General features: G+C 43.4%; 7 protein-coding genes across 8 annotated transcripts; 5 read left to right on the plus strand and 2 right to left on the minus strand.

Moving 5' to 3' along the window:
• Positions 1-24,718: 24,718 nt before the first annotated feature.
• atp6v1b2 (ATPase H+ transporting V1 subunit B2) lies at positions 24,719-32,049 on the minus strand (the record flags this gene model as incomplete). Its single annotated transcript, XM_080875625.1, is given in 15 exon segments — positions 24,719-25,402; positions 27,359-27,488; positions 27,568-27,672; positions 27,825-27,907; positions 28,000-28,150; positions 28,238-28,361; positions 28,752-28,849; positions 28,987-29,088; positions 29,201-29,340; positions 30,383-30,460; positions 30,573-30,666; positions 30,750-30,848; positions 31,062-31,117; positions 31,841-32,013; positions 32,015-32,049. Coding segments are annotated over 15 exon segments (1,605 nt in total). The 3' UTR covers positions 24,719-25,265.
• Positions 32,050-46,772: 14,723 nt separating this feature from the next.
• On the plus strand, positions 46,773-62,074 carry LOC308388048 (transcription factor 7-like 1-B). Its single transcript, XM_080868521.1, has 12 exons — positions 46,773-50,260; positions 50,351-50,420; positions 51,560-51,699; positions 57,110-57,187; positions 57,851-57,968; positions 58,050-58,134; positions 58,759-58,833; positions 59,550-59,693; positions 59,795-59,960; positions 60,675-60,782; positions 60,857-60,899; positions 60,980-62,074. Exons 1-12 carry the CDS (start codon positions 50,084-50,086, stop codon positions 61,510-61,512), a joined length of 1,737 nt encoding a protein of 578 aa, XP_080724647.1. The 5' UTR covers positions 46,773-50,083; the 3' UTR covers positions 61,513-62,074.
• A 4,323-nt stretch (positions 62,075-66,397) lies between these two features.
• On the plus strand, positions 66,398-74,631 carry LOC308392523 (caspase-7-like). Of its 2 annotated transcripts, XM_080875593.1 has the most exons (5): positions 66,398-66,595; positions 70,723-70,886; positions 70,997-71,123; positions 72,546-72,608; positions 74,294-74,631. In XM_080875593.1, the coding sequence occupies exons 1-5, from the start codon at positions 66,400-66,402 to the stop codon at positions 74,536-74,538; spliced, it is 795 nt and encodes a 264-aa protein (XP_080731719.1). In that variant the 5' UTR covers positions 66,398-66,399; the 3' UTR covers positions 74,539-74,631. The 2 variants fall into 2 exon arrangements, with proteins under 2 accessions (XP_080731719.1, XP_080731720.1); XM_080875594.1 differs by lacking the exon at positions 72,546-72,608.
• A 1,691-nt stretch (positions 74,632-76,322) lies between these two features.
• LOC308391669 (caspase-3-like) lies at positions 76,323-78,590 on the minus strand (the record flags this gene model as incomplete). Its single annotated transcript, XM_080874327.1, has 4 exons — positions 78,338-78,590; positions 77,534-77,697; positions 77,297-77,423; positions 76,323-76,636 (listed from the first exon to the last, which is right to left on the minus strand). Exons 1-4 carry the CDS (start codon positions 78,552-78,554, stop codon positions 76,323-76,325), a joined length of 822 nt encoding a protein of 273 aa, XP_080730453.1. The 5' UTR covers positions 78,555-78,590.
• Positions 78,591-86,041: 7,451 nt separating this feature from the next.
• Positions 86,042-97,246, plus strand: dusp11 (dual specificity phosphatase 11 (RNA/RNP complex 1-interacting)). The gene is made up of 9 exons (XM_080875071.1): positions 86,042-86,308; positions 88,672-88,747; positions 88,838-88,969; positions 89,273-89,396; positions 89,858-89,918; positions 89,997-90,043; positions 93,895-93,970; positions 95,265-95,396; positions 96,589-97,246. The coding sequence occupies exons 1-9, from the start codon at positions 86,271-86,273 to the stop codon at positions 96,938-96,940; spliced, it is 1,038 nt and encodes a 345-aa protein (XP_080731197.1). The 5' UTR covers positions 86,042-86,270; the 3' UTR covers positions 96,941-97,246.
• A 622-nt stretch (positions 97,247-97,868) lies between these two features.
• LOC308392158 (drebrin-like protein B) lies at positions 97,869-110,993 on the plus strand. The gene is made up of 15 exons (XM_080875069.1): positions 97,869-98,088; positions 98,163-98,218; positions 99,337-99,449; positions 99,997-100,071; positions 100,141-100,284; positions 100,522-100,599; positions 100,692-100,843; positions 100,916-100,970; positions 101,594-101,659; positions 102,107-102,212; positions 102,287-102,487; positions 102,918-102,980; positions 104,074-104,168; positions 109,496-109,565; positions 110,714-110,993. Exons 1-15 carry the CDS (start codon positions 98,006-98,008, stop codon positions 110,848-110,850), a joined length of 1,494 nt encoding a protein of 497 aa, XP_080731195.1. The 5' UTR covers positions 97,869-98,005; the 3' UTR covers positions 110,851-110,993.
• An 808-nt stretch (positions 110,994-111,801) lies between these two features.
• On the plus strand, positions 111,802-114,081 carry cox5ba (cytochrome c oxidase subunit 5Ba). The gene is made up of 4 exons (XM_080875070.1): positions 111,802-111,960; positions 112,765-112,835; positions 113,451-113,550; positions 113,727-114,081. The coding sequence occupies exons 1-4, from the start codon at positions 111,864-111,866 to the stop codon at positions 113,837-113,839; spliced, it is 381 nt and encodes a 126-aa protein (XP_080731196.1). The 5' UTR covers positions 111,802-111,863; the 3' UTR covers positions 113,840-114,081.
• The last annotated feature ends 10,300 nt before the right edge of the window (positions 114,082-124,381 follow it).

Genomic DNA, 124,381 nt, shown 5'->3' on the forward strand with positions numbered 1-124,381 from the left:
CCTATCACAGTATCAATGCTGGAACTCACTGAGCTCCTGAGAGGGAGCCATGTTGGTAGAAGCAGTCTACCTGTGGCTGTGGAAGTGATTGGAACACCTGAGTTCAGCGAGTTGGATGAATGAGTGAATGCTTGTGGTAATGTATGGTGAGAAGTGTGAGGGTTGGCCGAGACCAAGTGGAGACGAGACCAAGACCGAGACCAAGTCAAGAGGAGACCAAGACCGAGACAAAAAAGTCTTTAAACTGCAGCCAGGTGCTGCTTCGTTTATGGGTGTCAGGCATATTTATGTGTTTTTGCGATGCACTCGCACAGCCCTCCTCACCGCTGTCTCACTCACTTACTGAGAGGACAGACACACGCTCCACTTGACTGTTGTGTCTCTCACCCTCTCTGTTTTCCACATAATGATATTATCCTATATCCTCGCATGTGATTGGCCACAATATGGAGGGATTGGAGCATGGTTGAGCCACTGTGTGAGAGCTGAGCAGCGAAAGGAAATTAAGTGAGGAGCCGGCTCTCGCTCAATGGGAGTCGACTCTTCTGATTCACTACAAAGCACTCTCTAAGCACGGCTCTTAGAGCTGATGCTTTTGAAATGACTGAAAGATTTATTAGGCTGTGTTTTGAGTTTTGTTCATAAAAGAATGACTTCATATAGGAAAAAATATATATATGACATATGCAGGACACTTTAAACTATTTTTTTTAATTAAGCAGCAAGGCAGAACAAAGTTGGGCTGTATCAAGACACGAGGACTAAACTCCAATTCAACCAGACCCAGAACTGATCCGGAATTAAAACAGGACTACAGCAGTTCAAAATCAGGACTACTGAGGATTTAACCAAGACAGAACCAGAATCAGAACTAGATGATAGTAGCACTAAAAATCATCATATACCTGCACTACACTTATTGTTTAATTCTACCAAAGTCCACTATTTAGATTCAGAAAAGTTTACATAATTATTTAGCCTTGTTGTGCAAACAAGCCTGCAAAACTTAATAAATGTAGAATTTGAAAAATAACAAATGGTATCTAAAAAGAATCAGAATCAGAATCAGAATACTTTATTGATCCCTGGGGGAAATTATTTTTTGTTACAGTGCTCCATTTTAAACCAACATTAAGACAAGACAGACAATACACTAACTAAGAATAGTACAATATATACATATATATACATACATACATACATAAGTCACTCATAAATAAATAGTTGGAAAAGAAACATGCGTAGTTGTAGCAGCAAACAGTGTGTTAAGTGGATGCGTTGTACAGGGAGATGGCCACAGGCAGGAATGATTTCCTGTGTCGTTCAGTGGTGCTTTTCGGTAATCTCAGTCTCTCACTGAACGTGCTCCTGTGACTGACCAGCATGTCATGGAGTGGGTGGGAGGTGTTATCCAACATTGTCTTTATCTTGGACAGCATCCGCCTCTCCGACACCACCTTGAGGGAGTCCAGCTCCATCCCCACAACATTGCTGGCCTTACGGATTAGTTTATTAAGTCTGTTGGCATCTGCGACCCTCAGCCTGCTCCCCCAGCATGCAACAGCATAGAGGAACACTAGGTACTGGATTCATGTTCTCATGAGTTTTGACTAACATGTGTGTCTCACCTGCTCTTGTTCCCTCTCTCTCCCTCTTTGTGCTGACAATCATCAAATATACAGTTGAAACCAGATATTTACTCTTCAGATAAAAACACTTTTTTAATTGTAACATCAAATCAGACTAAATGTTTAATTTTGTTTTAGATTGATAAATATAAAAAACATATTTGTTAACTGTAAGAGTAAAGAGAGAAACTGTCTGTATTTCTTAATTGCAAATGGCACCAAATTGTATTCAAAAGTGAGCCACACTTATGGAGCTCCACAATTCTTTTCCTGGTGTTTTGGTTGACATCTCTTGATTTTCCCATGTCACAGAAACAGGCTCTGTATTTTGCCTTATATGCATCCACAGGTGTGCCACCAGTTTACTCACATGGACTCTACTAACCTATCAGAAGCTTCTTCAGCTCAGAATGGAATCGTCTGGAGTTTCTTATTAATTAACAATAAACTTAGTGTATATGTACTCCTAAATTTGATGAAAGTGATAAAAAATAGAAGCTCTGTCTCTCTTTATTCTGACATTTAACTAATTCAAAAGATATTTCAATATTTATTTATCTAAAACCAAACAAGTTTACTCTAAATTGATGTTGTACAGTAGAAAAATGTATTTTTCCATAAAGTGTGTGTAAATATCTGGTTTAAACTGTGAATGCTGTGTATTGAAATTCCTCTTGTTTTGCATAGAAATATACTGAACAACATACAAAGCACAATATATAAAATACTACCAGAGTTTTTTCTTTGAGAGAAGCCCCTTATGTCCATTCCTGTATATCAGTGCATTAATGAAACCGATTTATTTAGCCGTGGAGGGAAACAACTGAAAATATGAAATAAACACACATGTAAGCTAAGACTCTAAAAAACAGCATTGTTGTTGTTCAGCTTTTCATTTCGCCATTTGTTGATTCACTCGAAGAACAAGTAATGTAATATGGGTCAAGTGATCAGTTTGACATCAATCTTTCGTGATACACCGTCATATTTACATTATTTGTACAGTACGAATGACTTGCTTTGGTAACTGGTCAAACTTCAGTTCTCCTCTGTCTGCCTGGCTGTGCTTCTCCTACAGTAAACTCACAGGCAGCAGCTTCTCCCCCCTCGTTCACATGTGTAAGTGCTGAGCTCAGTCACCTAGTGTCTGAGCTCGGATCATACTGATGGTTCCAACACCATCATTAAGTTTGCAGATGACACCACGGTGATTGGCCTCATCAGTGACAACGATGAGGCCGCCTACAGGGAGGAGGTGGATCGTCTGGCTGAGTGGTGCGACACAAACAACCTGCTGCTTAACACCGAGAAGACCAAGGAGCTCATCGTGGACTACAGGAGGAATGCTGACCCACATCCACCCATCCACATTAAGGGGACGGCTGTGGAGCGTGTGAGCAGCTTCAAGTTCCTGGGAGTCCACATCTCCGAGGATCTCACCTGGACGACCAACTGCTCCAAGCTGGTCAAGAAGGCTCACCAGCGCCTCTTCTTCTTGAGGACCCTGAGGAAGAACCACCTGTCCTCAGACATCCTGGTGAACTTCTATCGTTGCACCATCGAGAGCATCCTGACCAACTGTATAACAGTCTGGTACGGGAACTGCTCTGCCTCGGACCGGAAGGCGTTGCAGAGGGTCGTGAAAACTGCCCAGCGCATCGCCGGAGCACCACTTCCTGCCATAAAAGACATCTACAGGAAGCAGTGTCTGAAAAGGGCTGGGAAAATCATCAAAGACCCCAGTCACCCATCACATGGACTCTTCACCCTCCTGCCCTCTGGGAGGCGCCACAGGAGCCTCCGGACTAAGACCACCAGGTACCGGAACAGCTTCTTCCCCACAGCTGTCAGACTCCTGAACTCTGCCTCCTGACATCTGACCCACGTTAACACATGGACTGAACATACACACACACAATGGACAACTGTACCCTCAAACACACAATAATAACATGGAGTGAACCACCACTCACAACCACTAGCACTTTATATAGCCTCTGTAGAAACTATCTACACCCTCACTTATCTTAACTGCACTACTGTATAGCTCTGTGTATAAATAATCATTCTGTACATTCGATAATCTTTAATCCTACAACTGTTTACAACTTGCATAGTTCCCATTTCTGTATAGCTGTATATCTCAGATTTCCTGTAAAGTTATTTATTTCATATTCTGTATAGTTTTTCATATTTATATCCTGTTCATAGCCTGTACATAGCTTGTACTCACTACAGCCTGTACATACTTATAGTTATAGAATATTCACAACATACTTCATACCGTGTACATTATAACATACCATAATAGACCCATTTCTGTAGTATACTTACATATCTATACTATTGCTAATATATATTGTAATATATCTATATCACTAAAGCACTTCTGGATGGATGCAAACTGCATTTCGTTGCCCTGTACCTGTGCATGTGCAATGACAATAAAGTTGAATTCTATTCTATTCTATTCTATACCAAATTGAGGGGGAATTTACGACTGTGCGCTATGTGCTTTGAATAATATGTGTAGTTTTTGTTTTATACAGTTGTCAGTCAGGCATCTAACTATGAAACACTCCAAAAGACCCCATGCTTCTGAAAAAACGACGCGGGCTTAAGCCCAGTAAGCCACCCCCCCACCCCGCTCCGCCGATGTTTGACTCCAAATCTCCCAACCACTATGTCGATCTGAGAAAGCAAGACCGAGACAGCGAGACCAAGACGTGACCAAGACAAGACCAAAGTCCGTCGAGACCAAGATCACGTAAAAGTGGTCTCGAGACATCCAACTGTACTAACCAGCCACACATGCTCGCCATGGCAGCCCAGAAGGACCGACGGTCTGAGCCCAGCGTCTTCGTCTGTGCTGGTTAAACGCACAGCTAACAGAACAGCTGCTCTATAGACATGAACAAGGACCTGCTAACTCAGGTAAATTCATCTGTTTCATCTGTTCTCCTAACGGTCATCCATTCAGGGTCCAGGTGTCCCCCACCTCTCATCAGTGGACAGATCGCCAGAGGTGGGTTATCTATGGCTCGCCCCTGGTGCTGCACACAAACACATCCATCAAGCACATGTCCAATCACAGCAAAATGTCCACAGCAGGTCGCTCTGTCATGAGTGGATCATTTAAACAGACAAACTCATGCTTATGACTCTTTAAACTCTCACAGCTGATCACTGATCACTAACACCTGGATCCGCTTACTGTCTTTAATAATAGGGGACCTCCTGTCTCACACAGAGCCATCTGTACGACCTGAACACTGCAGCAGGATGCCCTCTCCACTGCTGCCACGTCACTAAGGTGGTCCAAGCAGGGCTTTGTGGGGTTTTCTTAAATATTACAGCGTGTGCAACACGTCAATCAGCAACACCTTCCTACTCCACTCAAGCACTCAAAGCACTCCATACAGCATGTTTCAGGAAGTCATGACCAGAGATGGGCAGTAACGCGTTAAAACGTGTTACTGTAATCCGATTACTTTTTTCAAGTAACGAGTAAAGTAAGGGATTACTATTGCAAAAACGGTAATTAGATTACCGTTACTTTCCCGTAGGAACGCTGCGTTACTGCGTTACTAAAACCGTCATTTTTTTGCGAGAATGTCTCATGACAGTGACGTAAACGAGTGCGACGTTCGTGGCAACAGCTGTGTGCAGATCAACAATGGATCATATATCGAGTGCGGGAGAGAGTATGACCCTGCAGCGTTTAAAGCGTGGAAGTACTGACCTTACTTTGAGTTTGATTCCATAAAAAGTGACAAAAACATTAGTGTCCGTTGTGCGTGGGAAGGAAACTTATTTTTACAGCGAAAAGAAAAAACCCTAAACTTCCAAGCAAGCACCGAGTGCGCTACGACGTAATGGGAAATTCACAGAGAAACTCGCGGATTCTTCAACTGACCGCTGCGGCACACCTGCACCAGGGTAAACCTCCGCCTACCCCACTCCTGCTTTACAGGTGAAAATAGAGCAACAGGACCGCTAGTCTTTGATTTTATTTATGTTCTGCTGTGTTTTACTTGCATCTATTTGAAAGAGAGAGTGTAAACACAAAAAATATTTTATGTGCTGGAATGTGCAGAAAATAGGTTTAAATGTTAAACAAATTTCTTCCAGTCAGAGAATGTTGCATATAATTAAATTTTTGCTTGATGCATAAAGTTAAAAGATTAAAACTAATAAAACAAGTTTTAAAAGGGGACCTTTCCATTTGATTACATTTTGTATGATGGATTATGTAGAAAAAGTAGAATTGGGCTGAAAGATCTATCGCTTTATCACCTCTTCAGGTTGTAAATCGTGTTTTTAAAAAGTAACTAAGTAACTAAGTAATTAAGTAATTAATTGCTTTTGAAAATAAGTAATCAGTAAAGTAACGGGATTACTTTTTGGGGGAAGTAATCTGTAATTAGTTACTGATTACTTTTTTCAAGTAACTTGACCAACACTGGTCATGACTCCCTCACAGGAGGAAGTAACCTCACTGAAGCTCACCTGCTGATCCCGAAAAGCACAAAATCTTCATTGCGCTTTTACATTCTTGTGTTTTTAAATAGTCCCAAACTCTAACATACAGAATATTTCCTGGTTTTAAGAACTCGTGTGTGTGTGTGTGTGTGTGTGTGTGTGTGTGTGTGTGTGTGTGTGTGTGTGTGTGTGTCCAATGCATCCATCAGAGTATGAATGTGTGAATAGAAACAGCATAGAAAAAAGTGCTGGTGTGAATGAGGTGCTTTGAGTGTTCAGAGTAGAATAGTGTTAGAACCAGTCCATTTACTACTTACAGGCCCACACAGGCATGCACTGATTCATCCAAACATGTTGCACTCTCTGGAAGCTGCTGTTTGCTGCAACTGACACAAACGCTCGCAGCGTGCAGACACACGCCGGCGTAGAGGTTCGTCTGAGTGCGCGCACACCTTCACTCTTACGCCTGTTAGCCCTCTCAGAGTGAGCCGTGACCGGCTTTGACAGTGAGTGTTCTCCATTTATGTTTTATTCACAGTTTGGTCACCTGGAAAGCGACAGCCAGGAACAAACAAACACTTTAGGAGAGCTTTGCAGTAACCACAGGCTTCACGCCGTGCCGACTGACGTGTCATGCCGACCAAACATTCATCAGGGAAGTGCATCTATACACAACTGCTGCCACCATGCAGCATCAGTGACATGTGACAAAATGTGGCAACAATTAGGGCAACGGCTGTCTTATTAAAGGCAGAAACACAAAAGAGTTCAGGTCTTTAGTCTCAGGGGTTCGCCATCATTTATAAAGCGCCAAATCACAACAACAGTCAGTTTTATACTGTAAGATAAAGACCCTACAGTTATACAACAAAGAAAACCCCAACAATCACATGACCCCCTATGAGCAAGTGCTTTGGCAACTGTAGGAAGAAAAAACTGCCTTTTAAGAGGAAGAAACCATCTGCTGCAAACCATTTCACAAAAACAGAGGGAGCATGTTACAGCATTACATCATGTTACACACCTGGACTCACCTGAAACTTTCATCAGCCAGTCACATGATGACTGGTTGACTGGTGATGTCACAAAGCCCCTGTTTTATGTACAGCCCATGACCTAAACATGTCCTCCTCTCCCCACATGTTAATTGGCATTTCTTTATTTCCTTGGTTCCTTTACTTGTCTGCACTCTATTTGTTTCCTCTCCTCGTGTCCTTTTCTAGCTTCCTTATCTCTTCTTTTTTTCTCCCTCTGGTTTCCTTTTCTCGTTTGCTCTCTTTGTTTGCTCTGCTCCTTCCATGTAAAGGAGACATGCAGACAAATAAGTGACATGACAGAGGCTCTTTCCATCTTTTATATACAGTGTGTGTCTTCCTGAGGACATGATCATAAATGAATGGATAAATTAATTAATGAAATGTCAGAGCAGTTTTTACTGATGATTTTTCCTTCAACCTGAAACGCATGCTTTTAGTTTCTGTTTTCAATGAGCTGTGAAACTGCAGGCTGACCCCACAGTGCCCCCTGCTGGCACCGTGGGTGGGGTCTCTTCAGGCAGCATGAAGCCCGTGTGAGGTGATAGTGACTGGACGTGGTTATGGCAGCAGTGATGCAAGCGTGCGACTCCTCAGAGTGAGCTCTGATGGTTGGCGAGCGTTCGTGCAGCATGTGAGGCTCACAGACTGAGAAGTGGAGAAGTAACAGGGAGCTCGGCGCCTCCATCATCTCCACTCCCCTCTGGCGGTCCTCCTGTGAGCCTCCAGTAGAAAAGGGCTGTTTGTTGTGACAGCCTCTGAAATTCGTTTGTACTTCCTGTCACACTCTGCTGCCGCCTTCACCTCATCAATTTCTTGAAGCATCTGCACGTGACAGGAAGTCCAAGTGCACAAACAGCGGACCAGGTCCTTGGGGACGAGCTGTAAAAGAGACCTCGTTAGCAGAACAAACCTACAGGATGGAGGCGAGCGAGGAGCAGAGGGAGGCCGGCATCGCGTCCAGGACCCCTTGATGAATGACCCTCGCCTCATTTCTTCCTTTCCTATTCTTGCTTCCTATCCTCTCTAAACTTTCTCTCATCTCCTTCATTTACCTCTACTTTTCTTTCCTTTCCTTGTCTTCTTTCCTCTTCTAGTTTCTTTTTCTTTCCTTTACGTGTTTAACTCTTTACTCTTTTGTTCCTCTCCTCCTTTCCTATCTGTCACGGCTGCCGGCGTGAGCCGTGTGGTGTAGGAGGAAAAGGACCCAAAATGCAGGCAGTTGACTGGTGATGAGAATGAAGTTTTATTTGCAGAAGTGGAGCGACTGAACAGGTAGTGAGACAAGACGAATGACTGAAAAAACCTAGACTGGGAAAACTAAATAACAAACCTAAGCATGAAACGGGGAGCGGAGAATGCAGAGAGACGTAGTTACACCGAGAAACACAGACGATCCGACGATGAACAGAAGCCAACACACACTATAAATACACACTAGGTAATGAGGAGATGACATGCAGGGGTGGACACAGCTGACACTAATGGACATGATGAGAGGCAGACCTACAAAGTAAAACCGGAAACACCCAGACTGTTTTGCAACAAAAACACAGGGACCTGAACGGAGCACAGAGGGGAGACACAGGTAGGGATAATAAACACGACAACCAACCCAAAGAATTAATACAGAATCAGAATAAACACCAAACACAAGATGAACCCAAAAAGAAACACAAAACGCTGGGTCAACGACCCAGGATCACGACACTATCCTTGTATCTTTCTTCTCCTTATGTCCTAGCCTGGTTTCCTTTGCTTAAATCATTCCCACCTGTGGACATCTCTGTACACCTCCTCCATCTAAAGCACAGTGCAACAGTTACACCATTTACACACCCACTGTGGAGAAAATAACAAAGTTTACTGAAATATATTTAATCTCTGAAATATTCTGTATATTTGTAATTGAGCTGTTTCTATATATTAGAATTGTTTCTTATATTTTGTAAACTTTGATATAATATTTTTTTTTTTCAGTTCAGTCTGTTACTGTTCTTATTGTCGAAGCGACTCCAACCACATAATTAATATAGTATTCTGATTCTGATGTTTTCCCCATCCTTGCGTCCTGTTCGCTCAGTTCCTCTCCTCCATTCCCCTCCTTGTTCCCTTGCCTCATCTCCTTTTGTTGATTTCTTTCTTCTCCTTGTCTGTGAAGGTTCTCAGTCAACCAGGTCATCGTAGTCAAAGGAGCTTGCAAAGAAAAGCGTCTGGACTTCTTTAAGTTACTTGAAAAAAAGTCCAGACGCTTTTCTTTGCAAGCTCCTTTGACTTTCTTCTCCTTGTTTCCCATCTTCAGATTCAGAGGAATGCTCAGTTATCAGCTGTGTACACGGCAGAAAGACTTTCACTTTCAATTTTGTTTAAAATCACATCGCTGCATACTGTCCACCTAACAATCAAAGAGGCCCCGCCTCTAAGGTCTCAAACTTTAGTCCAGTTTAAACAGGTGACTTATAAAAACATTGTCCCCCTAAAGGTGTTATAAAGGAGGACATCTACAAATTATCCATAAAGACCAAACAGTTTTTGTATCAGGCTGGAAACATTTTTATTTCTGATTTTAACATGGGAGTCTATGGGGACTGACTCATTGCTGCCTCTGCTGGACGTCAGAGGAACTGCCTCGTTGAAGGACACCCACCATCTCTGGCTGGGGATTTAGGTTTTTTTTTAAAGCCAGTTGATAATGGACATGTATAAATTGCTTCACAGCAGACCCTCTGGTATAATCTCAGTTTCTCTTTCTCTTCTTGTCCCCTCTTTCTTCCTCTGATAGTTTGCTTCCATTTCCTGTTTCCTGTCCTTGTTTTCTGTCCTTGCTCCCGGCCCTCAGCGGGTCTCCTTTATATTCCACACATCACCTGCTCACAGAGCTCTTTGACAGCTTCTGACAATCCTGCTCATAGAAATGCTGCACTTGGTCCCTTGTGGTTCACGCTAAGGCCAAGCATCACCCACATTCCCCTGCTGGATTTCTCTCTCACAGACACACAGGAAATGCAAAAATCCTACAGACCTGTGGGGAAAGACAGTGAGATCACTCCGTGAATAGAGAATAAGGAAATTTGAGCAGGATGGAGAATTTAGGCTTCATTTCGACCTTCCCACTGTTATTACAGACAGTGAAATATCTACAGACCCACAGCTCTACTTTTTCTGCCTCACTGATATTCTTTTAAACAGCTGAGCAGATGCACTGGCATATCTCAGGGTCCTTTCAAAAAACCCTTAATGTAAGCTTAGTAAATGCAGTGTTGCAGGTTAGTAAATGCAGTGAGTGTGTATGTTTTTCTGTTGCTGCATGCAGATAGGTGACAAATGACCAAACCATACAGAGTAACAGAGGAAGGAGAAAGTAAACTGGCACTGATGCACAAGCACCTGCGGTTCCTCTTACAACCACCAGGGGCTCCAGCATTGAGTCGGTCCCCGATAGAGTCACATGTTAAATGTCCAACTTTACAGCAGAAATAAACATAAAAAAAATTTTAAAAAACCTTTAGAATTTTGTTCAGTTCCCTTAGTGCCTTCAGCATCTTCTATCCATTAGTTTTCATAAATGATGTTTTCACAGCATGCAGACGACATAAATTATTACTGTGTCTGTCACAGGACTTCAGAAATAATTCAGCTTCTGAGACCAGCAGTGGGAACAGTGGAGTGATACTGATGATAGCTGTCAGTTTGGATGTATGTGCAGCTGTAATCTATCAGTGAGGAAAAACAGAAACGCCTCACAGTGTGCCAGAACATCATCAGGACTGATTCAGGTGTCTCTGAAAGGATAGGCTGGCTGTGCTCTTTGCTTCATATTAAGGTTGAATCTGGAGGTTGGACCTGACACATATCAAAGGTCAGTGCTTCCTATATATGAAGACAACATGGCAGTACCAAACAAATGCAGTTTCATCCTCAGTTTTCCTCTGTGACCCGGAGCTGAATACTTATTAGAATAGACCCATGCTAGCCCAGCGAACATCTGGATGGGCTGGTGTTTTTTTGTCAACGTGTAGCCATCTCCAGAAATCAACACACTCGGCTAACAAGTGAAATCTTCCAGGTTTGATCCTGGGAGGAGACACACACGACTTAGGTTGGTTGCCCCTGTGACCACATTTTTGACACCAGGAACATGAAAAACACATTGTTGTACAGAACAAGTATTTTCATAGGAGTTACGGTCTTGGATTTAGTCAGCAGTTTTTAAACAGGTGCACTGAGGCAAATTGGCGCATTTGTCAAATCTGAGCAATTGGAGTCAGTTGATGACTTTTAGAATCATCTTTTGTGACAGGATGATTAGAACTGAAACTTTACATGTCTAGTGGATTCTCCCACATTTCAACTCATCTAGCCTAATTTCATGTCCCTATTTTTAATCTGTATAGTTTATCTCCCCACTATCACACAGTTAGTCTCAAAATAAAACTCAAAAAAAAAATCAAACAGTTAAAGATTAAAAACTATTTTACCTGCTCATTTGATGCCAGTTCCCCTCTTTCTCTTTATGCCACTTACTCACTGATACTGTAGCACACACACAAACACTCACACACACAGCAAATATTCAGATTTTTCATTTGAGATTCTTGAGTTTAGATATTTAAAATACTTAATTCCACTCTTCAAGTGATATAAAGAATATGAGCTTTCAATATCCATTCAGATTTTTTTGCTGATTCTAAATTTTCTTTTGTCATTAGTCAATTTTTTCTAATGTATATTTAAAGATGTTCAGCTACTATCCAACTTTGAAATTTCTTCTGCTGTGTGAACTTTAACTTTCAACAGTTCTTCACTTTGTCTTTCAGGTGAATGATTCGGCGTATTTAATATACACACCAGTGTACAAAATTAAACAATTATAAAAATTCAACTCAAACCATTCAGCTGTTAGCATTCACATTACATTTTCTTCAGGAAATGTATTCTCTAGTTTCATACAGGGAGTGCAGAATTATTAGGCAAGTTGTATTTTTGAGGAATAATTTTATTACTGAACAACAACCATGTTCTCAATGAACCCAAAAAACTCATTAATATCAAAGCTGAATGTTTTTGGAAGTAGTTTTTAGTTTGTTTTTAGTTTTAGCTATTTTAGGGGGATATCTGTGTGTGCAGGTGACTATTACTGTGCATAATTATTAGGCAACTTAACAAAAAAACAAATATATACCCATTTAAATTATTTATTTTTACCAGTGAAACCAATATAACATCTCCACATTCACAAATATACATTTCTGACATTCAAAAACAAAACAAAAACAAATCAGCGACCAATATAGCCACCTTTCTTTGCAAGGACACTCAAAAGCCTGCCATCCATGGATTCTGTCAGTGTTTTGATCTGTTCACCATCAACATTGCGTGCAGCAGCAACCACAGCCTCCCAGACACTGTTCAGAGAGGTGTACTGTTTTCCCTCCTTGTAAATCTCACATTTGATGATGGACCACAGGTTCTCAATGGGGTTCAGATCAGGTGAACAAGGTGGCCATGTCATTAGTTTTTCTTCTTTTATACCCTTTCTTGCCAGCCACGCTGTGGAGTACTTGGACGCGTGTGATGGAGCATTGTCCTGCATGGAAATCATGTTTTTTCTTGAAGGATGCAGACTTCTTCCTGTACCACTGCTTGAAGAAGGTGTCTTCCAGAAACTGGCAGTAGGACTGGGAGTTGAGCTTGACTCCATCCTCGACCTGAAAAGGCCCCACAAGCTCATCTTTGATGATACCAGCCCAAACCAGTACTACACCTCCACCTTGCTGGCGTCTGAGTCGGACTGGAGCTCTCTGCCCTTTACCAATCCAGCCACGGGCCCATCCATCTGGCCCATCAAGACTCACTCTCATTTCATCAGTCCATAAAACCTTAGAAAAACCAGTCTTGAGATATTTCTTGGCCCAGTCTTGACGTTTCAGCTTGTGTGTCTTGTTCAGTGGTGGTCGTCTTTCAGCCTTTCTTACCTTGGCCATGTCTCTGAGTATTGCACACCTTGTGCTTTTGGGCACTCCAGTGATGTTGCAGCTCTGAAATATGGCCAAACTGGTGGCAAGTGGCATCTTGGCAGCTGCACGCTTGACTTTTCTCAGTTCATGGGCAGTTATTTGGCGCCTTGGTTTTTCCACACGCTTCTTGCGACCCTGTTGACTATTTTGAATGAAACGCTTGATTGTTCGATGATCACGCTTCAGAAGCTTTGCAATTTTGAGACTGCTGCATCCCTCTGCAAGATATCTCACTATTTTTGACTTTTCTGAGCCTGTCAAGTCCTTCTTTTGACCCATTTTGCCAAAGGAAAGGACGTTGCCTAATAATTATGCACACCTGATATAGGGTGTTGATGTCATTAGACCACACCCCTTCTCATTACAGAGATGCACATCACCTAATATGCTTAATTGGTAGTAGGCTTTCGAGCCTATACAGCTTGGAGTAGGACAACATGCATGAAGAGGATGATGTGGACAAAATACTCATTTGCCTAATAATTCTGCACTCCCTGTAGTGTAATCTTCACATGCTTTATCCAAAGCACATTATCTGTTGATTCCCTCGCTAATTATATTCACAGTATTCCCTCTGCGTCTTTAGGGATTCGCTAGCTTAGGTTAGCTTAGCTCATAGTTAACTCACTAGCAGCATGGCCTCTTCACCTGTCCCTCTTGCACTTTCCTGCTCATTGTGACAGGTGTTAAGTTAACCCTCTGCCTCCTTTAGCAGCAATGGTGCTTGTAATAAATTTAGCCTATTTGCAGCTCTGGAGGCTGGGATAACTGAATTGGAGAGTCTGCTTCACACCCTCGAAAAACCCGTAGCTAGCCATACCCCTGTACATCCCAGTACATTACCAACCCATTCATCTGTCTCCAAGTGTTTTTCACCACTTTCACCACATCCGCAGGGTATCAAACTCCATAGTCAATTGTCTTCCAGGAGCCAGAGCAGGCAAAATTGAGGGAAATTTAAAACTTTGGAAAATTGTAAAAATTGATCAACAAACAAATGTGCTCTGCCTTATTGAAACAAGGTTACAGCAGCAACACGATACTGATTCGTTTAAACTACTGTCAGAATCCTCAAAGCACAGGCAGAGGAGCGGGTGTGGCAGCAATCTTCCACTCCAGTTTATTAATCAACCAGAGACCAAGACAGACTTTTAATTCATTTGAAAGCCTGATGCTTAGCCTTGTCCACCCTAGCTGGAAATTTAAAAAAACAGTCTTATTTGTTATCATCTATCAGTCAGCTGGGCCTTACACAGAGTTTCTGTCTGATTTCTCAGACCTTTTATATGATTTAGTGCTCAACTCTGATGAAATAATTATTATGGGTGATTTTAACATCCATGTAGATGCTAAAAATGACAGCCTCAACACGGCATTTAATCTGTTATTAGACTCAATTGGCTTCTCTCAAAATGTAAAGAACCCACCCACCACTTTAATCTAGATCTTGCTTTAACATATGACATAGAAACTGAACATGTAACAGCGTTTCCTGAAAACTCTCTCTTGTCTGATTATTTCCTAATAACATTTAAATTTACAATAATGGATTCCGCAGCAGTGGGGAGTAGATTTCATCACAGTAGATGTCTTCCTGAAAGTGCTGCTCGTTATTGTTTGTTACAGGCCCGTGTCCTCGGGTACCAAATGCAAACGAGAGTTCGTTAGCTGAACAAACTGACAGGAAAGAGGCGAGTGAGGAGCAGAGGGAGGCGGGTCGAGCAGTGTAATATCAAAGATCCCTCAATGAATCAGGACAAGCTCTCTCTTCTCCTGTCCTGATTTTATTCCTATCTTCTTTCTCCTTCACCTTATTTCCTTTTCTTTTCTCCTTTCCTATATTTGACTTCTTTCCCCTCCTCATTTGTTACCCTGATTTCTTTTGCTTATTCCTTTTCTATCCTGGCTTCCTTTGTACTACTACCACCATTTCTTTTTTCTTTCCAGTACTTCTTTCTATTCTCATGTTTTTCCTCTGTTCCTCGCCTTGTTTCTTTTCCTTATTTCTTGAAGGCTACTTGTTTGCTTTCCTAGGCTCCAGTGCTCCATTCCTATCCTTGTTCACTCATCTCATGTACTCATTTCATTTTTTGTTCTTTCCTCTCTTTGTTTCCTGTCTTCTTATTCATATTCTCATTTATTAGCTGTATGTCAGCACAGATAGATTTATAGTCCCAAATCACCTGAATGCACTTTATACTGTAAGAAGCTGTCATGTAGCTGTTTGCAACCATGCTCTAACCCAGGGGTAGGCAACTCCAGGCCTCGAGTGCCGGTGTCCTGGAGGTTTTAGATGTGTCCAAACAAATCAGCTCTGTAGTTAAGGGATCTTTTTATCATTTACGGATTTTAGCCAAAGTCAAGTCTTACCTTTGCAGGAACGATCTAGAAAGAGTGGTCCATGCTTTTATTACTTCACGGCTGGACTACTGTAATTCCCTCTATGCTGGCCTAGATCGTTCCTGTCTACATCGCCTTCAACTGGTGCAGAACGCTGCCGCTTGCCTGTTGACCGGTTCAAAAAAAAGAGACCACATCACTCCGGTTCTCTGCTCTCTCCACTGGCTCCCAGTTGCTTTTAGGATTGATTTTAAAATCTTACTGCTGGCTTTTAAGGTTTTAAATGGCACTGCACCTTCTTACCTGTCAGAACTCCTTAGTACTTATCGCCCCAGGAGATCTTTGAGGTCAGCCGATCTGATGCTTTTAGATGTTCCCAGGTATAAATTAAAGACAAAGGGAGAGAGGGCGTTTGCTGTGGCTGCACCCAGACTGTGGAACAGTTTACCTCCTCACGTCAGATTCTCCAAAAGCCTAGAAACTTTTAAAACTGCTCTTAAAACTCACCTCTTTTCATTGGCTTTTAGAAAGGTTTAATTTATTTGTTTATTTATTTTTTATTTGATCAGCGAGGTGTTTTACGAAATTGTGTTCTATTGTATTTTTATCTGTATTTACTGTACAGCACTTTGGTCAGCCTTGGTTGTTTTTAAATGTGCTCTATAAATAAACTTGACTTGACTTGACTTGACTTGATCCATCACAGCTGATTTAAAGGGCTAAATGACTCCTCAGCATTTCTTGAAGTTCTCCAGCAGAGGCCTGGTAATGAACTAATCATTTGATTCAGGTGTGTTAACCCAGGGTGCGATCTAAAACCTGCAGGACACCGGCACTCGAGGCCTGGAGTTGCCTACCCCTACTCTAACCACATTAGAAAGAAACACGTATGTAATTCATCCATTAAATAATAAATACCTGATTGATATTTCTCGCACTGTAAGAGACAGTCTAACTGGACCTGGATTCTACATGAAAACATCAACATCTACACTTCGACCAGATATGAAAGAATCGTAACTGTGCAACAGACGTCAGTTTGTTCATGTAAAAGTTCCACTGGGGTCAGTGCTAGGACCAATTCTGCTTCTCTTTGGCAGTTCATTAGAAGACATAGCATACACTTTCACTGCTATGCAGATGACACACAAATTTCTCTATCTATGAGGCCAGATAGCACACACCAATCAGTTAAAGTGCAGGAATTTCTCAAAGGCATAAAGACCTGGATGGCCTCTAATTTTCTGCTTCTAAATTCAGATAAAACTGAGGTTATTGTACTCGGCCCTGGAAATCTTAGAAATATGGTATCTAACCAGATTCTTACTCTGGATGGCATTACCAGTAACAATGTAAGGAATCTTGGAGTCATTTCTGTCCTTCAATGAACATATTAAAAAAATATAGGACTGCATTCTTCCATTTGACACTGAATCCTCCTTAAGCTAAGATGCAATAAGCTAAGGTCGCTCCTAAACTCTAAATTATTGACAGCTGTGGGAAAAGCCAAATTTCCTGATCGATTTTCACCCTCACCTCCTTTTTATCCTATGAAAAGGACAAAAGAACAGAAATAAAGAAGTGACTGTCAAGCTTTTAACCAACATCATAACAAGCCACAGAAGATTAAAGTTTGGGAACAGCTGCTCCTGATATGAAGCTGCCAGTAAACACTAAAAGTACTTCTTATTCTAAATGAGCCATTCCAGTCGCATTAATCTCAGTTAAGATAGTCTGTAGCAGCACATCATGATGAGTTATTTAAACTCATCAAATATGCCGTAAACCATAAATGCTCTGCAGCATTTTCCTCTGAAATCAAGTGATGGAGCAGAAAAGTAGTCTGGAATGTTTTTTTTGTTCTGTTCTGTAATCTCAGACCGATATCTGATGTGAAGTGCTGTTTTTAAAATCCCGACACTTCACCGTGAGGGGGGATTCCTCTGAAGTGCCTGGCCTTGAGTGCAGGTTAATAACTTACACACACTCCCACTTCAGATCATCAGCCTAATGCATAGTGAAGAAAAACACGGCATTCTGGTTAAACGTATGGACTCTGACAGGAGGTGCGGTAGGATTTGTTCCCATGGAAACGCTCTGAAAGCTTCGTGACAACTACTGACGTCATCTGAGCTGTTTCTACTCTTTGAGGTGTCCCTTTTTTTATTCTTTAATCTTCATTGGGTTCAAATCCCATTTATCCAAGCTGAACAGCAACAGGGTTGCAGCAGAGTGGAAGCAGTGGAGCACTGCAGCAACCTGCAGGTCTGAAAACAGTTTGCATTATTAAGGGTGTGGCCTCTCAGACTGATAGGTGGATGATGACACAGATGGTTGCAGCTGCTAGTTTCACCTGAACTGGGCATCTGGACCATGTTTGTCCTGTTGGAGCCTTTTGGAGCATTTTTAATGACTTCATGTGACCAATAACATGGCTGCTACGAGGTTACTGTACTAACAGACTGTTGAAAATGCTAATGCTGAAGCTTCAGACTGCGACATCAGTGAAACTCATGGTGGCAGGTCTGTGATTATCATACTTTTCATGTTTCAAGTCTGGCAGAAATTCTGCAGCGGTCGAGGTGAAAGAACTCGGCCGAGTTCTTCAGGCTCTTTATTCTCTGCAGTGAGCACTTTTCACATTTCACAGATGTGGCGAGCTTTTAACTTGTGAAACAATTACCAACTCTTATAAGATTGTTGGAATAATAAAAAATACCTGCTCTTTCCTGTTACATCCTTAAACTGACAGAGGAGTGAAGGAGTGACAGACAGATGCCATACACTGATTGGACCACATTATGCTGCTATTACTGCAGCTCAACAATCATGAGCAGAAGATCAGCCAGTAAACTCTGTTTAATACTCTCTGTGTGTGTGTGTGTGTGTGTGTGTGTGTGTGTGTGTGTGTGTGTGTGTGTGTGTGTGTGTGAGAGAGAGAGAGAGAGAGCATGCACAGGTATTTTCATTTCACATCGTTATTTCAATTATACGTGTGTGTGTGTGGTGGGGAATACACAGTGACAGCTCATGAATAATTCCCCCCCGTGCAGGAAGCGTGTGTTTATCTACCCTTTAGACTGCTTATTGACACAAACACACACACACACACAGAAATACATCACAATAAACACGCTGAGGCGGCCGGGTGGGAGTGCTGCAGACATTTATCAGACGGGCTAACAAAGAGAAGTCAGAGTGATGCTCCTGAAGATTAACAGGGTGGTTTCACTGCAGTCAGTGTCAGTTTACTGCCTGATGCATTCACTGACATCCTGTTCACAATGAAGTTTGAATCCACTTTCCTCTTTGAGGCTGCGTTTCTGTTCAGAAAAAAAAATTCTTTGTTTGTGCATCTGCGACAAGCTCAGATTGAACAACAGAGGCCTCGCAGGTGACGGGGGTCAAGTACGCGTACATGATGATGTCACAGGTCCGGAGTTTTTACTTCCGTCCCCTCTTAATTTAACTGTGAGTAATATGTTATGAAGCTTAACTTTAATCACAGGCAAACCGATTTACTCAGGAACAAATAAAACACTGAAATAAACCAAACATTAACATTTAGAAGTGATCTAAGTTACTTATATATCATGTTTAACCTCAGTAGTGAAATCTTTATTAATAAAAATAGTGTACATGTACATACATGTACATACCTTAATAAAAACAAGCAGGTGAGATGTTAGAACGCTTTTTATTTTTATTTTAGTACAATAGACAGCTGCTGGGGTTTGGGGTTTGTTTAACCTGAGTAGCGAAAAGACCGCGGGGGGGTTGAAAACGATGTGCCGAGAGTCCGCTGTTCTCGCCGGCTCTAATGATCCTCGACCTCGCTGTTTGCTATGGAGCTGGCGGGTCACAGACGTCTCCAAAAACGTCGGAGCGCGTTTGGAAATATATGATATCTTGATAAATCGAGCAAATATTTGAAGTTTACACAGCTACATTCTCGCTTGAAAATAACTTAAAAGTTTATTTTGTGACCCAGAAAGAGTAATATTTAAAAGTTTTTAGCCGCGCTCCTCCATCATTGCCGCGTTTGGGTTTTGGACGAAATGCATTCTGGGATATTTAGCTGTACCAAGTCCACACAAGTTACCACTGATGCATGCTCGATAAAACGGGCGGAGCGAGAACACATCCGGGACTTTTTCGCGTTCTCGGCTTGATGCGTACTTTGAATTGGAACAGTACTTGGTCTCCGACTGATGACGTATCACGAGTACACAAGAACGCAAGTACGCACAAGTACGCATATTGAGAAAGGCCCCGCCTCTCCAGTCCCACCGTCCCACTGTGACATCACCATGTGAATACTCTGTTCACCCCTCCCCCCTTACACATGCTGTGTGGCCCAAACAGGGTTTAGTTACATGAAAGTAGCAAAGTGTGCTTTAACAGCCAGCCTTACCCAGCACTCACATCTCCAAAACACTGATGTCCAGAAACCGGTGGGTGGGTGATTGAGCGGATCATGCTTTGGATATAAAGCCTATAAAACAGAGAAGAAACTGTCTTTCCTATTAGTGATTTTTATTTAGTGATTTTGTTGACATCAATAATCATCATGGATTCATTTTTAAATCAGTCATTGGTTTATTTCTGTTATTACTGTTGTTGTGTAAAGTGCCAGAGATTCCTGTTTGATCCCAGGAGGAGACAATGATCTCAAGTGGTGTAAATCGAATACACACCCCTGCCGTGGGGATCTCTAGTGAATAACAGAGCGGCCGAAAGCAGCTTTTTGTCTCGCGGCTGAAGAAGTGTCATGAAAAGTCATTTGTATCTGATCTGCAAACATCCTTTGTTGTGTTTTTTGTGTTAAAGTTTCCATAAACTGCTGCGGTCAGTAAAACACTCAGCCGAGGGCACCACGAAGCACAGAGATGCTCTGAGGAGACGCCCGACCCTCCAACACCGCCGCCACACACACACTGACACACACACGTACAGACACACATACACACACACACAGTGACAGGGTGGCAGGGTTACCAGTCACTGTGAGCAATCAGAGCAGTGTGCAGAGACAGAGATGCCACATACCTGCCACCATCCATCAACATCACAGCCTCACACTTGTCCATTTAAATTCATGTCAACAGCAGAAGAGAAGAGAAGAGAAGAGAAGAGAAGAGAAGAGAAGAGAAGAGGAGAGTCAAACTGAAACCATGAAGCACTTTAATAAAAATGTGGTAATTTAAACAGGAACTCTTGTAGCAAAATCTGATATTGTAGTGGAAAAATAATAAACCCAGTTTTGTTAAAAGCACCAGGATTACAAGCAGGCCTCATTCTGTGCTGGAAATCACTGCAGGTGCTCAGAAATGCTTTTGAAAACCATCGCAGCTCATTACTGCATCCACACAGGAAGTTCAAACCCCACCATGCAAAGAACAAACAGACCCCCAGAAACGCTGCCCCCTTTCTCTGAGGTCATGTCAGATGAGGCTGAGTGGAGACCGTCCCACACTCTTCAGGCTAAATAGAGAAGAAACTATCCTGCCTGGTGTAAGCACACAGGTCAAAACGCTCTGTTAGTACAGTAACCTCACAGCAGCCATAGTGCTGGTCACATGACGTCATTTAAAAGATGCTCCAAAACGCTCCAGAGGTCCAGTTCAGGTGAAGCTAGCAGACAGCTAGCAGCAACAGCTGCCTGTGTCAGCATCCACCTGTCAGTCACAGAAGGCACGCCCCTAATGATGCAACCTCTAAGCATTAATGCAATTTAAACAGGTGAGTTATAAAAACATCCTCCCTCCATAGCACTGTTATGAAGGAGGAAACATTAGTTTGACAAAGAAGAATATAATTCATAAGTAAATAACAAGGAGAGGATTTCCCGTCTGTCTGCGGCACTGGGAGGTGTCAGCTTAGTCCCACGGGGAGCTGCATGTAAATAAGCCTGAGTCTTTGGGCTGACATTTTAACAGGCCGGCTTCCTCGTCCCTGAGGTCAGTCGAGTCTTCGCTTTGACAAAGAGACATGCAAATAACTGCAGGCAGAGACACAAAATATCATCTCTGTCAGCGCTGCATTTATCTCTCTGTGAAAATACAGAGCACACGTTAAACGGCAGGGAGTCAGTGCCCATAGACTACATTTTAAATCTTTACAGCAGAAATAAACATGTTTACAGCCTGATAAACAAACTGTTTGGTCTCTGTGGATAATTTAAACCTTCATAACACCTGTAGGAGGATATAACTTTTTTTATGACTTACTTGTTAAAAGTGCATTGAAGTATAAGTACTTTAACTGTGGTAAAATATCTGGATATTTGATATGGTTCAGAGTCAGATAAAAATACTAAAGACACTTTTGAGTTTCACACAGAGAAACAAAAGTGTTGTGGATCAGTGAGCCCCAGACCTGCTGTATGTATTAGTGGATGATCCGATATCATCGTGTTGGTGTTGTTCCCAGATCATCATGAAAATGTTGTTCCAGGTTCAACATTGCAAGTGACCAATCACATTGTTCTGACGTTATTCTTTTGCGCGCCAAGCCATTTGTGCATTTATGAAATTCCAATGTTGCAAGGACAATATCAGTTCGTTTATTAAAGGGTTACGGTTAGGGTTAGGGTCAGGGTCCGTTGATCGGCGGACAGAAGCGGTTTCTCGCAGCTTAAGTACAGTTTTTTGTTTTAAGGCGGTTTTTCCCGGAGTCGCAAAAGTATGACGTCACAACATTCTGATTGGTCACTTGTTGATCCTGGAACAACATCTAGTATGATGATCTGGGAACAACATCAACACGAGGATATCAGATCGTGCAGTTTCTCCAGCCTCTGCCCTCCCACCCCCCGCCTGGACTTCCTCCTCCTCTAGCCCTCAGTTTGATTATTCTGTTAAATCAAAGCATGTGAAGTAACAGAAGATAACAGCGAGTTCCTTTCATCAGAACAAAGCTGGTTTGTGCCTGGAGGATGGGAAACTGAAGATATGCAGCGGTCATGCAAAGGCACGTGTGAGTCTGCATAAAGAAAAAACCCTACCCTCTAACCCTCTGCTCAGGCTGTCCTCCTGGACATCTGCAGACCTGCAGGGCCACAAACACGCCTACAAACACACAAGCTGATTTTAAATTCCCAAACTTCTAAAGACATGATTATTTCTCACTGATTTGGTGGTAAACATATAAAACAAGGAGATGGAGCAGAGCAGCAGGAAACTTCAGGTGAAAAAAAAAAAGACAAAGATGTTTTTATAAAAGCCTTAAAGCCACTCACAGGAACTAACGCAGGAACAATGGTTGCCATCATGTTGATGTTAATGACTGTTTGTCCTGTGAGAGCTGAGAGAGCGCACAGGTGTGGGAGGAAAACACAAACCACTCTTTGTCTGGCTGCAGGAGGATGGAGAAAGATGGAGACCGAGGACAAGAAGGATGATTGACTTAGATTTAAATATACTAAAGGGGCAGGGCCAAGAGATGGCCACTATAGACTGTATATGAAAGATATGTATATGTAGGTAGCTTCCAGGTGCCTGAAATGTTTTCTAATGACCATCAGGGGGCGCCTCCTCTGAAGTCTGACGTTGTTGAGGTCTGTTAACCATCATATCCAGCTTCCTAACCCCAACACACAGCAGTTAAAGTGCTAACTGATTGGTGATGTCACAGTGCCGTCTTTTATATACAGTCTGTGTATATTACTTTCTCTCCATGCTGAACGTGGAAAATACAGTCACTGCTCTCTCTCGCCTGCATATTTCCCCATTCGGACAAATGTCAGCATGTGTGCTGTAATGTGCTGTGATTGGTCAGTTAGGACGCCTGTTTCTTCACCACAGGAAGTGCAGTGTGGTCAAAAGCAGCAGCAGCTTGTGGTGGTTTAAGGTGATGCTCTCAGAGGGATGCAGGCAGTGATACTGGAGGATCACGTACAGGCCAACAGCACCTCCCTGTGGACCCCTGAAGAACTGCAGGGACTGAGTGGAGCACCAGCAGTTGATTCGTGTCTGTCACTGTTTTTAACGTGGGTGTTTGCTGCCGTGACGTCATCGACCTCTCCTGTAGCTGGTCGGCGTCCACGGGGACTCGGTGTGGATTTTTTTAGGCTTTAACTGGAATCTTCTGCTCTGACTCTTTTACAATTTTGCAGCACTTTTGTTCCTGCACTTCAAGCTGTGTGTTTGTCGTGCGCGTGCTCACAGAGCTCTGCATGAAGCTCCAGCTGTTCCCCACACAGTCCTCCACGGCAGCTTCAAGCAGTGCAAAGCATAAAGTTCCTGTTCAGGCTGTGCTGAGACTGAGGTTTAAGTTCAACAAACCATCTGGGCGCTTTGATAAAATCCTAAATTATAATGAAATAAGCAACACAGCAGGTGATTCTCATTCATTAAGAGAGATAAATTAACTTTTATGGATTCATAACTTTCCCAGACACTTCCAATAACAGGTTCAAGCATCTGTTGGACTCCTTTAATTAAAGGAGTTCACCTGTCGCTCCCTAGGTAACTTATTGTGACTTATTGTGAGCTCACTGATGGATATTTATTAGTGAATAAGTGATGTAATGAGTCTCAGGAGCTTCAGTTCATCAGTAAGATGTAAAAACAGTTTGATGGATGTTGATGGAGCTCTGTTTTGGTGGAGGTCTGGGCTCTGAGCTGCTGCTATGCCCTTTGTGTTTTCATGCACTTTACAGATTTCTGTGAATCTGCAGCATTAATAATGTGCAGCTGTGTGGACCCATGAGTGACGCATCCACAGGAAAGGTGACTCAGGTGTCTCAGCAGACTGAACTATAATTCACTTAGTGTACTGGGTTATAAAGCACACCTGTAGCCCATCCTGCTCTCACTCTGGCTGCAGCTGACGCAGGTATGTGGGAAACAGACTCACCTGGGGAGCAGCTGGTAGCAGCACTGGGCTGTCCTCGTGTAAACTTCCTCCCAGCTACCTGTGCTCACCCGGTGGTTGAGCTGAGCTGCGTTTGTGTGGATACACACACATATGTAGTGAGAGGAGTTTTCTGGAAGAAGATTCATGAGTTTAAGGATGTTTTTAAGAGGGTGTAGGTGTTTCCATGTCACACCATCCCGTGCTCCAGCCGTCCATCCACCACGACCTCCTTGCTGCTCAGACTCCTTCATGTTAACCCACAGCTGTGTTCATACACGGCATTAAACACACGACCGCTCAGGAATGATGACACAGCAGCTTTTATTTCAGACTGCACTTCAGGCACCAACAGGAAACATTCAGCGGCGATGCATGCAGTTTGTACATCCACCAATGAGCACGCAGTGCCTACAAAGAACACACACATTCATCGTCACATCAAGCTTTTGGCATGAGAAAAAAAAAAAAAAAGAGTACACTGAATCTAAAGGAACCACAAGAACCGCACAGAACCTCACACCTGATTTAAAGACACAATAAAAATGGAATTTACACTTTTCTTTGGATGTGTTTGAATTATTATTTTGACCTTGATCAGAAGACATCAGCATTTCTAATGCGGCATGAAATGAGCACGACAGAACATCTGGATTCAACATCTGTCTCTGCTGAAGTTCTGCAGGTCCTCATAAAATAACCTCTGACGTTAAACTGACCACAGAGTGCAAATCATCATCATCATGAACACGCTGATGTGCAGGCTCCTCCTCCTCGTCTCCTTCCTCTCTGAGTGGAAGCAGGACATGAAGGTCATGAGTGTGAGAACGTCACAGCATCACATCACTACACTGTACGAACACAGCGAGGGCAGGAAGCAGTGTGTGTGTGTCTGTGTGTGTGTCTAGTTAGTGTTTGGCCTCTCGGGGGTAGAACTCGGCCAGTGTGCTCTGGGGGATCCTCTTAAGCATCTCTTTGGGGAAGATCCTCATGAGCTGCCAGCCAATGTCCAGAGTCTCAAACACGCTGCGATTCTCATAGGCACCTAAACACAAACACAGGGACAGGTGAACACCAGTGTCTGACATCACAGCAGTTTGATGTGGGTATCGGGTGGACAAAGAGTCACATGACCCGTGAAATGCTCCTCCTAATGTGAGGGCACTCAGAGCCTGAAGCAGATAACCCGGGTTAACAGAGAAAGCTGATAACCATCATCATCGTACCTGTCATCTCTGACTGGGAGTTAGGATTTATTAAAGTTTATTTAAGTATCAAAAGTCTGTTAAAGCTGCCAAATCTGCCTTTTTGTCTAGCATTATTATGACTAATAGCCACAACCCCCGAGCACTTTTTAATACTTTTAATTCTGTGATAAACCCTCGCACTACCACTTATAGGGATGCTTCCCCTGCTCTTTGTGATAAATTCTTAAAGTATTTCTCTGATAAAATCTCAGCTCTAAGGGCTTCTCATCCATCTCATCCATCATCAGTTTTAGACCCAGTTCCAGCTTCTGAATGCTTGACTGTCTTTCAACAGTTTGAGCCAGTGTCTTATTCTGCTTTAAAAGATATAATTGATCATCTCAAAATCTCTGGTTCCCCGCATGATATTCTTCCTTCTCGTTTCTTTAAGGAAGCTTTACATGTTATTGGTCCTTGTATCTTATCTCTGCTGAATGCATCATTGTCATCAGGTTGTGTACCGTCTGTCTTTAAGCATGCTGTTGTGCAACCTATTATGAAAAAGCAAAATCTTGACCCTAATGGTCTCACTAACTACAGCAACACTCCTCGGCTTCTGCCCCTATTTATTGTGGTGTGCCTCAAGGGTCCGTGCTTGGTCCTGCTCTTTTCTCTTTGTACATGTTGCCCTTGGGATTAATTTTTAGTAAATACAACATCTCCTTTCACTGTTATGCCGATGATATCCAGATTTATTCACCTTTGAAATCCGATGTGTCTGCTTCTTTGCAACCTCTGTTCAACTGTTTGCATGAAGTTAAAATTTGTTTATCACATAATTTTCTTACATTGAACGAAGACCAAAATCACTAGACCAGTTAGCTGATGCCCTAGGCCCTCTCGCTAGCCATCTTTCGTCCACTGTAAGAAACCTCGGAGTGTTCCTGGATGGCTCTTTTAAACTCGAGAAACAGGTCTCCACTGTGGTAAAAAACAGCTTTTACCAGTTGCGTCAGATTTCCAAAGCAAAGCCGTTCTTTCCTTTAAAGGACCTTGAAAAGCTTATCCACGCATTTATCACATCCAGATTGGACTACTGTAACTCCCTCTACTCAGGCCTCCAACACTCTTCTCTTTGCCGGCTCCAGTTAATTCAAAATGCAGCTGCGCATCTTTTAACAGGTACGAGAATTCATGAACACATAACTCCTATTTTAGCCAAATTACATTGGCTCCCTGTTAAATATCTCATAGATTTTAAAATTCTTTTGTTCACTTTTAATATTTTGAATAATTTTGCGCCCAGTTATCTTTCTGATTTACTCCATTCATACAATCCCAACAGAGCACTTAGATCATCCAATCACAGGCTCCTAGCACAACCTAGGTCTCGAATGAAGTCGAGAGGCGACCGGGCCTTGGCAACCGTGGCACCCAGACTTTGGAATAACCTCCCTGTTCATATTCGTACTGCCGAGTCTATCCAGTCTTTTAAATCACATCTTAAAACGTATCGTTTTACTTTGGCTTTTGATTCTAACTAGTTGGCTGTTTTAGCTTGTTGTGTTGTTACCTATTGTTTGTTGTCCTCTTTTATTGTTTGTTTTAACTGTCTCATGTTTTTATTGACTGTGAAGCACTATGGTCAACACTGTTGTTTTAATATGTGCTATATAAATAAATTTTGATTTGATTTGATTTGATTTTGATTAAAGCAATTAATAAATCCTAACCAGCTTTCCAAAGAAAGCTGGATCTGTTCAACGTAGTTACATAAAGGTGAACAAACAAGCAAACAAAGAGTCCAATGGCACCTTGAGAGATGAAGTTTTTCTCAAACTTGGTGAGGAACTCCAGGTACAGCAGATCATCGGCCGTCAGAGCCTCCTCTCCCACCACTGCCTTCATGGCCTGGACATCCTTCCCTATAGCATAACAGGCATACTGCACACACACAGACACACACACACTTAGATTAAGCAGGAAGACAGGAGCGTGCAGCCTGGAGCAGGTGTATACGTACGAGCTGGTTGGAGACGTCAGAGTGGTCTCTGCGGGTCATTCCCTCCCCGATGGCGGACTTCATGAGACGGGAGAGAGACGGAAGCACATTGATGGGAGGATAGATCTGAGTGGAGGAAGACGGGGAGGACAGGTCAGGGTCACCTGATGGCTCTGACGTATGCCAGGTTGACTGACAGAGCCTGGCATTCCTCTACCTGAGGCCGGCTACAGAGCTCAGAGCTCCACAGGTGACGTCTGAAGGCGGAGCTTTGTTACCTGTCTGTTGTGAAGCTGTCTGTCCACGTAGATCTGTCCCTCAGTGATGTACCCGGTCAGGTCAGGGATGGGATGGGTGATGTCTGCGAGAGATGAGAACTTGCTGTGAAATCCACAAAATTCCAATCCTTTGTATGTGAGATGAGCACGTGTGTGTCTGAGTATGTGTGTGTACCGTCGTTGGGCATGGTGAGGATGGGGATCTGGGTGATGGAGCCGCTGCGTCCCTCAACCCTGCCGGCTCTCTCATAGATGGTTGCCAGGTCGGTGTACATGTATCCGGGGAAACCTCGGCGTCCTGGCACTTCCTCTCTGGCTGCGGACACCTGGCGGCGGAGAGCAATCACATGATCATTTCCAGTTTCCTGCAGCGATTTGGGGTTACGGTAAGTGAGAGTGAAAGAGCAGCTGACCTCTCTGAGCGCCTCTGCGTACGAGCTCATATCGGTGAGGATGACAAGCACGTGCTTCTCACACTGATAGGCCAAGTACTCGGCCGCCGTCAGTGCCAAGCGGGGGGTGATGATCCGCTCGATTCTGCAACACAATGGCCCGATAATCTGTGAATGTGGGCCGACCCCCGGTGCAGGTTAGCCTCAGCCATCACTAACTCTTAGAAGAACACAGCTCGACCTGCAGAGCACACCTGTGTGTTCCTGCAACGTTACAAAACTGCTGTTTGAGCGCCTGAAGGTGAACCCCCAAACACTTGACCCGCTCCCACGGCCCATACAGCAAATCTGACATCATCTATGAAACACCTGGAAATCTGCCTTCAGCTCTGTCTGTTTGTCTGTGTGTGTATGCAAATGTGTGTGTGTGTGTGTGTGTGTGTGTGTGTGTGTGTGTGTGTGTGTGTGTGTGTGTGTGTGTGTGTGTGTGTGTGTGTGTGTGTGTGTGAGCTTTGTTCTTAATGTTTTGTCCTACGTCGGGTCATTGGCCAGGTTGAGGAACAAGCAGACATTGTCCATGGAGCCGTTCTCCTCGAAGTCCGACTTGAAGAACCTGGCTGTCTCCATGTTCACCTGAGGGCGGAGAGTAGATCACTGAGCTCTGTGAGTGGGAGTTTGCAGGTGCTGAGTGTGTGGGGCAGCTTTAAGACATCAATAAACTTGCTCTCATATTCAGAGGCTTCTGATGAGGAAGCATCTGAAGAACTCACCCCCATGGCGGCAAAAACAATGGCAAAGTTGTCCTCGCTGTAGTCCATCACGTCCTTTGACTTCTTCACCAAACCGGCCTGCCGGCAGATCTGAGCTGCAATCTGAGACAGAAGAAGAGGGATCTGATTTCCTTTTCAGTCATTACATCACAATAATGAAGAGGAGGTGATGTGTTTACCGACCCTGCCCCCTCTCGGAGTAGGGTGCGAGTACCTCGTTGTGCGGCAGCCCGGCAGCAGAGAAAATGGGGATTTTCTGCCCTCTGGCGATGCTGTTCATGCCATCGATGGCAGAGATGCCAGTCTGGATCATCTCCTCAGGGTAAATGCGGCACTGAGGGTTTATGGGCTGTCCTGAGGAGAACGTGGTTACAAACACATGTATGAAGGAACTGAACACGTGATCCACTGCAGCAGATAATAACAACTCCAAGAAGTCAGAGACAAGTACACGGAGATTCACAGGTGCAGTTTATGAGGACTCGAGGAAGTCAACATGAAAGCTGAAAACTGAATGTATTTTTCTATTTCAAAACTACAATTATAATGGATTGGATTTATATAGCGCTTTTCAAGGCACCCAAAGCGCTTTACAATACCACTATTCATTCACTCTCACATTCATACACTGGTGGAGGCAAGCTACAGTTGTAGCCACAGCTGCCCTGGGGCAGACTGACAGAAGCGAGGCTGCCATATCGCGCCATCGGCCCCTCTGGCCAACACCAGTAGGCAAGTAGGGTAAAGTGTCTTGCCCAGGGACACAACGACCAGGACAGAGAGCCCAGGGATCGAACCGGCGACCTTCCGGTTACAGATGCGATTCCCAACCCCCTGAGCCACGGTTTAGCGAAATAAAGCTCCTAAAAATAAACTCATCATGACCCACAGCACAAGAGACTGCCCACAACTCTACATCCTAAAACACATCCTTTAAATTTATTCTAATCACATTTTACTTAAAAACTCATAGAAAGCTGTTTTTATCGTTTCCCTCCTTCTGAAATCTGACTTTTCTCCGATTAAACCTCCAAACTTTTGATTCTGTGGGTCGTTCTTTGACCTGAACCGCATGTGAGTCCACGCGATCAAGCCCAGCTCGAACCCTGAGTGACGTCAGTGTGTAACCACATGTTCCACACTGAGGTGAGGTATTAATGAGAAGGTGGGCGTTACTGTGACTGCGAGTCAAACATACAGACAGAGCCTGATTTTGACCACGTGTGTCTCTATAAAACATTAAAACTGAGATCAGGTTAAATCTGCTGTGTTTTCTCTCATTTCTGACATTTTTCCTCCGAACAAGTCGAAGAAACTTTACTGCCTGTTTCAGATGTTTGCATCAGACTGCTGCACCAATCAGATCATGGCAAGTCTCCTCGAAGCAGAGACATACCCATGATGTCCAGGAAGTCTTCGGCCAGGACAGCGGGTCCTCGGTCGATGGGTTTACCCGACCCGTTAAACACACGACCTGCAAACACAAAAACACGCCTCAGCACACATCTGAGGACCTCATCACACATTCAACAGCGGACGGGGATTCATGAGGACCTTTGTGAACCTCATTCTGTCACGTGACGTACCCAGCATGTCCTCTGAGACCGGCGTCCGTAATATGTCACCTGTGAACTCGCAGCTGGTCTTCTTGGCATCGATGCCTGCAGTCCCCTCAAACACCTGCAGAAGGCAGAGCGGAGGAGGAAACAGTTCATCGGGGTCCTTCTGGAAGTGCCCACATTGTGTCAGACTGATGTGAATACCTGCACCACAGCTTTGGAGCCGGTGACTTCCAGCACCTGGCCGCTCCTCCTGGTTCCATCCGGCAGCGTGAGGTGGACGATCTCGGCGTACCTTGGGAACTGTCGGTGTGAAGGGAGACCACGAGAGTTACCAACCTCCACTATACACGTGTCAGAAAACATAGCACAGTTCACCATTTATTTGAGGGAAACTACATAAACGGATTTAAACGTGGTGTGAGGACGCTCCGACTGCAGGATCTGCTGGTTTTATTGAGAGACGCTTAGTAAAGAGGACGCTGAGACAAACAGCTGAGGAGGTTTTCCTCTTACCTTAACCTGGTCCAGGATCACCAGCGGCCCGTTGACTCCAGACACTGTTTTGTAGGCTGAGGAGACAAAAACAGCACAAGTCAGTACAGCGTGGGTGGAGCACAGGTGGAGCACAGGTGGAGCGCTGCACAGCTGCAGATCTCCACATGACAGCACCGTTTCTCCAACATGTGAAATCTTCTTTTATAAGCTCAAAGTCTCCACCTGCTGGAAGTCACATGAACCACAGTCTGACGGGAGATACGAGCCTTAGAGACTCTGCAGTGTGCAGAACCTAAATATGAATAAAAAAGTTTCTGTTCAACACGAGCCTCTGAAGAGCGTTTCCCTCTCACTTTAAATCACATCACACTGAAAGAACGGGTGTAATGAGCTCGCACATGTTCACCTGTGCAGGTGAGCCTCATCGCTAACACTTTAATCCTGCTCTAAACACTCCGTTTATCGCGTCTGTGCTCCTCTCAGGTCTATGTGATGTGACAGAGAGGAGGCCCAGGATCAGACACAGGAGCATTATTCTGAACTGTGACTGTGAACTGCTGTGAAAGAGTGCAGAAACAGATATATAGGTGAGCTGTCAGGAACATTTTTAATGCTCAGCATGTAATTTACAAGCCGACAAAAGTAAGAGATTACAACGCCAGCACCTGAGAGTTTTTTTCAGCCTCCATCATCGCCTGGTTTATTCCATTAACCCTCATCCTCCTCCTCCTGCTGCGGACCTCAGTCTGCCTGATAATGATGATGATGATAATGATGGTGGTGGTGGTGGGACTCACTGAGGCGCGGCTGGGAGATGTAATCCCGTTTGACGGCCATCACATGTTCCCGGGAGGCAGCGGTGGCGGAGGTAGGAGCGGCGGCCGGGGCTCTGCTCCCGCTGACGGCCGAGGACAGCTCGCTCATCGCCCCGTTCACCATCCCTCTGAGCGCCTTCATCGCCATGTTTCCCCGCAGCGGCGTCCGAGTCGTGACAGCAGCGGCGCATGCGCACGAAACTTCAGCTGCATCAGAAAGGACGCCGAGGAATGTGTCTATGGAACCTCAGTGATGCTAAAACAACATTATTATTATTATTATTATTATTATTATTATTATTATTATTATTATTATTATTATTATTATTATTATTATATAACAATGTGAATGAATAAAAGAAAAGCTGATGTTTGAAAATATTACATTTAACTGAGCTTTTTGTCAATAAATTATTTTTGTAATAATATTGCGCTTTTTATCTAAACTTCTCATTAGAATAAAAACAATAATGTTATAATTAGAATACATATAAATGTATGAATTTATAAGACACGATGATAAGCGGTATATTTGGAGGAGTAAAGGTGAGGCTTCCAAACCGAAGAGCACTGAAGCATGGTGTTGGTAGCATCATGCTCTGGGCTGTTTCGCAGTCAGTGGCTTGAATAATGAAGGAGGAGGACTGCCTTCAAATTCATCAACTTCACCTCAAATCAACAGCTAGATGTTTGAAACTTGGACACTAAGGGTGTCCAAATTCATAGGCTGCATCCTCCTGAGACTACATTTGTAGGCCGATTATGTTACAGCGATGTGACGAAGGCTGTCCAAATTCATAGACTCCTCCAAATGCGGCCAACAAATGCGTCCTCCTTTTCCCCAGATTTGAAGGATGGGTCGGGTGTATCCTTGCTGGCCCACCATATCCCAGAATTCACAGCACAGCCCAGCCAATTCCAGTTTCCAACAATGGTGGCAGTTACTTAGTTTTAATTTTGCTCTTATTACTTTTTCTGGGTTACAAAATAAACTTTTAAGGCGAGAATGTAGGTGTGTAAATTTCAAATATCTGCTTGGTTTATCAAGCCATCACATATTTGCAAAAGTCCTCCGACTTTTTCTGAGACATCTGTTACCCACCTGCTCAATAGCTAGCCGGGGTGAGAACAGTGAACTATTGTTTTCAGCCACCATCCCCGCGGTCTTTCGCTACTCAGGTTAAACATGATACATAAGTCACTTAGATAATTTGAAAATGTTTTTGTTTGGCTTTTTTCTGTTTTATTTGTTCGTGAGTAAATCAGTTTGGCTGAGATTATAGTTATAGTTTTCACACAGCTGAATAAATGTCAAACAGAAAACTGATTAAACAGAAGTGTGACATGATCGAGAATTTACGCCAGTGTCCTGTTATATTTTACATAGCAAGGAGCAGGCAGCTGAGTTTTTATTAAACTCTACCAAGACACAAAAACTGAAGGCTAGACTATGAATTTGGGGCGATCGTGGCTCAAGAGTTGGGCGTTCGTCTTGTAATTGGAAGGTTGCCGGTTCGAGCTCCGACAGTCTCGGTCGTTGTGTCCCCTTGGCCAAGACACTTCACCCGTTGCCTACTGGTGGTGGTCGGAGGGCCCGGTGGCGCCAGTGTCCGGCAGCCTCGCCTCTGTCAGTGGGGCCGAGGGCGTCTGTGGCTACACTGTAGCTTGCCATCACCAGTGTGTGAATGGGTGGATGACTGTGTATAGTGTAAAGCGCTTTGGGGTCCTTAGGACCAAGTAAAGCGCTATACAAATACAGAGCATTTACCATTTGGACACCCCCACTGTGTTCCAGCAGAACAATGATCCCAAACGCACATCCGAACTGGTTTTGGATAAAGCAGGATAACATTAAGCTTCTGGAAAGTTCTTCTCAAAGCTCCGACCTCAACCCTGTGGAAAGTTTGTGGACTCTGGTTAAAAGCTAGCTCTGTGCCATGAAACTAAACAATTATCTTTGTCCTGTCTTCCTCCCCTCACTCCCAACCAGTCGGAGCTGAGCCTAATTCCCTTCCTGTTGAAAAGGGTGTTCTTTCCCACTGTCACCAAAGCGCTTGCTCATATAAAGTGCCTTCAGGTGACTGCTGCTGTGATTTCATGCTAAATATATCGATAAAACTGAATTGTGAACTTTATTTTGAAAATCCCAAATAAAGTCAAACTTGTTCTTTAAAGTCAGTAAAGATGTTGGACAATCATTCCAACCTGGAAACATAGCCACTCAAAGAAATCATTAAAAGCCCAAAATGACCCTGATGTTGATGAGTGGATGGAAACTTTGCCCTCAGAACAGCTTCAGACTGTCTCACCCTGCTTTAAAAGTTAGCCTAAACTACGTTTTGTCCAGTTTTACAGTCTTCACTCAGAATTTTAACATGATCACACAGACAGACATTTCTCCATCAGACAGATGGATTATTACGCAACAAATTATTAAATGAGTTTATTCAAAGTGGGACACAATAAATGTTTCGCACACGCTGACAGCTTTCTTCTTCACAGACAGATGCAGAGATTTCTTCTACCTGTTCAGGTGCTACAGCCACAGATGTCATGGAACTGACTGTTTATGCACATGTTTGGCCACCAGGGGGAGCTGGAGCATCAGTGATGTAACCTGATGTCTTGCCCTGTTGCTGTGGGAATCAAACCATCAACTTCAACATTTCCTGCGCTGTGTCTGCGTCTCTGAGCTCAGAACCCAGCGTATCCTCTGAACGCCTGAAACATGTCTGATGTCACTTCCTGAAAAACTGCTCTGTGGTGAACAGACCAGACGCGCAGCTGCCGTGGACTATTTTAGGTGGCGGGTGTATATGGGTCTCCTGGGGCAGGCGGTCAGAGTATGTAAGAGTGTTTCCTGTGTGTGACAGCACAGTGGTGCTGACATCGTGGGGCAGAGTCTGACTGCAAGGTGAATAATCCCAGCTAACTTCAGCCTGCTGTGTCTGAGTCTGGCTCGCACAGCCCGCTCACAGCGTGTGCTTAGGGATGAAAAACGACGCGCTTAAACGTTTTTCAGTCTGACTGAAGGAAACATGAAATTGACTCGAGTCCAAATTTGAACCTTTTTAATGTTCAAATTTTGTAAAACATTAAATTTAATCGAATTAGATGAGTACTAAATGTTCAGTTTAATGTGAGCACATTTTTCTTAATGATTGATTATTTGGACAAATTCAGTTCAATTTCAATTCAATTCAATTTTATTTATTTAGCACCAAATCACAACAACAGACGCCTCAAGGCACTTTATATTGTAAGGTAGGCCCTACAATAATACATACAGACAAAAACACAACAATCATATGACCCCCTTAGAGCAAGTACTCTGGTGACGGTGGATAGAAAAAACTCCCTTTTAACAGGAAGAAACCTCCGGCAGAACCAGGCTCAGGGAGGGGCGGGGCCATCTGCTGCGACCCGTTGGGGTGAAAGAAGGAAGACAGGATAAAACACATGCTGTGTAAGAGAGACAGAGGTTAATAACAGATATGATTCAATGCAGAGAGGTCTGTTAATACATAGTGAGTGAGAAAGGTGACTGAAAAAGAAATACCCAGTGCATCATGGGAATCCCCCAGCAGCCTACAACTATTGCAGCATAACTAAGGGAGGATTCAGGGTCACCTGGTCCAGCCCTGACTATATGATTTAACAAAAAGTAATCTTAAAAGTAGAGATAGTGTCTGTCTCCTGAATCCAAACTGGAAGCTGGTTCCACAGAAGAGGGGCCTGAAAACTGAAGGCTCTGCCTCCCATTCTACTTTTAAATACTCTAGGAACAACAAGTAAGCCTGCAGAGCGAGAGCGAAGTGCTCTAATAGGGTGATATGGTACTACAAGGTCATTAAGATAAGATGGGGCCTGATTATTTAAGACCTTGTATGTGAGGAGCAGGATTTTGAATTCAATTCTGGATTTAACAGGAAGCCAATGAAGGGAAGCCAAAACAGGAGAAATATGCTCTCTCTTTCTAGTCCCTGTCAGGACTCTTGCCGCAGCATTTTGGATTAACTGAAGGCTTTTCAGCGAGTTTTTGGACATCCTGATAATAATGAATTACAGTCGTCCAGCCTGGAAGTAATAAATGCATGAACTAGTTTTTCAGCGTCACTCTGAGACAGGATATTTCTAACCTTAGAGATGTTGCGCAAATGGAAGAACGCAGTCTTACATATTTGTTTAATATGTGCGTTGAAGGACATATCCTGGTCAAAAATGACTCCAAGGTTCCTCACAGTGTTACTGGAGGCCAAGGTAATGCCATCCAGAGTAAGAATCTGGTTAGATACCATATTTCTAAGATTTTCAGGGCCGAGTACAATAACCTCAGTTTTATCTCAATTTAGAAGCAGAAAATTAGAGGTCATCCAGGTCTTTAAAACTTTCCTGCAGTTTAACTAATTGGTGTGTGTTATCTGGCTTCATGGATAGATAAAGTTGGGTGTCATAAGCATAGCAGTGAAATGTGTGCTAGACCTTCTGATAATACTGCCTAAGGGAAGCATGTATAATGTAAACAGAATTGGTCCTAGCACCTACAGCATGCTCTAATCATTCTAATAGAATATTATGGTCAACAGTATCGAACGCTGCACTGAGGTCTAGCGGGACAAGCACAGAGATGAGTCCACTGTCAGAGGCCATAAGAAGATCAGTTTTAACCTTTAACCTTAACCTAAAGCTGTTTCTGTGCTGTGATGAGCTCTGAAACCTGACTGACACTCTTCAAATGAGAAAGTCTGCGGGTCTCCGTGTAATCGGTTTACTGTTCCAATACTTTTAGCCCTCACTGTACTTCCATCTGTGACTTCACCAACATGTAAGAATAACCCGGAAGTGTGAGTACGCCATCTGTAATAGTGTGGTGAGCACATGAGCAGAGATTTCCTCCTCTTTGTGTGTCCTTGAATTGCATCTGCAGATGATCTGTTAGCTGTTTGACAGCTACTCTTTCAAGAATTTTTGATATGAAAGGAAGGTGAGAGAATGGCCTGTAATTAGCTACAGATGGCTTTTTAAGTAACTACAGCCAGCTTGAAGGCCTGTAGTACGTAGCCGATTATTAGAGAGAGGTTGATCATATTTAAGATTGAAGCATTAATTAATGGCAGCACTTCTTTGAGTCAAGTAATTACTGAAGTTAACTCAGAGAGATCAATTGGAGAAAAAGACTAGAGCCTCATAAATAAACATTTCATTTTACATATTTCAGTTTAGTTTCTCTCAGATTTACTGCTTCATGTTTTTCAGTGTCCTCATGTGTGAAAAATGAGTATTCTTAGAATAAACCACTGGTTCAGTTTCTTTGTGGTCATCTCCTTCGTGGTCACTAAATCCCGCAGAGCCATAAACTGTCCCTGATGCTCACGGAGGATTTATGCTTCAGCATGAAAACTGTAATCTGATCTTTTACCTCCTGGGAATGCCGTGACACGTCAGGCCAAAGGAGCTGCAGCTGCTGTGATTGGTCTGTTCAGCATGGTGAATTCCTGTTTTTGAATGTATCAATGAAAATAACATCATCATGTGAGTATGCGGAACAATAATCACAGCATGAACAGAAGGACTCCCAGACTCTTGAAGTCACTGAAACCATGCTGAGAACACGTTTGTCCTCCTGTTTCATTAAAGCGGATCCAGATGTGATTATCATGTGTTAAATGTTTCAGTGCTGTGACAGCGCCTGGAGTGATTCATGTGTAGATGGAGCTCTGCAGGAAGTGCAGCAGGAGAATCTGTCCTGTCAGACTCTGCAGCGATACTGCAGGGTCAGAGGTCAAATGATGGACAACTTTATGCTCATTAGCTGGATTGACCGGCAGCTGGACAGGCTCTCATCAGAGGAGTTAGAAGGACAAGGACACGTCAGATGATGCATGACCTCACAGAGGCGTCATGTGACATCTCTGAAGCACAAGGTCAATAACACGCTCAGCTGCATGCAGCACTGTGTTCCTCCTCGTCTTCATTACAAAGCTGCTGAGTCCACACAAATAGGTTGTTGTGGTTTGTTCCTCTTCCTGTGCTCTGATTGGACACTAAGAGCGTTAAAACTATCTCAGGTCACAAATCTGTGAACTATGTTCAGAAATAAACACCGGCTCGCAGCTTTCACTTTCAGCAAGCATCTCTCACACTCACAGATACCTGCTAATTAGTGACATCCAATCAAAACTCTCAGGTTTCACTCAGCAAATCTGAAGCTTTGCCTTATTGGACGGTGTGTTAATCCAGTAACCTCACAGCAGCCATTTTTATTGGTCATATGATGTAATTAAAAATGCTCCAAAAGGCTCCGAGAGCACAAACACGGTCCACAGGTCCAGTTCAGGTGAAGCTAGCAGACAGCTAGCAGCTGCAGCCACCTAGGTAATCATCCACCTGTCAGTCACAGAGGCCACGCCCCTAATAATGGAAACAGGTGAGTTATAGAAACCTCCTTCCCCCATAAAGGTGTTATGAAGGTTTAAATTAACCACAGGGACCAATCAGTTTGTGTATCAGGCTGTAAACATGTTTATTTCTGCTGTAAAGTTGTAGCATGGGGCTAACTCGCTGCTGCCTCTGCTGGATGTCACAGGAACTGCAGGTTCTTCACTGTCCCAAAGACAGCTGAGAACATTAGCTTTATGTTACAAATATCAGACCTGTCTCTTCATATCTGCTGCTGAGGAACATCCTGAGACTCAATCCAAACTTGCCCCCTTTAATCCTTTATATCAGATTTAAACCTAGCTTTAAGCCTGATATAATATTAAACCCTGCTTTAAACCTGATGTGATATTAAAACCAGCTTTAAGCCTGGCTCATTCATTGTTTAGCACAGCACTCAGATTAGAGCTGCTGCACTTGTCAAAGTTTGAGAAGAGGAGCTGAACTTTGAGACAAGCACTCTTTTTAACTCCTTCACGAGGTCCTAAAGTATGGACTCCCGTGTTGGACGAGGGTCTCGTCTTTACTTCGAGCTCCTCAAAACTCTTCCCTGGTTGCTTTTTATCAGCTTTTTATCAGCTTTTTATCAGCTTTGCTTAGGATCAAGAGTTCTTCCAGATGATGGATCGTGATACCTGAAGAGCAGAGGTGTGAGGAAGGCTGCTGAGTGTATGTCTGACTCCAGAGAGGAGCAGAAGAGGCAGGCGGGGATAGGACAGGATGCAGTGATGGGGGTGGCAGCTCATTGCCCCAGGGGCAGGTTGGTCTTCAGTCCATCAATCATTCATTCATTCCTCAGAGGAGCGCCTGCTGGGCCGTCACATTGCCGGGATCAGTGTGTTCATGTTAGATCACATGATGGCCTCAGCGCTCACTTCCTCTGTGCCCAGTTTAAACTTTGTGGATCATTTAGGATAGCATGTTAGTGCGGTGGGTTGGCCTGTGAAAACGGAGCTGTTATCACCTGTTGAAGCTGCGGTGAGGCATTACTAAACTGTTCATGAGCCCCAGCTGGGAACCAGTGAGCCGTCCTGGGTTTCTGTGGGAGTCCCAGGACCTGAAGCCCTGTCTCATGGGAAATGTCCTCTAAGAGAGCCAAATGAAACCTTGCTGTACTCACAGCTGATTGATTCTTTTCTTTTTTTTATATCATATTTGTATATATTTTTTCCTTTATACAAAATAGAAAAAAAACAACTACCACAACAACAACAAAAAGAGAAAAAAAAACACAATAAGCAGTCTGAGACATGTAAACAGAAAACTAATACAGTATAGATAATTCGGTCTACCACGCATTACACATTTGTCCTGACAGACTCAACCCGCCATTGGAGTGGGGCTGCCCCTCTCACTATGGTTTTCTTCAGATCATCCGGTAAGTAATCCAATAGCAGGCGCCATATATCCAAAAAAATATCATCATTGCCACTTAATTTTGCACTCAGTCTTTCCATTGGTAAAACTCAAAAGATTTCTTTATACCACTGAGTTATTGTTGGTGGTTTTTCATTAATCCAATTGAAAACAATACATTTTCTTGCCAAAACAATCCATCCATCCATCTTCATCCGCTTTATCCGAGGCCGGGTCGTGGGGGCAGCAGCCTAAGCAAAGAGGCCCAGACCTCCCTCTCCCCAGCCACCTCCCAGCCAAAAACAATAATTTACATAATAGTTTATATTTGTTTTTATCTGGAAATTTGTTCAGAATTGGCAGCCCCAATAAATACTGAGCTGGATCTTTTTGTATTCTGCTTCTAAATATACCTTTTAATTCTTTTGTTACACAGAGACAGAATTTTTAAATTTTTGAGCAAGTCCAAAGACAGTGCAAGTAGGACCCTGCCACAGATTTACATTTAGTACATTGTGCTGACCTGCTCGGATCAATTTTATCCAGAAAAATAGGCGTTCTATACTGTCTATGTAAAATTTTATATTGTGTTTCTTTAAATCTGTTACTAAGAAATAAAGAATGCACAGATTGTATGCACTCACTCCAGGCAAGATCATCACAATGACACTGGAGGTCACCCTCCCAACTCCTAATAAGTTTTCCAATATTATGTTTGTTATAACCTTGTAGTGTATTGTGAAACTGTCTTATAGTTCTATTATCTGCATTTAAGTTAAAAAGAAATTTTCCATGGGTCCTAGTTGCATTGTATTGTGCAAAGTATCAAAATTTGAAGTAATTAGGTGACGAGCCTGCAAAAATGCAAAAAAAAAATTAATTTGATGTATTCCATATTTTTTTTGGACCTGCTCAAAAGACATACAAACATTCCCATTAAACAGATCACCCACCACCAATGTTCCCTCTAAGCTGCGCACTGCTGGCACGGTCTCTGCACACAGAAAATCTCTGTTGCGCACAAAAAAATCTAACCTGAATTGAAATTAAAATTAATACTTTTTAATACAAAACAATTCTGTTTTGCAGTGTTAGTCAGTGAGTGACTGGCTGCTCCCGTATGGGATTAGAACGATGCCACCTTATCCCATAGTTCAGCCAATCACGCGATTAACATTCGTATATACGCAGCTAATCAACGTCGTTGACAGGCTATGACAGCGTCCTTATGTGCCGACGCCGGTGTTTTAGCTAGCAAAGCGGCTGATGAGGAGTGAAGCCACATTAATGACAACGTGTACAACCATTGGAGATGTGAGCAGGACAGACGGAACAATTGACGGAAAAGGTGTGGACTTTATACCAGTTTTTAAATTGTGTTGATAGGCCACGTAAAACCAGAGTTATGATAAAAAATATCTGCAATGTTTGGTTTTCTTCCTGAATACTGTCGTTGTTTATATTTACTGCGGGGAGAAACGGTAAAAACTGCGTTTTATAAGAAAAAAAAGCTCGAAAGCCTGTGAGCAAAAACAAACTCCACCCCCTCTCCCTTTCCTATTCGTCCAAAAAAGTACCATGTCGACCAATCAAAAAATGATATGGCAACGTGGCATCTAGTTGTTAAGAAACGGGGGGAAGCTTTGAGATGTGAGAGATTTGAGACGTTTAGCGCAAATCTTGTGTAGTTAGTGTGTAGTGTAGTTTTGTTGTGTGTGTCAGAACAATGAGGCGACTGCTGAATGTTACAGGTGTTACAGGAGTGATACATCTCCTGTTGCCAGGCCTGCAGGTATCAGGCTGTTGTTCTCCTTTATCTCATAGTGGACAGAAATGATTTTTTGGAGTGGCACAAATAATTTGTGTGGCATCAAATTTGATGCAGAACAGCTGATTGTTCTGTAAATAGTTTGAAATGTTTATTTAAAAACGCCTTGGCTGCATTTAAAAAAAATAGCTGCAAAAAAACTTTGTTGTTTGCCAAACTGAGTCACTTTTTTTTTGAAGTAACTATATAATTAATTGCCCAGCTTTGGTGATTATATACTATATTTTGCAGACAGAGAGCTACAGGACTCTCTCCCAGACCACAGACTCATAATACCAGTCAGAGCTTTTTTTTTAAAAAGAAAGTTATGTTTTCAAAATTGGAGTTCAAGTTATTTTTACTTCCAATAGTGTTAACATCCTACACAGGTCAATGAATAGATTTTTTTCCTACATTTTCATTGTAAGTGGGCTAAGGCAGTTAATTAAAAGTAGTCTAACATAAGTGTAAAGGCTGTAATTTGATTATTTTAATAAACCATGTAACTTGGATGGATTAGATGCCGGCGTGACCACAGTGCACATGTCTGCTGTTGCTCACAGTGGTCCAGGAGACCGCTCAGGGAGTTTGTGTGTTCGCTCAGACACATGAAAAATTAGAGGGAACATTGCCCACCACATGTATTCCTGCACCAAACCATCTCTGAAATACTGCACTTTTCATTCCCGGTGTAAAGTGCCGATTATTTATAAAAGGTGTTAAATAACTCAGTATAGGATTACTTTCAATGTATTTGTTCATATCACGCCATGTTTTTAAGTAAGTATCAATCATTACTTTGTTATGTTTTTTAATATATTTACTCACTAGTTCGCTTAGGAGATTAAATGGCGAACATGTCCAGGCTTCTAGGGGGTTCTCTGTCTCTTTTAGATATGCGTGGATCCATTCATGTATAACTCTACTATGACATGACCAGTTATACAGCAAAATGTTAGGAAAGGCAAGACCCCCTTTATCTTTGGGCAGCTGTAACGTTTTCCCCTCCAAATAAACCTTGACAGATCTTTTTCAATTTCTTTTACAATTTTTTTGGTAAGAGTTATCGGGAGCATTTGTAAAGGATATAAAAGCCGTGGCAACACATTCATTTTAATTTAATTTATTCTCCCCATCCAGGAGACCAGGAGATCCATCCATCTAGAAAAATCTTGTTTGACACTGTTTCAATACACTTTTTATATTAGGTGAAATGTGTATCCCCAAGTACTTAAATCAAGAACCCGACCAGGTAAATGGGATGTTGCATGTCATAGGCAAATTTCCCAGTGGCATAGCAATAGTTTTGGTCATATTAACCTTATACCCGGACAAATATCCAAAAGTTTCTGTAATAGATAATACAGAGGGTATAGAATCCTGGGGATTGGTGACAAACAGCAGAACATCGTCTGCGTATAGTAACATTTTAAATTCAAATCCTTGAATTAGGTATCCAGATATACTTTGATTATTTCTAATGGCCTCAGCCAGTGGTTCAATTACTAAAGCGAAAATTAATGGGGAAATCGGGTCCCCCTGTCTTGTTGATCTCTGTAAACAGAATTCTGATGATTTAATACCATTGACTACAAGACATGCTCTTGGGGTGAGATATAACAATCTGATCATGTCTATAAACCCCTTGCCCAAGCCATATTTCTCCATTAAAGCAAACATATAAGTCCACTCAACGCGGTCAAAAGCTTTTTCCGCATCAAGTGATACAACAAGTCCTTGTGTTTTGGTTACATTGGAGTGTTCTATAATATTCAGTAATTTTCTCATGTTTGTAATTGATTCTCTATTCTTGATAAAGCCCGTCTGATCTGCCTTAATAAGCTTAGGTATATAATTCTCTAGTCTGCTGGACAATATTTTAGACAAAAGTTTGCTGTCAACATTTATTAAACTAGCTGACTGATTCTGATTCTTGGACCTCACTGGAGAAGCTTTACATGATTTAGAGTCGAGAATAATCGTTCTTTATGATCCTCTGTCTAAAACAAGCTCCTGAGTAGGAGTCAGCTTTCTTTTCATGCTGACAGGCTTTTTTTTTAAATGCTCTTTTTTTCTAGAGTGAATATTGGCCTTGAAAACAATGAACACCTGACAGCAAACCTTCAAACATTAACGGCCTGGAGGCCAACACAGTCACCTGACGATATGGCTGCTGTCCTGTTAACTGCACTATCAGAGCCTCCAAGCTGGCTTAGCTCCAGCTTTGGTGTGCTGTTAAATTTGAGGACTGTGATCGGATGTGATTGATCAGCAGGTCTGTGGGTGCAGATTCTCATGTGAACACCTCCACAAACAAGAATGAGCTTGTTTCTGGGCAGAACGCTAACACCAAGGCTCAAAGATACTTCCAAAACCAGTGAGTGGAGTCAGGAGAGAAGTCACTGAGAGTTGAGCTCACTGCATCTGTCATTTAAAAGTTATGTGCTTCAACCCTGAACTCTGACCTTCAGCATGGCTGCAGTCACTGGGGAGCCTGATCTGGGGTCCAGCAGAACGGAGGAAAGAAAGAGCTCCAGCTGCAGACTCAACTGGCAGCTGTTTCCTCCTCTGCGCCCCGCTGTCGATGACATCATTTCTCAGACACTTCATACACGCGCGCGCACACACACAAATGCTGCTCAGCGTGGTGTCTGAGGCTTCCATGCAGCCACTTAGAGAAACCCTCAGAGAGGAAGTTTCTGACTTTCACAGTAAATTAGTCCAGGGGGTGATGAAACGGCTGGAGTTCGGCTGTTACGATTCCTCTGTTTCTGGGCTGTGACGAGCTCAGAGCAGCACAAACACTCACAGATGAGCTGATAAACTCACCTGAGCTCTGCCAGACATCCTCAATCTGCTGCAGTTTAATCTGCAGACGGCTGACAGAGGGAACGGGAGCCCACTTACCCCCTGAGTCCGAGGGAGGAGGAGTAGATGTTTAGACTTAAACTTTGGAAAAATGTCAAAGCCCACAGCTGTGAATTTAAAGAGCTGTGTAATAAATAGGATGAAGCTAAATCTCCACGTGTTGATGTTCCCTAGCTGTTTTTAATCTGCTCCCTGCGAGGCAGACACTCAGGGTTCAGGTGTTTTTTTCAACTCTTGGCTCAGTATGATGTCACACAAACAGGATATCCCTATATAAAGTGAGGTTTCCCCTCACCTGCTACACCTGCTTTATGCCAGCGGCCTCACAAACACCAGAAGTGACATCACAGCTGAAGATAGAGCTCTGCGGTTGTGTCTGTCTTGGCCACCATCTCGGCAGTATGTGAGGAGCTCAGAGGTTACAGAGGTTCTGCCCTGCTGGAAACCTTCTGCAGAAAACTTCCATAGAAACTTTCTCTCTCGTTTTCTTCTCCTGGATCAATGCTGCTTCACTTATTGTGACATGCTCACGGCCATGAAGCCCCACCTGCAGTCCAACCCTCTGTTTGTGAGGGGGAGCCAGTCAAAAGATAGGGGGAGGAGCTAAAACAGCTAGTGTAAGACAGGCTGCACTGAGGCCCAGGATCACATAAAAAAGAATTATTTTGAGCTGTGATCATGCAAAGCTGCCCTAAGGAGCCTGAGAGCAAACATGCATTCTGCTGTCAGTGATGAACGCTGTGGCTGCTTGAGGTTTAGGAAAACATATTTGCAATACCAAATTCAATGGCTTTGACCTTTTTCAGTTTCACTTCTGTATTTTCACCCACATGCACACTCAGACTTCCCAAATTTAACATTTGTCCTCAGAGCACCATCAGGATGAGCTCATCTCTGTGTGAGAAACCTTTAGCTTTATTTGTGGGTTTGTATCATGACACTCCACGCTGTTCTTTTTCTGGCTTTCAGTAAAAGTCAAAATGTGCTGCTTCCACATTTGACCTCAAATGTCTGGAAAGTTTTATTCTTTTATTTAAAGTGACTGTCAGATTAAAGTGCACAGCTCCAGACTCTCTCACAGAGCACCTGTGAATCATGCACACCTCAAATCTCTCATTCTGGCTCTTGGTGTAGCTCTGGTTTAAAACAAGCTGTTTAGACTCCACCCTCTTAAACTCAACTTTCTTTTGATTGGCCGCCACTCACAAACGGAAACCATGAGCTGCATGTGCGCAGAGCCTCTCCCTCTCCTAACAGCTGTGCCTTCCAGCTGTGGGCTGCTCTCTGAAGCTGCTGGTTTGTCTTGTGGTTGAGTTAAACTTCAGCTCTGTTTGTCAGAGTAATCTGTAATCTGGAGTTTTTGGGCTCTCTGCTGAAAGCTGCAGCTGGTAAAACAATGAGTTTGAGTGAGAAACCTCAGCAGATGTTTTCAGCCTGTTAGGATCCATCATCTGTGGATCTGATCGAGAGCTTTAGTTTGAAATAGCAGCAGACACTTCCTTCACTGCATGTCCTCACTAAGCTCCAACACTTTCAGAGTCTTCTTTCTCTGAGGAAGAAGTCAGAGAGCATGAGCACATCTGAAGGGGGGAGGATACACCGGGGTGTCTGCTTTCATCAGCAGGAAGCGGGGTTACGGACCTGAAGCCCTGTAAGGGTTCAGGTCTGATTCCTGGGCCTGTTTGGCTGTAGCAGCTGAAACTCGAGCAGCTGTGCATCAGCAGGAGGATCACAGCGAGGCTCCCCAGGGCTCTCCAGGCCCGCATACCGCCGCTCAGTCGTAACCACAGAGGCTGCCTCCCACTGCAGCCCGCGTCGTGAACCCGGTGACCCCGAGGACCCCGAGGACCGGGACCAGACACATATGTCTAACTCTACACGGTCGTGGGTGTGTGCTGAGCTTCCAGAGCGTCTCGGTGAGGAGGAAATCCCTCTTTTGTTTCCAAGGAAGTGGAGTGTGTGCTGTGTGTGAAGGAGGGTGAAGTGTGGCCGAGAGACGCTCAATAACGAGCTGCGCTCTGAGAAAGCAGCCACTTCCTCTGGCACAAGCAGGCTCACTCAGTGAGGACGAGAGGCTTAATCTGAGTTATGTTAGATGATGAACACATGTTCACTACTGTGTTAGCATATCCTCACAAGCACAGCTTTAACACACACACACAAGGACTCTTAAATATTTATCGATTATTTATTGAACATTCGATGAATCGGTGTGATTCTGTCAACAGGCTCAGGACCAGCTGTGTGTGTGTGTGTGTGTGTGTGTGTGTGTGTGTGTGTGTGTGTGTGTGTGTGTGTGTGTGTGTGTGTGTGTGTGTGTGAGTGGCTGCCTGCGTGTGCGTGTGTGTGTGTGTGTGTGTGTGTGTGTGTGTGTGTGTGTGAGTGAGTGAGTGTCTGCTTGTGTGTGTTCTAAGTGATAAAATTATTATTATAATAATCCAGTGATTAAGAAAAGGATGAAATCAAAAACAACAGGAGCTGCTCAGCTTTGCATGATTCACAGTTCAAAATAATTCTTCTTTGCATTATTCTGCACCTTCAAACAAGAAGCAAAAATTCTGAGTGAAATGCAAAGTCATAGATTATTAATTTATGCATGCATGCTTCATATAAACTGAATGTATACAAGCCAACATTAAATGTATGGTTTCACTACTACAGGTAATTTTACATGCTGAGCATCTCTGTGATAAGCTGAGTGTTTGGATCACTGCAGCCTCACTGGGACTCCTGAACACACACTGAACTCAGTATTCAACACTCTGCTCGTGGTTAACATCACACAGTATTAACGTGTCCAGTCAAAGTCGGGAATTTTGAGCGATTCGCCTGTAGTCAGAAGGATGCAGACGGAGGGATATGTGTGGTTCAGAGTCCTGTTTGGGAGTTTAAACTATTTAAAGAAGAGAAGAATCCCAGCATGCGTTGTTAAGTCTCCTCAGAGTGTGTGTGTGTGTGTGTGTGTGTGTGTGTGTGTGTGTGTGTGTGTGTGTGTGTGTGTGTGTGTGTGTGTGTGTGTGTGTGTCCAGACTCAGGGATGTGTTTATGATGGAAACAGGCTCTTTGTCTTTAATGAGAGCTGATTTAACAGAGGCAGCCTGTCATTAACGTGAAGGTAGTCTCTGTGAGGCCTCTGTATCACTCACATACTCAGTGTGTCTCTGCTTGGTCCTCAGACTTCCTCTGCAGAGAGCTGCTGTAATCTCAACATGCATGACCGTAATCTGCATGGTGCGAGGAGGGGGGACAAAGAGAGCCTAGAAAATGAGGAAAAAACAAACAAAAAGACAGAGGGGGAGGGGAAGGGGTGGGGGCAGTGGGGCCACCATGCTGCTCTCCACAGGGAGCACAGCAGAACTGTGAGTGGGCAGTAATGAGTGTGTTCAGTTTTTTGGGATGGGATAGTACATGCCTCCTGCTCTGCTTCATCAGCACAGACAGACAGGCTGGAAACAATAATCAGCTCCTCAGCCCGGCTCTGCTGATGATAGCTTATTTTCTTTTTCCCATCAAACCCGAAGCTCCAAACCGGCCCTAAACGCATCCCAACGTTTCACAAACACACGCGCAGCGCTCGGGCCAAAACGGTTCTGCCTTCTAGAACCACAACCCATCACTGTGCTCATGTGCAGCAGAAACTGATACCGGACAGACGGTATCGGTGTGCCAGCTGTTTTTACCTCGTTTCCTCCAATCCAGAGCCAGATCCACACGATCCCACTGAAACAGAGACCTGTGAGCTGCAGCTCCTCTTCCGTCCAGCAGAGACAGCAGTGAGTCCGTCCCAATAGACTCCTAATTTTAAAGCATTTATACAACTTGTGCCATTCACCAATTTATTATTCCTACACTCACCTGTTTAAATTGGATTAAGGCTTAAAGTTTGCATTACTACAGCCGTGGCCCCTTTGGCAGGTTGATGGTGACACAGGTGGCTCTAGCTGCTAGCTGTCTGCTAACTGGACCTCTGGACCATGTTTGTGGCTCTCGGAGCCTTTTGGAGCATTTTTAATGACATCATGAGGCCAATAAAATGGCTGCTGTGAAGTTACTGTACTAACAGACCATCCAAGAGCTCCCGCTGGGCTCATAACACTTTTATATATGTGGGGGCGACATTTGGACAGGTACAGCTCTAATTAACAGACTTTCACTCATCCAACCCGGATTTCAGACTCTCTGGAAAGTCTGCTCCCAATATTGTTTATACAGATACCTGCTGAGATGAAGACAGCAGACAGCTAGCAGCCACAGCCGCCTGTGTCTGTAGTATTAAATGTTTGTAGTTTTTGTCCGCAAATAATCACTACCTTTTGATTAGCCTTGTCTCATGCTTTCGTGCTTTGTGGTAGATCTTTGTTCTGTCTTCACTGAGATATTTGAATGCTAATCAATAAAAATCAAATCAAAATCAAAATCAAACTACTACCTGAGCGGGACATAAAGTGGATATGGAGACTTCAACATAAAAGTTTTGCCTTATGAAAGATGTTAACTGCAACCCTGACTTTTACTTTGAAGGTGAACTTTCTCTATTTCCAGTTTACATCCCATTTTTTACAGTTTTGCTACTACTTAGGTAGTAGTTAGTGAATATTGGCAGACAAACAAGAAAAATATATTTTTGAGACTCAAAATGTGGTCTTAGTATTGGGGTTATGATATGAAAACAAGTGTGTGTGTATATGTATGTTTGCTGTAAACGCGTTTATTTCTGCTGTAAATGTCGGACACGTTAACACGGGAGTGTATTGGGGCTGACCCGCCGCTGGCGCCCCTGCTGGCCGCTGGAGGAGCTGCAGAGTGCGGAATTTGAGGCCCGGGGTCTGTGCTCGGCATCTGCGGTGGAAGTGTGTCCCGTTTCAGTCCGTGAGGGCACAAAGTGTCGAACTGCTCCTTTAAACTCTGAAAGTCTCCTTTTCTCCGTGTGAACTCCTCCTCCTCTGCGCGCAGATAGGATCAACCTGTTGTGCCTGATCCGGGATCAGCTCAGCCCGCGGCCCCGTGCACCCGGCTCCGGTGAACTGATCCGGGGCCAGTGCAGGTCCCCTGCTCCTCCAGCCTCCACCCCCGCAGTCTTTTCCTTCCACTCCACTTGAGTGCAGCCCGTCTCCGTTCCCACGCCTCCAGTGATCGTCTTGAATCAGCAAACTGCGCGATATGCGGAAACGAGCAGAGTAAAACCGCAGCGGTGTGCGGAATTATGCACGTTTCAGAGCGGACTAACGATGCAGGGATCACCGTGGGCAGGCCTTCCACTTTCTCCGCTGGAGCAGTAACTGCACACAGGGGGACATGAACTTTTCGGGCTTGCTTATTAAGATGTCGACGGTCCGTCCGTGAAGGATTTAAAATTCTAGTTTCATGTTTGGTGGGACGGGGTGTTTTAAAATCATTGAAGCATCTGTGGCTGAGACTTTGCTTTTGTAAGGAGGTTTTTCTTGGAGGAGCTCGGCTGAAGGAGGACCGCGCTCCTCAGGAATTCGACGCCTGAAGCTGAAGTGTCCGTGAACGCCGCACGGAGCTAGCTAGCATGTAAGCTAGCTGTTGGGGGAGTTTTCTGTTTATTTAACGGTTTAAACGGATAGAAAAAGCCGTTAAGTTGGCGTTAACGCTGACTTTGAGGAGGTCCCGCACAGTTGACCTTAGCTAACTACTTTCCTGGGAGAGGGCTTCGGTGTTCCGGGACTTTTGTGTACTAACTGCGAGTTAGCCCTTAAGTCGCTTCTAGTGTTAGCCGTCGTTAGCGTCCAGCCATGCCGCAGCTGAGCCGGGAGGACGGCGACGACCTGGGAGCCAGCGACGAGCTCATCGCCTTCAAAGACGAAGGTGAGCAGGAGGAGAAGCGCAACGTGTCCGCCGAGCGAGATCTGGACGACGTCAAGTCCTCCCTGGTCAACGAGTCAGAGACCAACAGCAGCTCGGACTCAGAGGTGAGTCAAAGCGGGGCCACAGCGGGGCAGCCGGGACCCCAGCGGGCTATCGGCGCTGTGTTTACCCTCCCCGTGTGCTCCTCTGTGCAGGCAGACCGGCGCCCCGAGCCCCGTCCAGGTGTGGTGAGCAGGGGCAGGCAGAGCCAGCTGAGCGAGGAAGGTAAGAGCCACAGTGCTGCTTTATGAAGTTTATGAGCCCGCTGGGAGGGAGATGGTCTCCAGCAGCAGAACACCTGGACACGGAGCTCTGTGTACCTGAGACCAGGTGAAACCTCCAAGAGACACACCTGTAAGAGTCCAGGTGTTTCTGGGTACTTTATTGACATAATCCTCTATTGTCATTTAGATTTGTTTTATTTCTAGCCCTATTTTACACCCATGTTTCTGTATTTGTAAACATGTCTGACCTTTCTTATTAATATTTTAAGCACATTTTTTCTGCATTTAAAGGATAATGCCACATTTATGTTTACATTATTTATATAAATATTTCTGGGTGTCTCAGAGAGCTATTAGCAGTTATATTTACAAACACTTATTATGTTTATTTGCTATATATTTTAGTTCATTGCAAATATTTTGACTGTTTTAATTGTTTTAGAAAATTTTATTGGGTTAATGTAATTTCTTGGACAACTTGACTTGTCTTCATGTATTTGCTCCTGACTTTGTTGGAATCTTATTTTAATTATATTGAGTGTGTTTCATGTCTTTTAGACATTTAAGTACATTTGGAATGTAACATTTTATATTAAATGTAATGTAATATATACAAAATAATAAATATTAATATTAATTAAAATTATTGTTTTATATTTAAATATTAATATTATTTCTCATGCATATTTCTGTCATATAATGTTTGTTTATTTTTTTTAAATATTAATCATTTTGGGGGGGTTTAAATTTTTGCTACAAATATTCAGTATTTTATATCTCTCTCATTGGCTCTTTTAGAACACTTTATTTATTTTAATTAGATATTTTAGTAATGATAAATTACTTAAAAGAAATTTTTCATTAGCTTGATTTAAATTTTGTTTTTGGCATTGATTTATTTTAGCCGACATTTTTGTGCTTACACGTGTAAGCTTCCTGCTTCCAGCAGTGCGGTGAAGTCAGAGGGTGTTTGGCGTCGTAAATTCCTGATCTTAATCAGAATGAGGGTTTCACTGGAGATGCAGCTGATTAATAATCTGATTCAGGTCTTGGGCTGTAAAAGCTGAACTGAATGTGAGCCTGAACTTGAACTGGTCTCAGGTCAGCGTGCACTGTTGATCCTTTTTATCTATTTCTCAGCTCTGAGGAAGCAGCAGCGTGATGGAGGCGTCCTCCAGCCCTCGCCCTACGTCGGGTACCCGTTCTTCATGTTCCCTGACCTCGGGAACCTCTGCAGCCCGTACCTCGCCAATGGAGCCCTGACGGCAGGTGCCCGAACGGTAAGACGCAGACACAGAGATGCTGAAAGTGTTTTTTCATTTGGCTTTCATTTTTCATTTTCATTCAGATTTTAATTACATTTTTTTTTTTTTTTGATTTTTGTCAATGCTATCTGAAAAACATAAAATGTTATCTATAGAATTTTAAATTTTATTATTGAATTTTTTAAATAGATTTTCTGTTTTTCAAATATTTTATCAATTTGAGGATTTTTATTTTTGTTTATTTATTTATTTACTTTTTTAGGTGATTTATTTTTAGATGTGTACTTACAGTTGGTACAGCTCAGTCACGCTCATGCACATGAAGCCATTCACGTGACACACTTTAACACGACAGAAGGCCGCAGCAGAGACGAAAATCACGCTGACTCACCTGAAGGCTGCGTGCACGAGCGTGTGTGTGCGCGCGCGTGTGTGGTTGGGCAGGTCGAGCTCAGTGACGAGCTGCAGATTAGCTGCTGTAGCTTGGGGTTGGCGAGCTGGGATTAGAGGTTAATGCAGTGTGACGGTGAGGGGCTCTGATCTGAAGGCTGCTCTTGGGTAGAGGCGGGGCTTAAAGCAAACCGTGGTTACAGAGCAAAGTGGATGATGACGAGAAGGTGGTTTTACGGTTGTTCAGCCTGATCTGGAAGTTTGTGATGCGGTTTAAAAAGAGTCGATATGACAGACTGGAGGAAAGATGGATGCTGTTTTAGGGACCACTGTGTTGGGAGGGCAGAGTTGTCCAGTTGTTATCCTGGCACCAGAGGTGGAGGATGATTGGTGCCACTCCCTGAGGTTGTCACAAATAAATCATTTTCCCCCTGAGGCCACATTTCATGTCAGTTTTACAGCCGAGTATTCCCAGGAACCCAGGTCTGGGGTTTCTTTCCTTCTCCTGTGTGTTTAAAGTCTGAAAGCTCTCAGGTGGGTTTGTTATTGTTATCATTACCCGAGAGCTGGTTAGCTAAGTCGCAGTTCGGCCTCCGGCTACTGAAACGTCTTTTGACAGAAACACTGAGAAAAGAGCATCAGGATAAAACTGACTCCGCAGTGGATTTCAGGTTCAGAAAAATTTCATTTTTGTAATTTCTCTTCAAATTATTTTACATGTGTGATAACCAAAAGTGGGTTATGTTCATTGTTGAGATTACACAAGACAGCAAAGGAAGCCTTTATGCAGCTGCTGAAAGACCAGAGCCGGGTCCAGGTGTCGGGTACGAGCCACACCTGCAGTCTGGTGATGCTGCTCAGGTGTGAAAGAGCACAGGTATCTCTGCTCTGCTCACAGTTCAGACCTCCTGCACCCCTCTCAGGCTACGTCCACACTAGCACAGATAGATTTGAAAACAGCGTTTTCGTCTGAAAACGCTCCGCGTCTACACTTGCGTTTTCAGTCGTTTTCACAGAGTTGTGCGTCCACATTGAAACGGCCCAAAACGCTTATGTTCCAGTCCTGCGCATTCGCAAAAGTGAGTGAGAATTAAAGAATTTGAAGAAAAGCTACCTGGAGCATGTACAAACTGATATTAATCTTTTTTTAGGGCTGTCAAAATTGAGAGCAATCAAAGCAACTGCTGTATAATGCCCTCCGCTATCTTTGTTTAGTTGGTCACATGACTAAAATGCGTCATCGTTTTAGAAAGTCTGCGTTTTCCAGTGTCCACACTGCGACTGGACAGCTCCGTTTTGAAATGTATGCGTTTTCGAGAGCGTTTTCAAAACGCTGCATTTTTCCTTGAGGAAAACGCCGTCTCAGTGTGGACAGGAGGCCGAAACGGAGAGAAAACGATGCGTTTTCAAACAAAAACGCATTAGTGTGGACATAGCCTCAGTGTTTTGGAGGAGCAGGAGGAGGAGGTGTGCCTGGCAGTCTGAGGGCGGGTCAGAGGCTGTCATTAATCGGGCACTGCAAACATGCGCATGTGCACACACACACACACACACACACACACACACACACACACTGCATACATAGACACTGCAAATACACTAGCTTCAAGGATCTGAAAGAAGGTGTGTGTGTGTGTGCGTGTGTGTGTGTGTGTGTGTGTGTGTGTGTGTGTGTGTGTGTGTGTGGGGCGTAATTTGAGCGTGTCAGTCCTGTTTTTTGGTAACACGTGCATGTTGATACATGCGAATATCTCCATTTAAAGCTGCCCACACACTCAGGCCCTTTGCAGGTTAGTGCATAGACTGTATACAAAAGATTGATGGGGCACTGTGACATCATCATTGGTGTTTAAACTGGTGATTTATAAACACCACCTGGCAGACACAGGACACGCTGGAGAGATTATATCTCTCAGCTGGCCTGGGAACGCCTTGGTGTTCTCCCGGACAAGCTGGAGGAGGTGGCTGGGGAGAGGGAGGTCTGGGCTTTCTCTGCTTGTGCTGTTGTGCTGCTGCCCACGCAACTGGTCCCGGATAAGCAGAAGAGGATGGATGGATTTATAAACACGTGACAGGAGAGCAGGTTTGGAAGCATGTTCATGTCTGCTGTACTGTCTTGATGATGTTCAGTCAGCCAGTCCCAAAAAAGTGAATGTGTTCATCTACACATGAATTTTCAGTCACTCATCCAAGTGACCAATCATTTCTCCCAAAGTTGGACATTTCAGTGTGGGCCTCGCCTGCTGGCCGTCAGAGGAACTGCAGCTTTCCGACTTTAATCTTTTAGCCTGAGGTTACAGCTGGTTCTCCACCTGCTCTGTGGGGTGGTGTCTGAATGTCTGCATAGAAGCCTCTGCAGAACAGAAAACAACACGATGATTATATTTTTATTATATCTATATTTTTGTGTGAGCTTTGGATTTAATCCCAACTTGAACCAGTTTAACCAGTCTGATGTGCTGTTTTCAGTGTCTCTGTTTTGAGTTGAATCTCAGACCTGTGGGGACACGCTGGTGAAGTGTTGGTGATTCTTATTTTACACACAGAGCTTCTCGTCTGTTTGCAGTGCTGTAATCAGCATCTGACTGATTGGCTGAGATGGCTTGCAGTCAGTCACACCTGAGCTGTAGTGAATGGAAGCAGGAGGACCGAGGGGGCTGGGCTTTAAAAGGTTGTTGATAAAGCCGGCCGTGTGTGTGTGTGTGTGTGTGTGTGTGTGTGTGTTTAGTTAAAGTTGGTCCCTCTCAGCAGGCCAGACAGTCCCACAGCTCCTTTGTTTTCCTTCATATTGTCTGCAGAGTCTTAAAATACCAGGAGGACAACCTGTTTAAACACCCTCACACACAGAGGGACACACACACTAACACACAGTCACACACACACAGTTCTGCTTTCTTCACTGTGTTCCTGTACACAGAACAGAAACAGTTTATTCCCAAACGTGGAGGAAACAGGAAGTTCTTGCTGCTCGCTGCAGATCTGGGTCAGACTGATGGTTCATGACACACGCTCTGACATCATCAAACTGAAGGCGTCTCCTTCATCTGATCCCGAGGCAGAACCCGGACCATCAGGACCAGAACAGGAAGACAAGGCAGCAGCTTGATAGGTGTCTTCACCTCCCAGACTCAGATCAGCAGTCAGGGTGGACTGCTCCTCCCAACCTCGCCCTCCAGGAAACGAAGGCCATTACATCCATAAGAAAAGACCACAGCACCATGGTTCTGCTTCAGCCAATCATCGCTCCAGAATAACCTCCAACAGCTGGACAGCGAAAACCACCTCGACCACAATCACTGCCTCCTCCATCCCACAGCACGGTGTAGGTGGACCCCCAGAGACCTACAGAAAGGAGCTCCATTCAGGCTGGAATTGCAGGTTGAGGTGGAGCATCTTCAGGACCCTAAAAGCAGCTGGATGACTAAGCAACTGACGCAGCTGAGCTGTGGACGTAAGTCAGGCCAAACATGTCTGCTGTGCGCCGTGAGCCAACGCTTCTGAATCCACCCAGGGCATCCTGCCACCATCAGCACGCCTCTTTTTCACTCAGGGTTACGCAGCACTACTTCCCTGAGAGGGGGAGGGGTCTGCTTTGTTTATTTTGGAGTGCCTCGGTAACCCTGAGGTTGGACTCTGGAAGGAAGCTGCCGTCATTCTTCTACCCGGAGATCGCAGCAAGTCATGGAGATGTTCAGACTCTACTGCTCTGGCTAGTCTGCAACAGAAAGTCCTACTCAGTAACTTCCTGTTATGTTATGACACTGCCTACCACTAGGTGTTGCACCGCTCTGTGTAAACAAGCGAGGCGGAAAGTGAGACGATGCAAAGGAAGTCATCTCACTGCAGTGTGTGTGTGTGTGTTTACATGCTTGTTACAGAGCGTGGGAGCAGATAAGAGCTGTGTTCTTATTGGTGGTTCATGGTGTTTTGTGGACTTTGAGCACGTACTGCTCACCTGCTCAGGTGCTTGGTGGTGATGTCACTGCAGTCCAGAAGGCACATCAGTCACAGTGGTCCTGTGGTTAAGGGTCAGGGATCACAGCTGATTGGAGGACTGAGCACCTGGGGTCTGTTTACATTTGATAAAGTGAGGGGGATGGGGGTGTGAGTTTGTGGAAGGGGTGGGGTCAGAACAACTTTGGTTTAGATCTAATCTGTCCCTCTTCTTCCTCCTGTGTAAGCCAGGTCATTGCACATTATCAGCATTCACCTGAACATCCAGGTGGGTCAGAGTGTTTCAGTGCAGCTGTTAAAGTAAAGATGCACCGTGTGTGTTCAGAGCCCGGACACACACACACTTTGGTGCCGCTGCAGCAGTGAGTTTGTTCATCCTGATGTGAGGAAACGAGGTGTCCAGATGGTGTAATATGACTTCCTGTGAGCTGTTCTCCTGCAGACATGAACCTGATCTGTGAACGTGTTCTTGGACACACGTGTTGAAGCTTCACTTGGATGAAAACAGAAGTGGGAGTGTCGGGTTCTCCCTGTGTGGCGTTGCTCAGACGAGGCTTAGGTGAAACGTGTCTGAGCAGCTTTCGTTCCAGCATTGATGGAGTTTGGTCAGTTATGACAGAGCTGCTGGAACACGCGGTGCTCAGCCAGCTTAGCTAAAGTCTGCAAAAGTCTGACCTTTCAGTTCCTCCACCAATAAGTTTGCTTCGTTTTCATAAGATGGGAGACCTCGGTGATGAGTTTACATTTCACGGTGAGTTTGAGGCCGGAGGCTGCTCCTGTGGGCGTTCTGTGGATTAGTCCGACCTGCTGGGAGTAAACTCAGACGTGGCCTTCAGCAAAGACTTTATTAGGCTGAGGAAGATGATTTCCTTCGGGCTTTAATCCCTTCATCCAGATTTGTGTCAGTGCTGGGATTACTGGTAAATATTGCAGAGAAATCATGACCAACGTGTGTGTGTGTGTGTGTGTGTGTGTGTGTGTGTGTGTGTGTGTGTGTGTGTGTGTGTGTGTGTGTGTGTGTGTGTGTGTGTGTGTGTGTGTGTGTGTGTGTGTGTGTGTGTGTGTGTGTGTGTGTCCACAGTACCTGCCCTTTCAGTGGCCGCTGCTCGACGTCCCAGGAAGAGCATCCGTCAGAGACACAGCAACTCCCTCACACCTGGTAAGAGCTTAGAGATGAAACTAACATCAGCTCCGTCCTGATTGGTTCTCAGGCAGGTGGAGGATGATGTTTCTCCAGTTTATCATGTTGTCATGGAGATAGTCACTGATTCAACATGTGAGGTTAAAACAAGCCGGACTGTGCTCCTTCTCATCCTCACCATCACCACGCTGTAAATCAGGGCGATGTGCACAGCCTCTTATGGAGAGTGCACTTATTTATTTACTGCCCCGATCAGCTGCTCGGCCTTTGTAGTTGTAGTGCGCCCTCTGGTGGACAAACACAGCCATTTCATCCATCTCTTCTTCACTTCTTTGAGTTTCATTCTTCTGATGTTGCAGTTTTAATGATATCCTGGTGGATCTGCATACAGAAGAGCCGTCAGAAAGCTTTAATCCGATCATTCTGTTCTTCCAGCTCTGCGCTAATCCCGCTAACTGCTTCCCTGTTACTGAGTCACCCTCACATAGCAGTATTACAGTAATGTCACAGGTAGAGTCAGACCAAGGCCTGGGTCGGGGAGTCGCCCTGAAGCATCAGTAACACGAAGAGCTGTTTATAAGAAAATAATCTGTCCTTCCTCTGATACAATAATCCAGAACCCTGAGATTATAATCTCATATTCATCTTTGCCTCTTAGCTGCTGTCTCTGTCCATTTGCAGTCCAGCAGTGTGCCGATAGTGCAGCATCCCCACGTGTCCCACCTCCACCCACTGCTGTCCTATAGCCCCGAGGCCTTCTCCCCACCGAGGACCTCACCTGGCTTCTCTCCTGAAGCAGGTAAGCGGCATCCCTGCCTCCATCTTTAATCCTGTGGGCATGATGGTGAAGCTGAAGCATGAAGCTGAGTTGTCTCTGCAGCAGGGGTGTCCCGGTCTCCTCACGCCTCCTGCTACCCGGTCTCCCCCGGAGCCATGCCTCAGATCCCACACCCTCTGGGATGGCTGTGAGTACCACACACACACACACAAACACACACATACACACACACACGGTTCAGGGTTTCCATGGTAATCTCACAATTACATCACAGCCCTCAGAGGAAACAATGATGCTGTTTCTGAGGGCAGAGAAAAAAACTCAGTCACATGGAAGCACAGAGGAAATGTACTGAAGTACCACTGCTGACATGGATCACTGATGCTCTGCAGTGACCCTTTCAGCCAATCAGAGCTGAGCTCTTCTGGCACAGTTATGAATGAGGAAGCGACAGAGCGAGTGCGAGGAGCTGAACTTTCTGTTTGTTGATCCAGTTCAACCTGAAGGCTCCCACCGACCAGGAAGTCATAAAAACACGGCATCACGACGATTCATGTGAAACCTGCCGTACCTGTACAATCAGCTGCTGAATAACACAGGCTCGTGTTTACCTAAAACTGGGTAAAAGCTGGAGAATCAGAGCAATGCTTCCAGGAAAAGCCCCGGCCTTAAACACTGAGGGGACACGCCCACCTCCTCGGCCGTCCTCATCGGCAGATCCAGTCGTGGGGCTGGCGAGAGGTTTCTGCACACGTTACACGGTTGTCAGCTAACAAGAAGTCCTCACATCTGCTCGTGTTTCTGTCTGCAGGCAGGGCCAGCATATGTACCCCATGGCCGGGGGCTTCTCGCCGGCAGCACTCGCCATGAACGCCTCCATGTCGAGGTAAGTGACCGAGACTAAACACGCCGTTTTGATGCTCATGTGTATTTTGAATCAGCTCCACCTGCTCACTGCGGCTGAAGTGAAGCGTGATCCTCGCACCTTATCGCCTCATGTCAGAGTTCCTCGTATTACTCCTCAGGCTTCAGGACACCTTGAGGGATCACGATGTTGTGTTAGCAAAGTAAAAGCTTTACATTTCGAGTCAGTTTGGATTATTGTGGGTTTATTTTGTTAAAATGACAAATAAACAAAATAAAACAAAACCTAAAGAAAAAAAATCCAGATTCATATTTTAAAAACAGGTGAGCCAGGCCAGTTTTCTCACATTGTTGAAAGTGTTATAGCTCAAGCTGATTTAATTAACATATATTATCCTGGACTCTTCAGGGCAAAGTAGGTGTTAAAATAAACATGTCCATATTTAATGCAGTTTCTTGTTTTTTGTGGTATTCAAAATATGTGGTTCATATTTCCTCAGTTCAGCATGAAAGTTAATGGAAAATAGCATTTTCTTTGTTGTCGTCTCATTTTCTATTCTGCGTGCTTTATTTCACTGTTGGAATTCAACAATATACCAACTGTATACCATTCATAAACCATTCTGTCTGTGTGACGCTTTTATTAGTACATGCTCAGATATGGGACGTAGCAGCACTCCTTGAATTGTTGCTTTGTTAATGATCCAGTAGTATTTAACCTTTCCCTGTTCTGTTCAGTCTGGTGTCGAGCAGCTTCTCTCCTCGCTTGGTGCCCACCCCTCAGTTGTCCGTCCCCCACCCCGCCATCGTCCGCACCAGAGTCAAGCAGGAGCCTGAAAGTGATAGCTGCGACGAAGGCGGGGCCAGCAGCGTTCAGCCAAGGTAAAAATAAATGGCCTCACAGTTTAATTCCAGCAGCTGCTCCTCCCACCCATTTTGTCACCAAGGTTACGCTCACCCGTCTCACGCCTGTGTCCCCACAGGAAGGCGACGCCTGAAACAAAGCGCGAGGGCGACGAGGACAAAAAGCTGCACATAAAGAAGCCGCTGAACGCCTTTATGCTGTACATGAGGGAGGAGCGGCCCAAAGTGGTCGCCATGTGCAAAGTGAAGGAGAGCTCGTCCATCAACCAGATCCTCGGACAGAGGGTACTGCACCAGGGGGCGGAGCTTAATTTTTAGTCTAATGTCTTTACGCATTTTAACGTTCCAGACACATTTTATTCACATATTCATGTTCAAATATTCATGTTTTCATATTTACATTTATTTCACATTTAAAATGTAAAATGATTGACAGCTGTGATGTTTTCAGAATAAATCAAGTTTTTATTCTTGATTCATAAATCAAGACAATTATGAATAAAATAAATTTTAATAATTAAGTTGTCATTTGGACAGAAAGTTGGAGGTCAGAGGTCACTCTTAGTGACATTATGGAGAAAGTGATGTCAGGTGTAGCGTCATAAAGCCGTCGGGATGAATTGAAGAAACTGAAGTTCAGAAAGGATCAAATCAGTTTCATGTTTGAGATTTAAACTTTATCAAAATTACATAAAGGAAAGTTGTAAGATTCTCTGAATCATCAAACATTCAAAGTTATGATGAAATCATTTCATCACAGCTAAAATAATGGTAAAGTCATGTGATGAGGTAGATTGTCCCTTCTTGATCCTACTTCCTGTTAAAAGAGGGTTCTTCCTCCTCACTGTGGCCGAGTCCTGCAGGGCTGTAAATAAATATAAGTATATATAAATAAGTTTAGATTGAATCTGATTGGTGGGTTGTTTGTTTGTTTGTTTGTTTTCCGTGTTCGTGGATTCGTCATTTTTCACGTGTGTGCTGTGTTTTTTCCGTCCTCAGTGGCACTCACTGACGAAGGACGAGCAGGCCAAATACTACGAGCTGGCACGCCAAGAGAGGCTCCTGCACTCCAAGCTTTACCCCGGCTGGTCGGCCAGAGACAACTATGTGAGTATAAAAGTCGCGTGATCATGTGTCACATGTTCGTGTCAGCTGACGTGCTCACGGCTCGTTTCCTGCAGGGGAAGAAGAGGAAGAGGGCGAGGATGGAGATGAAGCTCGAAGGTGAGGCAATGTTTGCTGTTTTCTTTGTGACGATGTAGAAAATGTCACAATGATGTCACTTTTGTGCGTCTGCTCCTCAGTTGCCGCGGCGGCACCGTCAGACAACTTCCCCCCGCAGCTGAAGAGGCCTCGTGTCTCCGTGGGAGCCGAGGACCCACCGCCGCCTCCACCGCACACACAGACTGCACACGCGCGCCATCACCTGACGCAGCCGCACACCGTCTCTCACCTGACACACACCCACCTGTCACAGGCGAGCCCCGCCTCCTCCTTGGACTCTCCCGCGACTCCCACCACGTCGCTGGCCTCGCCCGCTGCCCCGGCGCCGACGCACACGGAGCACACACACTCGTCGTCCTTCAGTGGGCACACGTCACCGTACCCCGAGCAGCTGCAGCCGCTCTCCCTTACCACCAAGCCCCAGCGGCCACCACTGTCCCTGAACCGCGCCACCATCACCACGGGCCCCTCCACGCCCTCCTCCAACACCGCCTCGTCCCCTCCACAACGGCCCCCTCCTCTACGCTCTCAGCCTTTCCTGGCCCCGCCTCCTACCTCTTCGAGCTCTCACGGTGCCTTAACTCAGCAGCTCCGAAGAACCAATCAGCCGTGACGAACGGCGTGAGAAAAATATAAATTCTGACCTCGTTTTTACCGCCACTGTTTTTTATGCTCTTTTCTATCCGTGTCATGTTTGTACGAGAATAAAAGGACGTGTAATTGGTCAATATTTGACTGCACCTCGGACTCCAAGGAACTATTTTTACACTTTTTCAGGAAGTAACGTGAGGGGGCGGGGCTTAGTTTGTTTAACATGCTTTTTTTACCTGGTAGTTTTGAGTGTAAACAGATTTCCTGTTTCCTCCTCTTTGTCAATAAACCTTCACTCAGCTCTCACCTGAAGTTTCAGAGCTCTCTGTGTGCAGCGTCCGACAGGCTCTGACTCTGGGGTCAAAGATCATCATCGAAACATCACGCCCCATTGTTTTTATCTCGTTTACTGTTTGCAGCAGATTATCCGAGTCCCTATGGAATCAGAGTCAGGAATATTTTGAAAGAATCAAGCCTAGATAATGTCCGACATTGACGTCATGAATTATAAAGAAAACGAGCTTCATCTCTGAGACTAAACAAGAAAAATAAAGGTGCACACATACACGGTACTTTACTACACGCAGGCTTTTTCTTTGTTGCTTCCAGAGTTTCAGTGTTTTATGTGTAGACGAAGGAAAAAGAAAACTTGGCCTCTGTGCTGTGTTTTTGGATCAAGCTGAATTATTTGTTGGATATGGTTATGTCACCACCTACTGCTCTGTCCAGCTCCACAGACCTTGAGGTTATTTTTTTGTTTTGGTTTTATGAGGACAAAAACATTTTCCAAAACTAATTTGGGAAAAATAATAAACTCGTGTACATGTGGTCATAGCCTTGATTCCACTGACGTTAATGTCTTGGAAAGATTTAGGAAAAAGGTTTTGAGAAACACTCAGCAAAAGAAAATATACTTGGAAAATCCAACATTTAAATACAGAAATTTATCACAAAAAAGGGCGACTCTCTCAGGAAGTAACGGTGAGGGGGCCCCAATAATCTGTGCCACATTTTAACAGTGGCTGTTAAAGTGTGGCAGGTAACAAAAAAGGTAGATTAAAGTCATCAAAAGTTAAAACCTTGGATAATGTGTAGAGATGATCCAAGTTTTCCTTGTAAAATTATAATCTGTACAGAAACTCAAATTTAAAGAGCTCTGCTGTGTTCTGAGATTAAAGTCATTAAAACATTAACATATCTGTAACTGCGTTCACAGGAAGGTAAAAAAGGTCCTGAATGTTCTTTAGAAGTGTGGCTCCTCTCCGTGAGGTTGTAAGGAAAAACATGGACCCTTCCTGAAGGTAAGATTCCTGAAAATCCGTGTTTGGTTAGAGGTGGGCAGCATATCGATACCAACACTGGTGCCAGTATCGGATCCATGCTTTGTTTCTCAAAGTCCAGTATGTATCCCACCGCCCACCCATACCTACATTGTCTTCTGCAGGTCATGGTCATGGGGGTGGGGCGTGAACCAATCACTTACATTCACACCTACATGCATTTAGAATCACCAATTAACCCAACCACACTGTATCCCACTGAGCTGTGTTAAATTAATGTTTTAATCTTTTTATGAAAGAATAAACGTCAGTCGTTTACAGTCTTTAGCACATTTAAACAACAGACGCTGGCCTTTAAAAACGGGCACATTTACACCCCAGCTCTACAAAACACAGCATCAATATGTAAGAAAACTGTTAACTAATCATCATAAGTAGTAAAAATCACAATGCTGTCGTTGTTTAGTGTTAATTAAAATGTGTTCAGAATTTGGCAAATGTAAAAGAAAAAAAAAGCTCATAAATAATGACACACTGCTCTCCCCTACATCAGCTGGTTAAAAGTATTAGAACCAGAAATACTGCTCTTAGTTTGCTTGGTATTGGATCAATACCAATGTTTGCAGTGTTGCACAGCACTTCCAGATTCAAAAGCTCAACCAGGAGTCCAGTCATGAATACCTGAACCTGCTGGACTGAAACCAACCATGATAAACTTGTTCATTACATTTCCTCCAAACTCAGAGCCGCTGCTGGACCATTACATGAACATCACTCACCAAATATTTGAGGTTTGAGTTTCTGCCGTTTTAGGTGCAGTTGTGCTCTGGAAGGTGCCCAGTGCTCTCTGAGCAGGTAAGAGTTTCCTGTGTCACCCTGTTCCGACAAAGACCCGGCAGAGGAGCTCGAAGGAAAGACCTTGACTCTAATCTGGGCCTGAACACTGAACACAATTCACACAGCTGAAGGTACATCAGCCGCATCATGCTGCTTCATGCTGCTTCATGCTGCTTCATGCTGCTTCATGCTGCTTCATGCTGCTTCATGCTGCTTCATGCTGCTTCATGCTGCTTCATGCTGCTTCATGCTGTCAGGTAAAAACCCTGTGATCATGGACAGGAAACCCCATATTAGCTACACTTGACAACAACGGGGAGGAAGAGGTTGATTTAAACAGCAAGAGGCCTCCACCCGAAGCACAATCATGGAGAGTTGAGGGGGTAAGGTCTTGAGGCCTTAATGTAAGTTAATGAAGCTCTTCCATCACCTGACCTCTGGAGGGCGCCGTAGATCATGGAGAACAAAGATGTGCAGACGTCCTGGTGAGAGATCAAAGACGTCCTGATAGCAGTAAACCTGATTCTGCTAGACTGAAACTGACTTTCACTTTTTCTTTCAAGGAAAAGACCATCTCTGAACCGAGAAGGGGGCCTAAGGGTTCATTTTTCTTACAATGCTGTGATTGCAGCCAACTCTGTGAATGTACTCATGACCAATGATCAATGGTGTGAGTACAAAAAAAATCATTATTACAATATAATGTTTTAAATTTGCTTAGATCAGAGGAATAGGGAAGGATTTGTCTGTGTTTCAGTTTGGCTTAGCTTTAGGCCTGAGAGTGTGTGTAATTGTTTAGAGGGAAATAAATTTATTAACACTGGAGGTCTGCTGTCATAAAAGGAGACAGGAAGCTACAGTTGGGGGTTGCTGATGCTGATGCTTGTACCTTTAATAAAAACTCATAATTGTTATAACTTAGAAGTAGGTTTGCAGGAGACTCTCCACATGATCTGTAAATGTAAGACAACAAGAGGCCACTGGCCCAGTGGATGCAGAGTGGGGGTCTCAGTGTTTGAAATATGTTAACTCTGTTTTCTATGTTGTGTAGAGGAATTTGGTGTAGCTTGGGTGAGATTACTTTTATGACCGGCAGGATGTCATGTACACAGAGACACACACACACAGTGCTTAAACTGTTACACTCACACATACACACAGGTACGCGCACACATTCACTTACGTGCACTTACATAGACATACGGATACGTGCACACACAGGCACTCACGTGCTCATGCATACGCACACAAACACAGAGTTTGCAACACACCATGGGGTCGCTTCTATAAAGCTGACTGTAACAAACAAAGGAGTGGAAGATCTGCAGAGGGACACCAGCCTTGCACGTCTCCCCTTCTAGAAGATGCTTAAATGAAGATGAATGAAGATGAATAAAGGTTTTGTGAAAATGACTACTGAGTCCGGTGCTGTCTCTGGATGCCTCGAGGAATAAAAAAGAATTGATTTTGTAACAATGGTCATGACAATTTGCATATGAATGATCATAAATTGACCTCATATTGTTAGTGTGCTAGTTTCAGTCATTATGCAGATGTCCTGTTTATAAGGTTGGAAATCTGCAGTTAGCTGAGACTGAAGAAGTCACCTGGATAATGATGAAACATTTCTCCCACTGATATGGCATGTAGATTCAAGATTTAAGGTCTTTATTGTCAGTACAACAATATACACAATATACAGCATACCAAAATGCCGTTTCACCCCAAGCCCCCTCGTTCATTATAATTATATAAGAAGTATATCTCGAAGAGATATAAAACCAGAAATTACAAATAAAAATAATTTTATTTTGAGGTAAAATTAGGAGCTAAAAAGGTACTATTACGAACTATATCTATGAACAATACACAAAGACTGGACAGAGACAATACAAAGTTATGTTCAGGATATTGTAGACAAAACAGGACGAAGACACGTGCAAGATGCAAAAAGTGCAAAAAAGCATGTTGTTCCCAGTTCCAGTTTGTAGTAGATTTGTGGAAGTTTGTGTTGTTTTTGAGTCTTTTGTTGAGTATTGTATCAAGAAATAACCCCAGATACTTTCTAAGATTAAAGATTTCATAAAAACATTTTTTTAAGTAAATAAAAGTAAAAATCACTTAAAAAACCTGACTGTGTCCCAGTGATTTATGGCAGTTTATGCACATTTCCAAAAAGAATAAACTGTCAGTTCAGTGTAAGAATACAGAAAAATTGCTGTTTTTTAATTTTTTGTCTTAGATGATAAAACTGTTAAAAATTAAACCATTGTTTATCAGTCAGTGATTAAAAAAAAACCCTTAAAATTTGGATTAAAGTTTATATTAAAGTTTAATTTAAAGTTTATAATATCATAAATCTCTGGGGAGAGATGATAAATTGTACTGAGATTTTCATTTCTGCTAATCTCAGATTACAGTGAAACACATCTAATCTGCTATTCTCATCTCACACATCAAAGGCACTCAGCTCACGCCTTTCATGTGTGAGCTGAGCTACTCACAGGCCGAAGGACACATCTTGACCTTTGACCTGCAGTTGTTGCTGATTCCTAGCAGTGTGCTGGGCCACGTCACTGCTGTCAAACTGCTGGATTTATGGTCTGCAGGTGAGTGTTGACTCATTGTGAAACTCAAACAGCTGAGGGCATCGTGACCAGTGTTACCTGCAGGAAAGGAAAAAACATAGTTGTGCAACACCTGTCCAGGGCAGTCCACCACACTGTCAGGTGTGCCAGAAGGCGGGGTTGAACCTTCACATCTGCTGCAGGTGGAGAGCTAACAGATGCGTGATGGATGCCAGAGCAGGGAGTAACCGGGCTGTGGTAGTGTCCGTGGCCCAGTTTGACCCCGGTGTGAGTCTGGGGGACAGGGCCGGAGCCCAGAAAGACGCCAAGAGGCTTCACGGCACCCTCAGCAGGCGAGGCTTCGAGGTGGAGCTGCACAGCGACCTGAGCGGTGACGAAATCTACGAGCTGTTTGTGCAAGGTAACATTTCCATGGAAGCATCATGTGTGGTTTGAAGGATAAATCACCTTCAGCGGGCATGGGCTCATGTGCAGGTGGGCGTGAACATGTCCAGCCTCACTCATCTCACAGGTAACCAGGTGCTGCTGATCAGCAGGTGAGACCGCCTGTGTAAATGCAGAGCTCTGAGCAGGTCTGCAGCTTGCACACGTACAAACTTCCCAGCAAAGTCATCTCAGTCAGATGCTTATTGTCCCTGCATGCCATCAGGTCAAAGGTTAAAGTTCACGGCAGCAGCGGTCTAAAGGAAAAAGCCTCTTTTCTCTGTGACAGCGCAGCTTAGGTGTGCAAACCTGCATCTGACTCTGGAACAGCGAGCTCTGGACATTTATGTATTGCTCTATGGATTTATGGATTTATTGACTTTCAGCTCTGAGCACCATGAGACGAGTGCCGATTAGCTCTAATACATTAAAGAAAGAAGAAGAATATACTGATGGATGCTTCCATGTTGTATATTATTTCTATTATTACATATTAAAGACCCAAACAGCTGCAGGCCGGAGGGCAAATTGAATCATAGCGTGATGAGGTGAATGATCAGCTGACTGTAGAGTGTCTGTGAGCAGCTCACTGTGCCATTCAGCAGCTCCAGGCTAGAACCTGCTTCTCACAGGACAGGCGAGGTGCGTCATTTATTCGCTCCAACATCAAAACAAAAGTTCATCGTAAGTTTATCTTATCTGAACGATCACATGACTGACTACTGGTCACGTAGCCCAGGTGTGTTGGCTCATTTAACAATTTCCCATGTGGGATCAATAAAGTATCTAATCACTGATCTTATAGTAGCACCAGCTCTGTATTTGGTGCTGTATTTTTATAATCTTCAGAGCTCTTTCACCACTGATAATGTTTGCTTTGCGCAGAGTCACATCATGCATGCCTTAACCAGTAACCACCATCGTGATGCCGGTCAACTCAGACTGGATTTAATCCAGCTAAAACAGAGAAAGCCTGGCTATGCTGGGCTGCTTTTGCACTTCAGTTAGCTGAGGTGAAGCTAGCAGATAGCTAGCAGCAACAGCCACCTGTGTCACCATCCACCTGTTTGTCAAAGAGGCCACGGCCCTAATAATGCACACTTTAAGCCTTAATCCAGTTTAAACAGGTATGGGTTAAGAAATTATGGAGAGAGACCAAACAGTTTGTGTATCAGACTGTAAAGATGTTTACTAGTTTTAACATGGAAGAACATGGGGACAGACTCCCTGCTGCCTCTGCTGGATGTCAGAGGAACTGCAGTGTAACACCTATTTAATTACTAACAACTTATTAGATGGTAATAAAAAATAAAGACAGGCTGGCTTTTGCTTCAGTGTTCCTGTTTCTCATGAGTAACCACTCTGCAGACGAGGCGCATGTGCATTGAGCACGTGCATACCTGCTGCCATGTACAGTGGGGCAAAAAAGTATTTAGTCAGCCACCGATTGTGCAAGTTCCCCCACCTAAAATGATGACAGAGGTCAGTAATTTGCACCAGAGGTACACTTCAACTGTGAGAGACAGAATGTGAAAAAAAAATCCATGAATCCACATGGTAGGATTTGTAAAGAATTTATTCGTAAATCAGGGTGGAAAATAAGTATTTGGTCACCTCAAACAAGGAAAATCTCTGGCTCTCACAGACCTGTAACGTCTTCTGTAAGAAGCTTTTCTGTCCCCCACTCGTTACCTGTATGAATGGCACCTGTTTGAACTCATCATCTGTATAAAAGACACCTGTCCACAGCCTCAAACAGTCAGACTCCAAACTCCGCCACGGCCAAGACCAAACAGCTTTCGAAGGACACCAGGAAAAGTATTGTAGACCTGCACCAGACTGGGAAGAGTGAATCTACAATAGGCAAGCAGCTTGGTGTGAAAAAATCAACTGTGGGAGCAATCATCAGAAAATGGAAGACATACAAGACCACTGATAATCTCCCTCGATCTGGGGCTCCACGCGAGATCTCATCCCGTGGGGTCAAAATGATCATGAGAACGGTGAGCAAAGATCCCAGAACCACACGGGGGGACCTGGTGAATGACCTGCAGAGAGCTGGGACCAAAGTAACAAAGGTCACCATCAGTAACACACTACAACGGCAGGGAATCAAATCCCGCAGTGCCAGACGTGTTCCGCTGCTGAAGCCAGTGCATGTCCAGGCCCGTCTGAAGTTTGCCAGAGAGCACATGGATGATACAGCAGAGGATTGGGAGAATGTCATGTGGTCAGATGAAACCAAAGTAGAACTTTTTGGTATAAACTCAACTCGTCGTGTTTGGAGGAAGAAGAATACTGAGTTGCATCCCAAGAACACCATACCTACTGTGAAGCATGGGGGTGGAAACATCATGCTATGGGGCTGTTTTTCTGCCAAGGGGACAGGACGACTGATCCGTGTTAAGGACAGAATGCATGGGGCCATGTATCGTGAGATTTTGAGCCAAAACCTCCTTCCATCAGTGAGAACTTTGAAGATGAAACGAGGCTGGGTCTTCCAACATGACAATGATCCAAAACACACCGCCCGGGCAACAAAGGAGTGGCTCCGTAAGAAGCATTTGAAAGTCCTGGAGTGGCCTAGCCAGTCTCCAGACCTCAACCCCATAGAAAATCTGTGGTGGGAGTTGAAAGTCCGTGTTGCTCGGCGACAGCCCCAAAACATCACTGCTCTCGAGAAGATCTGCATGGAGGAATGGGCCAAAATACCAGCTACTGTGTGTGCAAACCTGGTAAAGACCTATAGTAAACGTTTGACCTCTGTTATTGCCAACAAAGGTTATGTTACAAAGTATTGAGTTGTATTTTTGTTATTGACCAAATACTTATTTTCCACCCTGATTTACGAATAAATTCTTTACAAATCCTACCATGTGGATTCATGGATTTTTTTTTTCACATTCTGTCTCTCACAGTTGAAGTGTACCTCTGGTGCAAATTACTGACCTCTGTCATCATTTTAGGTGGGGGAACTTGCACAATCGGTGGCTGACTAAATACTTTTTGCCCCACTGTATCCAGTGTTATGGCTGCTGTGAGAATGCTGACTGAGGGTCACTGACGGCCAAAGTTGGTCAAGTTACTTGAAAAAAGTAATCAGTAACTAATTACTGGTTACTTCCCGAAAAAAGTAATCCAGTTACTTTACTGATTACTTATTTTCAAAAGTAATTAGTTACTTAGTTACTTTTTAAAACATGATTTATCCCCTAAATAGGTGATAAAGCGATAGATCTTTCAGCCCATTTCTACTTTTTCTGCATAATCCATCATACAAAATGTAATCAAATGAAAAAGTCTCTTTTTAATACTTGTTTTATCAGTTTTAATCTTTTAACTTTATGCATCAAGCAAACATTAAATTATATGCAACATTCTCTGACTGGAAGAAATTAGTTTAACATTTAAACCTATTGTCTGCACATTCCAGCACATAAAATAAAATAAAATATTTTTTGTGTTTACACTCTCTCTTTCAAATAGATGCAAGTAAAACACAGAAGAAAATAAATAAAATCAAAGTCTCAGCGGTCCTGTTGCTCTATTTTAACCTATATAGCAGAAGTGGGGCAGGCGGAGGTTTGCCCTGGTGCAGGTGTGCCGCAGCCATCATGTCAGTGGAAGGATCTGGGAGTTTCTCTGTGAATTTCAGATTCCAGCAGCAGCGTATTTGGTGCTTGCTCGGACATTTAGGGGTTTTTTCGCTGTAAAAAGAACTTTTCTTCCCACACACAACGGACGCTAATGTTTTTGTCACTTATTACGGAATCAAACTCAAAGTAAGGTCAGTACTTCCACGCTTTAAACGCTGCACGCTCATACTCTCTCCTGCACTCGTTATATTATCCATTGTTGATCTGCACACAGCTGTTGCCACGAACGTCGCACTTACGTCATTGTCATGAGACACTCTCGCAAATAAATCACGGTTTTATTAACGCAGTAATGCAGCGTACTTATGGGAAAGTAACAGTAATCTAATTATCTTTTTTGCAATAGTAATCCCTTACTTTACTCGTTACTCGAAAAAGTAATCGGATTACAGTAACGAGTTACTGCCCATCTCTGCTGACGGCACAACTGTTTGTGTCTGTTCTGCAGAGAGCAGGCGGCCCGTGAAGGACTGCTTCCTGGCTGTCTTGTCGTCTCACGGGGAGGAGGACTGCGTGTTCGGAGCCGACGGCAAACCCGTCCGGCTGTCTCGGATCTTCGCATATTTTGACAACGAGTGCATGGAGAATAAGGCCAAAGTGTTCCTCATACAGGTAGGTGGCAGAAGGGCGAGGACAACATGAGTTTAGGTCGTGTCGAGGGAATCAAATGATCTGTTTTCTTCTGTGATGCTGAGGTCATCCTTTTGATGCTGTCTCTGCAGGCGTGTCGCGGAGACGCTCTGGATGATGGAGTGGAGGTGGACTCGGCCGGTGACGCCACCGACTGCAGCTTCTCCCTCCACCTCTCAGTTCCTGTAGATACAGCTGTGATGTATGCCACGCCCCCAGGTAAACACCAAGCCTTCAACAGACCACCACCACTACCCTCTAAACCTCCTCAGCGGCCACTCAGACCTCCTAAACTACCCTTCAAACCTCCTGACAGGCAGCATAACCATTTTATCCATCCCTAGAACCTCCACAGTTACCGTGAAACATAGAACTTAAACCATCTTTATGACAACTGCAACACTTGCAATATGATCACATCTCTTTAGGGACTTTTAAGACCTACCAAAGGACTTCTAAACCTCCTTAGTAACCAGAGAAATCTTCTATACTACCCATCAGGGGCGATTTTTGCCCCCCAAAGATTTTAGATGTCACAAATCAAAGCACCCCCAAAGATTTCTTACTTTTTTGACAATATTTGCTGTTTGTGTGACACACTGCTAAAAATATAAAAAGCATACAGTACGTAATTGAGATGGAACATTTTAACAACAAAAGTATGTATAAACCCCCCCCCCCCCCCTCCCAAAATGGTTTGTTCCAGCTCTCCCCTGTTCTGGCTCTAGCGCCGTTGCTGCCAGAGCGATGGTGGCTGAGACGCAGCGGAGCAGAGGTGTGAGTGCCTGGCTTAAAACAGGACATATTAGCTGCATTTAACCTTCAGTTACTCTTTATATAGTTGGTAGGAGTCAGACCATGTTTCTTTTTACTGAAAAACATTACACCAGGTAACCAGGGTGTAAAAAAACTTGTTTTCCAGCGATGTTTGCTACCCTACAATTTGTCCTACACTGCAGTAAAATCAGTGACATTTGAAAACCTAAAACTTAAAATTGTCCGTAGCCTGCTGTTGTTACCACTGTCCTGTTTTAAATCGATACTAACTAGCTAACTGACCGAATGCCCATTAACCTTAGAACTCCTGGTGTGTGTGTGTGTGTGTGTGTGTGTGTGTGTGTGTGTGCGTGTGTGCGCGTGCGTGCGTGCGTGTGTGTTTTGGGACCACCCTGGGGCGCACACATGTCAGTGCGCCCCAGGGTGGCTGTGGCTACAATGTAGCTTGCCAGCACCAGTGTGTGAATGTGTGGATGACTGGATGCGTAAAGCGCTTTGGGGTCCTTAGGGACTAGTAAAGCGCTATACAAATACAGGCCATTTACCATTTTTTTTTGTACAGAGAGACAGCCAGGTTCATAATGGATATAAGGAAGTTGTTTTTGTTTTTTGTTTTGTTTTTTTTAAAAAGGAGCCACATTCAGGTAAAAGTGTAAAATCAAACGATCCGTCAATCAAGAATAATGTTGGATCAGTGTTTCAATATTTATATCTTTTATTAGATATTCATGTGGTTTGGTTATTTTCCTTTTGGTTGAAAGTAGACTGAGAGAGGACTTTGTGTTAGCGATTTTAATAGTATTTTTTCATATTAATGTAATTTATCATCTAATTGAATACAATCTATTTGTGTATGATTGTCAGTCCAAAGAGGGAGAGAGGAAAGAGGAGAACGTGAGGAGAAAGTACAAGGTCAGGAAGAACCAGGTAAGAAAACAGACAGGGAACAGTGACAGGCACAACAGAAACTGTTAAACTGACAAAGAGAAAAAACCAGATTTTACTCAAACAATCTGGAAGTTGTGTCCTCCCTATATTAAAGCTGCTGTACAGAATCTGCAAAACAAACTGGGTTGAAACATTTGACCCTCTTTAACAACATTCCAATATAACATTATCATTGATTGGGGAGATTAAAATTAATAATATATTTTTATGTGGTTCAACCACAACTCTACTAAAACCTCAGCCAGTAATAGGTAGGCCAACTTTTGGACTGTCCAGTTGTCTGTATGACTGCTGCAGTACGTGCGCCACATTTGCGCACTATCAGAAAGAGCCAAACGGCCCTGGTGGAGTGAGGAGCTGTAAAGAGAAGTGCTCTGTTTCTAAAAATGTTAAACTTTTTACAGTGTGTACCACCTGAAAGTACCACTATGAAAGCACGAAACCCATAAATCTTACAACACAAAATTTGTATTATTAAATTAGATTTTTATTTGTAATAATTTATTCTGTTTTGGGAGTGTTTTCTTTATGTATATGTATTATATTATACATACACCTTAAAAGTGAATCTCTGTCCAAACAATGCACTTAGTTTACTTTTTACTCACTATGAGCATCACTCATTATTCTCCCCCAGTAATTAAGGTTAGGATATGTTTTCTTTTTTATTCCAATCCATTCTTCAGTTGCAGCATTTAAATAACCTTGATCAGATTTGATGGTTTTGTTACAGACTTTTCAGAAAAGTGTTTTGCTTTTCTTTCACAAATATGGGGATTAAATTGTGTTAAAATGTATAAAACAGTGATGTCATGTTTTGAGACGAGGACCCAGGGACAGAGAGACTTGATGAATTTAAGAATCTTATGATTTATCTTGCCTGGCTGGGCAGCTCTCTGGGTGCTCAGCACCTCCAAAGCTCTAATCCTAGAATCGCCCCTGCTACCCATTAACCTCCTCTATGACTACTGAAATCATTTTAACTGTTCATGGAATCTCCTCACCTGCCACAAAAGTGCCCAACTACCTGTAGACTCTCCCCAATTACTGCAGACCTCTATCTTCTAAAGAATCTGTTGAACCTTTTTTGTGATCATAAAACTTCCCCAGTGACTGCTACAGCATCCTAAAGACCCCTCAAACATTTTATTGACAACTGAAACCTCGTGAACTACGCTTAGAGGCTCCACAATGACTACAAAGCCCTTGAACCTCTATAATGACCACTGCACATTCCTAACTGAATCTAGGTGACCTTCTTCATCCTAAATATTAAGTTCACTTTTCAAACAGCTGTTTAAATCTCTCTGGCCATAACCAGCCTACCAGAGAACCTTGAACCTTCTCACTGACCAGTCTAATCTCCTCAAGGCTCCCTTTCTCCAGGATCCCTTAAACTTAAAATACCAGTGCAACTTCCTCAGTGAGTCCTACAACTTTGTGAGGACCTCTAGAACCTTTTCCTGACAACTCAAGTAGTGTTTTAGTAGTGTTGTCCAAATCCTACAGAACCCTCTCTGAAAACTCTAACACCTTTGAAGAGACCACAGAACCTCTTCATTTTTGACACCTGGTGGTGACATTTGTCTGAATCAATAATCTGCAGATTTTTCACCACGGTCCAGAGACCAGTATCTCTGTTTACCTCCTCCTCTCTCCATCAGGTTACGGAGCCTTCATGAGCCCGCTTGGATCCGTCTTCCTTCAGACGTTCTGCACTTTGTTGGAGGACGAGGCCCATCAGAACCTGGAGCTGACTCGCCTGATGACCCGCCTCTCCCACAGGGTGGCCTACACCTTCCAGGCCAAAGGTCGTGAGCTGGGCGGGAAGAAAGAGATGCCGTGCTTCCTGACACGACTGACCAGAGAGGTGTTCCTGTCCTCAGAGTCAGAGAGAGAAGATCTCTGATCCTGGGAAAGGTTTTCCTAAAGTTCTTGAAGATGTTGTGTCACCATTTTTTGAGAAGTTTCACAAACTTCAGCTGTTCATTGATCCACTTTAATGCGACTGCAATAAACTGGAGCTTATTTTCTCATTTATGAAGGTTATTTCTTCACTTATTCACTCATTATCCACGTAGTCACACATTTTTATATCCTCATTTATTTTTCCTTTGATAAATACATCTGAATATGAACAAATAACTGAGTATCAGAAATTAACAGCAGGTAGTTTTTAATAATAAAAAACAGTAATTTGGAGTAGGTGCAGAAATCTTTTATAGTGCTTAAAAATTTCTACTCCTGTATTGAGACATTACAAATAAATCTTGAATTGTTGGTTGAAGAAAAAGATTATTCCTAAACTAAAGTGTCAGTCTGAAGAACACCGTCACATGTTTAACAATAAAATGTAAGATTTACTGCATATGTGAGTCTAACAGGTCGGTATAAACAGTAATTTAAAAGTTTTAACCTCTTCATCAGCAGTGTGAAGGTACAGCTGTGGATGAGTCACATGTTTAAGCATTTAAACCAGAAACCAGGTGAGGGTTTGAACTTTACATCTGTTAACAGGTGACCAATCAACCTGCAGGGTCAGGCTGAATTTACATTTCACATATTTTGTCCTCTTACAGGAGTTGTGAGAATCTTAGGTGGAGATGTTTCTGAGTCATCTCCTTGAGTCAGCAGGTGTGTGTTCATACAGAGACACGTGTGGGATCACATAAAGTCAGTCTGTCTGGGTTTGAGTACTTCCTGTCTGGACGTGAACCAGAACTTACAGAGTCCACACCTGTTATCACTGAATATGTAATAAAGCAGATCATGTGACGTGGAATGAGCAGTCAGCAGGTCGGGAAGTTTACGCTCACAGAGGTGTGGGAGCGGTTTTGTCCTGAGGCCTTCCTTCATCTACTTTCAGTTTAGTACCTGCAACACATTTATGATTCATGTCTGACACACAGCACGACATTTCCCAGAACTCAGCTGTTTCACTTCCCCACAACTGCTCCATCACATCACTACACCCTCTTCATTCACAGCTTAGACACGTTACATGGATATTCAGTGGTGCTCTAGAAGCAAAATAGTTCCAGTGTTACATTCACAAAGGTAAAAAAAAGAAGCTCCTGTCACAAACTGAGTTTATTCTGACCACATGATTAAAATCTGAAGGCGTGAAACAAACATCATCATCCTCGTTCTCTAACGTCACAAGCTTGGAAAGACAGAGCAAGTTCACAGACCTCTCCACAAAATCATCCGCAGGTCAGTGCAGAGCTACAGACGGCAGATCAAACTCTCATGCTTTTCAGCTCTCCTGACCTGTTTCTGCTTCACAGAGTCCAGATGTTTTCAGATGTCAGAAAGAGCTTCCCTGACCTGCAGATATATTCAGCATTAATGAGCCTCGCAGAAGTTACCCCTGCATCTCACCAACCGCTCGGTAAAAAAGAACGTGCAGGGTTTCCAGCTCAGGCTCCAGTGTGTTTACGATGTCTGCATCGTCCTATAAACACGTTTACCTGGTCAGGCATGATGATTTACGCCTGTTACTGACAGATGTTCAGGAAATAGACCAAGCAGACCCGTGACTGTATCAAACATTGTGTATTTGCAGATAAATAATAAAGTGCATACATACATATGTACAGGACATGCTAAACATTTTCTTCACACAGTTTTAGAACGACACCACACAAAAACAAGATCATTTCCATTCCTCCATGTGCTCTGCCGTGATTTGGTCTAACTGATGGAAGGTGTCCGTGTTCTGGTGCTCTCAGTACCAACCAGTAATGTGGCTGAGATTCCCTCTGCTTTTCCGGCTCTCTCTGACTCTGAGGACAGGAACACCTCTCTGGTCAGTCGTGTCAGGAAGCACGGCATCTCTTTCTTCCCGCCCAGCTCACGACCTTTGGCCTGGAAGGTGTAGGCCACCCTGTGGGAGAGGCGGGTCATCAGGCGAGTCAGCTCCAGGTTCTGATGGGCCTCGTCCTCCAACAAAGTGCAGAACGTCTGAAGGAAGACGGATCCAAGCGGGCTCATGAAGGCTCCGTAACCTGATGGAGAGAGGAGGAGGTAAACAGAGAAATCTGACATGGTTAAACACGTACAACCTCTGAAGAATTCTGAGAGCTCCTGAGGACATAACTGAGAAAGAAAATCACGATTTATTAGTATCCGGAGTCGGACTTGTGTTGTTGTATCAACCATCATATAAAGGTTTCTGCCAACCAAAAAAGCTCTGAGGTTTTTTTTTTAATGTGTTTGTGCGTCATGAAGGAGGTTCTCCAGGATCAGCTGGAAAGGTATGCGGGCCTCAGAGGAAGTTAGAGGTCTGCAGTAATTGGGGAGAGTCTACAGGTAGTTGGGCACTTTTGTGGCAGGTGAGGAGATTCCATGAACAGTTAAAATGATTTCAGTAGTCATAGAGGAGGTTAATGGGTAGTATAGAAGATTTCTCTGGTTACTAAGGAGGTTTAGAAGTCCTTTGGTAGGTCTTAAAAGTCCCTGAAGAGATGTGATCATATTGCAAGTGTTGCAGTTGTCATAAAGATGGTTTAATTTCTATGTTTCATGGTAACTGTGGAGGTTCTAGGGATGGATAAAATGGTTATGCTGCCTGTCAGGAGGTTTGAAGGGTAGTTTAGGAGGTCTGAGTGGCCGCTGAGGAGGTTTAGAGGGTAGTGGTGGTGGTCTGTTGAAGGCTTGGTGTTTACCTGGGGGCGTGGCATACATCACAGCTGTATCTACAGGAACTGAGAGGTGGAGGGAGAAGCTGCAGTCGGTGGCGTCACCGGCCGAGTCCACCTCCACTCCATCATCCAGAGCGTCTCCGCGACACGCCTGCAGAGACAGCATCAAGAGGATGACCTCAGCATCACAGAAGAAAACAGATCATTTGATTCCCTCGACACGACCTAAACTCATGTTGTCCTCGCCCTTCTGCCACCTACCTGTATGAGGAACACTTTGGCCTTATTCTCCATGCACTCGTTGTCAAAATATGCGAAGATCCGAGACAGCCGGACGGGTTTGCCGTCGGCTCCGAACACGCAGTCCTCCTCCCCGTGAGACGACAAGACAGCCAGGAAGCAGTCCTTCACGGGCCGCCTGCTCTCTGCAGAACAGACACAAACAGACAGTAGTGCTGTCAGTGACCCTCAGTCAGCATTCTCACAGCAGCCATACCACTGGATACATGGCAGCAGGTATGCAGCCTGTGTTTACGTTCACATGCAGAAGATTCAAACTAATGAAACTTTATGACCTATGTTTGATCTATGAGTGGAAATCAGTTGTAACAGTGTTTAATCACCATCACTGTAAAACACACTCATATAATCACATCCTCACATGTTATATAATTACAAATGTATCAGTCAGCGCTGGCATGTCACCAATGAGTGTCAGGGCAGTGTAAGCCTCACCTTTACCTGTAAATAGAACAGAGGTGTGTCTGTGTGTGTGGACACACACACAGAGACTGTAATGTTAAAGCTGCGTGTCTGTCAGGGAGATGGAGCTGCAAATGTTTCCTTATCTGGGCTCACAGACGCAGGCCCTGCTGTGGGCACTGATGCCCCGCCCCCTCTGAGTTTCTGTGACATCAGCTGTTTTTTTAAATGAATGAGTTCTTGGCTGAAAGCTCTCTCAATTTAAATATTTTGTCTCTGTGCTGTGTTTAAATAAAGTTAGAATGTTTTGCGTCCTGTTTTTATTGTTGGAAGTGGGCTTTTCGGGGTGATGCGATTGGTTACCTTTCTCAAACAGCTCGTAGATTTCGGCGCCGCTCAGGTCGCTGTGCAACTCCACCTTAAAGCCCCGCCTGCTGAGGGTACTGTGGAGCCTCTTGGCATCCCTCTTGGCTCCGGCCCTGTTCCCCATCTTCACCCCGGGGTAAAACTCGGCCACGGACACCACCACTGCCCGGTTCACCTCAGCCTTCCCACCCACTGGTCGTCTCTGCTGGGACATGGTGATGTAGCTGAGGTCCGCTGAGCTCTGTCTCTGTGAGTGTCTGTCAGATTTAAGCTCCTGGCTCTGCACTGAAAGTATTTTAAGAGACCCTGAGCTGTAAAGGTGTGACCACACCTCTTTACCTTACCTGGAACTTCCTCTGCTGCCTTATCAGCCTTATGTGCTCAAGTCTTACACAACTTCATGTTTTTTCTCGCTGTGCCAGATATCCAGGTGTGTTCCACTCACGGATGACATGTCATCATTTCACGGCACACAAACATTTTCCTGCAGTAACAGAAAACAATCGAGGAGTTTTTAAAGCCTTTTATGATTTTTGATTTTAATAAAAACACTTTACTAAAAATGTGAAGTTTGTGTTTGTCATCTTTACAAATAAAGTTTGTTTCACTCCAAGCAAGACTTTTGCCACCCCTGTGTGTAAAAACCTAAATAAAAGTGAGTGTTTCCACTTTATTCTGCCTTATTCTACTTCACTGGCTGTGGGGTTTGTTTGGTCGTCTGAATCTTTCAGTGATCCTGAAAACTCCAGACAGATGGTTTAAAATCAGGTCCCTGTAGTGGCTATATTAAGTTCTCTCTTTCTCTTATATTTAAAATAACCACACTACGCAACTGTTTTTACGCGTTGTCGTTAGCAACAATGATGGTAAACCCACTGTGTGGCTCCGCCTTCCATTTGTTTGTTTTCCACATAAACCTTTCACAATGAAGCTGAAGATCCTGTTGAGATTTACAAAAAATAATAAACTGAAATTATGACAAGCAGAAGGACCATTCAAAACAAATCGAGGACCTTATTTCTAAACGAGGGGCTCCCTCTGTAGCATTGACATGGTTTGGTTATGAAAAGTCTGACACGGACCAGAAAACTGTACTATGCAAATTATGCATGAAACTGGTCCCCACCTCAGACTCAAACACGGCAAACCTCTTCTACCACCTATGTGTCACGGCGAGTGAGATGAGCTGTGTGGGGAAAAATAAAGGAGGATCCAATTGCAGGCACTCGTGAAGATGTGAAGGCGGTTTATTGAAACACAAAGCACAGGGGAAAAAATGGCAAACAGAGATTAAACTAAACTATACTGGAAAGAACTAATCTACTGAACATGAACACAAACATGAAGGAGGATTGGTAGAGGTAAATGACGATGGACAGCAGGGAGAACACACAGATGAAACATGGTGGATGGACAGACGGACCAGCAACTATTACAACAGAATACACAACTTAAATACACTCAGAGAAACACAGGGCGATTACACACAGGTGGGGGACACAGCTGGAAGTAATTAACGAGACGAGACAAGGGAGGTAAAACTGAATACACTCACATGAGACGCAGACCTTCACAATAAAACAGGAAACACGAAATCACTACACAAAGACACAGACTCAACACTGAGAGGCAGACAGAAAATAACACATGGAACTCAAACTATACATGAGACAACAAATCCTTGAAAACGAATAAACAGAAAGATAGAATTCTAATAATAATCAACAAAGCACAAGAGTAACAAAACGATCATTCAAAAATAAACCAAAACATGATAAACTCAAAATGCTGGGTCGAACCGACCGAGAACCCTGACACTACGCAAGAATCATGTGAAAGAGTATGGAGAGTTTATGGATGAGAAGCAAAACACAGCCGTCTGGTGCTGAAAATAAACCTTAGACTCAAACGTTACAACAGGCTTTTCCCCGTGCAATAAATAATCACAAAGAAAATTGGAGCCGTTACAACCTATGTCTAAAAATGCATTGTTTCACGCATCGGTCGATACACTCAACTCCGGGTGCATGATGCCCACCTGAAAACACTTCACACAAGTTGAATTGCCCGGGATTCACAGAATTTAAAGAAAATTTAACATTTTTGTCATATCGTTAGCTTCATAGCATAATTGCCTAAGTCATTTGACTAAGTCAATGACTTAGGCACTTATGCTATGAAGCTAACGATATATATCATTGTTGGGATGATAAATGTTTTATATCAGGATATGAGATTTTGGTCATAGCCCTAGCGGACATATTATTGGTCAGATGAAGTCATTAAAAATGCTCCAGCAGCACAAACACGGTCAAGAAGTGTCTATGGGTGTCTGACGGGACTGACTGACTGCTGACTATCTGAGCTTCATGTTTCAGGCAGCAGATGAACTGAGGGGAAGTTAAAGTGTCCCTACGAGATAACAAGGGGTTTTTGGTTTTATGTTCTGCGTCTTTGTCCTGTCTTCCTCCCCTCACCCCCAGTTACAGCAGAGTCCTCTCTGAGTCTGGTTCTCCCAGAGGTTTATTCCACTTTAAAGGGATTTTTTTCCTTCCCACTGTCACCAAAGTCTTGCTCACAGGGGGTTGTGTGATTGATAGGTTTTCTCTGTATTGTTGTAGGGTCTCTAGCTTACAGTGTAAAGCACCTTGATGTGACTGTTGTTGTAATTTTGCACTATATTAAAACAATGATTTAATTTTTTAAGCTTGTTGAGTTTGCATGTAATGAGACACACTCTATAAATAAAGAACAGACTGACTCATGCAGATGTAATGTGGTGGAGTCTGGACAAGGTTGACTGCTGCAGAGATTGAAGTGAGTGAGGAACGTAGCTGTTTGCGCTGTGCTGTCTGCTGTAGTCACACTCATGAATTAATCTGTCAGCTGCTCGTAAACTTTGATCACAGGTCACACGCCTGACCTATCAGCATCTCATGCCTCAGAGGAAACCTGCTTTTCCTGCCGCACACGGGAACAAGGTGTCCATAAAAAATAACACGTAAACAAATCAAAGCATTCCAGGAATCCTTGAACACGCTCACATATGTGCACGAACACCCGTCTTTATTTCATTTTAATTCATCAGACTTCATCCCAAAGGAAATTCTCGATGAGGTCGGCTGCTCCCACACACAACAGAAAAAAACATTAATTCAGTAGAAAAAACAAGAAGTTGATCATTTATAAATACAAAATGTAGTCCTTACAAATAATTAAAAAAATAGACATTTGCATATCCCTCCAAAATATTTAAGTAAAAAATTATTTATTGTTTAATTTCTGTAGATATTCACTCTATGTCTTCTTCTTCCTTCTTTCTCTCTGTATGTCTTTCTTTTAATTCCCGCCTTGATTTCCAAACTGATCCTCTGTGGGAATCTCATCCTCCAACATCCACACATCTAATTTGATTGACCCCTCCATCATGGCCTCTATCTATTTATCTATTCCTCACTATTTAATTAGATCACTCATTCCTAAAGTCAAGAATGCTGCTGTCCCACACATTTATGACCCAATCAAAGATCTTAATTCTGTCACAGTGATTACACATTTTTTATTTAAAATGACATAAAAATCACACGCTGCTGGCGATAAATGATTAATACTACAATGACCTTCAGTTATTACTGCAGCCCACCTGCAGCACCTTTGGTCCACACTCTGGGAATCCTTAGATATTTAAATGTATCAATTTAACCATCTATTTGTTATTCTAATTTTATTTAAATATTTGTTTCAGGCAAAATAAATCAAACAGAAAGGATTGATGGAGGCAGATGATCCACTGTGGCACCACCTAAAGGAAGCACTTGGAAGAAGAAGAAAAAGATTCATATCTTGATTTGCTTTATTTACATATTTGCAATTATTTGTATTACATTTATAACGTTTTATCATTCATTTATTCAAGTATTTATTTATTTTATAATATTTCTTTATTTACTCATTTATTCAGGTAGTTTTATTGTTTCCATTTTTTATTGATCCTTGAATTCCTTTATTATTTGTTATGCATGTGTTATTATGTTTCACTGCTTTGATGATGTAATTTCTTAATCTGGGATAATCTGGGATTAATCCACTCATTAATTTCATTTAACAGTCTTCAATTATACAAACAAATAATGAACAAAAAAACATAAATAAATATATTAAATTAAATTTTTCTTTTCCAGTCGCTTAACCAGGGGCGATTCTAGGATTAGAGCTTTTCACCCAGAGAGCTGCCCAGCCAGGCAAGATAAATCATAAGATTCTTAAATTCATCAAGTCTCTCTGTGCCTGGGTCCTCGTCTCAAAACATGACATCACTGTTTTGTACATTTTAACACAATTTAATCCCCATATTTGTGAAAGAAAAGCAAAAAACTTTTCTGAAAAGTCTGTAACAAAACCATCAAATCTGATCAAGGTTATTTAAATGCTACAAAAGAAGAATGGATTGGAATAAAAAAGAAAACATATCCTAACCTTAATTAAAACACTCCCAAAACAGAATAAATTATTACAAATAAAAATCTAATTTAATAATACAAATTTTGTGTTGTAAGATTTATGGGTTTCGTGCTTTCATAGTGGTACTTTCAGGTGGTACACACTGTAAAAAGTTTAACATTTTTAGAAACAGAGCACTTCTCTTTACAGCTCCTCACTCCACCAGGGCCGTTTGGCTCTTTCTGATAGTGCGCAAATGTGGCGCACGTACTGCAGCAGTCATACAGACAACTGGACAGTCCAAAAGTTGGCCTACCTATTACTGGCTCAGGTTTTAGTAGAGTTGTGGTTGAACCACATAAAAATATATTATTAATTTTAATCTCCCCAATCAATGATAATGTTATATTGGAATGTTGTTAAAGAGGGTCAAATGTTTCAACCCAGTTTGTTTTGCAGATTCTGTACAGCAGCTTTAATATAGGGAGGACACAACTTCCAGATTGTTTGAGTAAAATCTGGTTTTTTCTCTTTGTCAGTTTAACAGTTTCTGTTTTGCCTGTCACTGTTCCCTGTCTGTTTTCTTACCTGGTTCTTCCTGACCTTGTACTTTCTCCTCACGTTCTCCTCTTTCCTCTCTCCCTCTTTGGACTGACAATCATACACAAATAGATTGTATTCAGTTAGATGATAAATTACATTAATATGAAAAAATACTATTAAAATCGCTAACACAAAGTCCTCTCTCAGTCTACTTTCAACCAAAAGGAAAATAACCAAACCACATGAATATCTAATAAAAGATATAAATATTGAAACACTGATCCAACATTATTCTTGATTGACGGATCGTTTGATTTTACACTTTTACCTGAATGTGGCTCCTTTTTAAAAAAAACAAAACAAAAAACAAAAACAACTTCCTTATATCCATTATGAACCTGGCTGTCTCTCTGTACAAAAAAAATGGTAAATGGCCTGTATTTGTATAGCGCTTTACTAGTCCCTAAGGACCCCAAAGCGCTTTACGCATCCAGTCATCCACACATTCACACACTGGTGCTGGCAAGCTACATTGTAGCCACAGCCACCCTGGGGCGCACTGACATGTGTGCGCCCCAGGGTGGTCCCAAAACACACACGCACGCACACGCACACACACACACACACACACACACACACAACAGGAGTTCTAAGGTTAATGGGCATTCGGTCAGTTAGCTAGTTAGTATCGATTTAAAACAGGACAGTGGTAACAACAGCAGGCTACGGACAATTTTAAGTTTTAGGTTTTCAAATGTCACTGATTTTACTGCAGTGTAGGACAAATTGTAGGGTAGCAAACATCGCTGGAAAACAAGTTTTTTTACACCCTGGTTACCTGGTGTAATGTTTTTCAGTAAAAAGAAACATGGTCTGACTCCTACCAACTATATAAAGAGTAACTGAAGGTTAAATGCAGCTAATATGTCCTGTTTTAAGCCAGGCACTCACACCTCTGCTCCGCTGCGTCTCAGCCACCATCGCTCTGGCAGCAACGGCGCTAGAGCCAGAACAGGGGAGAGCTGGAACAAACCATTTTGGGAGGGGGGGGGGGGGGGGGGTTATACATACTTTTGTTGTTAAAATGTTCCATCTCAATTACGTACTGTATGCTTTTTATATTTTTAGCAGTGTGTCACACAAACAGCAAATATTGTCAAAAAAAGTAAGAAATCTTTGGGGGTGCTTTGATTCATTTTTGGAGATGCTGAAGCAACCCCAAAAATGGGCTAAAATCGCCCCTGGTGTGGATAGTTTTGCCGGAAAAAAAACGGCGGAAGAGGGGCAGCCGAAGAGTAAACTTTTAAAAGTAAGTAATGAATATTATGTCACTTATTTATGTGTGAATGTTTAATAACGAAGAACATTAAAACATTACTGTTAGCCACATGTCGGCAAAGTTATGTGACATTAGCGATGTTTGTACTAATTTGGTTCAATAGTTGACGTTAATCTTACAGAGAATGTGATGATTTTATGGATATTTAAAGTAAGCACTGAGACAAATTTAGTAATGCCAACATATTAAAAGAACAATATTTGTCTCTCATATATATAACACAGTTATATATATACAGTGTCAAAGAAACCTGTCTTTGAGTGAAGATTTAAGGTGACAGAAAATATAAATAATATAAACAAATGCAGCTTGAATCTTTACTGAAGCTCAGTATTTGACACAGAGTTCATTTACTGCTGTAATAACTAATAATGATTGAAATTATAACTTTAATATTGGCCATATTATATTTACATTACCAAAGTGAGATGACTTTAGTCTCATGAACAACATCAGCTAATTGTTATTTACTAGCTAATCTTAAATGACTGTTCAGTACAGAAGTGAAGCCCAATAATCATGATTTCACAGTCCCGTGGTCTCAGCCTCTGATACTTATCAAATCAAAGCTCATGTAGAAACAAACAAACACACGAACAAAAGATTTTCTCCTTCATTTCTGTCAAATAAAGCTGTATGAAACGTTTCCAGTTGTTAGTGTTATGGTTGCTAGGCAACCTGGGCAGCGCAACGGAGGCTAGACCGTCCCATTTCACAAGCCGTCTGGGTGCTCAGCACCCCCAAAGCTCTGATCCTACAATAGCCCCTGGTGTGTACCACAGTGACACTTTGATAGATGCACATGATCATCAGAAACTTTTAGGAGTCAAAATGACGCCTCAGCCAAAATTTTAAGACACCAGATTTTAGGAAAGACTAATCCGGGAAACTAAACCATAACTGCTGCTTATTTTCTATAAATGCCTGAAACTGTTTCAACACTGTCTTTACTTCAAAACCACAAAGATCACATCAGAACTCCTGTTTCTACTATTTGCTTTTGTTTTTTTGTTTTTGTTTTTTTTTCCTGGATGAGATGTTTATTAATGTAAAAATATAATATAATATAATGTTCCAAAAAGTATAATGAATTTGCTATAATTTTTAATAATGTTGTCTGATGAAGTGTGTCAAAATTTATTCTGAGATTACAATATTTCCGTCTTTGTTAACAAAGGACAAGCACTAGAAATATTCCTCTGAAAACAGCTGTTCCACATTTCTTTTTTAAAAGAGTAAATCTTATTGTTTTCATCCGGAATAACCTGGATTGATCTGAGATCATTTATTTTTCGTATCCTCTGTCTGTGATTAGTCTCTCAGGTGCGACGTCTGGCGGCAGGTAGGCGCCAGAGCGGCTGTCATTGCGTCATCCGTGTGCGCCGGCAGTATTGGTGCTGCGACACTGCTCCAACTTTCCGTGACACCGCACACCGTCCAGAGCACAGCATAACCTAATCCGCCTTTTTACCCCCGAGCGGAGCGACACAGCGGCGGAGGAGCTGTGGTCCGGCTCCGAGTCGCCGTGGCAGAGACACGTGGTCAGAGACGGACTTCCGCTGGGTTCAAGCTTTTACTCTTTTATTTCTAACGTCTAGCAGTGGAGACATGTCCAGATCCGCGAAGAAGAACGGCATACCTGACAGGTGCGTGTCAGCCTACAGCTCCGCGCATGCACAGGTATAACTAAGAGTCCGGGGTTTATTACAAAGACGGTTATTAATAACAGCTTCATGAACCTGAGAGCCTCCAGTCTGCTGCTGTGTGACCTCATGACCAGCGCACGGTCTTACGAGTAACCGCGATTACATCATCACACACGTAAACAAATAATGACCCGCAGGTAAATATAAAAAATAAACATCTAGCGCATGATCATAATGACGTCACCGATGTAGGGTTGCCAACTCCCTGAAAAATAAATAAGGGACACCTCGTGGCCAGGGCCGGGCGACCCAATTGTCTTCACCCTTCCCAGTGTGGTGAATTTTCTAGCTCTTTTTTTGTGTGTGAAATTATTTTTTTAACCATTTGACTTGAATTTGATTTAAGCAGATGCATATTCTTTGTGATATGAACACATGTGAAACAAATGATCATTTAGCCATTTATTTTTAGCTCAAAATGACAACATTAACACGATAAAACAGGTCTCCTTCTTAAACAGAAGCCTGTCATGCTTAACTTTTGAGAATATAAGTAAATCTTTCTTTAAAAGAACTCTGTCCTGCTTAACTTAAAATAATAGAAAACAATAGAAAGAAAAACATTCTTGTAACAGTGCACATTTAGTGCATTTAGTACAATTGGCTTCAGTTGAGGTATTATTTCAGCTTTTCTAATGCTAATCAGCTGCTCCTGTTTGTAAACCCGCTTGTTCCCATGATTACGCATCTTAACTCATCATCATTATTCATCTATGTATTACTTTTATGTATTAGTCATCTATTTGTTGTAATCATTTATCCTTGCAGTTGTTTATTACACAAAATAAATTATATTATCACACTTCTGGCCACATAGCGCTGATATTCACTGCACATGCCCATATTAACTTTTTCCAGCCAGGTGTTTTCCTTTTCCCATTCTTCCCTTTCTCTGAGGGGAACAAACATTGCTGCTCTAATGCTGGGCTCACACTGTGCGGTTTTAGGCCCATTTTGAGCCGATTTTTTGAGTGATCGGACCGATTTTGGCCTTCATCGTGCATCGTGTAGTATACGTGGGGTAACGAGAAGTGATTAACACCTCACGACCAGCTCCCGATCATCAATCGCTCGTGAGGGTCTCACCACAGCCGCTCACACTGCTCGCGCGCAAACACGTAAACGTTGGTGTAAAAGATGGAGCAGCACGGCTGTGCAGCGTGTGATCTGGACACAAGCGATGGAGGCACAACTTGTAGAACTTTGGAAAGCTCATCCGAGCCTTTTCGATGTGGCATCACAAAATTATCACGACCACAACAACCGTGAAAATAGTTGGATTTACATTGCTGCTCAGTCACAGCTGCCCGATCAATGTTTTTCATTAGCAATTTAGCAAAGTTGATGGTGGTGGTGTGTGTGTCTGTGTGAGTGTAAGACGGAGAGAGAGAGCGCGACAGATTTTCTGTTATAACCTTCATTTTATGGAGGCACAGTGTGAGCACTCAGGTCGCATCAGAGCATCGGGCGGTATAGTGTGAGACCTGCATCGTGACCTACCAACTGCGAGTCAATCGTGCAGTTTGAGCAGGAGCTGAATAACGTGACTGAAAAAAATTGCACAGTGTCTGCCCAGCTTTAGGTTTACTGTCATCCGAGACTTGCACCGCAGTGTCTGCGTTTGTTTCCCTGTTGGCCATGCTTCTTGTTGTGGTCATTTGTTGTCTTCTGGTATTTTCTCCGTAAGCGACCTTTCCTCGACCAATGAGATGAGTGGTAATCTGAATTGTCATACTCGTAAGTGTGCTGTCAGCTCATTGGTCACAAAGCAGGAGAGGGGCTGGGAATTATGTTTTCAAACAAAGCGTTAATTCCATTAAAAGTTATAGACTACTTTTGATTCTCACTGTATTACGGGACAAAGTGCGTCCCTTATTAGCTCAATACGGGACGTGTACTTTTGTTTCGAAATACGGGACGATTCCGTATTTTAAGGGACGGTTGGCAACCCTACACCGATGTGACGTTTAAAGGGTTTTACACTGAGCGTTCATGTGTAATCTGTGATCATCAAGCAGCCACGCCTGCAAAGGAAACACGAGTGGATTATTTCTAAAGATTATTTTAAAAAATTCAGCTGTGTGTGAAATAAGTAAATAAAGAGTTATTTAAAAGAGCTACAGGAAAGCTACATGGAAGTTCACTGTTATTTTGGGAACGTCTTTGAACATCTATAACCGTATCTTTAAACTGAGATGTTAATGTGAAAGTTCTCTCTCAGGTGAGAGTAACGGCAGTAGAAGTAAGAATCGGGCATCTTCAGGTTTCCATGACAATGCTGACTGACTGTTCGTGTCCTGCAGGTGGCTCGATTACTCGCCGGTTGGAAAACGCCTCCGCGGGACTCGATTCATCGCCTTCAAAGTTCCTCTGAAGCAGGTCAGTGTGTCATCTGAGCTTCCTCCCCACAAATGCCTCGCTCAGCGTCACTCATGATCATGATCATCATCTTCTTCTTCTTCTGTGCAGTCTCTGAACCGCCAGCTGCCGCACTCTGATGTGTTTGGCCCCTGGGAGCTGCTAGATGCTGTCAGCAGCGAGGAGGAGGAGCTTGGGCTGATCATCGACCTCACTTTCACCACACGTTACTACAGGCTCGAGGTGAGCACAAGATCTTGCATTTATAGACAAATCGATCAAGTCTGTGTTTACTGATCAGTGTTATTGATTATGCTGCTATTATTCCACCTGACCACAGACACACACGAACACACAGACAGACGCACTGCTTATCCCACAGAATGTATATAAAAGATGGATTTTCTCCAGGCGTTCATTCTCTTTCAGAGCCTTATCTGGACATTAGAGGAACTGCAGCTTTCTGATGATGATAAAGTAAACTGTGTGTGTGTGTGTGTGTGTGTGTGTGTGTGTGTGTGTGTGTGTGTGTGTGTGTGTGTGTAGGACATTCCCAGGTCCCTGCTGTGTGTGAAGATCTTCACGCGAGGTCACGAGGTTCCCAGTGATGACACCATCCTGAGCTTCAAACGCGCCGTCTGCAGCTTCCTGCGGGAGAATAAGGAGAACGGTGAGAGCAAGCTACTGTGAACCTCCCTCGCTGACACAGGTTTAAGTCTGATCTCCTCCTTCACCTCCTGCTGCTCTGCTGCTCCTGCATGACTGCCATGTTTTGCAGATTTGAGGCTGCTCAGATTTTAGATTTGGGGACTTTTGGGAAGAAAATCAGCTCTGAGCATTTTAATCAGCTGCTGTCTCACAGGAGCTCTCCTCCTCTTCCGATGAGGAGGAGGAGGAAGTCTGCTGGGACTTCAGGCTCGCAGGCAGCTGATTGGTCAGATTTCAAGCAGTCACATGACGAGGAGCTGCTGGTTTCCTACTTCAATCAAACCCGTCATGCTGGCTGTGGTCACATGACTTTTAGGCTTTGCATGAATGAGATCGTGTGCGATTGGCATTGTGTCCTTTAATAGGAAACCACAGTAGAAGAAGTGCGATCTGAGCTCTAACTGTGGCTTGTGTCTCCTGCAGATAAGCTGATCGGCGTGCACTGCACCCACGGCCTGAACCGTACCGGGTACCTGATCTGCAGGTATGTACAAACTTAAGCCTGCTGGTTGGCTGGACTCAAGGGTGTGGGCGGGATCTAACTGCCACGTGTCACCTGCAGGTATCTGATTGACGTGGATGGGATGGACCCCAGGGAGGCGGTGCAGCGTGAGTCGGCTTCTTGTGTCCATATTTCATATTCAGTGTTGGGGAGTAATGGAATACATGTATCGGCGTTACGTATTTAAAATACAACATATGAGTACATGAGTACATTAAGAGGCTCAAATGCGTGTTTCTCAATCTCACGGCCCATGTCACCACTACTTGCAGCCGCATAATGACGTGAAGAAATATTTTTTAAAATTATTATTCAACAAATGACCCACCAGAAACGAGAGCTGGAAGCATGTAAATAGAATAATAACCACCGCAGCCAAGAAGAGTGCCTGACGAGCCCAGTTGTAAGTAAGCTGTTAAGACTCAAATCAAATCAAATCAAATCACTTTTATTGTCACATCACATGTGCAGGCACACTGGCACAGCACATGCGAGTGAAATTCTTGTGTGCGAGCCCCACAAGCAACAGAGATGTGCAAACACAACAACACAAACGAGCAAAATACAAGAATGGCCAACCTGAAACTAATAAATATATGTACAATATATAATAGTGTATGCATTTCTGGATGTGTATACTAAATATTTTCCTACGTGTGTGTGTGTGTGTGTGTGTGTGTGTGTGTGTGTGTGTGTGTGTGTGTGTGTGTGTGTGTATACACATTTTTACAAATTAAATAGTAAAAAAAAAAAAATAATAATAATAATAATAAAATATATAAAATATACAGAGTTGAATATGTGCAAAACAAGTGGCATTTATATACAGTATGGAGTGCATAATGTTGAAGTTCCAGTAGTGAAGCTGAGGTGTCTATGACGTGTTCAGCAGTCTGATGGCCTGGTGGAAGAAGCTGTCTCTCAGTCTGCTGGTACAGGACCGGATGCTGCAGAACCTCCTTCCTGATGGAAGTAGTCTGAACAGTTTATGGCTGGGGTGACTGGAGTCCTTGATGATCCTCCCCGCTTTCCTCAGGCACCGCTTCCTGTAGATGTCTTGGAGGGAGGGAAGCTCACCTCCAATTATCCGTTCAGAGCACCGCACTACTCGCTGGAGAGCTTTGCGGTTGTAGGCGGTGCTGTTGCCATACCAGGTGGTGATGCATCCAGTGAGGATGCTCTCAATGGCACAGTGATAGAAGGTCCTGAGGATGCGGGGGCTCATGCCGAATCTTTTCAGTCTCCTGAGAAAGAAGAGGCGCTGCTGCGCCTTCTTCACTGTTTTGTTTGTGTGTACTGACCACGTAAGATCCTCAGCCAGATGTACACCAAGGAACCGGAAGCTGCTCACTCTCTCCACAGCAGCGCCGCTGATGGTGATGGGGGTGTGTACTTCTCTGCACCTCCGGAAGTCCACTATCAACTCCTTTGTCTTTGCGACGTTGAGGGTGAGATGGTTGTCTTGACACCAGTGGGTCAGGGCGCTGACCTCCTCCCTGTAAGCCGTCTCATCACCGTTGGTGATAAGACCCACCACTGTAGTGTCGTCCGCAAACTTCACAATGATGTTGGAGCTGTTAGTGGCTGTGCAGTCGTAGGTGTAGAGTGAGTACAGGAGAGGGCTCAGTACACACCCCTGTGGAGCACCAGTGTTCAGTGTGATGGGGGATGAGGTGATGCTGCCCAGTCTGACCACTTGGCGTCTGTCAGACAGGAAGCTAAGGATCCAGCTGCAGAGGGAGCTGCTCAGTCCTAGATCCTGCAGTTTCCTGTCCAGCTTCGAGGGAACGATGGTATTGAATGCTGAGCTGTAATCTACAAACAGCATCCTCACATACGTGTCTCTCTTCTCCAGGTGTGACAGGGCAGTGTGTAGTGTCAGGGCTATGGCATCATCAGTGGACCTGTTGTGGCGGTATGCGAACTGTAGAGGGTCCAGTGAGTCGGGTAGTGCAGAGCAGATGAAGTCCCTGACCAGCTTCTCGAAGCATTTGCTTACGATGTGGGTCAGGGCTACAGGTCGCCAGTCGTTCAATGAGGAGATGGTGGAGGATTTGGGTACAGGGACGACGGTGGCCATTTTGAAGCAGGCTGGGACTACAGACAGAGAGAGGGAAAGGTTGAAGATGTGTGTGAACACTCCAGCCAGCTGAGCCGCGCATGACTTGAGGACGCGGCCGGGAATCCCGTCCGGACCAGTAGCTTTGCGTGCGTTCACCTTCCTGAAGCACTTCCGCACATCCTCCTCAGACACAGTGTGCGCACTGACGTCATCCGCGGTGCGCACACTGTCCGGTCTCATGGTGTTCGCTGTGTCGAATCTAGCGTAGAATACGTTTAGATCCTCACACAGAGAGGCCGTGGACTCGACTCGACTGTACGCTGTGCTCGTGTTTTCCTCCGAAACAATAAGTTCCGTTGGAGCAGCCTTTCAACGCCTCTCTCTGTCTCTCGCTAGCAAAGTTGACCCAGACAACAAAGTACCGTTATTGTCGGGCTATAAGCCGCTACTTTTTGCACAAGCTTTGAACCCTGCGGCTTTTAGTCAGGTGCAGCTTTTCTATGGATTGTCCATGATTGTTGTCATATCGTAAGACGATTTGTTTTGTTTGTTCCGCTGTTGTACGCCACTACGTTGCCTGGCGGAAGGATCGGGGTTCAAGAGTGGTATGTTGGTCACGTGTCCATCCGCCAGGCAACATAGTGCCATACAAGTAACGCGAAAAACATACTTCAAATTAACGCTACGCGTTCAGCGGGAGTCGTGGATGACGAGCGGCGATAAACTTGCGAAAAGCAAGTTATGCTCAACTCCACCGGTGGATTCTGACAGCGTGGAAAAGTGTGAAAACATCCACGATCACCAACGGATTTCGAAGGGCTGGACTGCTGCATGATGGAGAGGAGGACACCGCCACGGCCCTTCAGAGGGTGTTCGACTCCGACACTGACAACGAGGATTTCTTTGGTTTTGAAAGTGACAACGAAGGAAAGAAGCTGAGAGTGGATGACGAAGCCATCCTGAGCCTGTTTGTATCCGACACTGGAGAAGAGGACTTTGGTGGTTTTAGTGCGCAGGAAGATGGTGAATGACTGACTTTTCTTCTTGTTAAAGCCATGTCACTGCACCTGAGTCTATTTTTCTGGTGTGCTGTAGGTTATTGTTATGTACTACATTTGTTACTCATTTATGAAGCACAGTACATGTTTCGTACTTGTAATTACCGCTACTTGTACATATACCTAAAAAGTTATGCAAATATGTACCCATAACTTGTTTTTCAAAATATTAATAAAAGGGGTGTGTCTCCAAACAGCCATCTCTTTCCTGACAATTCCCTTTGTGCATATTCTCTTACATATGATAAGTCAACATTGAAACACCTGCGGCTTTTAGTCAGGTGCGGCTAATGTATGTACAAAACAGGATTTTCCCCTGATTTTAGCTTGTGCGGCTAATATTCAGGTGTGCTTTGTAGTCCGGGAAATACGGTAAAGCTATTTTTCGGCTACGAGCCCGACACGAACCCGACGTATTAGCCAGAGGTCCCTTTACTACGGTTCGGAGCCACGGACCTGTTTTATATACGCGTGGAATAGTTTTACGAGATCGCTGCAAAAAGTGCAGCCTTACCTAATGTCCACCTACTGTTACTCATTTTGTATTAAGATTTAAAAATCTAGTCGGTATTGGTATGGCGACTAACCTTCAGTAATAGTAATAAATCACACAGCAATAGTACATTCATGTAGTTGTAAAAAGCATAATAATATATTAAGTAATCTAAAGTATTCAGAATACGTTACTCTCATTGAGTAACGTAACTGAATACGTTACAAAATACATTTTGGGCCATGTATCCTGTAATCTGTAGTGAAATACATTTGAAGAGTAACCTTCCCAACACTGTTCATATTTCACGTGTGAAGCATGTGTAAGCATCATCTCTCTCTGCAGTGTTTAACTTGTCCCGCGGTCACGCCATCGAGAGGCAGAACTACCTGCATGACCTGCAGCACGGGCGCAGGAGGAGGTGAGGCTCCCCCCCACTCACTGCACCCACACGAATTATTCAAAATCAACAGATAGACTCTTTAGAAATATCCTAAAGACAAAAATATTTCAACTTTAATTTTTTTGTAGCAAACAAAAAAATCAAATAACAGCCAAAAAAAAAAGAATATTAAACAGTCTCAAATATTTTACAGCAGCAGTCCCCAGCCCCGGGGCTGGTCCATGAGGCGTTTGGTACCAGGCCGCGAGAGTTGAGGCTCGGGTGTGAAATGTATGTTTTTTTGGGATTTTTGGGGGTCTTTATCGTTATTTTTTAAGTTGTTTTTATCGTTAACTCGGTTTCTCTGGGTCTTTTCCCGTCTGTTACGAATAAATCTTTCTTTTTTTTTAATACCAGTACTAGTTTCATTTTGTTGTATTTGTCTGCGACACCTTAAAGGCCAATCCGTGAAAATATTGTCGGACATAAACTGGTACAGGGCGCAAAAAAAGTTGGACTTGGACTGTTTTACAGTATAAATTATGAATATAAGGGTTAAAGGAAGTTTAAAATGTTGTAAAATATCAACATAAATTCCCTTCATGTGTTTTCATAATCAGAATGAATTCAAAATATTTAAATGGTGCAGAAGTTTTCATAGAATATTTTAAAATATTTGTGTTTAACTGCTATGCGTTTGCATGGGTTCCCTCCGGGTACTCCGGCTTCTTCCCACAGTCCAAAGACATGCAGTTAGTGGGGATAGGTTAATTGAAAAATCTAAATTGCCCATAGGAGTGAATGTGGGAGTGAGTGTGAGCGTGAATGGTTGTCTGTCCCTGTGTGTTGGCCCTGTGACAGAGTGGCGACCTGTCCAGGGTGTACCCCGCCTCTGTCCCTATGACAGCTGGGATAGGCTCCAGCGCCCCCCGCGACCCTGAAAAGGATAAGCGGAAGTGAATGGATGGATGGATGCTATGAAATAATAAAAATATTAAAAATGAAGAGAAAAAATACTAAAACACGACAAAAACATTTAAAAATGTAAATATCTCAAATTATTCATCAAAGAACAATCAACACATTTCCATACTCAAAATGTTTGTGAAAGTTTCTTTTGAGGAAAAACGAATGTTCTTCAATTTTATTTGGTTATTTATTACAGTACAAATAAAATATTAGAAATACATATCTGATATATTTTTAACCACAGTCTAAGCTCGCCTTTAGAAATTGTATTTACAGTTGTCATTTTCGTCTTGCTCTGAGTCGTCATGCCGACTAACTGCTGCGCTCTGATTGGTTCCTGACTCTTTCTGGTCCATTGTCACAGTAACGAAGGGATGGAGGAGGTGGAGCAGGAGCCAATGAGAGGTCAAGCTGTTCATCGCCCGCTTTCCAGCTTGCCAAGCGATGACTGCGATCAGAAGAGGCGCGAACACGCTCAAAAGTCCCGGCACCACAGGTAGGACGACACACCTGAATATGTTCATCAGTCATAGAAGGAAGGAACCAAGTTTAATAAACGTCAGAGAATCATCATTACATCCTGCTGCTTTCAAATTCACTCATTACAGAAGTGAATAAAGTTTTTTAACCCTTTAAAGCCGGTCGAAGCGGGCATCCTCTGTTTTGCGTAACTATTTTTAAATCCTTGTAGCACTGCAACCACGTGAGCTAGCGCAGTAAATGTTTTTTGCATATGAAACCGGAGGAGTTGTACTTACATCTAGGTCACAGTTTCCTTCCACGTATAGGTTTGCAAAGACTGCATAAAAAGCACTTGCAGCAACAAAAACATAATATTCCAGAAACACGCTTTGCCGATCCGATCAGCTGTTCATAACACTACCTACGTCCATCAGCGCGAACTATCGCATGTCCGCCATGACCTGCCCGAAACCGGACGTGACGTCATTTTGCGGAAATGTAGTTTTTTTACCATCAGGGCCTCATGAGCCTATACTGGTGTTTTTAAAAGTTGTGTTTGACTTTATGACTTTCTGTATCGTTTCTGGGATGCTTAGGACTCATATTACACTGCTGGAAATAGTTTATTTTGATGCATATGGTGTTTTGTTTTTTTTGCAAATTTACACTATAATATTTATTTTCGTTTTTCCTGCAGTATATAAAAATTGGTGTATTTCAAAAATAAAACTATGAAGACACTCAAAATAAATTTCCTGTGGTAGGAAACTATTTTGTGCAACTTTTTTGTATTTACAGTTTTGAGGGATAAGCCTCTTAAATTTCTCTAACTAGAAATATATGTTAAAAAAACAAAAACGATTTTAATTTTTTTGTAGTTTATTGCACTTTTCTGCAATTTATGTAATTACTATGCACTTAATGCATACATATTATTGAAATTTGGGCTATAATGGTTGTATTGATGTATATCAACTTGAAATGTTCCCAAAAATGGCTCCACAGCATGTAAAAATATAATATTAGCTCTGGCGGACTTGGTTCTATGGTAGGTCTTAAAGGGTTAAATGATTGAAATATAATCTTGTGTGTGTGTGTGTGTGTGTGTGTGTGTGTGTGTGTGTGTGTGTGTGTATATTCTTAAATAAAACAAAAAAATTATCAATTTTCCATATATTTAAAAATATGAATAAAAATATTTTCTTTTTTTTTTCAAATGAAAAAAGACCTCCACGACAAGGGAACGTCCACCTTCATCACCGCCCTCCTCAGGGTGACTTTCTCCCCCCTCCTCCACCATCGCTCAACCCGTATCGATGGACACGTCCTCAGGCGGATAATCAGTGGAGGAGACCGCCACACTTGGAGGATAGCCGTGTGGGGAACCCTCAGTGGAGGCCAGGCGCCACAACGCTGGACACGTGGAGAACTCCTCCTCCTCCGATCCTCCCTCGCTACTCACCACGCTGGACTGCTGAAGGCTATGGAGTGCCTGAGGAAGAGTGGGCGGGGCCACAGATGAGACACAGCGACAGCAGACACATACGGGGAGGCAGAGCAAGCGGATACGACCACTAGATTTTATTTGATAGAAGAAGAATGGACTGAGGTGATGTGGCCTTTTAAGGATGTTAGTGTTTGAATGAGAATATTTAAACAGGAATTAAAATTAACGCTGCTGAAGTCCACTTCAGCCAATCACAGCGCAGTTCAAATGTCGTCATTATTACTTTGATAACCTCGCTCTAGCTTCCAAGACTGACATTTGATGTGCGTGTGTGTGTGCCACATGTCTGAAGGTCAGAGTTCAAGGTGAAGAGTGGAGAGTGATTTAAAGTTTCATGTTTTCATGAGTGAATAAGAAGAAAATGAAACATGTTGTTTGTGTGCTTGTTTTATTAAATGAAAGCTGAAAATGTTGTGTGTCAGTAAATTATAAACTGGTATGAAGTGGTGTGACTTGAGCGCTCTGTCGGGCGTCTGTGAGCTCACTGAACTGTGGACAGTCGTCCACGTTTCTGTCTTCAGTCTCCTGTTTGTGAGATAAATGCCACCCGATTCAAACGAGGAGCTGCTCGGTGTTTACCTGTTGCCATGGTGAATACTGGTGTCAGAGCTCCATTGATCGTGGCTTTCATAGTCTCGTTAACCTGCTGTCTGCCTCTGAGGTGGGAGGGGTCGTACGGGTGAGGCTATAGAAACAGAAAGACGGAGCAGTGGGTTTGTTTGGGTTTTTTTGAAGAACATTTATCACGTTCCTTCTGGTTTCACTTGTTTTTGTGCTTTTTGAAGGTTTTCAAGTTTTTTTCCTTTCTGTAAAAAAACAAAACAGAAACTCAGGTGAGCAGGTATGGCAAGCTCCGCCCCTAATAAGCCAACAATAACACAGATCACACCCTGTTCACTGTAACACACACACACACACACTCCCTGCTGCAGAGGGTCACATGATACACTCACCTGTGTCCTGTTGCTGCTGAGCACAGGTGTGTAGGTGGGAGGAGTCACCTGGGGAGAATGCGGTCAGTCAGGTTTGGGTCCTTCGACCCGCCCGGTTAGTCTCCTCAGACCTGAGCTGAGTTGGTGCCTGTGGGAGGTTTGCCACAGTACTGCTGGGTCGTTGCTGCCGTGCTGTGGAGGAACATGTCTGTTAATCTGAGCAAGAATGGAGCCGCGCTGATGGCCGCCTACGAGGAGGTGGTGAGCGGCAAGTCTAACACAGACTGGTGAGATAAAGTTCACCTGTGTGTCTGTCCACACCTACATCTGCTGCACACCCACACCTGTCTGTCTGTTTCAGGGCACTGTTCACCTACGAAGGAAACACCAACAACCTCCGAGTGGCACAGAAAGGAGGTAAGTACTTGGATCCAAACTTTTGATCCCTCCGAATTTATTTCCTGTGGATTTCCCCTCACTTCCTGTTTTATTTTGAAGGTCAGGTCCTGTGTTCTTTGCTGTCCTTCCTCTCTGACTCTTCTCTCTGCTGGTTTCCTGCTGTTTTTGGACCTGAGGAGATGTTTGAGGTGTTCTTGCACTCCACCCTGTTTCTTGACCTCAGTTTGACTTTTTTCAGCAGTGCTGCAGTCTGTCCCTCTGTGCACATGTAAACCCTAAGACTTCCTAATGTAAGACAACCAAGTTCAGCTTTTTCCACGTGATGATCATCATGACTGTAAGAAATACACTCATCCAGACTGTCCGAAAGTATAAAACAAAGTTGTGTTCATCACAGAAAATGTCCTTTTGTTTGGACCAACTGTAAAAACAGACATTTCTAGCGTCAGCAGCAAAAAACATTTATCTCCTCCTGGGGGCCGGAATGAAGGCTTTACTGGGCTGATTCTGGCCCCCAGGCCTTATGTTTGACTCCTCTGGTCTGCTCCCAGAGTGTTTTCTGTTTCTGAGGGTTTCATGTTAAAATCCAGGAGCATACCGACCACATGCAGAGTGGTGTTTGCCCTAATACACTTAAAACTTATTATTAAATATGAAGCAAACATTAACAGCGTGGTTATTACAAGCATTCAGCTTCCACAGCTGAGCCACGGCTACATCTTGTGATGTACCAATAAGTTTCAGCAGAATGGAGCAGAGGCTGCAAGTGAAAGCAAAGAAAACCACTGGGCTCAGGTCTGTGAACGCTGGTACAGCTGGTGTGTTGAAGCACACAGATAAGAATGTGCTGCTCTCAGGTGGGAAAGAAAGAAAAAGTTGCTCAGCGCTCCAAACTGGTTTGTGCAGCTGAGAAATGATGCAATGACATCACCGGCATTAAGACTGTCAGAGGAACGTCTCAAACAAGCTGTGGAGGGTTTTTCGTGCAGCACTTGACCTCTTTATGTGTTACACAGGACGTGCGCGCAGGAACACCAGCGTAAGCCACCCTCATAACCTTCTGATCTCCAGTCTGGCCTTCAGGTGTCTGCGGTCTGATCTAAATGAGATCATGTTCTCCTTTGTGTTTTGTGTAGATGGAGGGTTGGAGGAGATGGTGGAGGAGCTGAACAGCGGGAAGGTGATGTACGCTTTCTGTCGAGTCAGGGACCCGAACTCTGGACTGCCCAAATACATCCTCATAAACTGGGTAAGACCAACTTTAACTCAAAGCTTTTTTTCCTGAAGTTTTTCTTTTTTCTGAAAACCACAAATATCTGAAGATTTCAGTGTGGATGTGAAGCTCAGGACTTTTTCACAGTGAGTAATCCAGACCATTAATAAGTGATCTCATGCTGTGGACGGATCATCTCAGACCTCTGGAGTGAAGTTTGGCTGGTTTCAGCATCTTCCAGTCACATGACAGGAAGCCCCTCAACATGTACTTTTTTTTAACCCCCATCCTCCATCTTCAGCCTGCTGATGTGTTCATATTAGCCTAGCCACCGAGTAGGTCATCGTTATATGCCCACTTCACTCCATCTTCGATCCTACAGTCAGAACATGGCATGTCATCGTTAGATGGAAACTAGCCCTCTGACTTCCTCCTAAAGTCTGGCAGAGTCTGCGAGGCTAAACAGTCCATATCCAGTTCTGAGATCCTGTAGAGAGCTCTGCAGACTTTACTTTCTATGAGTGTCGAGTGATAGAAGGATGCCATATTCACAGGATTGAATGGATGATTTTTGTTTTCTAAGACAGGTGAAGGTGTGAAGGACTCTCGGAAAGGACAGTGTGCCAATCACGTGAGCACCATAGCAGGTTTCCTGAAGGTGAGTCTGGCCTCTTTTTCCTGTTAATGTGTGTGAAGAGCTGCATCATTAACATGTGTGACATCACAGGGAGCCCATGTGACTGTAAACGCCCGTGCGGAGGACGACGTGGACCCAGAGACCATCTTGGCCAAAGTGGCCAAAGCGTCCGGCGCTAACTTTAACTTCCACAAGCAAACGCAGGAGTACAGAGACGTTCCCAGAGGACCCGTGGTGAGATCACGCCGCCTGAATCGGCAGCACAGCCTCGTTTTACCATCCAATAAGCCAATATTTCATCTCACAGTGCACTCCTACCCCTGCATGAACATTAATGTAGATCTTCTTCAGCTCAAACACTTCTGTCTACAGAGAGAGAATGCTGAAATAAAGAATAAATAATCAGGGTTGCGCACAAAGAAGAAAAACAGGACATTTCTGTTATAATCCCTGAGCTTTTTCTCTCGTCAGGGTTCTGTGTACCGCAAAGTCAATGCTGTCGAGGAAATCCAACAAATCAACAAGGACGACTTCTGGGTCAAAGCTCAGGTTCGGTTTCAACTCCGAGTCCTCCAAGATTGTACCACAGGTTTCAGTCAGCAAAGTCACACGACTCTCTATTTCTTCTTCTTCTCCTTCAGCGGGATGAAGAAATGCGTCAAAAGGAGGAAAGCATTCGAGTGGAACAGGAGAGGCAGGAGGCGGAGAGGGAGAGGAGGGACATGGAGGAGAGACAGTCGAAGGAGAGGGAGAGGATAGCGAGAGAGAGAGCTCAGCAGATCGAACAGGAGAAGTGAGTCAGACACACAAAACACAAAATCACAGAAACTCATGAAGAAGACACTTCAAGTATTTTGTGTTTCAGGCTCCGGCAGAAGCAGCGGGAGGACGAGGAGCGAGAGCAGGAACAGCAGCGTCGGGTGAGCTCAGCTTCAGCTCACTGATCCTGATTCGGTTGAGTTTATGAGCCCAGCCAGCATCACATTACTGCTCCTGATAGATTAAAAATAAATCTAATTTGGAAAACAACAGTTTATTTGATCACAAACAATATAAAAAACAATATTCAACATTACTATTTAACCCCTTTTAAAAAAAGTTATAAACATAAATAAACAGAAATATAAAGGGGCAAAAATCCTGAAGTACACATGAATAAATTCAAACATAAAAGCAAACATAAAAGAAGTTATTAAACTGAAAACTATTTCAGATAATGAAAAGTAAATAAACAGGAAATAATGGAAAGGGTAACATGTTTTAAATTACCCAATAATAATGACATAGATATTAGTTAATTAATTGATTTTGAGGGTAAGAGAAAGATGTTTTTAACTTTTAAAGGATGAGCTAACTTGTGTATTTAATTCATAAATAAATAAAAAAAACATATTAAGAAAGTAAAAAATACTGGATTATGAGTCATTTCTTTATTGAAACTTTATTTTAAATCCTTTTGGCAAATCACTGAGGCAGGGAAGTCTGTGTTGTGTGATGTTAAAATTATATTTAACGTCATGTATGAATAATTTCTGTGTTTCAGAATGAGCAGCTGGAGAACATGAAGATGACGGGAATTTCCGCTGCTGCCTCGGTGCAGAAAGCTAACGTGAGCGCAATTTTGACCATAAATTCTTGTAACGTAATATCTGCTCCTGTTTCTCCCTCTAAATGTTCATTATTTATTTTCACACAGCATCAGAAACATAAAAAAAATGATCACACAGGTTTAACTTTTTTGTTATTCCAGTTTCATTTTTGATCAGCTGGGTGGATGGCTCTGAGCAGATGTTAAAACTAGAGAAATGAGGATTTTCTCGGTGATTTGTTCACATTTGTTTGGCTCTGTGATTGGATGTTGCCCACCAAGACGTATCATGGGAACTGTAGTCTGCTTCACATGTTTAGTTCTACAGCCTGGAAGCCTTTACATTTTTTTACTGTAAGCCAAATTGAAATGAACAGGAAGAGCTGAATTACAAAGGCTGAAGAGTTGCATTGAGAGAAGTGTAGGATCCTGCCTCTTTACTTTAATGTCACCCAGTTTTATTCACAGGAGGCGAAATCTCTGATTTCTCAGAGAGCGTTTAATCCCAGAGACATCTTCAAGCAGAAGGAGCAGAGCTTTGATGCTGGCGACACACCTGCTGCCTCCAGACCCGGTAAGAAACACGATGATGATAATGATGAGGATGATGATGATGATGGTGGTTCACCTTAAAGTTTCCCCCTGCAGGGAGGCTGCAGAGTCCGTTTCTATCGCAGAAATCGTTTGAGCGAGACGTCCCGGTTCAGCCTCGGTTTCCACCATCCTCTCCTCCAGCAGTGACCCCCCTGTCTCTGATTACATCTGCTTCACCTGTGCTGCCTGTCTCACATGCTGCACCTGCCTCCACTACAGCACCAGAGAGGTCACACTCACCTGTGCAGCCTGCAGGTGAGACATATTGAGGCAGCTTTTCAACTGCAGGAGGTTCCCAGAAGGAACCACAGTTCTTTGGTGTAGAACAGAAATAAAAAATAAAGTAAGTTTTGTGGAGTAACTGTTGTTCTCACAGTTCTCACAAAACTGCTGGCCTTCAGCAGGCGTCCAGAAGTTAGCCAGTCAGAACCAAGGTGGCTTTTTATTTTTAAATATTAAGCTTTGTTAAAAATACTTTCAAATTTAGGAGTGGATTTGTGTGATGAGTAGAAAACTTGTGTTCACATAACACTGATATTTTCTTTGGATATGCTGAATCAGCTGAAAAAGTTGAGTCTGGAAACCTTTTTTTATGTATTAATTTAACTGATTAGTGACCTGAACTGTGAAATACCCGCGTGTTGTGTGTATGACATGAAGTAAGACGTCCCTCCTGCAAACACAGACGCTGGTTATGGTGACGAAGACGAGTGGTCAGATGATTTTGATGAAGATGAAGCTGCACAAGGTGTGAACTTTAACGTCATTTCATTTAAACTTTTGTTTTGTGCAATTTTGATCATTTATCAATAATCAGAGTCGTTTGAATTAGGTTTTTTTTTAATCTTTTTCTTCCTATAAGACCATATTTTATATGATGATCAGTTTGTCACTAACATCAACACCCACAAAAATCACTCCGAGTACATTTACACAATACTTTATACTTCTAGTATGCTACATTTCAGAGTTTTCTTAGTCTTATAACTGCAGCTGAGATTTAAACACATGAATTACAAATAGCTGCAGAACAACACCATATCAATTTAATTCAATTAATTAGTCAATGAATCTAATGTTCAGTAAATTTAAAAATAACAGACATCTCAATAATAATAAAGCAAACAAAATAAACCTAAAACAATCTGAAACCACATTAGAAAACATTAGAGTTGAAAATGTCACTTTTATCCATTTTAAATTAAATCTATAACACTGTGAAGTGAATACTAATGAATTTTTCCTCAGTGGTGCTTTTACATTTGAAACATTAAAGACAAAAAAACAAAAGTAATTAAATATGTTAAATACTGGAAACTTAGCAGTTTAAAGTTTAAACTTTGCTATATTTTCAAATTTTTTGGTTAATAAAATTAATTAATTTGAACTATTTTACATATTGAGTAAGAGTCACTGTCAGAGTTGGCGAGTCAGTGAATTTTTGAGTTTGCAGCAGCAAATGATGGACGTTAGCTGAAATAATTTGTGGTTATTCTGTGTTTGCTCCATCATGTTTACAGCTCACAGCTTGGTTTTTGTTTCGTTGGCCTTCATGTTTGTAAAGCTGTTACACCACGATTGTAGCACAGCGCTGGTTAGATAGATAGATTTGTTCACTGGCTATATCAGAATCTCAGACTATGTAACATAATTCATAGTAACATTTCTGTAACTTCTGTTTTTTGAGGGTTGTAGTGTGGTGATACTTAGTACTTTTCCTGGAATTGGAGTATTAATACTTTATCCTGTTGGTACTTTTGTGTCTTTTCTCGCTGTCCTGGAAAACAAAGAACACTTTTTCATCTCTGGTATTTAAAACTTGTGATTTTTATAATGTGCAGAGGGAAGTCCAGCTCAAGATGATCCATACATGGCACCGCATTCAGCCTGGAGTAACGAGGACCTGTATCAAAACGTTTCCCAGCATGCACCAGCAGTAAGTCCTCTTCATCATAAGTACATTTACATGTACAACACTCCCAGTAAATATTTTCCTTAGAAATTAACAACGTATTTTGATTCTGATTCCTCCCTTAACGTCTTACTAACAGTTTGAGAAATGTATCTGACTCAAAAACTGACCAATAGACCTGAGACTTAGTGGGTGTATCTCTGTGGTCTCGAGTAAGTGCAGTGCTGAGTTTGAGGTTGTTTGGATGACTAGATCTCAGACTTTGGCTAAAATTTGTTCTCTGTTAGAATAAACTGATACAGGGGGAGGCGTGTTTGTTCTGATCATTTTCTGAAGATGTTATACCCAAGTTTAATCATAGCAAAACACTAACCTAAACCACAGCATCTAATTCTATGTTTAACCCTGACACCAAGATTGAACCTTCAGTCATTCCTTTTAATGTGTCCCACCTCAACCAAAGAAATCATAAACAGGATTGTGTTTTGTAAAATAATGCAAAATCCCTAAAATTTGCTTACTATGACTGAAAGTGCTCTGCACAAGAATTCCAGTGTGCCTTGACTGCTAGTTTTATGCACAAATGGCAAAAAAAGAACCTTGAAATGGGAAACATACTGTGACCATGCCTCAATCAGAAAATGTTTCATTTAGCATAAGAAATAATTCTGAATTTCCAGTGAAGCACTGTTTAAATAAATACTCTTCCAGCTGTTTCTGTTTACTTTTCCAGACGTTTGTTTTCTCATTCCAACTTTTTTCAGATATATTGGTACCATTAGATTCAGAATGAGCTCATATTTGTCATGAAATAAAATACACATACAGTGGCTTGCAAAAGTATTTGGCCCCCTTGAACTTTTCCACATTTTGTCACATTACAGCCACAAACCTGAATCAATTTTATTGGAATTCCACGTGAAAGACCAATACAAAGTGGTGTACACGTGAGAAGTGGAATGAAAATTATACATGATTCTAGAGATGGACCGATCCGATATTACGTATCGGTATCGGTCCGATACTGACCTAAATGACTGGATCGGATATCGGAGAAAAATAAAAAATGTAATCCGATCCATTAAATATCACGAAAGCACCTCACAAAACTTGCAACACGCCGTAACTCACCTCAGAACGTTAGCATGTCGGAGCAGTATGCATCACGTGATAGAGCGGCTGTGGCATGCGGGACCTGTCGGTGGTCTGGATAGCATTTGGAGCTTCGCTAGCAACCTGGCATTTCATCTCCGACAAAGTTATCCCCGAGAGAAGTAAAGCAAGTGTGTAAGTCCATCTCTGAATGTTTGTAAAGCATTCCTGCGTTAAGCTTAACGAGCGACTGCCTCTCGCTCTCCGGCTGCTACTTCAATCGTGAAACTGCTTAAATGATCAGCTGATCGGCTTTTCTGTTGCGAGTCCGTCTTTGTTTTTGGCCCACTTTGCACCAGAAAGAGGAAACCAGCGGCTGAACAACAGCAGCACGTTTAAGCTTGATAAGCTGTTGTTAGAATTTATTTAATATTACTTTCTACACCAGGATCTTTTTCTACGTAGCTGACGCTGGTAACTGTGCAGGGGCGGATCTAGCAAAGTTTAGCCAGGGGGGCCGATAGGGCATTAACTGGGAAAAGGGGGCACAAAGACATACTTTTCTTTCTTATTCTCATTTAAAATGTCTAGCTTTTAATAAATAATTATCTGACACACAAAGTTTTAATTTGATGTAAAATGAATAGAAGTCAATTACTGTATATAGTGACTATTAAGTCTAATATATATATATATACCCTAGTAAGCTATAGTACTTTTTCCTTTGGGAAGGTACCATCTGTGCAGTCTGCAATTTTGTTGAAGAAAGATGTTGAATCTATTTAATATTTCTTGAAAAATTGATTTCTGTGCATTTTTTTTCACACTGCATCAAATTAAGGTTGATTACGTCGATTAAGCATCATGAGGTGGCGCGTGAGGGGTGGTTCCCTATTTTTTATTTATTTATTTTTGTTGTTGCTGGGAGTTGGAACCCTATTAGTTAGGTTGCTTAATATTTACGCTAAGTACTCTTTAAAATACCAGAATAGGGAGGATGGTGTAGGTCTAAGTTTATTAGATTGATCAGTATTGCTGAACTATGAAATATTTTTTTTGTATACAGGTATAACAGAATAGCTTTAGTGTAGTTGTTGTTTTAAACTTGAGTATGAACTTGCAGACTTGCAAAATGCAGCAAGATATTTTAAAAAACAGTTTTGTTGATTAAAAAACACTATATCGGATTCATATCGGTATCGGCAGATATCCAAATTTATGATATCGGTATCGGTATCGGACATAAAAAAGTGGTATCGTGCCATCTCTACATGATTCTAAACATTTCTTACAAATAAATAACTGAAAAGTGGGGTGTGCGTAATTATTCAGCCCCCTTTGGTCTGAGTGCAGTCAGTTGCCCATAGACATTGCCTGATGAGTGCTAATGACTAAATAGAGTGCACCTGTGTGTGATCTAATGTCAGTACAAATACAGCTGCTCTGTGACGGCCTCAGAGGTTGTCTAAGAGAATATTGGGAGCAACAACACCATGAAGTCCAAAGAACACACCAGACAGGTCAGGGATAAAGTTATTGAGAAATGTAAAGCAGGCTTAGGCTACAGAAAGATTTCCCAAGCCTTGAACATCCCACGGAGCACTGTTCAAGCAATCGTTCAGAAATGGAAGGAGTATGGCACAACTGTAAACCTACCAAGACAAGGCCGTCCACCTAAACTCACAGGCCGAACAAGGAGAGCGCTGATCAGAAATGCAGCCAAGAGGCCCATGGTGACTCTGGACGAGCTGCAGAGATCTACAGCTCAGGTGGGGGAATCTGTCCATAGGACAACTATTAGTCATGCACTGCACAAAGTTGGCCTTTATGGAAGAGTGGCAAGAACAAAGCCATTGTTAACAGAAAACCATAAGAAGTCCCGTTTGCAGTTTGCCACAAGCCATGTGGGGGACACAGCAAACATGTGGAAGAAGGTGCTCTGGTCAGATGAGACCAAAATGGAACTTTTTGCCCAAAATACAAAACGCTATGTGTGCCAGAAAACTAACACTGCACATCACTCTGAACACACCATCCCCACTGTCAAATATGGTGGTGGCAGCATCATGCTCTGGGGGTGCTTCTCTTCAGCAGGGACAGGGAGGCTGGTCAGAGTTGATGGGAAGATGGATGGAGCCAAATACAGGGCAATCTTGGAAGAAAACCTGTCTGCAAAAGACTTGAGACTGGGGCAGAGGTTCACCTTCCAGCAGGACAACGACCCTAAACATAAAGCCAGGGCAACAATGGAATGGTTTAAAACAAAACATATCCATGTGTTAGAATGGCCCAGTCAAAGTCCAGATCTAAATCCAATCGAGAACCTGTGGCAAGATCTGAAAACTGCTGTTCACAAACGCTGTCCATCTAATCTGACTGAGCTGGAGCTGTTTTGCAAAGAAGAGTGGGCAAGGATTTCAGTCTGTAGATGTGCAAAGCTGGTAGAGACATACCCTAAAAGACTGGCAGGTGTAATTGCAGCAAAAGGTGGTTCAACAAAGTATTGACTCAGGGGGTTGAATAATTACGCACACCCCACTTTGCAGTTATTTATTTGTAAAAGATGTTTGGAATCATGTATGATTTTTGTTCCACTTCTCACGTGTACACCACTTTGTGTTGGTCTTTCACGTGGAATTCCAATAAAATTGATTCATGTTTGTGGCTGTAATGTGACAAAATGTGGAAAAGTTCAAGGGGGTCGAATACTTTTGCAAACCACTGTAAGTTCTTGGCTTCTAAGTTAATGAATACCTATATTTGTAGACCTACACTCAACAAAAATATAAACGCAACACCTTTGTTACTGCTCCCATTCCCCATGGGATGGACGTAGAGACCTAAAATTCATTCCAGATACACAATATAACCATCCCTCCCAAACAGTGGTCACAAATCAGTCCAAATGTGTGGTAGTGGGCACATCTGCTATATTGAGATAATCCATCCCACCTCACAGGTGTGCCACATCAGGATGCTGATCTGACATCATGAGTAGTGCACAGGTGTACCTCAGACTGCCCACAACAAAAGGCCACCCTGGAATGTGCAGTTTTTTGCGCTATTGGGGGTCTGGGGACCCAGAACCGGTCAGTATCTGGTGTGACCACCATTTGCCTCATGCAGTGCAACACATCGTCGCATGGAGTCTATCAGATTGTCAATTGTGGCCTGTGGAATGTTGGTCCACTCCACTTCAATGGCTGTGCGAGGTTGTTGGATATTCGTGGGAACTGGTACACGCTGTCGTATACGCCGGTCAAGCACATCCCGAACATGCTCAATGGGTGACATGTCCGGTGAGCATGCTGGCCATGCAAGAACTGGGACATTCTCAGCTGCCATCTGCCCTGAACAATGTGAACCATGATTCATCCGTGAAGCGCACACCTCTCCAACGTGCCAGACGCCATCGAATGTGAGCATTTGCCCACACAAGTCTGTTACGGCGACGAGCTGGAGTCAGGTCAAGACCCCGATGAGGACGACGGGCATGCAGTTGAGCGTCCCTGAGACGGTTTCTGACAGTTTGTGCAGAAATTGTTTTGTTGTGCAAACCAATTGTTCCAGCAGCTGTCTGGGTGGCTGGTCTCAGACGATCTTGGAGGTGAACCTGCTGGATGTGGAGGTCCTGGGCTGGTGTGGTTACACGAGGTCTGCGGTTGTGAGGCCGGTTGGATGTGCTGCCATATTCTCTGAAACGCCTGTGGAGACGGCTTATGGTTGAGAAATGAACATTCAATGCACGGGCGACAGATCTGGTTGACATTCCTGCTGTCAGCATGCCAATTGCACGCTCCCTCATTGCTTGTGGCATCTGTGGCATTTTGCTGTGAGACAAAACTGCACATTCCAGGGTGGCCTTTTGTTGTGGGCAGTCTGAGGTACACCTGTGCACTACTCATGATGTCAGATCAGCATCCTGATGTGGCACACCTGTGAGGTGGGATGGATTATCTCAATATAGCAGATGTGCCCACTACCACACATTTGGACTGATTTGTGACCACTGTTTGGGAGGGATGGTTATATTGTGTATCTGGAATGAATTTTAGGTCTCTACGTCCATCCCATGGGGAATGGGAGCAGTAACAAAGGTGTTGCGTTTATATTTTTGTTGAGTGTATTTATTGAGGTGATTCATGTATTTATTTAATCTCTTCTGGCAGATTTGGTCCTCCAGTGTTTGAGTAAAAAGTTATTGAATGAAATGATTTAAAATACTGTTTAAATGTTAATTAGCTGTTTTTGAATTTCAGGCTGATGGTATTAATTGGGATGGCAGTGGACAAGGTATCTGTGCCAGAGCTCTGTACGACTACCAGGCCGGTACGTACGCGCGCGCGCACACACACACACACACACACACACACACACACACACACACACACACACACACACACACACACACACACACACACACACACACACACACACTCATGTTTTTGGTAGTTGTGGGGTCTGCCGTCTTCTCTGTGACTACTGAGGACCATCGTGTCTTGTGGTCTAACATGTCTGAATGAAATTGGAAAGAGTCCAGAGTGTTGTTCACCATACTGATATCATGAAAATAAGACTTCTGTGATATCACAACAACATTATTGTAATTGAGTTTGCACTGGGGCCTCTAGTGGCCTGTGAAGGTACAGCAGATCATTCACAGTAAATGACATGTTTTTATTTATCCATTTATTTGGTTTGATTATCAAATAATTATCAGTTATTGAATATTAATGATTAAATGCTTAACTAGTTGAGTTTCCACATTTTTTTATAAATTTACCTGCAAATATTTGACCAAAATGTATTCTGTATTCTTCAATTGAGGAAAAGTGTTTAAATGAACCATTGACTGTCACAGGGGAAAAGCTGTTAAAGAAGGATGAATCTCAATAAATGAATCAAGAAGATCAAATCTGTAAATCAAATCTGTAAAAACAGGATAGCTCAGTAGGTAAAGTGGTCGCCCCATGATCGGAAGGTCGGCGGTTCGAATCCACTTAACGGCTACCCTGAGGTACCCCTGAGCAAGGTACCGTCCCTACACACTGCTCCCCGGGCGCCTGCTTAGTGGGCTGCCCACTGCTTCACTGAGTGAATGGGTCAAATGCAGAGAAAAACAAGTAATTTCCCCATGGGGATCAATAAAGTATCCATTATTATTATTATTATTATTATTATTATTATTATAATAATGCTTTTTATTGGCTGTAAAATAAGCTTGCAGTGGTCTTACATTTGGAAAGAGCTGTTGTACCTCAACAGTGCAGTAAGCCATCCAGTTTGGTTATTATTTATCACATTTACCTGATGAAACACTGAAATGTTGTTGTTTTACATACAGATCTAAAGTCGAGTATACAGAACAGTTTCTTTCATTTCTTTTTTTTAAATGCTTGTAATTTTAAACTTGAAACTCTTGAAAGGTGTTTCTAGATAAACCTTTAGTTTAACTGAGTTTTCTCTCTTCCTCACAGCGGATGACACTGAGATCACCTTTGACCCCGATGACATTATTACTCAGATAGAAATGCTGGATGAGGGTTGGTGGAGAGGTGTTGGACCTGATGGGGAATACGGCATGTTCCCGGCTAACTATGTGGAGCTTATCTAGTTGTCATTGGCTCATTGTCCTGTTAATTTTAATAAAGCTGTGGGTGTTTCAGATGGATATTTTACTCACATTAACTTGTTCAGTATCACTGAATTAATAAACCTTTGTAAAAACCAGTAAACAATAAATACAGTCATTTTCAAGTGCAGTTTGGATATTGCTCTTATTTTTCTTTTGTCCTATTTGGCCAGTCTTACTACCGTAATTAATAAGAAGTATAAATTAGGTTCATATAGAGCCTTTTAATAAACTCAAGGTTGCTTTACGCACAAAACTCAAATGCCTCAGTGAACAGGTGGCATTTCAGCCGAGACTGGGACTATGGACCTCAGAGGGGGCCTGCAGAGCATCTCAAGGAGGACACACAGCATGTGGTGATGCTCCTGTGTTCTTCAGGCAGTCACTGACTTTCTTACAAAACAGTTCTTATATTTAAAAAAAAAAAAAAAAGTTAATTTGTCCAGATAGTTTGGAGTCTCTGAAAATGTGGGGAAAAACTGCTCTCCAGTCAGCAGAGTTTCAAATATAAAAACTGTCTTTGTCAGAAAAGTTCTTCAGTTCCCTGGTTTTTTTAATTATTTTATTTCCGTACCTCTTTTAAATATCTATGTCAATGTTAATTAAGTTTATTATATTATTTTATATTTATTACAATATTCATGTATTGTTTTTTTAATGTCCGTCCTTAGTTTTAATGTTGTCATGTTTCATAATATCTGTCTTGTGTTTTATTACCTGATTTGAGCAGACTGTACTGTAGGAAGGAGTATCAGGGCCACATTAAGAAAAGAAAAGTCAAGTGTTTTGAGAATAAAGTTGAAATGTGGAGATGATCATTGTTGTTTCAAGACAAACTGCCATGTTTGCCATCTCTCCACGACCAGCTGTTTCCTTGTTACTTTATTTGTGCTGAATAAAGTTTGTTTGTTTGTTTGTTTGTTTTTTAAAGCAGCACGCTGCTGCTCTGACGTCATTTCCGTGCGCCCGGCCTCCCTGACAGTGAAGAAGGAGAAATGGCTGCAAGGTTACTGCTCCGCTCCGCCGTTAGAGCCGCGGCAGCCTGCCGCTCCGCCCGGACCCCCGCTCTGAGCCGCGGCATGGCGGCAGGAGGTGAGCCACGAGCCGGCACAGAACACCCGGAACCAACCGGAACAGGCGGCTTAGAGAGGGTCTAATCCGCGGGGAGGTCGGAGGACGCCGAGCGCTTCCTGTCCTGGTGACGGCTCCTCTCGGATCAGACTTCATGTTAATATCCTGCGATTTATTAAAAACCGTGTGTTGGCTGATTGTTTGACTTGTAGATTTAAAAAGTCTTAATATATCAGAATTTAGTAATGACGACGGTCAATACGGTGAGATTTAAAACCTAAAATATATTTTATATCTGAAACAATTAACGTGTCATATTTTAACCTTCTCCATGAAGGTCCTTGAACGTCTCGTCGGTATGAAGATTAAACACATGAGAGAGTAACGGAAGTTGTCATTGGTCTGGTTTGCCGATCGAAGTGATCAGTAAGATTGTAATGGTATCGATAAACATAGCATTTTAACTTGCAGAGTTTCCCAGAAACCTGAATAATTTGTATGTAGTCTGGAACAGCTAAAGGCAGTGATCAATGCATTTTTAAGTTGCTGTGTGTGACCATGACTGACGATGATCAATGAAGTGAATCAGAGTGACGTGAATGAAAACATCAGATCAAACATTTCAGTTTTACACTGAGATGTTTTCATGTCTGTGAGAGAAACCCGTGCTGCTTTAGGTTTCACAAACTCAGCAACTCACTGAGGTCATAAGAACCTGTAATAACGTGTACTGTAGTCATGTGACCCACAGGGAGTCCACACATTAGCCAGTTCTGATGAACAGTGTTTGCTTTGAAGCTCTTAATCACACTGTGCTGTTCACAGGGATTCCCACTGATGAGGAGCAGGCCACCGGGCTGGAAAAGGTCATCATGAAGGCCATGAAACAGGGCGAGGTAAGACCGACGCACAGGAATTCTGACATCATGTGCTCCAGAAACATGAAAAACATAGTGTTTTTAAAAAAAAAACAGCAGTAGAAAAAGAAGAGCGTGATGTGGATTCATCTTAACACTATTTCACACAGACCAGAAATTAAATCAAGATTAAAATCATTAAACATCAAATCTGAGGAGAAACGAGAAGACTCAAGCTGTCGGTGTGTCGACATATTTCAGCAAAACTATAAAACATTTTTATTTTGAGTAGTTACTGATTTTGTTACTCATAATATTTATTTTTAGTATTTTTGGGCTTGTTTAAGTTTGTATTAATATTTGTTAATGTATTCTCGATTATTTGTTTATTTTCATAAAGCAGTTATTTGATTAACATTAGTTTTCTATGTTTTGCCTTTTTATTAATGATTAATAATTATTTTGTGGTATATTCGCTGCTCGGCTCATTTTCAAATATTAATATAAATTATTCTGTCTGCAGCTCAGCCTCAGCTGATCTGAGGTCAGCCTCTGAGTCGTGTGAATCGTTCTTGATGAACAATGAATTTTGAAATGAAACTGATGTTGAATACTGTCACGCCCCGACTCACCTGACTCCTCCCCCTCCTGTAGGACCCCTTCAACATGATGAAGCCAAAGCACTATGCAGGCTCCAAGGCTGACCCCCACCTGGTTCCCTCCATCACGAACAAAAGGATTGTGGGATGCGTGTGTGAGTTGTTGTTTCCTGTTTGTAAGCGTGTGTGAGTGTCGGCCACGGCTTTCTCAGGCGAGGGTTAAACTTTGCCCCAGGCTCAAAGATGGGCGGGGCATAATCCTCACTGGGGAAACCTGAGCGTGCGTGTGACGTACAGGTGGCACCGCTCTCACCCAGTTTCCTGTGTGCAGGTGAGGAGGACAACACGGCCGTGGTCTGGTTCTGGCTCCACGAGGGTGAGGCCCAGCGCTGTCCATCTTGCGGCTCCCACTACAAACTGGTTCCCCACGAACTCCCCCATTGACTCACCACGACCTCCTCCTGCGGAGCAAGCGGCACTGTCCGCTTCTCGCTGTCTCCTACTTGACATACCTGCTGACCTCATCAGTCATTGCTTACACGTTACATGTACTCGGGATCAAACACGTTCGGGGAACAAAGAGTTTCTTCAGACATTTCCATTCAGTCAGTTTACACACACAATTGTACTGCACACGTTACACTCCTCCCACCTCCCAGGAGCAGCAATAAACGTAACTTCCTGTTTGTGTGCGTCTCTGAGTCTTCTTCCTGTTTTTCATAGTTAACCATGATTAATGTGTTTTACATCGAACTTCTAGACTTGTTCTTGTAGTTTGAGTGAACTGTTCCTTTAACAATAAAGATCTGTTTATCCTGAATCAGCTGACTCAGTCTTTTTATTACCATATTTATTTATTTATTTATTTTGCGCCTGTCCCGTTTGGCTCTTTTGCCATCAGAATTGTTGTCTAAAGGCAAAGAAAGATGCCCAACGGATTTACTTTACCAAATTGACCATCCCAGCCTTGCCATAATGGTCCATTTGATTCACCTTTTATTGTTTATTTTATTTTCACTTGCTGAATACGGGACAGACTTGAATGGAAGAAAGAAGGGGAGAAAGAAAGAGGGAAAGAGAAACAGCTGAGAAGAGGGACGGGGGAGAAGGGCAAAAGACAAAAACCAACAGAACGGGCAGAGAAAAAAAAATGCATATATCAATCACCTGGATCACCTGCTGAGAAAGAAAAAAGAAAGCAAGCAGAAGAGAACAAGAGTAATAGAATAAACAACATCATAATGATATATGGGAATATGACAGTAAATACTAAATATTAAACATTATTTTGCAGCACATAAGATCAACAGAACACAGTGTGCTTTGAGGTAGGAGCCAAAAAGGGTGTAGTTTGTGGGTGTGATCACCCGTGTGTACACCTGTGAGCATGGACGCGCTTGTTTTTAAAAGGTTCCTTCATGTAATGATCTGCTAGAGGGTGTGGGGGGGCCACAGCCCCGTCCTCCAGGGCATGAAGCAGGTATGGAGGAGATCAAAACTCCAGACATCCAGAGGCCCCCAGAACACAAGAGACCAAGGAAGACCAACAGAGGGGCAGCCGCGCCACTGTCCCAGAAAGAGCTGAGGAGAGTCCCAGATGAGGGCTCACTCAGCAGCCGCGGAGCAGAAGCCAGGGGGAGTTGCAGTGACGCGCCCGTGAGCTCCGCCGGCAGCCAGCCGTGCCTGAGTGGCCGAGCCCCAGGCCGAGAGGCCGGGGGCACCCCACCTCCGAAGTGGCCCGAGCGAGCCCCAGGCTCCAGGCCCTGATAAGCGGCCGTCAAGGAGTGAGCCGGTGTGTACCCGGAGGCCCATCCCAGGACACAAAGAACCACCAACGCACCGATGTCTGAGGGAGTCCGCCACTGGCAGGGGAAGTGGTGGTAGGGGGAGATAGGCCTCCAAACCTTGGAGGGCCTGAGGTGTCCCCAGAGAGGTGGCGTCTGACACCCAACCTGACATATAGACACAGACATACAGGCACACACAGATACAAACATCCATTCCCACCCTCATGCTCTCATATGCACTTATGCACACTCAACCAACGTGGAGACAGACATAAAGAGACGCTGTACACACGATCACACTCCCCAAGCGTACTCTACAAACCGGGTCTAGGTACCCTTGCCCCTGGAGGGGGGAACTGCACCCAGACCCAGGTGGTGTTACCCTTTTCCCTGCGCTGGGGAGAGGCAGACCGCCCCGACTCCGCAGCAGCAGGGAGGCCCCACACCCCAGACCGCAGTCGGACGGCCAACTCCTCCTCCTAGCCCCCCCGCTCCAGCAGGCCGCAGAGAACGGGGGTGAGAGAAGACTCCAAACCTCCCTCCACCCGCTCATTGTAGTGTTGATGCATGTGTGTTCTAAGGTGCATTTAAAACCCAGGAGGGCATGGAGCTACCTGCCAGAGAGCAGCAGGTAAGCGCATAGTCCCTCCTGCTAGCCCTCAATGTCTACGTGTTACCATATTTATGATGTCACGGATACAGTAGCAGCAGCTGTTTGTAATCGACATGCTGTCATAATAATGACCAGAACGGCAGCGTGTGGCAGTGATGACGCTGAGATGACGGGACTGCAGTGTACGTCCGGTACGTCCCACTGAGCCTGAAAAACAAGGTCACACTATATAATGCAGCACATGACTGAAGGCCTAATTCCTCTGATTAAATAAGAAACTTATTTTATATTAAGTAACTGTGTAATCATATTTACCTACAAATACTTAATACTAGAATAAGGAGGTGAGCAGTCAGGTTACACAGGAAATTCATCATTACACTAAGTATATTTAAGCAGTGCATAGTTTCAGCATGTTTACAGAAACACAGCTTTTAGATATTACTTCATAAGTAAGCTGTGTTTTTCAGGGTGTGGGCCATATCAGTGGATTAACCTGGCCCAACTTCCAGGTGCTTTACTTTGCTGTACATGCCTTTTGAAAGGTAACAGTGATGGTGATTGTGGAAGATTCAGTCAGACTTGCCTCCATCATTATAACCTCACATACGCCCTGCACTTACATAATTATTTCTTTTCTTCCTGTAAAAATGTGGCCATGTTATTCCTGCGAGTCTATCTTTAATGATGTGACATCATCACACTGTAATTTCAAAACACACTGAAATTCTGTGTGTCCCCCCCACCCATGTGCTTCATACAACAATAATTAAAAGATTAAAACACGGAAATATTAAAAACTGAAGCTCCACCTGTGTGGATGATGTCACTGATGGTGGATGTTCAGAGCTACTGATGCAAACATGTCTGGCGGTGGTGGAGGTGTAGTCTGGATCAGCAGTCTTGAGGGGCAATTCCAGGGAGGCTGGCATGCCAGCTGCAGCTTCTTCACGCCTTTCCTGTGCTGTGTGATATGGAGACAGTTGGAAAGCTGTACTGATCAACAGTTAAAGCGGTTAACAAGCACACTTGTTGCGAGTGGTGACTGAGGTTCACACTGGTTCTCTAAAATGCAGCTGACTGACAGGTCAGAAAACTGATCAGTGATGTTCATGAGCTCTTCATCAGGCCTGCCTGAACACACTGATGACCTTTGACCTTTTAGTGTGAGGGGTTTAACGTTTAAACACAGACCTTATAGTACCACATTGCCCCATTAGAGCACTTCACTCTCAGACTGCAGCCTTACTTGTTGTTCCTAGAGTATTTAAAAGTAGAATGGAAGGCAGAGCCTTCAGTTTTCAGGCCCCTCTTCTGTGGAACCAGCTTCCAGTTTGGATTCAGGAGACAGACACTATCTCTACTTTTAAGATTAGACTTCAAACTTTCCTTTTTCATAAAGCATATAGTTAGGGCTGGACCAGGTGACCCTGAATCCTCCCTTAGTTATGCTACAATAGGTGTAGGCTGCTGGGTGATTCCCATAATGCACTGGGAGTGTTTGTTCTTCACTCACTGTTGTTTAGACACCTCTCTGCATTTAATCATTAGTTATTATTAATCTCTGGCTCCCTTCCAGAGCATGTCTTTGTCCTGTCTTCCTCCCCTCACTACCAACCAGTCGCAGCTGCACTTGGTTCTGCTGGAGGTTTATTCCTGTTAATAGGGACTTCCCACTGTCGCTGTTCAAGTGCTTGCTCATAGGGGGTCATATGATTGTTGGGTTTTCTGTGTATTATTGTACAGTCTTTACCTTACAGTATAAAGCACCTTGAGGTGACTGTTGTTGTGGTTTTGTGATATATAAATAAAAGTGAATTAAATATTTCTGTTTAGCCTGAATTCTTTTACATTTTTTCAGCAAATAAAAGGAACAGAGGCAGGAGGGAGAGAGGAGAAAACAACAGGTGTGTGTATGATTTATTTCATCCCATCACATATCACAGGTTAAACATGTAAAAATGAAGAGCATGATGCTGGACATGCAGTGAGCATCATAGAGAATTCATAACAGTCATCTTATTTCCATAGTGGAAACTCTGAAGAGCTCAGCTGGAGAAGAGGTGAAGAACATGGATGTATGAATATTTACAAAGTTCTTTGAATATTATCCTGTCTTATCAGTTTTCAGTGAACAGAAAAGCTTTTTGACATTTATTCTCTGATATTTGTGTAGCGCCTCTACTCAGGACCAGTACACTCTCACTTCAAATAGAGACCCTAGACATCTTTCTAGGTTCAGGAGGAGGTTTTGTTTTGGAGACTCACAAAAGGAGTTGGCTTGGAAGTGAATAACTGGGACCTTTATTGCCTCAGTACCATTTATACACATATACAACACAATAACCCAAATTGCACACTAATAGTGCATTTTTAAAGGTGAATACATGTAAAACAAAACAAAATAAAGACATTTAAATGGAAGATTTATACTGAACAGTATCAGAGCTCTTTGGAATGAATGAAACAGATTAAAGTGTTCCTGTTGTGAAGTTTGAATTGTCCAGTCTGAATTGTCCTTTAAAGTCGTTGAAAACCCAAACAGGTGTACTGTAGGGGAATTGTCAGTGTGCAAACCCTATTATCCGGGTAGGAAAAGTAGTGCATAGGGCTTATCTGTAATCCAGGGTTGCTTGAATCAGTTTCTCAGGCAAATCCCACAATCCGATCGCATGGCTGGCCACACCATTTCACGATCATCCAGGATCTCATTTGGGCTGTTCTCGCCGTCAGTGGTTCTCCAGAATTCTTCTAGTAGTTCAAAAAAACCAATCTACACAAACAGTGCAGAACAATCAATTTCTTTTCCCATTTTGTGTTCTTAACATGAGCTCATTAACTTCTTTTCCAAATGTATTAATCACAAATGGCATTCCCTTTAGCTTTACCAAGTTACAAGAGTTACAGTAACTTGTTTGTACCAGTATCAACAATTTTATCAAAATTATATCACAACAAAGAACATCAGCAGCTTAAACAGTAATGTAAACAGTCATAGCAATGAAAGTGACATTCATCCTTAAGGCTGACAAGCAAATGTAACTTAATTCAGTGCAAATACTATTAAACTTGAAATATGAATATGCTCATTCTAATATAAACAGAGCTATTGCTTCTACTTGAATACCTCCCCCCGATCGGAATATGGCTTCAGTGGGGTGGGGTGGCTAACAGCTATTAGCAGCTAGCATCGCATCTAGCATCGGCATCGTTTAGCTCAAAGCATTCAACACTTATAACACACTGTAAAGAACAACAGGAGAAGTGAAACAACACGCCAGATTCTCATAGCTCCCGATTGGTTTTTGTTCAAAGGTTTCTGAGCTGAATCGGCTAGTGAAATACATTATCTAACTTAACAGGTAGCTAACGAAAGCACGTGACTCACCGGGATTTTCAGACACAAATAACTTGACAGACGTTATTCCCTTTGTGGTCAGAGTTCGGGGCCTAATAAAAGAGTACCTTATTAGCATTTATACGTAAAACAATCTGGTCTCATTAACCGGGTTGCAGTATTGCATACCAAGATACTTTTTCCATGCGCTCCGACACGTACTTGACCGCCATCAGAGGGAAGATCTCACAGGAAGAGAGAGGTAATACTTCCTGCGCACTAGACGCAAGGTCGTCAGAAGACAAGACTGCATCACAGCGCCCCCTTGTGACAATAACAGGCTATAGCCTTAGATTACAAAAAGGGATTTTGCAGCCCTGTATTTCACATGGGTTACACCCTCCCCCTTTGACCCAGCATGAGCCCCTTCATGCGTCACGCTGTGGTCTACAGATGAACTCTCATAGTCACCTATTGTATAAAGTGCTTGGTTAAAGCTCTCTATGAGGCTCTGCGCAAAGGAAATTAAGGGATTTCCCAACTCAGGATAATGGAAGCGCCTTGGTGGTCGACGTGTCCTTTCTGACTTACGAACATGGTCATTTTTTTCTCCACTGTCAACAGTTTCCTTATGCTCCAGAGCTACCTCAGGGGTTTGTGGGTTCAGATCAATGGTTTCCGTAGCTATAGGAGCCTCTACATCAATGGACGGTACATCAATGCTGTCTTCGGCCACAGCTGATTTTTGATTAGTCATAGTTGGTAAAGTTACATCGTCTTCAGTAGGGTGTTGCTCAGCCACAACATCTGGCTCCTCTCCTTCAGCTACTTCAGGAGGTACCCCTACAGGCTCTGCAGGCAACAAAGGGGAGCTGCCTCTGCAAGGCTCATTCTGAGGCTGAGGGTTTACACAGTCTGCTGGCGTAGCTGGTATACAACTACCCTCCGGTACTGTTTTTCCGGTTTGCTGTCGTCTCTTCGGGATTTCAAACACCTGAACCAACTTTCCAGGAATGACAGAAGACTGCCTAGGATAGACAGGTGAGTCGTCTTCAGATTCTGATTGCTCCTCCAGTAACAGAGGCTGACTGCGCCTCGTTCTTGGCCTGCAACTCTTTGGCTTGACCTGGTCAACTTCCTCAGCTTCAGATAAGTCACCACAAGGGAGTAAGAGATCCCTGTGAAGAGTTCGAATAGGACCATCTCCATTCATAGGCTGTACAACATACACAGGTAGGTCTACCATCTTTTCCACCACTCTGTACATGGTTGACTCCCACTTATCTGCAAGTTTGTGTTTATTCCGAAGTCGCAGGTTCCGCACTAGCACTTGATCACCTTTCTCCAAAGTTGACTCCCTGACAGTTTTGTCAAAACGGCGTTTATTCCGTTCAGCAACCTTCTGAGAGTTTTTGGCAGCGATCTGATAGCTCTCTTGAAGGCGAGCCTTCAGAGCTCTCACATACTGAGAGTGAGATGTAGGAGAGCCATCTTTAACTGGCAGGCAGAATGCAATATCCACGGGAAGCCTCGGCTGGCGACCAAACATTAACTCGTATGGGCTAAACCCAGTGGTCTCGTTCTTGGTGCAATTATAGGCGTGAGTTAGTGGTTTCACATAATCGCGCCAATGAGTTTTCTCTTTGTCTTGTAGAGTTCCTAACATGCCAAGAAGAGTTCGGTTGAACCGTTCAACTGGGTTTCCCCGTGGATGATAAGGACTGGTGCGCACCTTCGTGATACCAGCTAGGGCACAGAGCTCTTTAATGAGTTGTGACTCAAAATCCCTGCCCTGATCACTAAGCAGGCGCTCAGGAAAACCATAATGCACCAGAAACTGCTCCCAAAGACACTTCGCAACTGTTGTAGCCTTTTGGTCTTTTGTTGGCATAGCAACAGCGTATTTGGTGAAATGATCAGTTATGACCAGAATGTCTTTGGTGTTGTGACTGTCAGGCTCCAAGGATAAATAGTCCATGCATACCAGTTCCATGGGACGGGTTGTTTGGATACTCACAAGAGGTGCTGCTCTTTCAGGAAGAGTCTTTCTTCTAACACAACGTCCGCAAGACTTAATCTTTCTCTCTACATCAGTTGCCATTTTAGGCCAATAAAATCTTGACCTAACCAAGTCGAGGGTTCTTTCCAAACCCATATGCCCCATGTCGTCATGAAGGCAAGTGAGAATGGTGGACCTTAAAGACTCAGGGACGACAAGCTGAAAGGTGACATTTTCACCTGATTTGCGGGTTCTGTAGAGGAGACCATTTTTCAGTTCCAAACGTTTCCACTCTTTGAGCATTAGTTTAAGCTCTAAGGATGCAGAGTTAGGATTGGAATTTGCTTCACCTCCATTTTCTAACATGTTGACCACATACCCAATAATTGGGTCAGACCTCTGATGCTGTTGGAGTTCTACCTCACTATAGGTAGGTATGACAGAACAACCTAATGTTCCATCATCTGCGTAGACGTCTGGCACCGCATCGGTATGTAGAGCAAGGGACTCTACCAAAGTGATAGAAGGTAGGCTATTGTCAGATTCACCTAAGAGATGACGGTGGCACAAGACACTGAATGTGTCAGCTGTCACATCTTGTCTGTTGGGAGATGAAGAGAGATGATGGGAAGCGAATTGTTTCATTCGCTCTTTTTCTTCAAGAGAAGCATAGTCATCATCCACAGTATCATGTGGCCGCCTAGAGAGGCCATCTGCATCTTGATTGCTCTTACCAGCACGATACTTAATATTAAAGTCGAAGGTGGAGAGAGCGGCCAACCAGCGATAGCTGGCAGCATCAAGCTTGGCTGACTTCAAAACATAGGTCAATGGGTTGTTGTCCGTTAAAACCGTGAATGTGTTCCCGTAGAGATAATCTTGGAACTTCTCTACAATGGACCACTTTAATGCAAGAAATTCCAGTTTATGAGCTGGATACCGCTTTTCACTGGGTGAAAGTCCTCTACTTGCGTAGGCAATAACCCTCACTTCACCACCCTGTTCTTGATACAAGGCTGCCCCTAACCCAGAGGTGCTCGCATCAGTATGGAGGACGTATGGTAATTTTGGGTTAGCATATCCAAGCACTGGAGCTGATGTCAGTTTCTCTATGATTACCTCAAAAGCTTCCTGACAAGCAGGTGTCCAACGGCTGGAAAGAGGCTCTTTAGGGTTCAAGTATCCGCTAGGACCGGGTGTCACCTTTCTGCCCTTCCTGTATGGTGGGTAGCCTTTGGTAAGATCATTCAGGGGTTTGACAATTTTTGAATAGTCCTTCACAAACCGTCGATAGTACCCTGCAAAGCCTAGGAAAGACTTGAGGTCACTGAGCGTCTGGGGTCTTGGCCAGGTTTTGAGAGCTCTGACCTTCTCAGGATCGGTCTCTACACCTTTGGTAGACACGATGTGTCCTAGGTATCGCACAGAACTTTGGAAGAAGGAGCATTTTTTGGGAGAAAGTTTCAACCCATATTCTCTCAGTTGCTGAAGGACACGTAGAAGCCTGGTTTCATGTTCCTCCAAAGTGCTGGAGAACACGATGATGTCATCTATGAACACCAGAACTTCTTTCAGATTGAGGCTGCCCATACACCGTTCCATTAAGCGCTGGAAGGTGCTGGGAGCGTTGGTGATCCCCTGGGGCATACGGTTAAACTCGTAAAATCCCAAGGGGCACACAAAAGCTGTCTTGGGCTTATCACATTCCTCCATCTCAATCTGGTAATAACCAGACTTGAGATCCATTACTGAAAACCATTTGGATCCAGCAAGGGCTGAGAAAGCCTCTTCAAGGTTTGGAAGTGCGTACGCATCTCGTATTGTTAACGCATTGAGCTTACGATAATCAATACAAAGACGGACCTCTCCATTCTTCTTTTTAACCACCACAATCGGTGAAGCATAAGGGGACTCTGATTCACGGATTACTCCTGCATCAAGGAGTGCTTGCAAGTGCTTCCTCACAGCTTCATAATCATTTGGGTGGATTGGCCTGGACTTTTGCTTAAAGGGTGCTTCGTCCTTTAAGTTTATGTGATGTGTGACTTTAGATACATGTCCAAGATCCAAATCATGCTGGGCAAAAACATCAGCATAGGCACTTAGACGCTGGGTAACCCTCTCTTTCCACTCCTGCGGGAGGGGAGAATTGCCAAAGTCAAATGTCAAATCTGGGTGAGCAGGTTCATCAACTGGCTGTGCAGTAACATTACAACATTTCACAGTGTCATCATTTTTGGTTGAAATGGGTGATTCGTCATATATCTTTGCAGGACTATGGAGCTCTGCAATGACACATCTAGAAGGCAGTGTTACGTCATGCTCAGTTTCATTTCTCACCCATATAGGTAACCTATGAGGATGCTTCTTGGGCAAAGTGACAAGACAGCACTCCACAAAAATTCCCCCTGGTAAGGTGGATGTCGTTGGCTGTTCAACAATGGCACATTCACCAGCACTGCTGGATCTGACACAGCCTTCAAGGAGGACCCTCCCTTGAGCTGGTACTACGTGTTGCACCTTGCCCTTAAGAGTTACAAAGCCATCGTTTCCGGCTAGGTTTATCTCTCTCCTGACCTTGAGTGTACGGAGGATCTGCCTGTAGCCATAGACCGACGACAAATCATTGGGATCTTTACCTTGACAATATTCGTCGTACAGAACATCAAGTGCATTTGTCCCAATCAGCACAGGCAAGTCACAGAGCGTAAGTCAGGTACTACTAAAGCAAGGCTAGAAACCTCAGGCTCAGTTTCAATAAAGCTTTTTGGAAACTTAAGGCTGATGGGTATGTATCCCAAGTAAGGAACATTTTGGCCACTAGCAGCCTCAACATCCAGGCCACTGATAGGCTGAATGGGATGTTCTGAAAGATTGGTGTTGTAAAATGAAGCGGACACTGTGGTCACTTGAGACCCAGTGTCAAGGAGACAACTGCAATTGACTCCCGACACGGTAACATTTGCTGTACATTTCTGTCCTACAAGTCCCTTGGGTAACCTAATCTGGGGTCGTGCTGCACGAGAGAGAGAAGATACTTTGCTCTGAGGTTCCGGTTTGGGACGTTCATGATTACTTTCAGTTCCTGGTAGTCCCTCCCCAGAAACTGATTTTAGTTTAAAGCTGACATATTCTGTTCCTCCCAGACTTGTAGTTTTTGGTTGAACTCCTTACGTTTCATTTCAACTAGTTCAGGGTTTGGTTCATTGCTGCAAGAGGGAGCAATATGACCATCCTCGCCGCACCTGAA

Source organism: Rhamphochromis sp. 'chilingali' (assembly GCF_963969265.1).
Source record: "Rhamphochromis sp. 'chilingali' genome assembly, chromosome: 2".
NCBI classification, from domain to species: Eukaryota; Metazoa; Chordata; class Actinopteri; order Cichliformes; family Cichlidae; genus Rhamphochromis; species Rhamphochromis sp. 'chilingali'.

What these genes read in the sequence shown, in the direction of transcription:
- LOC308388048 (XM_080868521.1), top strand. Translation starts at nt 50,084, where the DNA reads ATGCCGCAGCTGAGCCGGGAGGACGGCGACGACCTGGGAGCCAGCGAC. An exon ending in GGTCGGCCAGAGACAACTAT is followed by an intron (nt 60,783 to 60,856) that starts GTGAGTATAAAA and finishes CGTTTCCTGCAG; the next exon opens with GGGAAGAAGAGGAAGAGGGC. An exon ending in GATGGAGATGAAGCTCGAAG is followed by an intron (nt 60,900 to 60,979) that starts GTGAGGCAATGT and finishes TCTGCTCCTCAG; the next exon opens with TTGCCGCGGCGGCACCGTCA.
- LOC308392523 (XM_080875593.1), top strand. Translation starts at nt 66,400, where the DNA reads ATGGATGCCAGAGCAGGGAGTAACCGGGCTGTGGTAGTGTCCGTGGCC. An exon ending in GATGTATGCCACGCCCCCAG is followed by an intron (nt 71,124 to 72,545) that starts GTAAACACCAAG and finishes TATGATTGTCAG; the next exon opens with TCCAAAGAGGGAGAGAGGAA. An exon ending in ACAAGGTCAGGAAGAACCAG is followed by an intron (nt 72,609 to 74,293) that starts GTAAGAAAACAG and finishes TCTCTCCATCAG; the next exon opens with GTTACGGAGCCTTCATGAGC.
- dusp11 (XM_080875071.1), top strand. Translation starts at nt 86,271, where the DNA reads ATGTCCAGATCCGCGAAGAAGAACGGCATACCTGACAG. An exon ending in CACGTTACTACAGGCTCGAG is followed by an intron (nt 88,970 to 89,272) that starts GTGAGCACAAGA and finishes GTGTGTGTGTAG; the next exon opens with GACATTCCCAGGTCCCTGCT. An exon ending in ACCGGGTACCTGATCTGCAG is followed by an intron (nt 89,919 to 89,996) that starts GTATGTACAAAC and finishes TGTCACCTGCAG; the next exon opens with GTATCTGATTGACGTGGATG.
- LOC308392158 (XM_080875069.1), top strand. Translation starts at nt 98,006, where the DNA reads ATGTCTGTTAATCTGAGCAAGAATGGAGCCGCGCTGATGGCCGCCTAC. An exon ending in CCATAGCAGGTTTCCTGAAG is followed by an intron (nt 100,072 to 100,140) that starts GTGAGTCTGGCC and finishes GTGACATCACAG; the next exon opens with GGAGCCCATGTGACTGTAAA. An exon ending in ACGTTCCCAGAGGACCCGTG is followed by an intron (nt 100,285 to 100,521) that starts GTGAGATCACGC and finishes TTCTCTCGTCAG; the next exon opens with GGTTCTGTGTACCGCAAAGT.
- cox5ba (XM_080875070.1), top strand. Translation starts at nt 111,864, where the DNA reads ATGGCTGCAAGGTTACTGCTCCGCTCCGCCGTTAGAGCCGCGGCAGCC. An exon ending in CCGCGGCATGGCGGCAGGAG is followed by an intron (nt 111,961 to 112,764) that starts GTGAGCCACGAG and finishes TGCTGTTCACAG; the next exon opens with GGATTCCCACTGATGAGGAG. An exon ending in AGGCCATGAAACAGGGCGAG is followed by an intron (nt 112,836 to 113,450) that starts GTAAGACCGACG and finishes CCCCTCCTGTAG; the next exon opens with GACCCCTTCAACATGATGAA.